This window comes from Petromyzon marinus, chromosome 63 (assembly GCF_048934315.1).
Source record: "Petromyzon marinus isolate PM22_M1 ecotype Great Lakes invasive population chromosome 63, UKy_Petmar_22M1.pri1.0, whole genome shotgun sequence".
Classification (NCBI taxonomy): Eukaryota; Metazoa; Chordata; class Hyperoartia; order Petromyzontiformes; family Petromyzontidae; genus Petromyzon; species Petromyzon marinus.
The window spans coordinates 5,063,122-5,164,977 of NC_133729.1; the positions used below are offsets into that span (position 1 = coordinate 5,063,122).

Genomic DNA, 101,856 nt, shown 5'->3' on the forward strand with positions numbered 1-101,856 from the left:
GCATCGTCCCTGTAGTGTTCGCCTTACGGCGTTGTTCTCTGAATTAACACTGGCGGTGAGGCTGGCTGGCTCTGGTGTATGCCAATCAGTTGCAAGGACATTGCGTATGTTATCGATGTCTGTGTGGGTGAATCCATGTGTGTGAGCGTGTAAGTCGATGTGTTTCTATGTGTGTGGGTCGATGTCTGTGTGTGTGAGTCCATGTGTGTGCGTGTAAGTCGATGTGTATCTATGTGTGTAAGTCGATGTCTGTGTGTGTAAGTCAATGTGTGTGTGTAAGTCGATGTGTTTCTATGTGTGTGGGTCGATGTCTGTGTGTGTGAGTCCATATGTGTGTGTAAGTCGATGTGCTTCTATGTGTGTGGGTCGATGTCTGTGTGTGTAAGTAGATGTGTGTGTGTGTGTAAGTCGATGTTTTCTATGTGTGTGGGTCGATGTCTGTGTGCGTGAGTCCATATGTGTGTGTGTAAGTCGATGTGTTTCTATGTGTGTGGGTCGATGCCTGTGTGCGTGAGCCCATGATGTGTGTGTGTGTGTGCGTGTAAGTCGATGTGTTTCTATGTGTGTGGGTCGATGTCTGTGTGTGTGAGTCCATATGTGTGTGTGTGAGCGTGTAAGTCGATGTGTTTCTATGTGTGTGGGTCGATGCCTGTGTGCGTGAGCCCATGATGTGTGTGTGAGCGTGTAAGTCGATGTGTTTCTATGTGTGTGGGTCGATGTCTGTGTGTAAGTCGATGTGTGTGTGTAAGTCGATGTGTATCTACGTGTGTAAGTCGATGTGTGTGTGTGCGTGTAAGTCGATGTGTATCTATGCGTGTAAGTCGATGTGTATCTATGTGTGTAAGTCGATGTGTGTGTGCGTGTAAGTCGATGTGTATCTATGTGTGTAAGTCGATGTGTATCTATGTGTGTAAGTCGATGTGTATCTATGTGTGTAAGTCGATGTGTATCTATGTGTGTAAGTCGATGTGTGTGTGTGTAAGTCGATGTGTATCTATGTGTGTGAGTCGATGTGTATCTATGTGTGTAAGTCGATGTGTATCTATGTGTGTAAGTCGATGTGTGTGTAAGTCGATGTGTTTCTATGTGTGTGGGTCGATGTCTGTGTGTGTAAGTCGATGTGTATCTATGTGTGTAAGTCGATGTCTGTGTGTGTGAGTCGATGTATGTGTAAGTCGATGTGTATCTATGTGTGTAAGTCGATGTGTATCTATGTGTGTAAGTCGATGTGTATCTCGATGTGTATCTATGTGTGTAAGTCGATGTGTGTGTGTCTGTCTTGTTTCGCCCCGGCAACGCCGGGTACTTACCGCTCGTGTTATTATAATACTCAAAGCTTGTTTGTATGTTTTACCGCAAGCATGTGTGTAGTATACATGGGGGGCGGGGGTTCAGGGGCAGGGGATGGGGGGCAGAGGATGGGGGGGCGGGGGATGGGGGGCGGAGGCGGGGGATGGGGGGCGGGGGAGGGGGGGCGGGGGAGGGGGACGGGGGATGGGGGCCGGGTAACCCGAACAAGTTGGGCAATGACTCATTGACTACACCAATCATTAAAAAAAAAACTCTTTGTCCGTGCTCGAGGGGGGGAGGGGGGGTATTTGGTATGTAGTGAGTACTGATGGAGACGGAGACGTTGTCGTAGAGGCAACGCGAGTTGTTTATTTATAAACGAACAACAACTCCTTTAACACCCCCTAGTGAGGTAAAACCTCCTGCCTCTCGTGATCTAAACACCGCCCGTTCACTCCCAGCCCTCCGGCTATCAGTGCCCTCGGGGAGGCGATCTGACCCGACCCAGCCAAGGTACGGGTCCTGACCACTGGTCCAAGCTCGAGGTCCCAGGGTCCTAGTCTCACTGCTCTTCAGTCTTCGTAGCTCTGCCCCGAGCTGCGCTTGGGGTGCCCCTTTTATACACCTCCAGGGGACCCTCCGCCCCTGGTACCGCCCCCTTTCTGGAACCTTCCAGAAGATCCTGGAAGGGCCCCCTCTCCCAGCCCCCCCCCCCCCCACCTGGGGTAGGGGAGGGGAATCCAGCCTCCCTTGGGTCCGGCTACCCTCTCTATCCCCTCGTACTGGCTGGCCCACCCTACCGACCTCTGGCTGCAACAGCAGGGAGGTGGATCCGGGCGGTGTGTGCACACGCGATCCGACGCGACACTTCAAAGCAGCCGTGCGTTCCGCAAAACGCAGAGCGTCATGTTTAGTCATCTCCGTGATAGTAATCATTAAGAGCCTTAGGAAATACATCTCCATAAGCAATGTTTTGTGCTCGAACGATGCTTGCTTGAATGCGTTTAGATGTATTTGTCTCCTGCTATAAATGTCGACGTGATGACAAGTGACACTTCGTTGAGCTATTACGTCTTTGGCCAAGTGGCTTCAGGAAGATAACTCTAATATCATTGATTATAATCAATTTTGTTTAATATAATCAATTATTATTTTTTGTTTTACCATTCGACTGGTAAGTGTTAACAGTCGAATAGTATATACATGGGTATCTATGGGTCTCTATGAGTTTCAGTATTTACAGTTTTAATGATTTGCTTACCGTAGTCTGGTACTGTTTGTTGTTGAAACTTTCTGACCCCGTGCCGCTTAGCGGACATCCGTGATAAAAGAAGAGCTTGATAGCTCATCGGATTTCTCCAGGACACATTTAATATTCTGATTCTTCCCCGGCAACAAAAAAAAAACAAGAGCATCTTGCAATTCGCATCTCGGCTCAAACATTCGAAAGGGGGCACCCCCCCCCCACCCCGTGGCAGCTGTCCCTGCGTGGCACAGAGTGACTCAGCACCTGCACTGAAATTGGGAAATGTTTGGCCGGTAGTGGGGGTGGGCAGGGGGGGTTTGGGAATCAATGTTTTTCTATTTGTGTGAAACAAGGCCGTAGCCATTGAGTCAACATTTGGGAGGGACCAAATCTTCCAGGAGGTCTGGGGGTCGCCCCCCACCCAGAAAAAAATATATATATCTAAATTTGAAAACTAGTTTTCAGCCTAAAATATAAAAAAATTCACCAACACATATTATGGACTTTTTTTTAACAATGATGTCTAATAGTGTATATTGTATTACATTGCTCTAATGTGTTTTTTTATTTTTTTACCTTTCTTGTTTCATTGTATGTAATGGCAGAGATTAGGGATTAATAAATTACAACAATAACCACAATCAGATAAACATAAATCTATTTTATAGCAATATATTGGGGGGGGGGGACATTTTGAGCATATTTGAATATTAATGTGTCCCCGCCAATATATAATATAATTACGGCTTTGGTGTGAAAGTCCAAAATTGTGTAACTTGCGGTGTCATTTTTCGCGGTTTGCCAAATTGGGCCCAGTGACGCCTGCACGCAGCTCCAGGCTAATGAAGTTAGGGGGTACCTTTAACGCTGCGCTGTGAACGGAGAGACGGCACCTAAGCGTATTTTAGTGACGCGATCTGGCCATAATAATCATCATCATCAATAATTCATCAGCACCGCAGTAATAAATTTTGACCTAAAACTTTCGTGACTGCAGGAATTTATATTCTTTGGTTCTTTCGGTGAAGTCACATAGATATAAAAATAATAGTAAAAATAAAGTAAATAAAAATAAAATAATAATAAACAATACAAAACGCTAATGTAGACTGTAGCCTGGTTCTATATCGGAGTGAGTGTACTGACAGTCTATAATGTAGACTGTAGCCTGGTTATTAATCTGAGTGAGTGTACTGACAGTCTACAATGTAGACTGTCAGTACACTCACTCAGATTCAATGTAGACTGTCTACAATGTAGACTGTAGCCTGGTTATTAAGCTGAGTGAGTGTACTGATAGTCTATAATGTAGACTGTAGCCTGGTTATTAAGCTGAGTGAGTGTACTGAGAGTCTACAATGTAGACTATAGCCTGGTTATTAAGCTGAGTGAGTGTACTGACAGTCGATAATGTAGACTGTAGCCTGGTTTTTAAGCTGAGTGAGTGTACTGACAGTCTATAATGTAGACTGTAGCCTGGTTATTAAGCTGAGTGAGTGTACTGACAGTCTATAATGTAGACTGTAGCCTGGTTATTAAGCTGAGTGAGTGTACTGGCAGTCTATAATGTAGACTGTAGCCTGGTTTTTAAGCTGAGTGAGTGTACTGACAGTCTACAATGTAGACTGCAGCCTGGTTATTAAGCTGAGTGAGTGTACTGACAGTCTATAATGTAGACTGTAGCCTGGTTATTAAGCTGAGTGAGTGTACTGGCAGTCTATAATGTAGACTGCAGCCTGGTTATTAAGCTGAGTGAGTGTACTGGCAGTCTACAATGTAGACTGCAGCCTGGTTATTAAGCTGAGTGAGTGTACTGGCAGTCTATAATGTAGACTGTAGCAATGGTTATTAAGCTGAGTGAGTGTACTGGCAGTCTATAATGTAGACTGCAGCCTGGTTATTAAGCTGAGTGAGTGTACTGGCAGTCTACAATGTAGACTGCAGCCTGGTTATTAAGCTGAGTGAGTGTACTGGCAGTCTATAATGTAGACTGTAGCAATGGTTATTAAGCTGAGTGAGTGTACTGGCAGTCTACAATGTAGACTGTAGTAATGGTTATTAAGCTGAGTGAGTGTACTGAGAGTCTATAATGTAGACTGTAGCCTGGTTATTAAGCTGTAGAGCGTATTGGCAGTCTGTGATGTAGACTGTAACAATGGTTATTAAACTGTCACCATACTCGCAGTCTATAATGTAGACTGTAGCCTGGTTTTTAAGCTGGTGAGCGTATTGGCAATCTGTGATGTAGATATAGTAATAACCATTGCTACAGTCTACATCATAGACTGCCAATACGCTCACCAGCTTAAAAAAAAAAACATCCAGGCTAGTCAGTCAGCGCTTACGTTACTCTGTGACCCTGTCGTTATTTTTTTTACGAAATAAATAAGAAACCCTCTACAAGTCGTCTTTCGGAAGTCGCCTCGTTACAAATGTGTATCCGCGCCTGACCGATTACATCACGCGCGAACGTACAAACCGCACGGCGTGGGTAATCCGCGTGGTCCATTCGCTTTCGTTTCTCTCGGCCAAAAAAGTTGAAACCAAAAAAAACAACCAGGCATGTTCTGTCTATTGGCGAACATTTTTGTTGTTGTAAAAATGTTTTGTTACACATCCTCCCTCGCATCGTACGTTGCAACACCCTGACATATAATTTAGTTAAAAACATAAATTAGTCAGTTTAAAACGTCGTGCTCCAATTGTACATTTTGTGGATTTGCTCTCCAACACACCGGTGTTGCTGTGCTAGTATACTACACTATACACTACACTACTATACACTACACTATACACTACACTATACACTACTATACACTACACTACTATACACGACACTATTATACACTACACTATATACTACACTACTATACACTACACTACTATACACTACACTATACAATCTATACACTACACTACTATACACTTCACTATATACTATACACTACACTACTATACACAACACTACTATACACAACACTACTATACAGTACACTATACACTACACTACTATACACTTCACTATAAACTACACTATACACTACACTACTATACACTACACTATACACTACACTATACACTACACTATACTATACACTACACTACTATACACTTCACTATAAACTACACTATACACTACACTACTATACACTACACTATATACTACACTACTATACACTACGCTACTATACACTACACTATACAATCTATACACTACACTACTATACACTTCACTATATACTATACACTACACTACTATACACTACACTATACACTACACTACTATACACTTCACTATACACTACACTACTATACACTACACTATACAATACACTATACACTACACTATACACTACACTACTATACACTTCACTATACACTACACTATACACTACACTACTATACACTACACTATACACTACACTCTACATTTCACTATACACTACACTATACACTACACTATACACTACACTATACACTTCGCTATACACTACACTACTATACACTACACTATACACTACACTATACACTACACTATACACTACACTATACTATACACTACACTACTATACACTTCACTATAAACTACACTATACACTACACTACTATACACTACACTATATACTACACTACTATACACTACACTACTATACACTACACTATACAATCTATACACTACACTACTATACACTTCACTATATACTATACACTACACTACTATACACTACACTATACACTACACTACTATACACTTCACTATACACTACACTACTATACACTACACTATACAATACACTATACACTACACTATACACTACACTACTATACACTTCACTATACACTACACTATACACTACACTACTATACACTACACTATACACTACACTCTACATTTCACTATACACTACACTATACACTACACTATACACTACACTATACACTTCGCTATACACTACACTACTCTACACTATACACTACACTATACACTACACTACTATACACTACACTACTATACACTACACTATACACTACACTATACACAACACAATACACTACACAATACACTACACTATACACTATACTACTATACACTACACTATACACTACACTATACACTACACAACTCTACACTATACACTACACTATACACTACACTACTATACACTACACTATATACTACACTACACTATACACTACACCACTCTACACTATACACTACACTATACACTACACTACTATAAACTACACTACACTATACACTACACTACTCTACACTATATACTACACACCACTATACACTACACTATACACTACACTACTATACACTACACTATACACTACACTATACACTACACTACTATACACTACACTATACACTACACTATACACTACACAACTCTACACTATACACTACACTATACACTACACTACTATAAACTACACTACACTATACACTACACTACTCTACACTATATACTACACTACACTATACACTGCACTACTATACACTACACTATACACTACACTATACACTACACTATACACTTCACTATACACTACATTATACACTACACTACTATACACTACACTATACACTACACTATACACTTCACACTACACTATACACTATACACTTCACTATACACTACATTATACACTACACTACTATACACTACACTATACACTACACTATACACTTCACACTACACTATACACTACTATACACTTCACTATACACTACACTATTATACACTAGTGCTGTACTAGTAACGAAGTGGCCACGTTCTGTTTACGTGACACAACCCTCACTAGTTGGCTGTGTCGGGTGGTGGCGGGTTGTAACGACACATTTATATACTTACGCGATCTAACCTCACCCCCCCCCCCCAAAAAAAAAACCCTATACTATAATGTATAACGTGTGTGCGCGGCAAAACCGGTATATACCATGTGGTTACCGGTAACGCAACGCCCCCCCACCCCCGCCTTCCCAGTTCCACCACCCCCGACCAAGTTAACCACCCGACCTGTGCGCCCACTCCTGAGTCGTGGGATGAAAAATTTAATCAACAATTGGAATAAAGTTTAAAAAAAAAACTAAGTTGTCTTCTCCGTTTCCCCCAGCCCCCTGGGACACAAATCACTCCGCCCTGCCGCAGCCAGCGGGCTGTTAATCGCAAATAGCTCATTACGTTCTTTGACTCAAAGAATAATAATAATGTAACGAACAAAATTAAAACCTCCCAAACCCTTTCGGCGAGGTATACAAATTAATATCCCATTTAACGTGTGTTTTTATTTTAGTCTCCCCGCAGCCACATTCTTGGTTCTTTCGGTTTTAAGTCACGTAGAGAAGGGAAATGATAAAAGAATTAAAATACAACGCAATGAAATTAAATTCTCACGACGTTTCGGCCTGCGTTAATTAAAACGATTAGCTCTCGAATTAGCATAATTTACGCGCACAATTACATCAATAAACATAATTTGCGGATAACGACACAAACTCCAAAATTCATTTAATTTTTATTATTATCTTCATCAAATTTTCACAACCGACATGTACAAGAGGCCACAACTCAAGCAGCCGTCCTCGGGTGAGGAACAGAGCTGTAGGAGCGTTCGTAAAGACAGCGCCTTTTAGGACGAAACGCCGTGAGAATTTCATTTTATTTTTTATCATTTTATTATTTCCCTGCTACGTGGTGGTGACTTTACCGAAAGAACCAAAAATATAAATCCCTCCAGTTACGAAAGCTTCAAATCGAGAATTTTATTGTTTTATTTTTTATTATTTCCCTTCTACGTGGTGGTGACTTTACCGAAAGAACCACGGATATATAAATCCCTGCAGTCACGAACGCTTTAAATCGAAACTCCCCTAAACCATTGTTATTGCAACACCAGTTTTGCTGCATGGCCCATTTAAACGCCGTGGCAAATGGCGATGTAACAATTTGCAAGGTCAATCCACTGCTGGAGGAAGACCTCTCTCTCTCCACGCCGTGCTTGTCGCGCGAGGCAACTTGATGCTGATTGCGAGTTCCTTACCTTGTTCGCTTCAAAGGCACTTTAGCGCAGCAACCCGCAATTGCGCGTTCGTGCCGCTGCTGTCGAAAGGACTCCTCTGCCGGAGGCAGGAGAGATCTCTGAGCGCCTCCCGATCGCGCTCATCGTCCAACGCAAAGCGCTTGTCACAAATGAACCGCAATTACCTTGCTGCTGATCTCTTCCGCAAGGATCATAAACCACCATCATCTTCATCATCTTCATCATCACGCCAACCCCGGCAGCAAGAAGGACGGTCATTAACTGCGTCGCGCGCTTTCAGTTGCGCTGCTGCGGACGTCTGGAACGTGTGCGTGCACATATGTTGAACTTCTTTTGCACCGTACGTGGCCCACCGCGCTAATCGGGGTAGGACAACAAACTGAACACAACAAAAGCAGTTCCTAAAGGACTGAGTTTTTTTTTTAATCTTGATTTTAAAAGTGCATGGCTTCAGTGGCTTCCTCATAGCCCACAAGGGTTCGCGTGCTGTGTTCAACCATTTCACTGGAGGTCAACAACAACAACAACACACCCACTCACCCACTCACCCACTCACTCACCCACTCACTCACTCACCCACTCACCCACCCACTCATTCACCCACTCACTCACCCACTCACTCACCCACCCACTCATTCACCCACTCACTCACTCACCCACTCACTCACCCACTCACCCACCCACTCACTCACCCACTCACTTACCCACTCACTCACACACTCACTCACCCACTCACTCACCCACTCACTCACCCACTCACCCACTCACTTACCCACTGACTCACTTACCCACTCACTCACCCACTCACTCACCCACCCACTCACTCACTCACCCACTCACTCACTCACCCACTCACTTACCCACTCACGCACCCACTCACTCACCCACTCACTCACCCACTCACTCACTCACTCACCCACTCACTCACTCACTCACCCACCCACCCACTCACAACACTGCAGGTCACTACACTGCTATTTTGGCGTCTTCCCTCGCACTGGTCCACTTTGGAATTCCCTCCCAGCATCGCCAGGCCGTCGTAATAACCCTTGCTCAGTTCGAGAAACGTGTGCATCCTTATCTATCGCAACTCTTGACGGTGCTGTTTGTGGCTGGCCGCATCACGTTTCGACCCTTTGGGCCCTGTGCTCAACAACTAAATAAGACAAAACTCACCGTGACCCTCGCTAATGTTCAAGAACAATCCTGCCCCCATCGCCAGTGGCTCATACACACAGCCTGTGTACGTGTCTGATAGAGATGGAGGAGGGGCAGCGAGGGGGGGGGGGCCGTTCCGAGCTCTGGGTGCTCGCGAGAGAATGAAGGAAGGGGTGGGGTGAGGTCGTTGGTGCGTGGGTAGAGGTGGGACAATGCATCGCTGCCTCGAAGTTTTTAAAACAAAACAACCACCCCCTCCCCCTCTCCACCGCACCTCTGCATTGTCTCACGGCGGTCGAACTCTCTTCTCTCTCTCGTTCGATCGCCCGCCCGCCTGCCCCTGGCGTCTTCCACGTTAAGCGACGTCTCAAGAGGCAACAGATTTTGTCGATCGAGGCTTCTTGGTCTCCCTGCTGCGGCGGGAGTGGGTGAGGTTGCATCTGGAAGACATGACTCCTGAAGGGAGAGCGATCGTTGCGCTGTGCGTGGCGAGCGCCGCTATCGGCATTGCCGCCTCCTCAACTCCGCTGGCCCAGGTGAGCGCGCGCATTTTCACCTCCGCCAGGTTACGTGTCGTGTCGCGCGCGCGCGCGTGCGCGCGCGTGCGCGTGGGGAGCGGTGGTGCAGCGGTTTAGCGCTGCGCTGCGTTACGAACGCGGCGACCAGCGTTCGATTCCCGCTCCGCTCACGGCCAACATCCAGTGACGACTATTTGAACCCGTCCTGGGCCTCCCCTGGGTCGACTCAGCCTCAAGTGAGTACGTGGTGCGGTGCGCAGCAGACATCGCCACTAGGGGAGACAAAGGCGGTCGGGCGTGGTTGCTGGCCACCCCACCTCCCTCGTGTGTTCCGTGCCGGCATTCATAGCTGCTCGCTAACAGCACTTGCCTCAACCGTCCGTAAAGGCTATAAGGGGGATCTTTGTCTTTGTGCGTTTACTCGCGCAGTGTTTAGCGCGCTGCGCTATGAGCCCCGGCCACCTGAGTTCGTTTCCCGCCGCCAACGACCAATAACAGTGGCGAATATTCGAAGCGGTCCTGGGTCTCCCCTAGGTCGACTCAGCCTACAAATGGGTACCTGGTGCGGTGTGTAAACGTCGCCACGAGGAGGAGACAAGGGCGATCCGGGGCGTGGTGCTGACCACCTTACCCTCCACGTGTGTCGTGTCCGCCCTTCATAGGTGCTGCTCGCTAGCAGGATTCGTCCCAACAGTCCTAAGTTGGAGAGCGAGCGAGTGGGCACGTGGGTGAATGAGATGGGCGAGCGAGCGAGCGAGCGTGTGACTGTGTTGTTGTGACCATTATTGTGGTGGTTGGACATCGTATGGATGAGATGAACCAGCCAGTCTGGAGGAACGAGGCCATACGGGGGATCTTTGTATTTTCTTATTCTCGAAGTGCTCGATATCTCGCGCGGCAATTGAAACGATGGGGACAATTCGATTTGAAGCTTTCGTGACTGCAGGGATTCATATTGTTGGTTCTTTCGGTAAAGTCACCACGTAGAAGGAAAATAATAAAAATAAAACAATACAATTCTCACGACGTTTATATTGCAACACAAGCGATCATCATCATCATCAGGTGTGAGAACCACAGCAAGATGATGATTGCTTGTGTAGCAGTCGAAACGTCGTGAGAATTGTATTGTTTGTTTTTTTATTATTTTATTATTTCCTTTCTACGTGACTTTACCGAAAGAACCAAGGAGATTGGGACATTTCTTAAATGCCCCTCAACCTTCCACCCGCCCCCATCTCCTCCTCTTCCTCGCGAGATGACAGGAGCGATCTGGGAACGAGACGGACTTTTTGACTTTTAAAACAACTTTTATTGCCGCCAGCAGCAAAAGCACTGGAGTGCGATTTCGATATGAAATAACACAAAGTCACCAGCAACACAAATGCAAATAAACGCTACAAATCCACGCGCTGTGGCGCTAAAAATCACCGCGCACAACACGAAAGAAAAGCCACGTGGTGGTGGTTGTGGTGGTGGTTGTGGTGGGGGTGGTTGTGGTGGTTGTGGTGGTTGTGGTGGTGGTGGTTGTGGTGGTGGTGATGGTTGCGGTGGTGGTGGTTGTGGTGGTGGTGGTGATGGTGGTCCTCGCGCACGCCACGTTGACGAGCGAGCGCTACAGAGGAAGATGAGTAACATGTTAACACATATATGGCGATGACAATGCGAGACGAGATAGACGTGGAAAGGAGACGGAGATAGAGCGAGGCGAGAGAGAGAAAGAGAGAGAGACGTGCACCGGAGACGTAAAAGCAGGCAAGTTCAGTGAGATTCATGAACCGTTAATGTAGCCTAGCTGGTGTTCGACAGGATGAGGATTTAAGCTGGTATTTTAAGCACCCGCTCTCCTCTTTCCCCGGCGAATCATCGGCTGCTTGCGCCGCTTGGGGCCCAGGATCCTTTGCTTTGCCCCAGCTCCTGCCAAGCGCCTCCGGGGCGTCCGTGTACAAAAGAGTCCCTCTCCAGTCCCCTGCTGGGTGACGGGCCTCTCCACGCCGTGCGGTTTGTCGGGGGTAATTTCCCAGTACCTCGCTACGCTGGTCATGCAGGGTTTGGTGATGTGGAAGTGCAGTGGATGATTTATTGTTTTTTCTTTTTGCTGCACTGCGCTCTCCTGCACGCAAGAAGAGTCTTCGAGTGTCTTGCGAGGATTTCCTGCAGCAATAAAAGGCATATCATTTGCCTTGCGTAACGCGTAGAGGGGGTTTAAAAAAAAAAAACTTTTACCACCTGTTTGACTCACAGGTTACGACAGCACATTTATCCACAACTCTGGCTGTCCCCTGATGATGCCGGTTGTAATTGCCGGCGAAACGTCGCACTCGAATTGTCGATGTTGTGGGTTTACTCTCCCAACACACCGGTGTGCTGACCTAGGAATGAATAGCCGCGTTTTATTGTACGTGACAACCCTTACTAATTGGCTGTGTCGGGTGGTGGCGGGTTTCACGACACATATTTACGCGTTCGAACCAAAAAAAACCCCCCTCTATTATGGATCGCTTCGTCATGTTGAGTTTTATGCCATACACGTCGGGGTATTACTGGTAGGAACCTCCTGGTTACACCAGCCCACAGGGGATTATTGTGTCTGTCCGTCCGTCGTGCATCCAAAAATGGGGGGGGGGAGGGGCTGGGTGGAGAGGGGAGGGTGGAGAGGGGAGGGTGGGGAGGGGCTGGGTGGGGAGGGGCTGGTCACCCCGTGGTGCCCTTACAAAACTCAACGTTTAACCTACTCACGCCGGCTTGTGCCCGCCCTCACAGTCGGGCATATTTGTGGAATACACCACACCGCCGTTGACCCTGGCCATTGACCGAGCAACCCAACGTTCCTACCAGCTCCTCCCTCCGCAGGAGAATGTGTTTAAAGTTTTTTTGTTGTCGGTCATTCTGAATGCCTGGTCTCTCGCTCAATGCTTGTCTCAGTCGCAAGCGAAACGCAGAGCGTCGCGTGCCTAATTTCAAACACAATTGGTCGCGATGTTCGGTCCCCTCACCCTACATCAATTGGCACGCGGTCGAATTCCGCGTGCACACCACCCTGGTGACAACTGCCATATGTTTGTCTGTGTCGGGTGGTGGAGGGGATACACGACGCGCACTTTAGCCAGATTATTCTACGGCCTAACCACCCCCCCCTCCCCCCAAAAAAAAAATGCATTGCGAATCCCTTGGTGGTGTTGCCCGACCGCATCTTACCGCGCTTGTGATCATTTCTCGGCGTCGCCTTCTCGCCCTCCACGTTCTCAATCTTTGCTGCCTCTCGCCGTTCCTCCGTCTCCTTGTGCTCAATCCACGCTGTCACGCTCTGCCTCTCTCGCTCTCTCTCTCTCTTCTCGACAACCTCCCGTCGCCGGAACAAACTTCCCCCTGTGTTGTTGGCCTGACTGGTTGTGCATCACGTAAATTTTTCCTTAGGTTTGTCGAATTCTCGTCTCTCATCTTCTCGTTGTATTTACCTCCGTGCAGTTTGGCGCTCTCTCTACGTGTTGCGTTGGTGTCGCCCTGTGTGCTCCCTCGCTATTTGTTTTTTTTTTACACCTGATGAAGATCGCTTGTGTTGCGGTCGAAACGTCGTGATTTTTTAAAAATATAATATTATTGTATTTCTACAGACGTGGCTTTTTCCGAAAAAAAACCCAATGAGAAACTTCCCCCTCCACATCAAGCGGTTACCTTCGCTCGCGAGTTTCCTGCTCCGCACTCAAAACTCGCTTCTTGTTACTCCACGCTCACCCACGACCACCACCCCCCCCCCCCGTTAATCTCCCCCTCTTCATGTTCTCATTAGATGGCTTTCACTCATTAACCCCGTTAATTAAATCCATTCATCATCATCATCATCATAATTTACCGTCATCAATTTCGATGTCAACGAATTCATGCATCATTACAGATTCGCGGCCCCATCGCTTCCTCTCATCTATTTCATTCACCTCATCACCATCATTACATTCAAACGTTGTCATACCGTTGTTAATTATGTCTAAAGCGCCTTAGTTAAGGCGCTATGTACATTGTTTTAAGGTAAGATAACGCGGGCTGCCAACACGCACGTGTTAAGTTGTGGCAGTTTTGACCGCGTGTTTTTTTTTTTGACAATCGCAAATTAAGAATTGTTTTCAGGTGAGCGGTGATTCATCGTAAAGTATCGATCTCCGCTGAACAAGCGGGCACAAAGCGTAGAGAAGGGAACGCACGGAAAATTGTCTAATGGCCATGTCCATGCGTCTTCGCCAACTTGAGGACGACATTAAATTGGAACTGCTTTTTTGAATTCATATTCTCTGGGTCTTTCGGTAAAGCCACGTAGATATAAAAAAAATAATACGAAAATATCACGACGTTTCGATCGCAACGCAAGCAATCGTCACCAGGTGAAAAAAAAATATCGAGAGAGCTGCGGAGGAAGGATGTTACGTGCTTCTCTGCGTTTTGGTTGTTGTCCTTCCCCCTCACCTGCGATTGACACGGTTGGCTAAGTAAGATGCGAAAGAAGTTCAACACACATACATAGACTCACACAGAGACCCATAGATTCACCACACAGAGACCCATAGATTCACCACACAGAGACCCATAGACTCACACAGAGACCCATAGACTCACCACACAGAGACCCATAGACTCACCACACAGAGACCCATAGACTCACACAGAGATCCATAGACTCACCACACAGAGACCCATAGACTCACCACACAGAGACCCATAGATTCACCACACAGAGACCCATAGACTCACCACACAGAGACCCATAGACTCACACAGAGACCCATAGACTCACCACACAGAGACCCATAGACTCACACAGAGACCCATAGACTCACGACAGAGACACATAGACTCACCACACAGAGACCCATAGACTCACACAGAGACCCATAGACTCACCACACAGAGACCCATAGACTCACACAGAGACCCATAGACTCACACAGAGACCCATAGACTCACGACAGAGACACATAGACTCACCACACAGAGACCCATAGACTCACACAGAGACCCATAGATTCACCACACAGAGACCCATAGACTCACACAGAGACCCATAGACTCACGACAGAGACACATAGACTCACCACACAGAGACCCATAGACCCACAGAGACCCATAGACTCACGACACAGAGACCCATAGACTCACCACACAGAGACCCATAGACTCACCACACAGAGACCCATAGACTCACACAGAGACCCATAGACTCACGACACAGAGACCCATAGACCCACACAGGGACCCATAGACTCACCACACAGAGACCCATAGACCCACACAGAGACCCATAGACTCACGACACAGAGACCCATAGACCCACACAGAGACCCATAGACTCACACAGAGACCCATAGACTCACCACACAGAGACCCATAGACCCACACAGAGACCCATAGACTCACCACACAGAGACCCATAGACCCACACAGAGACCCATAAACTCACGACACAGAGACCCATAGACTCACACAGAGACCCATAGACTCATACAGAGACCCATTGGACTCACCACACAGAGACCCATAGACTCACACAGAGACCCATAGACTCACCACACAGAGACCCATAGACTCACCACACAGAGACCCATAGACTCACACAGAGACCCATAGACTCACCACACAGAGACCCATATACTCACCACACAGAGATCCATAGACTCACCACGCAGAGACCCATAGACTCACACAGAGACCCATAGACTCACACAGAGACCCATAGACTCACACAGAGACCCATAGACTCACACAGAGGCCCATAGACTCACCACACAGAGACCCATATACTCACCACACAGAGACCCATAGACTCACCACGCAGAGACCCATAGACTCACACAGAGACCCATAGACTCACACAGAGACCCATAGACTCACACAAAGACCCATATACTCACCACACAGAGACCCATAGACTCACACAGAAACGTCGTGAGAATATTGTGTTATTTTGTTTTATCAATGTATTATTTTATTCTCATTCTACGTGACTTTACCGAAAGAACCAAAGAAGATGAATCCTTGCAGTCACGAAAACTTTAAATCGAAATTTAACCCATATACTCACCACACAGAGACCCATAAACTCACACAGAGACCCATAGACTCACCACACAGATACCCATAGACTCACCACACAGAGACCCATAGACTCACCACACAGAGACCCATAGACTCACACAGAGACCCCTAGAATCCATAGACTCACCACACAGAGACCCATTTCTTTAGAACTGCTTCGTTGTGTTTAGTTTGTGGTCCTTCCCCCGCACCTCCGATTGGCACAGTTGGCTGCGTATGGTGCGAAAGAAGTTCAACATCCACGTCTCTATAACTTTCAGCTTGTTATTGAAATGAGTGCTGTGTGAAGTGTGCTTGTCATCCGTAAAGGTGCAGATTGTTACGAGCAGATCCTTGTGGAAGGCCACGGTTAATGGCGAAGCGTATCAGATTGGCTACCATAAACTACCGTGTGTGTATGTGCATAAATACAGTAAAACCTCGTTATTTCGGTATTTGATCATTCGTAATTGGGGATAATTTGGCATGACTGCACTTTCGGCATATATACGTGAGAATTTTATTGTTTTATTTTATTATTTTATTCTCATTCTACGTGACTTTACCGAAAGAACCAAAGAAGATATATACGGTGTATTGGTAATTCGCCATGAGCCGAATTGGCATACCAAATGGTCCAATTTCGGCATAGCACGTGGAGTCACGCCGCTCACCACGACCAAAACAATGACTCCATCCCATGGCGACGCACGTGGCGAGCGTGTGTAGACCCGTCGCTGTGGACTTCACCTTGCGTGTGCACTCTGCGCAAGTCAATCCCTTAGGGGCCGTCCATAAATGACGTCACGCACCTGGGGGGGGGTGGGGTCAGACATTTGTGACGATGTGTGGTGAGGGAGGGAGGGGGGGGTTTGATAAATGTGACGTCACGTAAAAATGTGCAAATTTAAATAAATATAGAATTGTTATAACAACACTAATTGTTATAACAACACTCCTACAACATCAATGCAGCGCCACATTCAATACGCACTACAATGACAATAGTTTAAAGCAATTTGAAGCATCTTTTATTTCCAAAATGGAAATATGGTTTTGGGGGGGGGGGGCAGAGCTTTGTGACGTCATATTTGAGGGGGGGGGGTCTGACTTTTTGTGACGCCGTGTGACGTGGGGGGTTGGGGGGGGTCAAAAATTGTCCAAAATCGCGTGACATCATTTATGGACGGCCCCAAAATTTTGGATAGAATTGATGCATGGTGTGTGTCATTGCTTATAGTGTGTGATGCGTTTGGAAAACAAATTTGGAAAACAAATGTATTGGGGCAGGAGGCCATGGTACATAATTCGGCAAGGCCAGAGCCCCATATGTGCCGAATTAACAAGGGTTTGCTCTATATACCGACATATCCATTGGAAAGCTGGAAATCCAGGCTTGCAGATTCGACTGAATGCCGATTGACGGCAACCCCCAGCACAGGAGCGCGTGATGCCAGAGACGACCAAAGGCCTTGAGCAATGTCAAGGGCTAAGACCGGAGATTACGTAGTCTCTCCAAATTAAAAGAATAGAAAACAAGGCTCAAATTTATGTGAGTCTAATTAAACCCTCCAGCACACTACCATGTTAATAAAACGTCAGATTAATTACAAATTGCGTCTGTAAATGTATGAAATAAATTATACTCCACCCTATTTGGCTACATTTTCAAATTGCGTGCTGAGTGGCTCAGAGTTCACAGTGCTTAACTGGCACCACTAAGAGCCTGGGTTCGAATCAGGGTTTCGTTATTAACCCGGTATCTTGAGTGTATGGAGTCGATGTTTTCGGCCAAGTCACCATTACTTTACATTGAAACTCTATGCTCACATAGAGACCAACAGACCCGCTTAGAGACCCATAGACTCACATGGTGACCAACAAACTCACATCGAGAACCACATACTCACATAGAGACCCCTAGACTCACACGGAGACCAACAAACTCACGTAGAGACCCATAGACTCACATAAAGACCCATATACTCACAGAGACACCCACAGACACACAGAGACCCATAGACTCGTTTTGAGTGCCCACAGACTCACATCGAGACCCATAGACTCACATAGAGACCCACACTCACGTAGAGACCCATAGTCTTACATAGAGACCAACAGACTACGGAGATTGAATTATGATTAAATTGGTTTCTCAAGTGTAATAGGTTGATAGTCTCAGCCCGCTTAACAATGACTTAGAAACCCCACAGACCAATAGAGTCTGCGTCGACTAAGATGTGATTTTTTTTATATACGTGTTCTCCAGTGTAACCAGTTGATATTTTGTTTGATAGCATGTGTGATGAACATTGTCCGCAGGGCACACATTAAAAAAAGGTGTAACCAGAAAGTGGGTGAAAGCTGAAGGTGACTGCAGATTTCGTTCCGTGACAACATACTCATCCTGGGCTGTTCTCTGAAACAGGGTGATTGACTGCTGGCTTTTGCTTCATAGCCCCAACGGATTCCCTTGTGCCACTCACGCACAGTCGCTATTTGTTAACCCGTATCGCCGGCTTAAAGTTAAAACGTCGCGCATCTAACCACCGAATTGGGTGGCGAGAATTGTTCTCCAAGTAACCCACCGGCGAGTAAGCCAAAGCAACAACAGCTGGCGCGTTAAACGCTTGTGCGTTATCTTCTTTGGTTCTTTCGGTAAAGTCACGTAGAATGAGAATAAAATAATAAATTGATAAAATAAAATAACACAGTAATATTCTCACGACGTTTCGGCCACAACACAAGCGGCCTTCATCAGGTGAAGGGACGAGACTGTCTGGTAGGACAGCGCTGGAGTGAAAGAGCCACGTTCAGATCACGACCTTTAAGCTGTGTGAGAGGAAACAAAGCGCCTTGACAAAGGAATTAGCATATAATTTAGCATTGAAATGGCTGAGTGATTAGCTTGTGACTGGTCACAGAAATAGCTATGTTAAAAGTTAAAGCATACACATCCGCAGAGGCAACCCTTGACAACGCTTGTGCGTTAGTTCGTTGGCTACGTCGAGGATACAAGGTATATTCTTAGTTTTTTCGGTAAAGTCACGTTGAAGGGAAACAACAAAATAATAAAATATATATAAAACAATAAAAAAATTCTCACGACGTTTCGACCTGAAGACGACCGTTTGAGTTATGGTCGAAACGTCGTGAGAATTTTTTTATTGTTTTATATATATATTATTATTTTGTTGTTTCCCTTCAACGTGACTTTACCGAAAAAACTAAGAATATGAATTACTGCAGCCACGAAAGCTTTAAATCAAGATACAAGGTATGTCAAGAGTAAATTCTGTTTTGACGTACACTGTCCATTTCTCTGATCCACAACCTCTGCTGACGTCACTCAGCAGGCCTCGTCAGGTGATGGCGGCTGCCGGCCAGGATTCGCCATGGGCCACGTTTGTGCGGACATCCCGGAGCGTGTTCCGCCAGGCCACGCGATCCTCACCCGTGAGTCTTTAACCCGTGGCTAAGGAAGAACACGTGGATAATAACACATAGATAATGGATAATAACACATAGCTATTTGGATAATGACCGATAGATAATGGATAATGATCCATGGATAATGGATCCTTACCCGTGAGTCTTTAACCTGTGGCTAAGGAAGAACACGTGGATAGTAACACATAGATATTGGATAATAACACATAGCTATTGGATAATGACCCGTAGATAATGGATAATGATCCATGGATAATGGATCCTCACCCGTGAGTCTTTAACCTGTGGCTAAGGAAGAACACGTGGATAATAACACATAGATAATGGATAATAACACATAGCTATTTGGATAATGACCCATAGATAATGGATAATAATCCATGGATCATAGATCCTTACCCGTGAGTCTTTAACCTGTGGCTAAGGAAGAACACGTGGATAATAACACATAGATATTGGATAATAACACATAGCTATTGGATAATGACCCATAGATAATGGATAATAATCCATGGATCATAGATCCTCACCCGTGAGTCTTTAACCTGTGGCTAAGGAAGAACACGTGGATAGTAACACATAGATAATGGATAATAACACATAGCTATTGGATAATGACCCATAGATAATGGATAATTACCCATAGATAATGGATAACCCATAGATAATGGATAATGATCCATGGATAATAGATTCTCACCCGTGAGTCTTTAACCTATGCCTAAGGAAGAACACATGGATAATAACCCATAGCTATTGGATAATGACCCATAGATAATGGATAATGATCCATGGATAATGGATCCTCACCCGTGAGTCTTTAACCTATAGCTAAGGAAGAACACATGGATAATAACACGTAGATAATGGATAATAACCCATAGATAATGGATAATAATCCATGGATAATAGATCCTCACCCGTGAGTCTTTAACCTATGGCACACATGGATAATAACATATAGCTATTAGATAATAACCCATAGATAATGGATAATAATCCATGGATAATAGATCCTCACCCGTGAGTCTTTAACCTATGGCTAAGGAAGAACACATGGATAATAACCCTTAGCTATTGGATAATGACCCATAGATAATGGATAATAATCCATAGATAATGGATAACCCATAGATAATGGATAATAACCAATAGATATTGGATAACCCATAGATAATGGATAACCCATGGATAATGGATAATAATCTATGGATAATGGATCCTCACACGTGAGTCTAAACCCATATATAATGGATAATAATCCATGCAAAATGGATAATCCATGGATAACGGATATTTACCCTGAATATAAAGCAATGGATAATGGTTATTAACCCACGGATAACGGATAATAACCCTTGGATAATGGATAACCCATGGATAATGAATCCTTACCCTGAGTCTAAACCCATGGATAATAGATAATGACCCATGGATAATGGATAATAATCCATAGATAATGGATCCCCACCCGTAAGTCTAACCCCATGGATGATAATGGAGGCAGTGTTTCTCAAGCCTTTTAGGCCTCGTGGACCGCTCAGGGAATGCAAACATTCTGCGGACCACACAACTCCCCCCACCCCTCACCCAAACCCACACCCCTGGTGACAAAACGCATTCGCTTATCTCTCTAAATAGCAGTACTCATACAAAACTTTCATATTACCGTAGCATTAGTTTTTTTTGTTTTAATGCAGCTTTACGTGTTTAGGGTTAGGGTGGTTAATCAGGGTAGCTAACTTCATTTTTTTATATATATCGTGAGTAAAATATGAATTCACGGCTCAAACAACAGGTATAAAAAATGTTGTCATCATTGTTCCGAATCAACCCTGCATCACGGCCACTTGTGGGACCACCAAGACCAGGGGTCCCCAACCCCGGTGCCGCGGACCGATAGCGGTCCGTGGCCTGTTAGGAACCGGGCCGCACAGCAGGAGGTGACAGCGGTGAGTCCGCACGTGGCCCGCCCCCATTATTTTATTATTTACCATTTCCGTCCGCGCCCCTTTCTCGCACTGCGCACTCGTCTCAGTCACGTGGTGTTGGTAAGCCCACAAGCTCTAACCCCTAGTAGCCACAATGAGTAACAAACACAAACATAGCTAGAGAGCTTCTTTGAAAAGGGGGAAAGACCCAATGATGAACCCCCTCCCCCCCCCCTACCCGGTCCGTGAAAAAATTGTCTTCCATGAAGCCGGTCCCTGGTGCCAAAAAGGTTGGGGACCGCTGACCTCGAGGACCATCGGAGACCACCGGTGGTACCGTGGCCAAAACTTCGAGAACCACTGTTGTAGGGCAAAAGCAGACATAAGCGGAACTCCATTCTGTCTCCAGACTAGGACTGCCACTTTTTCGACAGAGCCAAACATTCCCAGGCCTTTACATTATGAGACCTCTTTTGCCAGAAACAAGATATAGGAATAGGTTTTACCCTTTTAACTGGCACAAAAACTGACACCTTTATTCAAGGCATCATGTTTGCAATAACCACAACACAAGCAGTCAAAATGCAAACAAAAAAGACAACTCTGATAATAATATGCACTGTCCTTGAATTTGATTGGTCCACACCCGAGACAGCTTTTCTTAGAGCCTAGTCTCCATTGCTGTTGGACCAGAAGAGTTGTACGCCTTTTGGCGTCTTCTGGTCCAACACCAGTGGAGACTAGGCTCTAAGAAAAGCTGTCTCGGGTGTGGACCAATCAAATTCAAGGACAGTGCATATTATTATCAGAGTTGTCTTTTTTGTTTGCATTTTGACTGCTTGTGTTGTGGTTATTGCAAACATGATGCCTTGAATAAAGGTGTCAGTTTTTGTGCCAGTTTAAAGGGTAAAACCTATTCCTATTCCCAGGCCTATATCATTGGGCCGTTTTTGCCAGTATCAAAGTATTAAAAATGAGAATAGGTTTCACACTTTCTGGCAAACACATTTCTGCGGAGGGAGCTGGTAGGAACGTTGGGTTGCTCGGTCAATGGCCAGGGTCAACGGCGGCACCACCACGTGGTGTATTCCGCAAATATGCCCGACTGTGAGGGCGGGCACAAGCCGGCGTGAGTTGGTTAAACGTTGAGTTTTATAAGGGCACCACGGGGTGACCAGCCCCTCCCCACCCAGCCCCACCCCTCCCACCCCCCACCCCTCCCACACCCCACCCAGCCCCACCCTCCCCACCCCCCACCCAGCCCCACCCTCCCCACCCAGCCCCTCCCCACCCTCCCCTCCCCACCCAGCCCCTCCCCACCCTCCCTTCTCCACCCAGCCCCACCCCTCCCATTTTATCCGGGTGTCCGGATACACGTAGACAGACATCCACAGACATACACAATTAATCCCCTGCCTCCTGTGAATTAATCCCAGTTGTGCTTCCAGTCCATATAAGGGCACCACGGGGTGACCAGCCCCTCTTCACCCAGCCCCACCACACCCAGCCCCACCCCTCCCACCCCCCACCCAGCCCCACCCTCCCCACCCAGCCCCTCCCCACCCTTCCCTCCCCACCCAGCCCCTCCCCACCCAACCCCTCCCTACCCTCCCCTCTCCACCCAGCCCCACCCCTCCCACGTGGACAGACATCCACAGACATACACAATTAATCCCCTGCCTCCTGTGAATTAATCCCGGTTGGGCTTCCAGTCCACTACGTTTCCTACCAGTATAAAACAGGAGGTGTTCAGATGTTTAAACACTAAATAGATAGCTGTTGCAAGGATCCAAGTCTGCATTAACCACATGTACTTGTGGTTAACATGCAAAGACGTGGCTCTGATAATAAATTATGCATTGCCTTTGAAACCGATTGGCCTACACCAGAGACAGCAACATTCTTTATGGCATAGTCTCACGAGTGCCAGACCAGATGACGCCAAAGGGTGACCACTGTTCGCCTTTTGATACATTCATCCTACGCAAAGTCGGTACCGGATCTTAGTGAAATGTATTGCCTGACACCCGAATACCGAATTCCAATTCGGAAATTGTCCAGGTGAATGAAACTCTGGACGGGTGGACCCCATTGGGTGCGTGGGAGGTTGAGTGGGTGACTGAGTGAGTGAGTCAGTGAGTTACTAAGTGGCATTTGATTGTGATGAGTCCGTGGTGAGTGAGGAGTAGGGGTTTTTCACCTTTTCCACAAACCAAAACACAGCAATATTTCTCAATCAGTCCTGGCCTAAATTTTGATTTAAAGCTTTCGTGACTGCAGCAATTCATATTCTTAGCTCTTTCGGTAAAGTCACGTTGAAGGGAAACAATAAAATAATAATATATATATAAAACAATAAAAAATTCTCACGACGTGTCGACCATAACACAAACGGATGTCATCAGGTGTGTTGAAGAGTGAATCCACATTTACAGTTTGAGTACGACGTTTCGCTGGTAAATACATCCAGCATCATCGGGCAATTCGCCAGAATGGTAAAGCCCTCGCTTGTTCCCGGTTTTATATAGAGCAGCAGGGTGATGTCATCATTTAACTCATATCAGGTGCAGTGATTAGAGACGGAGGGGGGGGGGGTATTGTAATTATATAATCGATTAGTAATCAGTCATTGGTTATGATTAGTAATGAGTTGTAGATTAGTAATTATTTAAATCAAAATGTAATGTGTATTATTTAATAATACGCTTCCAAGCCTACGTGTTAAACCCAGTATTATCAGTGTTAGTTTTTAAGCAAGCAAACTCTGGAACCGGTTTCGGCCTTCCGGATTTCATCGGCAAAGTCAAGCTGGTTAAACGAACGCCGCTGGATTAATCACACGTTACGAGCAATGCGCGCCCGATCGAAACGATGGGATCATAGTGAATTCCAGACTCAGGGCATGATGTCATTTATGGGGGCGAAAAACAGAGGAGCGCCTTCTTGGCTGGGAGGGATATGCAAACAAAAGCGTTATCGTACCTCAGGGAAGGTGGGAATGTAATGCCCAAATAATTTACAATATAAGTAACACACACACACAACAACGTTTTTAATTAAACACGCTGCATCGTTGGTCGGCGCGCCAAGCTGTGAACCCTGGGAATTGAATCCGATTGTGGCTAACAATCCGGTGTTGGGTGATGCGTGCACTTTGAACCGGCCCTGGATCTGCCTGACCTCTTCACGAACCCACGACGGCACCAGTGTGGTGCATTCCCCCTACAGCCGCTGGGCTCAGCCGAGTGACCGATAGGATTCTCTAACACCTTGGTAAGCCACGCATTTTTCCATCTTCAGTGCGGCCTCCGAAGAGGACGTGTTGTAGATGTTCGTGCTGATTTTAGCGATGGCTTGCTACACAAAAACACTGCTCGGAGATGCAGACAGCGACTCTTGCCTCGCACGGCGTTCCGGCTTAAAAAAAAAACACTTCGGTGCGCTCGTCCCCCGAAGCAGTGCCTGTGTCACAGCTTCTTCCGAGAACACCGCATTCCTGTGAACTTAATGTATCATTACATCATTGATTATTATTACTACAATAACAAACAAACAAAAAATATTCAAGCCAAATAAAAAAAAGCAACCCGCCGTCGTGCAGAACCCCCCTCCGGCATCCCGTGCGATCACAATCAAGTGTGCAAATTATAGCCGCTCGCAGCCCGTGATTGCTCACCTCAAAACTCAAAGAAGTTATTTTCTTGCGGTGGGACGCGTGCGTGAGGCTGCCAACAAAGAACGTGCAACGTGGGCGGCGCACGCGGTGGTTCGCACAGATTTGTGAAACTAACCAAAAAGAACACAACCAAAAAGAACAAAAGGACTATGGCTTGGCAAGGGGATTGCAGTACATGGCTTACTGCATCCATCTGTGCAGTGTTGTCTGGATATCACGAGTTGTATTGCTGCTGCTACTACTACTGCGGTGACTGTTCCAGTGAGCTCCACTCATTGATTCCTTATTGAGGCCTCGGTCTGCCAGACTGACTGTTCAACCGCCACCACCACCACCACATTAAAGGTTACATCAACTAACTCACTCGTTCACCCAAGCATTCCCTCACATACACACTCTCTCACTCAGTAACCCATTGAAGTGCCTGGTGTTCATCTCCTCTTTACAGCCCTGCAGAGCCAGTGGTGGAAATTCCACATTCCTATGGCGGGGGCACGTTTTTTTCTCGCATAGGACAACCACTTTTGGGATTCCCCACAAAGAAGGTGGTACTCGTTTTAACGACCATGGAGTAATGATGGGCTAAGTCAACCCCCACCCCCCTCACGACCAGGATTTTAACTTACATACTTCGACTTGCGAGCCATTCTGAGTCGCCTGGCCGGATAAATAAAATGGTAATTACGACGGTTCATTTGATGTCCACGTGCAGTTGCTGTCCATACGGCTAAATGCCGCGTCAGTACGCACTGCGCGGGCACCGCTGACGGTCTCGGTTGACATCCATTGTTTTACATCGCGACCCACGGTAAAACCAGACTCTCAAGTCGAGCGAGTTGATATAGCGTCAGTTCAATAACGAATGACTTCCAAAAAAAAAGATATTTATACGAAAAAAAAACACGATTTGTTTAAAAAAAACTACCTTTCATCACTTCATCAGTCAAAAGAATCCAGTGCTCAGAGCAGGCAGCCTTCTATGACATCACCTTTCACGGACTGCATCAGTCATGAAGGTGAGACAACTCGAGCAGCAACATTCATTAATCCCGCGACAAACTCTGATGCTGTGATCATAATCGATTGGTCTTTCTTCGACGGCCGGGGTGGTTTAAACACTCGTGTATCACGGCATAGGGCCCTATGTTCGATTAACCGACTCGGGCACCGTTCTGCGTGTGGAGTTTGTGCGTTGTCTCTCTCTCTCTCGTCTGTTCTGCGTGGGGTTTCCTCCCATAAGCTATAAACAACAACTGTTATTGACCAAAACATTCCAATGATGAACAATGTGCCTGCAAATGACTCCACATACGTAACCTCGCCTTCCCCCTCCCGTAAACACTTAGCAGGACCCTCCTGAAAAAAGTTGAGACATTTGTGAGACGTTCCAAGTTTAACCAGCATATGCCACCTGCTATGCCATACGGATCAGAACTTTTGAACATTGCAAAATGAACTGGAACAAAGTAGACGCAAGCTATTGTGGGCGTGGCCGGGACATGTCACGGGATTTGATGATGGCCGGTGGTCATCGTCTATCACAGAGCTACAGCCAAAGCTTCGTCGGTGAAGTCATGGGCTAGGAGCTGATTCTGGAGTGGACTTCAGTACCTGAAAGAAGCTCCCAGTATGTGGAACGAAGGGCGACAGACAAAAGCTTCGTCAGCGAAGTCAAGGGCCAGCAGCTGGTCCTGGAGTGGACTTCAGTATCTGAAAAAAGGCTCCCAGTATATATTTTCTTGGTTCTTTCGGTAAAGTCACGTAGAAGGGAAACAATAAAATAATAAAAATGTAAAACAATAAAACTCTCACGACGTTTCGATGGACTCGTCCATCTGAACAAACTGTCAAATCGCTATCCGTGGTGCTAACGTTAAAAAAATAAAAGCCGCCACTTTTTTCAAAATTTCTTGCCGTGGTTTTCACACCTGACGATGATTGCTTGTGTTGCAGTCGAAACGCCGTGAGAATTTAATTGCTCTATATTTCTATTATTTTATTGTTTCCCTTCTACGTGACTTTACCGAAAGAACCAAGAATATCAATCCCTGCAGTCACGAAAGCTTTAAATAAAAAAAAAGAAAAGCTCCCAGTATGTGGAGCAAAACCACGTGACATCATGCCCAACAACACACGTGGTATGGACAGAAAATCTACCGGGACGATCGATACCCGACTTCGTGTTCGATAGAGTCCGCATCCCCCCCCACCCCTATTACCCCGGGGCGTTTCCGAGCGCCGTCGCACGCGATAAGCGACCTACATGTCACGTGAACGCATTCGAACAGGAGGAAATCCCCCCATTGGCAGCTGATCCCTGTGCTGCACAAATGATTTAGCGCCGGTCTGCAAGTGGTCATTAGTCCGTAAGTGGGGGGGGGGGGGGAATGACATTGGGGAGGATGTTTCACATCTACTAGCAAGACAGTCGCATTTTTAGTTACGTGATCTGACCCAGTAAAAAAATATTATTAATCAGCATTTGTATCGTTAACACAGCACACACTGCAGTAATAACCAGGGTGGCCTGTTGGATTCGAACCACGATCCTCTGGCCGTGCCACCACCGAATGGAAACGGGTCATTGTGTTTGTAGCTAATTCAAATGAAAGAAACTACCCTTGAGCCTTCTGTTGAATTGATCCTAACTCGTTGGGGCAGTCGAATGACGGTGATTTATCTGCACATTGTGGTCACAGTACAAAAAATAAACACAAATGTGATCCTGTGTTGCCAGTGATGCACAATCACAGATAGCCAGAACTCTAAACGTTCACCGGGCATCACGCACTTTTTCCGAGATGAAAGAAAGGCGTGTTGCTTAAATCGTCACCAATTATATAGTTTAGTCCCCATGTATGGCCGTGGGGCTATTAACAAATTTGTTGAGTTTTGGCTGTCACTGCAGTCTGAGTCATCCTCGCCCTGAAGATCAGAATATGTATTTATACTGGAGGAATCCGATGAGTTACAAAGCTCTTGTTCCAGTAGTTTTACAGATGTCCAGTCGTTTCATAGATGTCCAGTAGAAATTTGAGACACAGTGAGGCTTTTCCTGGGCAAATAACACAGGTATACAGTTTTTTTTACACGTCGTCTGCTTCAGAGATGAAATGTGGAGTTTAATGTGCTGAATTCAAATATGACAATTTAAACAACTGATTGGCTACTGTTCCTAACATATTAAAGTTTTTTTACATTTTACGTCTATGTATATTGTGTAGATAGAGTTTTACTCATAAATTGTAGACCCAGGTCTTTTCATGATAGCATGTCACCTGTCCTGTTCGTGTAACACTTAAACAATCAACAAAATGGTTGTATACATACAATTTATTACGAAGCAAAAGGCAAAAAAACTATTATGTATAGATAAGTACGTAGTTTAGTCCTTGTTCAGTGTCTCCTCGGCGCTTCTTGGCTTGTCTCTTGTATTCATTAAATGGGGCATCTCTTGTCACTGCCCAACAATAGTCTGCAAGCATTGATGGGCTCCATTTGCCCTGAGAGCGTTTCTCCATTGTTGCAGTGTCCTGGTGAAATCGCTCGCCACGCTCGTCACTCACTGCCCCACAGTTCGGTGGGAAAAACAAAAATCTAGATGAGAGTGCAAAAAAATTTATCCTTGGTGACATGTTGCAACTAAGGCTTTTGTATGCCTTGAGGAGGTTTGCCACCAACTCCCTGCAGTTATCTGCTTTGTTGTTTCCGAGAAAAATTTGTTGCCACTAACTGGAAGGCTTTCCCTGCCGTCTTTTTTTTCCTTTCCACGAAGCGCACCGTCAAATGCATCATCTCGAAGAAGTTTACGAGTCTGAGGACCAACAAAGGCACCTTCCTTTACCTTAGCTTCACTTAACCTTGGACATTTTCCACGGAGGTACTTGAAAGCTGCTTGTGTTTGGTCCATGGCTTTGACAGAGTTCTTCATCAGACCCAGCTTAATGTGTAAGGGTGGTAACAACATCTTCCTTGATTCAACAAGCGGTGGATGCTGAACACTTTTCCTCCCAGGCTCCAATGGCTGTCGGAGTTGGCCAATCTATCTTGATGTAGTGGGAATCTCTCGCACGACTATCCCATTCACAGAGAAAACAGCAGCAGTACTTTGTGTACCCAGTCTGCAGACCAAGCATGAGAGAAACAACCTTCAAATCGCCACAAAGCTGCCACTGATGTTGGTCATAGTTTACGCACCTCAAAAGTTGTTTTATGATGTCATAGCTTTTCTTCCTATGGACTGCATGACCTACTGGAATTTATGGCAAAACATTGCCATTATGAAGCAAAACAGCTTCATGACTCATCTTCGATGAATCAATGAACAGTCTCCACTCATCTGGATCATGAACGATGTTGAGGGCTGCTATCCCACCATCGATGTTGTTGCAGGCTACAAGATCACCTTCCATGAAGGAGAGTGGGACAAGATCTTTTTGATGGTCATGGAACATGGAAACCCTAACATCACCTGCCAGGAGATTTCACTGCTGAAGTCTGGAGCCCAACAGCTCTGCCTTACTTTTGGGGAGTTCCAAATTCCTGACCAAGGTTTTTCAGTTCACCTTGTGTTATGAGGTGTGGTTCAGAGGAGGAGGATGGGAGAAAATCTGGGTCATGCGACCATGATGGTTCAGGACCAAAAGTTTCATCCTCTTCCTCTTCCTCATCTGACTCAAGTGAGAATGATTCTGGTGCATCAGGAACTGACAGTCCTTCTCCGTGGGTTACTGGGCGAATAGCTGATGGGGTGTTTTGATAATGCACAGTCCATGATGAATTCTTTGACACACTTTTCCCAACTGGAGGCACCATGCAGCGGTAACAATTGCTGATATGATTTGTTGTCTCTCTCCAAATCATTGGCACTGCAAAAGGCATGAATTTCCTTTTCCTGTTCAACCACTGGCAAGATTTGTTAACAAGTGTTGCAGCATATGTGTGGCGCCCACATCTTGTCCTGATCTCCAATTTTGCAGCCAAAATAAAGGCGATAGGCTTTCTTAACCATAGTGGTTATACTGCGCTTTCGTGATGCAAAATTCACTTCACCACAAACATGGCAGAAGTGATCTGCTTTGTTCACACGAGTACAAGGCATCTCTGCTCACTTTGGCTAAACAGAAATGTGTCCCTTTACAAAATCAAACACTGACAAATAAGAGAGCACGACACTATAATTTCTAGAGCTTATATAGGGAAGGTTTTTTTTTAAGCAGAGTGATGCAAGCCCAGTTATGATTGCATTATCCATGACTTCCAGGAATAATATCATGTATGATGCAATACCAGGTTCAGATTGCATCATTCATTGTTTTGCTCAAAAAGCAAGTACTGTCCAAACCCGGTCATAGATTTATTCATAGATCCAGTCAAAGATGTATTTGAGTAATTTCTGGTTTAAATTGAGATCCCTTCCCTTTGTAGTGACGTTAAGGGTGTCACCATGGTGGCAGCACCAGGCACTGTCACAAGAATGCTGCTGTGCGTCTGGAACCTCTCTCTGGGGCCAGAGTGAGCACTGCATGCAAACGGGCCCTGGGGGACATAGTCCTGGTGACGGCCTGAGAGAGGGCAAGTCAGGACATGGTAGTCTGCGTGAACCCGAGAGGGCACGTGACCGGGACAGGGTAGTGAGGGGGGCGGCCCGAGAGGGGGCTTGAGGGGACACGTGACGCTCCGTCGAGATCCTTCGGGAAAGGTCTCGAAGGGGGCGTGGCCGAAGGCGGAGCGAGGCCACGCCCATGAGCATAAAGTACGGAAAGCGTTCGAGGCTCGTCTGTGAAGTCATCCTGGGGTCCCGCGTCTCTTCGTCGTCTCCGGGTCTTCGGTCTTCGCTCGGCATCGTGGGTCAGTCAGCGTGTACACGTGTACACGTGTACACGCTGACTGACCCCTTCATGTAGTTAATGCGCTACTCACATAGTTGACCTGTGTAGTTATCATTTAGATGTTGAACCCGTGCACGTTTATGTAGTTAGCCCTGTTGGGGTGTTTAAATAAACGTGTTGCCTCCAACTCCAGTGTGTGCCTCCGTAGAACGCACTACACCTTTATGACTCACTAATCCTCCGCCATTCCCAAGTCAAGGGTCGTATGTACCGACCCAGGAGCGTATCTTGAAAACTGGAGGCAATCAACAATTTTAAGCATCATTTTAATTCTCAGTGAGCTAGAATTAGCCATGCTGGACGACATTTATTTCGGAAGCATTTTGTCTGCAGACTTGGCTGTTAATGGAATTATTGATGGATGGCATCATACGGCGCTTCGACATTATATCGTCATTCACCCGGGGTAACGTCTTTACAGCGTGAGGCAAGAGGTAATCCATCACAGACAATGAGCATCATCGCGGAAAATGTGACAAATTAAACCATCGGGTCAATACGCCATCCTTGAACGCTACTGTTGTCTCTCCAAAGATTAAAAAAAAAATGTTTAACACGTTCCATCAGCCCTGCGCACAGCCTCCTGGGCGTAAACAACTCGAGCCGACAACACGCAAACATTGGTCGTCTTCGTCGGTAAAGGTCGGGCTCGCTCGATCGCTCGCAAGAACTGCCGAGAATCTCTTTGAAAAAAAAAATACCTCATCTCGTTAGCATTTGGAACGCGGTGTGCACCGCGCCGCGTCCGCGACGTGCTCGCTCGTGCCCACATTGCCGGCAGCGTTTTCGCATAGGATTGCCTACGTGTTGCAGGGCCTTTGGGCGAATATGCAATGCGAATGTGAGTATGGGTGTGGGGAGTGGTGGTGTCACCTTGGCCTCAAGGCGCACCTGGCGATGGTACAGGCGCCGTGGTGACGTCGCCGTCACTCGCTCGCGAATGAAGTGGCATTGGGATTGGTGTCGCGGTCAGGGCCCTGCGCTACGAATCCGGCGACCCGAGTTCGATTCCCCGGCCGACACCAGTGACGAATATCCCCTAGGTCGACTCGGCCTCAAATGAGTACCTGGTGCGGTGCGCGAACATCGCCACCGGGGGAGACAAAGGCGGTCGGGCGTCGCGATGACCACCCACCCCCTCGTGTGCCGTGCCGGCCTTCATAGGTGCTGCTTGCTAACAGCACTTGCCCCTACGGTCTGTTAAGCTTATACGGGGGAACTTTGTCTTTGTCGGGAGGTAGTGTCGTGGTCTAGCGTGTTGCGCTATGAACCCGGCATGGGCAACGTGAATAATGAACATCTGCTCCGGTCCAGGGCCTCCCTTAGGTTGACTCAGCCTTGAACGAACAACCCATTGGATTTGTCTAACACATCTCAACTGGGGCAACAGGGATGTCCAGGCGTGGTTTTTGCCAACTTCGTTCGCTGTGCCGCCCTCCACAGTTGCTCGCTGACAGCGCTTTTCCCACCAACAAACAATCCTCTCAAAAAAAAGCTATACGGGGCATCTTGGTCTCTTCTGTGCGTTTCTGTGCATGTGCATACACATCTGGGGGAGTTAGTGGTGCGTTATTAGCGCACAGCACTTCGATACCCGGTTCACCTGAGTTGGGTCACTTGCCTGTTCTATGGGCCAGTGTTATTGACGGATGTGGTGATTTTTGTGTCTTTCGCGCCTATCAGCCACTGCCATTAATGCAATATCACGCAAAACATGCTTTCCAAAACGATTTACCTGTTCTTCTGTTGTAATTGGCTGTGCATGGATGGTGTCCGTCACGTATTCCTCATTTGAACGTTAAATGCCATCGCTGCACCTAAATGCATTTATATAATACATATATCCAGTATGTATGTTGAACTTCTTATTATCCTGGTTGTGAGAAGGTGAGAATGTTCTAGATTTAAAGCTTTCGTGACTGCTAAGATCCATACTCTTTGGTTCTATTTGGTAAAGTCACGTAGGTGAAAATAAAATAACAAAAAATCACGACGTTTCGGCCACAACACAAGCGGCCTTCATCAGGTGAAGGGACGAGACTATCTGGAGGACAGCGCTGGAGTGGAAGAAGCCACGCTTAGATCACGACCTTTAAGCTGTGTGAGAAGAAAAAGACCAAGCGCCTTGACAAAGGTCTTTTTGGTCTTTTCTTCTCACACAGCTTAAAGGTCGTGATCTAAGCGTGGCTTCTTCCACTCCAGCGCTGTCCTCCAGACAGTCTCGTCCCTTCACCTGATGAAGGCCGCTTGTGTTGTGGCCGAAACGTCGTGATTTTTTGTTATTTTATTTTCACCTACGTGACTTTACCCAATAGAACCAAAGAGTAAGGTGAGAATGATTGTTTGTAATGGGTATGAAACACGTGCACGTATGCGCTCGATTTTCCTAATAACTTTTATTCGAATTAACGACACTTTATCCTCGGCATGATGTTCAACTGCGTCCAATTATGGTGCCACAAGAAAACAAGAACACTCGCGCAAGGCAAGGATGAAGCCACGTCAACATCCTAACCATTAACATAGTTTAATATTGAACGAGCATTCATGTCTTACCACTTGGATATATTCATCTGGCAATTCACCAGCAGTTGTTTCAAGCAAGCCTGGTTCTGCCAATGACGCATGTGAAAACCAGTCCAGTTTGCTTTGGTGTCGAACAAATCTTGCTGAAATTATGCACTTGAAAGAAAAACCCGTGTGACTGATTGGATGTGTCAAAAATTAATTGAGATGGTTTACGCGACGGGACAGATATAGGCGAAGGAGGCGAATGGTCTTCTTCGTGATTAATCTCGAAAGCTACACATGACTCAATAACCCTGCCACGTGGGATTCGATGGAAGAGGATCACAGAACTAATTCTGAAGTGACTCTCAGCAGAGGCCTATGTTTGTCCCCACACTGTGGGTTTTCCTTCTATGCGCTGAGTGTTTGGCATAGGTCAAACGTCACCGCTGGAATTTAGTCTGATTTTAAAAATACATATTACGTGGTCGTTTTTTTTTCATGTCATTGGTGATCTTGCCGAGACATTAATTCATTACAATTGCAAAACCCCCGTCTCACCACAACTCAGGTTATGCAGTTAATGCGTCTCTATGCAAATATATTGGTCCCTATGCAATTCACAGCGAGCGCGAGCCAAGGCCGGTTACTGGCTACCCAAAGACATGTACAATATGTATGTTGAACTTCTTACACACCGTACGTAGGCAGCCGTGCTCATCGGAGGTACAGGGGAAAGGACAACAAACTAAACACACGAAAAAGTGTAGTCGCAGTTTAATTACAGGTTGTAGCTGAAATTATTTGGATTCGAACACAGGACCTCAGTGGTACCAGCTCAGCGCCCTTGACTCCTACATCTAGGTAGCTGGGGTACCAAGATTTAAACGGGTTCTCAAGTGTAGTGAGTTGATGGCCCTAAGCCAGAGTCATCGGTGGACTGCACACAAACAAAAATCAGCGTTTTGCAACCTTAATTTGCCTACAATTTCAGACCTGATCATTAAGAATACCGATGGGTTGAACTATATCACGTGATGAACATTACTCTAATTTTTCAGAATGTGTGGGAAGGTGCTGCCCGCTGATGCGCCGAACACAGGTCACTTGAAGGCTTCTCCAGGAGTCGTTCTCGGGCATCTGCTTTTGTGGGCCGGTCTCCATCGCGCAGAGGGTTGCATTGCCTAGCTGTGGATATCCGAGTGCGTTCTTCATTTTAATGGCATCACACTGGTAGCGCAATCCGGTTAAAATTTGGGGGGGGGGGGGGTATTATATATTTTTATGGAGAAGTGGCACCCTCTCTCGAACACGTAGGGCTCTCGCAGCCAATATTAAGATGAATAAAAATGCTGCACGCCGGGATGGTCACAGACAATTCGTTTGTTCATTTCTCGATCCGCTTGTCCTGGTGAGGGTCACGGCGGCAGCGTGTTGAGTATGGCGGTCAGACCTCTCTTTGGCGACTGACTCCAGCACCACTACACTAGACACTACTATACACTACACTATACACTACACTATGCACTATACACTACACTATACACTACACTATACACTACACTATACACTATACACTACACTATACAGTACACTATACACTACACTATACACTACACTATACACTACACTACTATACACTACACTACTATACACTACACTATACACTACACTATACACTACACTATACACTACACTACACACTACTATACAGTACACTATACACTACACTATACACTACACTATACACTACACTATACACTGCACTATACACTGCACTATACACTACACTATACACTACTATACACTATACTATACACTACACTATACAATATACACTGCTATACACTACACTATACACTACAATATTTACTACACTATACACTACTATACACTACACTATACACTACTATACACTACACTATACACTACACTATACATTACACTATACACTACGATACACTACACTATACACTACACTATACACTACACTATACACTACTATACACTACACTATACACTACTATACACTACTATACACTACACTATACACTACACTATACACTACACTATACACTACATTATACACTACACTATACACTACTATACACTACACTATACTATACACTACACTATACACTACACTATACACTACTATACACTACACTATACACTACACTATACACTACACTATACACTACACTATACAATACACTATACACTACACTACACACTACTACACACTACACTATACACTACACTATACACTACACTATACACTACACAGACTCTAGCTCTTCCTGGGGAATTCCCAGGGGTTCCCAGGCTAGCCGATTGACATCGTCCCGCCCAGCATGTCCTGGGCCGGCCCCATGGTCTCTGTCCAGGTAGAATGAAATATAGAAAAGTTGAACGCTAGTTTTAAATGTGATTGGTTGTTCGCGTGATTTTATCTCCCCTATCTAAGAATATGGGTCAGGTGACGCCGTCATTCCGACTTCCTCGATGCTCCTGAAGATGCTTTGCACAGTTTGAAGCGAGCCCCGTTCTTGGCTAATCGCCAAATGATACTGTTCTTAAACTCACGAGCGAACCGAAGCCATAAATCGGCGTGTCGAACGCTCCTGCCCGTGAGCAATTCAATTCGCTCGCTCGGCTAACGTCGGGTGGTGGTGGACGGCCTCATGAACGAACTTTGGCCACATCTTTTGCGCGCCCTGACCCACGAGCCCAAACCGTGGACCCTCTCTCTCTCTCCGTCCCTCTTTGGGCCCTCAGTCCCGTTCCGATCGTGCGGCGGCATGCCGGCGCCGACGTTCGCGGTGAGGCCGCGCTCCCTGCGCGTGACCTCTCGCGGGGTGCTCGTGACGTCGCGACCTCTGACCCTGGCCGCGGGGTCGGAGCTTCACGTGGCCGTGAGGGCGCGCGGCATTCGCGGTGGCAGAACGCGGAGGAGCGAAGCGCAGATTCTTGTGCGGCGCCACGCTCAGGTACGCCTCTCGCACCCAGCCCCCCCCCCCCCCCCACCCCCACCCCCACCCCCACCCCCCCCCGGTGATGTTTGCTGCCAATCGGCTTCGCGGTAATTCCTCATCCCTTGAGCTCATGGGACAGCGCCACGGTGGCTCGGAGGTGCTAAATACCTCGCCTGGTATACAGGGAGTCGTGGGCTCGATTCCAACCGTGACGCCCGCTGTATATTTGGAGTTTGCGTGTCTCTCTCGCTCTCTCTCTCCCTGTGGACGCATGCATGTTTTACGGGTCCTCCGGTTTTGCCCTTACATTTAGAATCAACATCACCACGCGTTTTAGAGTGTTTGGCTGCTATACATTTCCACGTGATGATGAGCCACTTCGTTGATTCATCATTTGTAGACAGGTCGCTTCTGAAAAGAGCTATATAGCTCAGTGGCATTACCTGGTATAATAATAAAAAAACACGTTTAGTTATATATATTTATACTGAAGAACGCCTTATTTGAAGGCGCTTTACAATTGTAATGACTATCGGACAACTGGAACTGTAGAAGGTTGCTTCATTTCTTAATTAGGGTGCTTCACGCAGATAACTTGGGCCAGGGATGACACGCAGATAACTTGGGCCAGGGATGACACGCAGATAACTTGGGCCAGGGATGACACGCAGATAACTTGGGCCAGGGATGACACGCAGATAACTTGGGCCAGGGATGACACGCAAGTAGCGACGACGCAAGACAGCAACGACAGCGATGATGCGAAGACAGTGACGGCGTCAAGACATTCGACCCCGATCCCATTGCAGCCCCGAGTCTCGCCGGTCACCCCCTTTTATCCCCGGCGTGGTCTCACTCCACCCCCGGCCACGCCCCCTTTTTCGAACCCTCTAGCCCATTCCCGAACTTCCCTGATGGTTCCCCTGTGTGCCTAGTCCACGCACTGTCCTTGCACCCGCACTGTCTCTACACACGCACTGTCTCTACACACGCACTGTCTCTACACCCGCACTGTCTCTACACAACGATAAAAAAATCGTGCACAAGACGATAGTCATTGAGATAATGAAGACTCGGGTTGTTGTTATTAAAAGTGTTGGTGCAATTATGGTGACAGGAGAACAGGTGAGAGTGGTGAATTAGGGTTTGGGGTACTGATAGGTGTAATGATAGGGGTAGTGATAGGGAGTTGGGGTAGTGATAGGGGTAGTGATAGGGTTTGGGGTAGTGATAGGGGTTGGGGTAGTGATGGTGGTTGGGGTAGTGATAGTGAAAGGGATAGGGGTAGTGAAAAGGGTTGGAGTAGTGATAGGGGTAGTAATAGGGGGTTGGGATAGTAATAGGGGTAGTGATAGTGGTTGGGGTAGTGATAGGGGTAGTGAAAAGGAATTGGTGTAGTGATGAAGGTAGTGGCAGGGGTTGGGGTAGTGATAGGGTTTGCGGTAGTGATAGGGGGTTGGGGTAATGATAGGGGTAGTTATAGGGGTTGGGGTAGTAGGGGTAGTGGCAGGGGTAGTGGCAGGGGTAGTGATATGGTTTGGGGTAGTGATAGGGGGTTGGGGTAGTGATAGGGTTTGGGGTGGGGTCTGGTCATAGCTGGGGGGCGGGGAGTAACAGAGGCAGGATGGGCAAGGGGAGAAGAGGTTGTTTTAAGGGAGGAAGGGAAGCAGGTTAGTTTGCTATCTTGATTCTAAAGACAAAAAAGTCGAAGTAATTTCCTTGCTCAAATGAACAGGAATTTGGAGGGGGGGGGGAATAATCTCCCATGCACAGCCCTACAGGGCCAGTGATGGGAATTCCACATTCCTGCGGGGCCACCTTTCCTGATAGTTTTTTTTTTTAATTACAGGACATTAAAGCGTATTTGAGGTCACCTCGTTCACTCACTGAGTACCTGACTGAGATGCTGTCTAAATGATCGAGCAGCTCTGTCTTATGTCTGTTGCTGCCACTCTCCCTTCCTATCTACGCATCTGTGCACGTGTTAGCCTGTCACGCTATCTGCCTGACACTATACCTCCTTGGCCATCTTTGCGTCCGTTCATGTCTTCCTCACTGGCTATAACTGCGTCTGCCTGTCACTATTTCTGTCACTCTACCCTGTCTATCCATCACTCTACCTTCCTATATGTCACATCTAGCACTACGTCTGACTGTCTTTATGCCTCTCTGTCTGCCCGTCTCTCTCAACCAACAATTTGTAACGCTTTCTATCACTGCATTTTTTTTTTACATTTTCTTTGCCTGCTTTTCCATCCGTGCGTCCGTCTCTCTCTCTCTCTCTGTGTTTGTCCTTCCTCGCTCCCCACATTTGTCCGCAGGACGGTGCGTCGTCGTCTCGGTGCCCGAGCCGCGTTCGTCGCGAGTGGACAGCTCCCAATCCTCACATCGACGAGAACGATCCCGGCCCCTACCCGGTCTTGGTCACCGTGGTAACGCACGCACACAGCGGCCTAGCGCGGTGGGCACAGGCCCTGGCGCGAGGGAGGAACGAAACGGGGTCCCCCTGTCCAATTCCCCTGCCACTACTAGTTGGAGATCTGCGCCTAGGCCCCTCCGGGCCGGTGCCGATTGCACCGCCCGTGTACTCGATAGCTAAGCCGCTGCCTTGTCGTGGTCCCAAATTGGGAGCCACGAAGGTGGAGAGACGTTATCTCCCTCGCCTGGTGTGCAGGAGGTCGGGGGGGGGTTCAACCCCAACCCTGACGCCTCTTGTATATTTGGAGTTTGTGCGTCTCTCTCCCCGTGGCGTTGTAGGCTTTTTTTCTCCGGGTCCTCCGGTTTTTCATTCCTTTCCGCGTGCAGAGACATGCGGTGAGACTATTTCTATTTATTTGGCGGCTATAAATTTCCACGCAATATGCCACTCTCGTTGAGCTAAGCTTTGTGGCCCAGGGCGCTTCCGAAAAAAGAAGCTGATAGCTCAGTGGGCTTTACGTGGTACAATAAAAATGATAGTTGAGCGTTTTGTATTTTTTGCGATTTGCTTGCCTTTCGAATGCTTTGCGGTCCTATTGTGTATTTTGTATTGTTTGTCGTAGTAACATTCCAGCCCACCGCTACTGGACATCTGCCACTTTACAGGTCATCGGATTCCACCAGCATGAACACACCTCTCAGTGCCGACCTTATTACAGATGAAGTCAGACCTTGCTGGTCACCCCGTGCCCTTATAAATCTCAACGTTTATCCTACAAAGTCTCATTACAAGGGAGAAATACAGACAAAAATTGCGGGGGGTTTTTTGCCCGTATTGAAACGGCTGTACGCTGTGTGGACCTTAAAACTCAATTTCCCTGTACAAGAATACTGGTAAACCGTATGGGTATACAGCTATGCATAAAGATTCTGAGTCCGACATCTTGCTTCACGGATTAAGGGGATGGACACACAAACTGTGGGTAAAAAGTTGAGTTTTTTTCTGACTGGAGGCCCATGTTATATGTGGATTGGAGAGTTGTGGTGGAGAGGTGAAGTGTCTCACAGTGAGACAGGCCCCCAGCGAGCGAGTGGGTGGAGAGGCGATGTTTGAGTAGGTAACCGCTGTCCTGGGATGTGTCTGGGATATTTTCCAGTCTTCCCAGGAATGTTAAAGGTCCCACATAGTAATAATAATTCTCCACTCACTCGAGACAACGCACATGCATGGTGTTCTCCCCTCTCATCGTCATGCGAGATATTCTTTTTTGCATGATATCTAAAAAATTGTAATATATATACACCTCAGAGGTGGCAACGGTAGTGGACTGCCACTGGCTCTTTGTTTTCGTACACGCGCTTGTGTCCGCAGTACACGTCGGACAAGCAGAAGGCACACAAGTACATGCTCACGGGCCCTGGCGCGGATGAGGATCCCGTGGGGCTGTTCTACCTGGACGGCCATGGACGGATATACTTGAAGGAAGCTGTGGACCGTGAGACGCTCAACGTTTACCAAGTACGATGCGTGAAAATCGCGGGCCTTCAAAAAGTATTGTCGCTCCCTCGGCAGCATGGCCCCAACGGCAGCACGTTCGCCTGCTTGTTGTGGAGGATTGCGGTTTGACTCCGTAAGGAAGTCCCAGTTAATACCTCGGTTTGCATTCACCGTGAAATGCTACACGCAGTTTCACTTCACTCGAGATTGAACACTAAGCGTTCCGGCGATGCCATTTGAAATGAGTAGGGCATTAAATGCCAGCATCGAATTCGAAGAAGAAAAAAATACGCTGCAAATTACAGTAAAGCCTCACAAGTGTGCGAGCTCTCGATTGGCGAGTTTCGCATATTCACGAGTTACTAAGCGTATACGAATTCCTTATTCGCGACCTGCCGCACTCCAGTATTCGCGAGTGTACAACCTGCCAGACCACCGACACCGGGGAGGTGCACGCAGAATATTGTTCCATTTTTTATTGTTTGCAATGATTATGCACCCCCCCTTCGGCTGCCCATGTTGTCCTCAGTCTCGCAGTAATCCCGCCCGTGAGATTGCGTCTGCGGTAGGCTGACATTTTGGTATAAACGAGTCCACTGTGAGGTCCATTAAGAAATACGGCGAATGCAATCGGGCAAAGTGTGGCAGCTAGCGCTCCTCAGAGTGCTAAAATGATAACTGTGCATTGTTATCAAACACCTGCATCTCCCCTCGCGGTGAGAGACGGTTGACTTGCACTCAAATATAATTACACATAGTAATCATTGCCCCCTACTGGCAGACTGATGCATGCTTCTAGATGTGAAGCTTTCGTGACTGCAAGGACCCCATACTCTTTGGTTCTATTCGGTAAAGTCACGTAGGTAAAAAACGAAACAACAAACAATCACGACGTTTCGGCCACAACACAAGTGGCCTTCATCAGGTGAAGGGACCAAACTGTCCAAGGGACAGCGTTGGAGTGAAGAAAGCCAAGCGCAGGTCACCTCTTTTAAGCTGTGAGGAGGTAAACAGAAAACGCCTTGACAAAGGAAATTAGCATAAAACGTACTACTGAGAAAGCTTGGACATTACACCACCGTGAGAGCTTGGAATGCCACGACTTGAATAAATATACTGTACCATTGAAAATTAGTTTAATGTTTGGTTCGATTTAGAACATCTTTCCAATGGTTGCTTAATTTGAAACCATCTTCTCGGTTGAAACTGTGTCTGTGTTTGTAAATCTGAATTGCCTCGTGAACAAATCTCTGATTAAAAACCCGTGGGTTTGCAGAGGACCTTGGTATCGGATAGGACTATATCGTGATCATCCACAGCGTTGTAACAGTGATCAGCTACGGCAGAAGAATTCGTTCTGCCGTGTTTCAAATCTGATTTGTGCTCGCGAATTCGGTCAGAGACATGTCGTTTCGTCTCCCCGATATAGCAGTCACCACAGGTGCAGATCAATTTGTAAACTCCGGGGTACTGTAAGTCAGGAATGACATCCTTCACGGAAGGGATCAGGTCACGGATTTTGTGTCCTTGCAGTCACGAAAGCTTTAAATCTAGAATTGATAACCTCTACGGGGAGGGCTTTCACCTATCTGTTAGAGCTTTCAATAGACAACAAGACAAGAAGTCACAGCTCATCGAGACGCTGACCTTCCTCAAAAGATGCTGCGACCACAAGGTAATACCCATCGCTTTCACACTCACTTCTGCTGTATCTTCGCCGAATTCTAAACAGATTCTGTTTAAGGCCAGCCTATCTTTAATCTCAGAGAGGATAAGGCTACTCTGATTTGAACTCGATACTTTAGACAGGACTCTCCTACAAGCTCATTTAATGTTAACACAAAAAATTTCACCTTCTGATTGGAACCACGTAGACAACATGACTGCTTCTTCTGCTGATTCACTATCAGTCAAATGCAAAGCTAACCTGATTTCTAAATTCAACCACCTATCAAAGAAGAACCCAGTTCCACATATAACGAAACTAGACGTCAACAAAATCGTTATTACTCAGAGTAGCACCCCGATTTCGGACAATCTGAAAACAGTACTGGCTAGGGGGCTACATTTTGCTATCACCCCAAAACACATACCAGTAGATGATATCATCTCTCAGTTCGATGTAGCCCTCAAAGGCGTAGGACACATCCAAGCAGACGTTGCGAGAGCTGAAATAGCCACTATTCTTAAGAATGCTAAGAAACCCATTAGCAACATCAGCAAAAATGAACGCTCTGAACTCGCGAATTTAAAAAACAGAAGTGATGTAGTCATCCTCTCAGCCGATGAAGGCAACGCTACTGTAATTATGGATAAAGATTCATACAACAACAAAATCCAGAACCTGCTCAACGATGGAAGTTACTCAAAAATAAAAAAATGACCCTACTAATAGCCTAACAATAAAAACCAACAAGATCATCACAAGTTCAACCTCCCTAATCGAACCAACTAAACGTCCCTCCCTAAAACCTGCTGCTGCAAGACCCCCTAGATTCTATGGTCTTCCCAAGATTCATAAAGAAGGCACCCCACTACGACCCATCGTATCCACGATCAACTCCCCTACCTATAGACTAGCCCGTTTTCTGTCAGACACCTTGCTACCTTTCACTGGCAAAACCGCCTCAGCAGTACTTAACTCAGCCCAATTGGTCTCTATGGTCTAAGACTTTGTACTGTCCTCTGACGATATCCTTGTCAGCTTTTATGCTGTCTTTCTGTTCACCAAGGTCCCAGTACCTGATACCATTGAAATAATTGAAAATTTGGTCCAACATGGACTTGACCCCGATACACCTGCGCTGGTTAGGCACTGCCTCAACAATACCTACTTTACTTGGAATGGCTCCTTCTACAAACAAAATGAGGGTACCCCCATGGGTTCCCCCTTGTCACAAGTGATAGCCAATGTTTTCATGGAGAAATTTGAATCAGACGCCATCCAGACTTCCACCCTCAGACCTTCCCTGTGGAAGAGATATGTAGACGACAATTTCGTCATTTGGCCACATGGCCTCCCAGCTTTGAACCTTTTCCTAGACCACATTAATTCCAGACACCCCGCCATCAAATTCATCATGGAAGTTGAGAAAGATGGCAAGCTGCCAATCTTGGATGTTCTGTTTGAGAGGAGATCTGATGGCTCATTGGGACATTCTGTCTACAGGAAACCCACCCACACAGATTCCTACTTGAAACCTGATTCCCACCACCACCCAACGCAAAATAATTCTCTCATCAAAACGTTATATCACAGGGCTCATTGCATTTCGGACCAACACCACTTGACCAGTGAATTAAAACATGTACACCTGGCCCTCAAAAGGAATGGTTACTCTGACCGTACCATCCGCCAAGCTGTTTCTCCCTCCATCCAGAAACAACCACTTGATACTCCGATCAAAACCATCACACTACCATATATAGCAGGCATTACTAAAAAGATCTCCAAAATTCTAAACAAACACAAGATCCTGGTCCGGTTCAATACAGTACACAAAATCCGTGACCTGATCCCTTCCGTGAAGGATGTCATTCCTGACTTACAGTACCCTGGGGTTTATAAATTGAGTTGTACCTGCGGTGATTGCTATATCGGGGAGACGAAACGACATGTCTCTGACCGAATTCGCGAGCACAAATCAGATTTGAAGCACGGCAGAACGAATTCTTCTGCCGTAGCTGATCACTGTGACAACGCTGTGGATGATCACGATATAGTCTTCTCCGATACCAAGGTCCTCTGCAAACCCACGGGTTTTTATCAGAGATTTGTTCACGAGGCAATTCAGATTTACAAACACAGACACAATTTCAGCCGAGAAGATGGTTTCAAATTAAGCAACCATTGGAAAGATGTTCTAAATCGACCCAAACATTAAACTAACTTTTCAATGGTACAGTATATTTATTCAAGTAGTGGCATTCCAAACTCTCATGGTAGTGTAATGTCCAAGCTTTCACAGTAGTACATTTTATGCTAATTCCTTTGTCAAGGCGTTTTCTGTTTACCCCCTCACAGCTTAAAGGAGGCGACCTGCGCTGGGCTTTCTTCACTCCAATGCTGTCCTCTGGACAGTTTGGTCCCTTCACCTGATGAAGGCCACTTGTGTTGTGGCCGAAACGTCGTGACATTTTGTTGTTTTGTTTTTTACCGACGTGACTTTACCGAATACAACCAAAGAGTATGATGCATGCTTGCAGACCTGGTGCTGAGCTATCTTCTGCGGAGGATGGATGGGGGGAGGGCAGAGATGGAGAGGTGACGAGGATGGTGGTGTATGGAGGAGGTGGCATCGGAGGTGGAGGAGGGTGGAGAAGAAAGATGATTGTAGCCACGGGGATAGCGCCCATCAAGCCCAGTGCGCCTACCCATGACACCGCGGCAGCATCCATCTGCTCGAACGCGAGTCTGTAGCCGTGGGAGCCAATACGGTGCTAACGCCGGAACTAATTTCTCCGGCAGATGTTTGTGCACGCGTACGACGAGCAGGGCCAGGAAGTTGAGAATCCTGCCAAGATAACGGTAATGGTGACCGACGTCAATGACGAGACTCCGCAGTTTGTGGAGAAAAACTTCACGGGAACGGTGCTGGAGAACCAGCCAGCCGGTGAGCGTATTAAACGATAACGAGAATGATACATTTTTTTCAATAAGAGCCGCCCTCCCTCGTGTCTCTCAAACTACTTTACGGTGTATATGACTGGTGTCTTGCATTACATCTCACTTCAAGCATTTTCGGGGGTGATAATTGCTGCTTTGTGTGTCATCCCTCCTGAGTAACATGCGGTATATATTTTATAAATTGGCAAATTTGAACCACCATAATGCTGTTATAAAATGGCCAACTGGTTTCAAATTATGGCACGGGATGTTTGAAGATCCACTGTGATTTAAAAAATTATATACTGTATATAGTTGATACACCTGCAGTAATAACTAGCATGTCTGGCTGGATCCTAATCGTGAACCTCTGCAACAAGTAGAAAACAGCCTGCTGCTGGGCCATGTCACTGCCCAAACTGTGCAGTGCAGCAATAATAATAATAACGTGTTATTTGTATACATGCACATTTTTGATAAAAAAAAGCCGGAGAATTTGGCAGAGAGCAGGAAGGCAGGCAGAACCAGCACCAGCAATTGCCCAAGCTCCATGGTACACTATTGCGATGTGATTGGGAGATACTTATTTTAACACAGTTAATGTCCACAGACCCACAAGACGAAAACATCAAAGTGTGCATACTTTATCCGTAGGCTGTCACGACCAATATGATGATTCATTATTGGTTAATTTTGGGTTGTACAGTGCAGGTATAATGCCGACTATTATCCTATAACCCTCCACGACCCGACAAAGCCAATCAAATCAAGTTGTCATGTGGGCAAATATACAAATTTATTTGGTTTTTCAGCAAACCAGAATGTTGAAAAGCAGGCAATTTTTTTGTCACAATACAGTGTTTATATGACGTATTACTGGAGATTACATCCAGCATCATCAACTTGTTAACAGGAGCTCAGCTCTCCCATCACAGAGCTTCCTGATCCTGGCCCTTAATTAGATGCCCTGGCAGCTTTGCACGGTCACGCACGTGATCCATTTTAATCTTCTTCTTCGTTCGTATGGCATTTTTGGAGATTGCAGCAGATTACAAATTGATGTCGAGATTTTTGATATCCATTCGATTGCTTCCGAAGTAGCCGCGTGGATTTGTTTCAGATCGCCGTTCACGATATGTTGCATGGTCCGAGATGTTGCACCACCAGTCACAAACTGGACTCTCGTTAATTTTCCATTCATAGAGAAAGTGTCCCACATCTTCCATGTAGTGGAAGATCTTTTCATCCATTTTAATAACTACGGTTAATTGCTGGTAGCTGATTGGTTGTGATTGGCAGGTTAGCTTAGTGTACTACTATTTAGTGATTGGTGATAATTGGCCACCCTTAAATATATTACGGTGCATTGTGTGAATAATGAGTCTGGAGTTGTAATGCTTATTGTGATTCTAGTTAAGCGTTAATTGGTGAATAGGCTCGGTTTGTATTTTATTAATTGGCACTATAAGGAATTTGTGATACAGATTTATTGAAGAGATTGTTGGTGTTACATTGTGATAATAAATGATCAATTGATGGCTAAAGTTGATTACCGACATTATGAATTTAGTTTGCTATGACGCAAACACGGAAATGTGTTTTTTTTCTGTTCAGGCACGACTGTGATGAAGATAGAGGCGACAGATGGAGATGATCCAGCTACAGACCACGTCATCATCATATACACCATCATCTCCCAGAAACCACCCGTGCCCAAAGCGTTCACTATCGACAGGAGCAGTGGCAGCATCACTACCCTGATAAAACTGGACAGAGAGGTGAGGCCACGGTCACCATCATCACTACCTCCACCATCATCGGCAGCATAATGTCATTACAATCTCCGTCGTCACCAATACCAGCACCATCACAACACTGATCGTGCTGGACAGAGGTGAATCCACCACTAACAAGACATTGATTTACCCATTCATAAGCATGGAGACACGCTTCCTCCGGTGATCAAGGGTTTTGATGATGTCTGTGCCAAGATATGACCCATCTGCTAAACCTCAGGAAAGCTGCTACATTCACCGATGGACCATATATTCCGTCCATTGCACTCTTAGAAGCGCTTCTGTTCCTTAAAATCTACCTGCTGACAATTTCGTCGCACCAACATTTTTTTCATTTCTCGGGCTGCAAGAGTGTGAGCACGTGCAGCCATTTTATACCTCGTGCAATCTGTCAATGGTGGCATTATTCTGGTAAAAAAAAACAGTGTGGGCACTTGCACCCGGTAATCTCAGGTACCCAAAGCCATCCATAGGGCACAGCGAATCGGGGCAACCACCCTGGGCCCTTGCGTTTCAACCTCACGGTGTCAGATGTCATACTTTAGTTTGAAGGTGTGTCAGGGGGCCCATATGGTGGGATTTGCCTCGAGCCCCGCACCTCCGCTATGAACGGCTCTGTAAGTACCCTCACAGACACCTCCTGAACTTAGTCCCTGAGGAACAGCGAATAGCCCCCTCCATATCTAAGGATGAATGCTCAGTAATATGCTCCACTGGTGTGCTGTCAGGGCTTCCTGGAACTGGGTAATTGTCTCTTCAAGTTTGGTCCAGTTTGGTAATGTTGAGTTTGTTTGGGAGGTTTGACATTGACTTCTTGATTTTAAGGATGGATCGAAAGAGACAGCCCTTGTGTGTACCAGAACACTGTGTCCACCTCAACTGCATGCAACACCCTGGTGACAAGGACCTCCGTAACATTTTTCTGCCTGGGGAATCACATAATCAATCAGATGTCAGTGTTTAGATCTTGGATGCATCCAGGTTGTTTTTAGTCTGTCTGGGAGGAGGGAAAAAGTGTTAGCGCACCATGCCGGCCGCCTGAATAGGTGCTCACGGACAGCACTTGCCCCAACCCATCTGATACGGTTGTAGTGAGTCCAACTGAGTCGCAGACGTTGTCTTGGGAGCAACACTATTTATTACATCAACTCAACACAACATAACGTAACCTACACTCGGGTGTTGAACGCCCATCTAACCACGCTACGGCACAACTAGACATGGTCCCGCTATCCCGGTCCGGACCACGAGCTCGGTCCCGGACCGTGTGGCTAGAGGTTTCTTCAACCCGACGTGGATCTTCACTCCAACAACAGTCAAGAACCCCGGGCTCCTCATGGGGGCCGTTATATCGGCCCGGGCTGGGGCTGGCTCCGCCTCTCACCCCGCCCACCTTCTAGATCTCTTGAGCTCTTTCCCGAAGGCTCCCGAGAGCTCCTCTATACCACGTGACCACCCAGCGGCCCCCGTCCACCGGTGGCCCCCCTCCAATATCATCCGGTCACGTGTCGGCAGGTCAACCGGCGTATCATGCCCCAACGTAACCGTGGCTGGCTGACACTCTCTCTCGCTCCCTCACCGGGAGCCCGCACCGCACACCGTACGTGGTGCCTCTGCGCTGGCCAGCGCTCACCCAAGCCCCGCTAGGGCCGGTACTACGCCCAGTAACCGGGCTGCACATAATGACAACACATTATCCGCCGTGGCCTCGCAAGGCCGGCACCACACAGTGACATTCACAGTTACTACACGGTCATAAAGGCGGTCTTTGTATGCGAGATAGGATGACGATATTGGTTTGTGCGCAGACAGATGGTGGTGGCCTGTGGAAGCATTCATTCAGCAATGGAGTGACCGTCGCCAATGTTGACGATTATACATGCGTGCGTGCGTGTGTGCAGGCTGTGAGTCAGTTCCTGCTGGAAGTGAACGCCAGGGACTGCAACGGCTCCCCCAAAGGGCTCAGCACCACGACCACTGTGACCATCATCGTGGGGGACACGAACGACAGCCCCCCAGAGTTCACCTCCCCCAAGGTCTTGTCTCACGCGCACACAATTCCCAGTGTCGCACAGTGATCATCGGCAGCCACAGCAATAGTATCAGTATCATCATCAACATGCCGAACATGGTGGCGAGATGTTAACTACATCGCCTTGGTAGACAAGTGGTCGTGGGATCCTGACCCTGACGCCTGTTGTATATTTAGAGTCTGCATGTTCTCCTGGTAGTTGCGTGTATTTTTCTCCGGGTCCTCCGGTTTTCCCTTCCACATTTAGTATTTGGCTGCTATAGATTTCCACGTGCTAAGCCACTTCGTTGAACTATCATTTGTTGCATTGGCGCTTCTAAAAAAGAGCTACGTAGCTCAGTAGGCCTTACCTGGTAAAATAAAATATAGTTTATTTTTTTGTTCATAATTTTAACAATTAGATTATTTATTGACTGTCATGCGATGAACGTCACTCTCATAATCTCACTCTCTTGTAAATTGGACTATCCTGGCCTCTTTTGATTTCTCGCCTGGTTAAAACAAAATTAACTTGAACCTTGTATCCCGAGCAATTGGGAACGTGCTGCTCTCTACTGTGTGTGAACTAGAAGTTACTCGAAGGGGTATGCACGCCTGTGGGCCGCTCTGCAAAATGGAAGGATCGCTTTGCTCTTCGAGATATCCGAATGCGTCCTTTGTCTCGCGACGGTGATGATGCTGACAGCACAATCGGGATTAAATTGGCGATTGTAAGTGGAGCCCATCACAGAGGAGGCTCGAACTTTCCCCGTCCACCCTCCCCGCCTCTCCTCGCTGTGCAGTACGAGGGGACGGTGCGAGAGAACGAGCTGGTGGCCCGGGCGGTCGTGTTGGACGTTCGAGATGCGGACGCTCCGGGCTTGCCAGCGTGGCGCGCCGTCTACACCGTCACTCGCGGCAACGAGGCGGGGCACTTCGCCATTGCCACCGATGCCAAAACCAACCAGGGCGTGTTGTCCGTCGTCAAGGTTTGTGTGTGCGTGTGTGTGCAGTGGGAGCGGTGGTGCAGCGGTTAGTGCGCTACGAAAACCAACCTGGCGACCCGAGTTCAATCATCGCTCATGGCTACCAACACCCAGTGATGATTATCTGAACCGGTCTTGGGCCTCTCTGAGGTCGACTCAGCTTCAAATGAGGACTTGGTGTGGTGGTGTAGACATCACCACTCGGGAGTCAAACAATACGTAACCTAAAAAAGCTGTTAGATTACAATGAACATTATACATCGAATACATATCGGGGTACACCAGTAATGCAAAGAAGAAGACTTCCTGAAAATGCTGGTCATATTTTCAAGCTAAACTCATGTCTAATTGCTGCTAAATTTGGTTGTGAAAATTGTCATTCAACTGACAGGTGTGAGCTGAAACAGACAATTTTATGTAATTTGTTTGGCTGTGTTGAATTACAGGTTGATGTCGAGTCTGGCCAATTGGGGGTAAGTGGTGGTGAGGGTTGTCTTGAAATGTAAAGATTTTAAATAAGGTCCTACTTGACAATAAAAATATATATCATAGGGATAGGGGGGCAGGGAGCGGGGGGGTTAGAGGTCAACGCCCCCGTTTAGACCCGCTACTGTGTCGGTGGCGGAAGGTTTTACAACACCACTTTAACCAGATCACGATACAGTCCAACCAGCAAAAACCATAGGGAATCAAAAACAGAAACCTCCTTGAGCGGAGACTTGAACAGTTGGGCAGAAGGGCGGAAAGATGATAGAGGGCAAGGGAGCACAACAGCATGGACAGTTGGGGTACAGGAGTTCCAGGCCGCGGAGATGTATGAGCTAACCCTAGCTGGTCGATTCAACGCCGCCCACATTTCTCGCCACCGCAGCCACTGAACTTTGAAGCAATAACACCGGCTGACAAGACAGTCCCTCTCGTGGTGACGGTGGCCAGCGAGGAGCCGCTCCAGCCCGGCGTAGTCGCATCATCGTCGTCCACAGCCACGGTGCTCGTGCACGTCACGGACGTCAACGAGGACGCGGCTTTCGTTCCGCCGGTGCGCGTGGTGCAGTGCGACGAGGGGGCGCCGCTGGGATCGCCGCTCGGAGTCTTCTCCGTACAGGACCCCGACACTGGGACACCGCACAACTTTATGTAAGCATAAAGTTGCGCTGGGGGTGGTGGGGGGGGGGGGCTTGTAATAGCCGTGTCAGGGATGGTGAGAAGTCGATAATCAGGATTGAAAGAAAGCCTGGTGGAAGCTGCGATGAGCTGTGAAGCTCTGTTTCACTGATGTCCAGTAACAGGTGACTGGCAAGGGTGATGGCGTGTGTGTAGCAAGCGTAAGATACCAGACACCCGTTTGCTTTATAGCCAATGTTACAGGCCGAACCCATGTAATTCAAATTGAGTTGACACACTGGTGTGCAGGCGTCAGGGCCCAAATATGGCACACGGCAAATTACTCAATGGGAATACACGTGACGATCAATGGGGATACACGTGACAATCAATGGGAATACACGTGACAATCAGTGCCCGCTACTGAAAACACCAATGCCCGCTTGCAGGCGAGGTTCTGAGTCACCTTGTGCCCTGCATGAACAGCTGCCACTGGGGGTGCCCTTACAATGTATTGAAATGAGATGTAAGTCACGTATTATGTCTAAAGCACTCCGAGATGGCCCTGACCAAAGGGGGTTCAGCTATATATATTTAAAAAAAATTATCATTCAACCCTTGGGGCTTGGTATTTTCCATGTCTCATGGGGGTTCATAATGGCTGTATCAGGGATGGTAAGCAGGTGGTAAGGGTATGTGGGTTCAAGACTTAGAGCTGTGTCTATGTCTCTATCAGGGGGATGCATGCTGATGTTAACTCTGAGTGGACTGGTTGCCCCCAGCTATAAGATTGTGTCAGACAAGGCCGGCTGGCTGGAGATTGACCCACGCACAGGAGCGCTCAGCTTGGCTGGAAATGTGGACTATGAAGACCCCGAGTACAACCGCAATGGGCAGTACAACGTGACCGTCATTGCCATCGATCCAGGTGCTCACTCATCCCAGGGCTATCCAGGCAGCACGATTCTGCTTTAGCTTCCGAGATCTGGTGCGATCTGGCTCAATCAGGGTGATTTGGTCATAGACATCCAAAAGCCAACATTGGCCTCCCTCGAAAGCGACACATCATATCACCCAGGGCTTAATTCCAGCCAGGGAAAGATTTGCACACCCAGCACACCACATCCAGTATAGCTCTAGCTGTGGCTGTGGCTACTAGTCGACTTCAATCTACCAGTGACCAGAAGGGAATTCAGTTATAATTAGAGCCCTGAGGCCACAGTATCCTTACGATCTGGTGCCACAAAACCGCCACCTCGAATTCATCCTCGTCTCCTCCCACCAGGTGACATCATCTCCCACAAATGTTAAGTGATGCATCTTCGCATCATTAACACATCCAATGGGGATGATCTTAGAAGAAATCCGTTAAAGAAGGCCGCCAAATTGGACTCAGGATAAATATTAGCAAACCAAAAGGTCAAGTACAACATGTGTGTGTGTGTGTATATCATATATCGGTGGGGAGCGAGAGTGTAGCGGTTAGCGCGCTGCGCTATGAACCTGGCGACCCGGGTTCGATTCCCGCTCACGGCCAACACCAGTGACGATTATCTGAACCGGTCCCGGGCCTCCCCTAGGTCGACTCAGCCTCAAATGAGTACCTGGTGCGGTGTGTAAACATCGCCACTAGGGAGACAAAGGTGGTCGGGCATGGTGCTGGCCACCCACCCCCTCGTGTACCGTTCCGGCCTTCATAGGTGCTCGCTAACAGCACTTGCCCCTACAGTCTGTTAAGGCTATGCGGGGGATCTTTTTTTATATCATCATCACGATCTATGGGCAGGTAGCCCATAGATGTCCACTGCACATTTCGCAATTTGTTTCCACCTTCCTCTGTCTTGTGCCAATATGCTCAAGTAGTGCGCACCTTTCTGGCAAAAATCTCTTATGTTGTCACGCCAAATCTCTGTTAGGTCTCCTCTTTCCGGTTCCTTCCATTTTTTCCGAACAACGCACTTTTAATCTTTCTGTTGTTGTCCATACGACAAAGTGTCCAAATAGTGCCAATTCCCTTCCCATCAATGCCTGTGTCCGGTCTTTCTCGACGCGCAACCTTTTCGCGCTTCTACCGTTGGTCACTCTTTTGGTCCAGCTCAGACGCGGTATCCTTCTGTAGCAATACATTTCGAGTGCCAATTATCTGATCTGTCAGTCGTTTTTAATGTCCAAGTGTCGCAGGCACACAAAGCTGTACTGAACACGCATGTTCTTTAGATGTTCGGTTTGGTCTTGTGGCTGATTTGCTTGCTTCTCCAGATGCTATTGGATCCTGCCATTAGTTATGTTGCCCATGTTAGTAGACTTCCCAAGTATATGCTTTCTTTTACATTCACAATTTTGCTGCTTTCTAACACATTCCTGTGGAGGGGGACTGGTAGGAAATTTTGAAGTAATTATGTACGGATATTTGAAAAAAGTGGCGGGTTTTTTTAACGTTAGCACCACGGAGAGCGATTTGGCAGTTATTCAGATGGACGAGTCCATCTATGTTCGGAAAAGAGGAGGGGCGAGACGAAAATAATGGATGCGGTCTGAAAGTCACCGTAAGCGTGAACAATCAAATCGCTCTCCGTGGTGCTAACGTAAAAAAAACGCCATTTTTTTAAAAAAATGTCTTGCTGTGGTTTTCACACCTGATGATGATTGCTTGTGTTGCAGTCGAAACGTCGTGAGAATTTTATTGTTTTATATTTTTATTATTTTGTTTCCCTTCTACGTGACTTTACCGAAAGAACCGAGAATATGAATCCCTGCAGTCACGAGAACTTTAAATCAAAATTTGCGACGAAGTTGTTTGGTGGCAGTGGATCTCCCTGTCTCATACTGTACATGTTTTTGTTGGGAACCATTCTCCTATTTCCTGTCACAATTTTACTACTGTCTTTGACCTTTCACCTGTATCCTGCAGAATCTGTGTCAGTCTTTTCCCTACTCCATACGATCGTAATGTTGCCCACGTTATATCTTGCTTAGGCGAATCGAATGCTTTCTGGAAATCAATGAGACAGTTGTAAACCGGCCTATTCTTTCTCTTTGCTTTCTCTGCTATAAACCTTAACATTTGTTGTACTTTTGATTCAAAGCTTTCGTGACTGCAGGGATTCATATTTTTGGTTCTTTCGGTAAAAGTCACGTGACTTTACCGAAAGAACCAAGAATATTTGTTGTACTGTTTTCCTATTTTTCCTCAACCCTACCTCTTCTTCCACATTGAATCGATATAATAGTACGATCATTACCTTCGCCATGCAACTGATCGGTGCGAGGGTTCTGTAATTTTTTTACAATTGGTGAGATCTCCTTTCTTGGATATCGTCACAAGTGTTGAGGAGTTCCCAGGACGACTCGGAGACGACGTGAAGGTTAAGGGCTTGCGCCAAAGGTTTATTATAGTTATTAACAATAACACAAGGGTGTAACAACTCCCAGGGGTTAGGGGGTCCTACAGTGAGTCCTGGTCCCAGCCCGGCTAGCTCTGGTCTCTCTCTCTCTCTCTCGGTGCGGATCGAGGACTCTGCCAACTCCACCGACCGGAGAGAGAAGCACCTCAATCGGCTACCACGGCTCCTCTCCAGACTCTCCACTCGATCCCTCTCTACCCCTGGTTCCCTCTCCACCTTTCTCACTCTACGCGTTCCCACAGTGACCCCGCTTTCGTCACGGGGCCCCCCTTAAATACTCGAGGAGACGTGAAGTCATCGAGTCGCCCAGCGTGCATGACGTCACGTTCCGTGACGCCATCGCACTGGACGGCACACATGACGTCACGTCCCCATTTTACTCCTCTACACAAGTATGGATGTTGTCCACTACCTCCGGTATGTTCGCTTCTCTCCATACTTTTGCTTGCATAGCGCGTAGACTTATTTCCGGTTCCTTCCCACCAACTTTTATTATTGCTCCGCTTGCCGTCCACTCCTGGACTTTTGTTGATGTCCCTTGGAGGAGATGTCACGCGAAAGGATAATGGACGATGGGTCAAGAATAATAAAGGAGTGACAGCCAAGGAATGGAATGCATCAGAAAGGAGATGGAGAGATGTGATCGGTGCAGGCGCTGGATGTATTGTTGCATCGCATGATCATGAGAGCGCTGGTGACAGATTGGGAAGGCCTTCTTTCAAAAGTGGACACATCAAAGCTGACGATGGTAACTTTTTTTGCTCAAGGTCACCCGGACTTCACCTGCACGGGAACGGTGGTTCTGAACATCGTGGACGTCAACGACCATGCTCCCAAGCTCGCAGGGCCTCTATTTGCCACAGGGGCCTCAACGCCACACCTCTGCCTGGCCAGCCCTTCTGAGGGTCTTCCCCTCATGGCCATCGATGCTGACTCGCCTGCTCATGGGCCCCCTTTCATCTTCCAATTGGTCAACAAGCCTCCCGGCATCGACGAGCTGTGGGAGGTCGTGACTCTGAATGGTAAGAGCGGTGGCAGAATCGATGTCTTTTTGCGACTTTCGCCATCACAAGTTTTGGGAGAAAACAAATATTTTTCGAAAGTCGGTTCATGTGTTGGTTATCTCATTTGATCACGGAAAAAGCTAAATGGATAATAAAATTACCGGGTTGCTCAGAGGTTAGAGCTTTGAGCTGGCACCGCTGAGATGTTGGGTTCAAATCTCGGCTTCACTTGCCTGTGATTAAACCGAGTTTTCAAGTCCAGTCAACTAATCACATTCATTATAATGACAACTTCTTCATCACCGTAACATGGCCAGCCACTACAACGGCACTTAATGTGGTTCTGCACTCAAACTTGGCAAAGTTTCAGCTCTGAGGATTAAAAATAATGGTCTGTCATGCGTTGTACGTTACTCTGATATGCAGAGCGGGTGGGTATAATTCTCCCCTCTACTGTGTCTGTGTGAGGGTAACATTAAGAAGGGATCTTAGAGGTGGCTCTGTGATATCCACTTCAGCGGGCCATTCTGTTTGGACCAGAGTGCCACTTGAAGAAGGGATCTCAGAGGTAGCTCAGTGATATCCCCTCCCGCAGACCATTCTCCAACACAAAAGTTTAGCAGCGCTCTGAAAGATTTGCGAATAGATTATTTGTCTCTTGACGCTGATACTACAATCAGGATAAAATTGGGGAAAACAGACAAAAGCTTACCTTTCTAATTTTCCTTATAATTCGATAAACAAGAGTAGCACAAATGAGCCATGTACAAAATATCTCGAAACAATTTCCCCTTTCAAATATGCAAGTTTGTATTTTCAGAGTACATGGCCTGATCTGGAGAGTGGAGTGAAAATGTTTAATGGATTGTTTGATTGATTGCTCGCCAGAGACACATTTTGACAGTGAGCTGAATTGTCATAAAATTGCTTGTTTTCGTTCATGACACACTGCCATTTTTATTGAAAGATTCGTGTTCGTCATTTCACATAAACCTCAAGAACCAATTTAATGAAAGGATGAGCCATGTGCCAAAATCGGCAAAAGAATACCCCATTTTTAAAAAAATTTCGAGAGTTTGTGACCTGAGTTAGAGAGCACGAAAACATATTTCACGCAGCAGACGGATGTCATTGCTCCCTAAAGATATCTAATTACACATTTTCAAACAATCGTCATTATGGCAGTCACACAGCCCAATGTTAGCACATTTATCATTCATTGCAGAGGTTTTCGGTTTAAAAAGGGCCAGCAATTCTGGTTAATACTGTGGCATATTACCCGAGGAACACATGCCACCCACTTCATCGCGGATGCTCACAATCTCGTGACAATTTGAAATTAGTAGATCATCGTGTGCCAGTGTCACAGTCCAAATTTGCCAACTTCTAAAAATGATACTGAAAATATTCAACTGGGATTTCACGAAGCTCTAATTGACCCCTACTGGCAGACCAATGCTCGCATGTAGGTCGGTGCTGAGTCCCCTTGTGCCAGACAAGTATAGCTGCCACTGTTGGTGTCTATTCAAATGTTTGATATGAGGTGTTATGTATCTACTGTACATATGTTGAACTTATTTCGCACCGTACGTATCCAACCATGCTAATCAGATGTGGGGGGGGGGGGGGGGGGGAGAAGGACAAGCAAAACATAAAAAGCAGTTCTAAAGAAATTAGTTTTCGACTTTATCAGGGGGTTCATAATGGCCATGCTGGGGTCAATGAGAAGGCAACATGGGTGCGAGGCATATAAGCCCCATAGACATACAAAGTTAATTATTACAGTGTTAGTCATTTATTCAAAGACATTAATTTTTTTATCACCATCATGTTGCTGCTAACCCCCGCCATTGCTTCTACTTTATACCTCTACCGCCACCATTGCACGCCCCCCCCATCCCACCCGTCCCCCCTTTTCCTCTATCAAGCCACGAACGCGCGATTGCAGGCACGTGGGACCCCCTCAGGCAGGGCCCCCCTGCCCGGGGTGCACCAGCTCTCGGTGCTGGTGACGGACCGGGACGGACTCGGGGAGGCAACACAAATCACCGTGCGTGCGTGCCACTGCTTGGGCCTACTCAAGGGCTCGGGTTGCGTGACCCCCGCTGGGTCAGTGGGCCTCGGATTCGACGGCGCGGCCGCCATTGTGTTCCCGATCCTCACCCTGCTACTGCTCGGTGAGCAGCAGCTGGAAACTTGTATTGTCGTTACTATTTCTAAACACGATATTTATACATGAAATGAACGAATTTACCGCAGTTTGCTGAGCACAGACCCGGCACGTCAAAATGGCCAGCAACAAACGGCACGATGGCGTCTTCTTTGGTCCTCTCGGTGAGGTCACGTAGAATGAGAATAAAATAATAAAATAACACAGTCAAATTCTCACGACGTTTCGGCCACAACGCAAGCGGCCGTCTTCAGGCGAAAGGAACAGACCTGTCGGGACGGCAGAGCTTCAATGAACGACGTTAAGATTCGTAGCGACTTTTAAGGCACGATGGCAGTTGCAATCGACACGTTCGCACGTTTGTTGAATTTGAGCAACGTCGTAAGAGCTTGAGGAAAGAGACAACGGGAGGGGATTCCAAATTGGAGCAGTGTTCATGGCAGAAGCAGAAGAATGTTGTTTTGACCCGCAGTTTGGCGAGTGCACGGAAGAGTAGGTGAGAGTGGATGGGCGAGTGAGCGAGTGGTTGACCGACACTCCTGTTAAGGCTATATGGGGGGCGGGGGGGGGGGGTGGGATCTTTCTCGATTTGAAGTTTTCGTGACTGCAAGGATCCATATTCTTTGGTTCTTTCGGTTAAGTCACGTAGGTGAAAAAAATAAAATAAATCAAATCACGACGTTTCGACTGCAACACAAGCAATCATCATCATCATCAGGTGTGACAACCACAGCAAGAACTTTTTGTTTTTACTGAAGTGGGAGAGATGCCAGAGTTAGGGCAGTTAAATAAGTCAGAAAGGGGGAGTGTGTAGGGTGGGGGGGGGAAAGGGAGGGGGCGAATGAGGAGAGGAAGGACGAGTTTTGCAGGGACGCTGAGAGCAAAGAAGCGACACGATTGCTGCCAAGAGAGATGATGGCACCCACAGCAAAATACTGCTAAACGCCGAGGATGCAATTAACTCGGTAAAACAGACGAGTACCCGGTAAATAAGATGGGGCAACTGTGAACAGTTACATTTTACTTGGTTAATAACATCTTCTTCTTTGGTTCTTTCGGTAAAGTCACGTAGAATGAGAATAAAATAATAAAATAAAACAATAAAATTCTCACGACGTTTCGGCCACAACACAAGTGGCCTTCTTCAGGTGAAAGGAACAAACCTGTCGGGACGACAAGTGGCCTTCTTCAGGTGTTCCTTTCACCTGAAGAAGGCCACTTGTGTTGTGGCCGAAACGTCGTGAGAATTTTGTTTTATTTTATTCTCATTCTACGTGACTTTACCGAAAGAACCAAAGAAGATTAATCCTTGCAGTCACGAAAGCTTTAAATCGAAATTTAATAACATCTTTCCAATGAATGCTCAATTTGTATCCATCATCTCGGTTGAAGTTACGTCTAATGTTTATATATCTGGATGGCTTCATGAACAAATCTCTGATGGTCGCCAGACGGCTTGCAGAGCACCCTGGTCTCGGAGAAAACAATATCAGAAGAACCACAGAATATGGGGGGGGGGGGGATCTTCCTTCTTCGGTTGAGCAAGTAACTGGGTGAGTCAGTGCGTTGTTTTAGACCTGCAGTGTGGTGGTTGGACAGAGTGGTGGATGAGGCGAAATATTCAGTCTGGCAGACGGAGTCCTCAACACGGGTGGAGAAATCAATATTTTACGGTTCACGTGACACAGGTGTCACAGCAATTGAGGATGAGGAGGCGAGTGACCGCCGGTGAGCGACTGCTGAATTAATGTTCCGCGTCTCTCACAGGAGTTCTCTACTGCTGCTTCTGCCGGCAGCCGCGACCAGCACTGAAGATCCCCGATGTCTGGGCTGAGTCGCTCGGCCAGTACAACCAGGAGGGCGGTGGTCAGGAGGCAACGGTTTGACTCCCACTCCCGGTGCTGCTACACTTATTGCATAACGAGGGCGGTTTGAGCTGGCTCGTCGGCTCGTTGTAAATTAACGGTGCGCTTGTTCTGGTGCATGCGTGTGTCTGCCTTGTGGTCGTACAGACTCTTTCATCGCTGGTTAATAATCCCGACCGTGATGCACCCTTCACCAAACACGGTGGACTGTCCAGCCCCTAACATCGCCCTGCTGCACAAGCCTGCAACGGCCCTGAGTCGTGAAGATTCCATGGGTAACAGCTGTCATCGGCAACCGTAAACGGAACCAAGTGACTTCTATACTTCCGCCGTTCGACTGTCTCCCAATCCAATCCCAGAACAATTTAACGATCGCTCTCACCGACTTTTAAGATCCTCCACGAACTCACCCCCGTCTACATCTTCCCCTCTTGTATTGCTCGACTCCCCTCTACGCACTCTTCTACCTCCCATCATCCCATCTAGTGACGTGTCCTAGCCACTTTTATCAATGGTTTAAGTTTATCCGTTGAACCAGGTGAGAACGCGTAAGACCAAGATGGTCCCTTGTGCAAGAGCGACTTATTTGAATCTTGCCATTAACTTCCGTACCTAATGTAATACACCGTGCAATTTCTGTGCACTTGATGAATTGCAAGCCTATCGAGCACTATCGTTTGCATTACTTTCGACAGCATTGCAGTCACGCTCCATACGTGTACGCGTGTTGCTGTGTGCATGTGCAATATGCGTGTATGCGCGAGTCAACGTACGTACGTGTTTGCATGTTGCGTGTGCATGTGGGGAGCGGTAGTGTAGTGGTTAACGCACTGCACTATGAACCCCCGGCGAGTGAGGTTGATTCCTGCTCACAGACCAAATATCACTGATGAATATCTGAACTGGTTATGGGCCTCCACTAGATCAAATCACCATTTAATCTGTACCTGGTGTAGTGTGCAAACGTCACATGGCCATGTTTGGTACAATCCACACCACCCCCACGTGTCGTATGCTGGTCATCGTAGGTGCCCCCTAACAGCTTTAGCTTTTCCCCCCCAACAGACTGTTGAAGACTACAATGGGAATATTTGTTTTGTGTGTATGTACGTATGCATGTGTTTCTATCCTTATGCGACAGTATTGCACTCACATGCATCGTCCTCAGTGGTATAGCATTTCACCTGGATTTCTTGCAATCGATGGATTCGAATCTGGTGCAAACCGTGCAATGTGATTGCATCCCCATTCACTGCAATGGAAATGTATAGTGTACATTGGCCTTTATGCATAAAACAAACACTACGTTTAACATTAGAAGCTTAAATAGTCTCTGGCTTGTATACTGGTATGGTGGTAGAGTTAAGCAGTGGTAACGCCTGTGCCTCATAGCAAGAATAGCGTGGTTTTAATTCCCAACTCAGGCATCATACTAAAAGGAGTTTGTTTATTCTCCCCCTGTTCAGCATGATTTTCCTCCGGTTTACTCCCATAGCTAAAAAAAAAGAAGTGTAAGCGATATTGGCCAAACATCCAAATGCTGAAATATTACCTGCATATTACTCAATTGGGATTACAAACAGCAACTTCACCGCCTGCTGTACATTTGAACTTTTATGCCGATTCACAGATTTATCTTGAGACTCTGATTGATACCAAAGTCGCAGTTTCCGTACTATCACATTGTCTTGCCGAGGTCGAGTTGTGGATGCAACCTAAACTTTCTTAAACTAATTTGTGAGAAGACAGATTAAGTCGTTGGGGCTCTCCACATCGATTGAAGCAATTGGCGGGACCCCGGGGTCCCATCACTGCCCCGGGGTGGGAAAAACCGCGTAGCGACACGAGTTTTGCCTTACCGACAACAACAAAACTAGTGGTCAATCGATTGGCCTCGTCGAGAGCTACTCGGGGACACTAAGTTTCGTAAAAAGTTGAAAAATTACACAAACACGTTAAATTCACTGCCTGGGGGGGCGGGGCTCGCCTTGGCAAAGAAGCCAAGGATCGACGGCTGACCGGAGGGCGTCGTCGCCGCGCGCGACTGCGGCGGACGCCCCCCGGGGGCTTGCGTTTGGCCGGTGGGGTGGCACCCATCGTGTTGATCGCCGCCTGCTGGTGGCGCTTGTTGTCGCGAGTCTGGGCGGGCGGCGCGTTGCTGTCGGGATCACGAGTGGGGCGGACTGAAAAATAATAATACTGGTAGGAAACGTAGTGGACTGGAAGCCCAACCGGGATTCATTCACAGGAGGCAGGGGATTAATCGTGTATGTCTGTGGATGTCTGTCCACGTGCATCCGGACACCCGGATAAAATGGGAGGGGTGGGGCGGGGTGGAGAGGGGAGGGTGGGGCGGGTGGGGGAGGGTGGGGAGGGTGGGGCTGGGTGGGGGTGGGGCTGGGTGGGGAGGGGCTGGGTGGGGGGTGGGGCTGGGTGGGGAGGGGCTGGGTGGGGGGTGGGGCTGGGTGGGGAGGGGCTGGTCACCCCGTGGTGCCCTTATAAAACTCAACGTTTAACCTACTCACGCCGGCTTGTGCCCACCCTCAGTCGGGCATATTTGCGGAATACACCACGTGGTGGTGCCGCCGTTGACCCTTGCCATTGACCGAGCAACCCAACGTTCCTACCAGCTCCCTCCGCAGGAATGTGTTCATTTATACGCAACATAGCTCGAGCAAGATCAATTGCTGTCCCTTTCTAATGCCGAGAGGCTGGTGCATGCCTTTATTGTTTATCAAGTTTGGATTACTGTAATGCCTTGACTTGCTGGCGTTTTGAAATGTTTAAATGAATTACAATATATTCGAAACATGCTAGGTGTTATTAAATTGAGTAATTTGCGGGTAATAAAAAAAGGCAATCGTATTTTTATAGTTAATGCACCCACATGAATAACCAAGACAACTTGCTGAATTTGCACCACGAACCTCTGCAAACAATGGCGATAGGGTCATGCGTTGTTCGCTCCACCTGCTGGGCTCTTCAGAAACCGAGTTTGAGATCCTTAATAAACTCCGAGCACAATGGAGTGAAACATTGAACATCACGCCGAACAAAGAGCGGTGTTATATTAACTAGTAAAGCTTGCTGGGATACTTGCTATCTTTTTCTGTCTACCTCATAATACACCATTTCGCGTGTATATTATGCTGGTATTTGTGTGTTCTGTTGCCTATGGTTGTGGTACAATCATGCTAAAATAATGCAAATTGCAGTCCATGACAGGATATCCCTCCCTTAGTAAGATGGCCGAACAAGGCCGAGCCTGCGAACATGTTCCTCTCCACGATTGTTGCCGATTGGATTGTAAATGTTGAATGTCATCTCACCCGTTCTGTAATAAACACACAATGTAGACAACGTGGTATCTTTTTTCAGACCTTTCTTTGCCGAAATACATTGCAAACCTTGTTAAGATCATTTGGCCTCACCTGTTGCTCGTATCCAAACCCTTATTCCCCGGGGGGGCTCTTCCAGTTCTCATTTAGTCTTGAAAGACCATTAATTGGATAGAGGCAAAACGTTGTTCAGCAAGTGCCAGGAGCGAGACTGCCTCCGCAACCGCTTGGAATAAAATCAGCCAAACCATGGACTAAACGTATTCGTGGAACCCGAGTAGCTCGACCCCCTCAAATCACTGCACCAGATCGAGTTAAAAGATGACGTCACCCTGCTGCTCTATTTAAGACCGGGAGCAAGTGGAGGGCCTCACCATTCTGCCAAGTGGTCCGACGATGCTGGATGCAATTACCGGCAAAACGTCGTACTAACCATTTTAAATGATGTTGATTCACGCTTCAACACACCGGTGGGCTGAAGAAAGTGAACCATTCGTCTTTTGTAAACGCGACATTTACTGTTAGGCCGTGTCGGGTGGCGGAGGGTTACGACACATTTATAAATCACGCGATGCAACCCAAAAACCTTTATTACGAATACCATTGGTTGCGAAAGACTTAAACTAGATCAACCCCATTGCTAATGTAGTGCAGCGAGACCACCGTGGTAGTTGCCATACCCAAAGTACCAAGTCACGAGCACGCCACGTTGATGCAATCACAATGTTTATTTCACAGCATCCGTATCATGCACGAGACGCGTTAGACTTTGAATGCGCACAGCGCGTGGGTCCTGCCATTCCGCTCGTGGTGCGCTCGGAAGTTGGGGTGGCAGCAGAATTTCAAGGCCGCGATCGTGATCACGAACTCGAGGAAGTCGACTTCCCCATCTTTGTCATCACCAAGGTCCCTCAGGATGCGGCTCACCACGAACCCATCCACGGGATTCTGAATGGAATCACATCAGCAAGAATTGCGAGAAACCACTGAACTGGAGTGACAGACTAGCAAAGACTGCAGACCATGGGCAAAATCTACAGCACAAAGCAATTCGCACATACGGTTTAATTTCAAATGCCGATGCAGGTAATTTCATTGCAAGTTAACGGTGAGCAGCCAATAATATATTGCATATTCTCAGAAACATGTACATATATTCCATTGGAAACCTCATTTGCCAGTAACAAAATGATAATTGTTTTTTTTATCCTTTTAGCTGGCAACAAAACTGTCACCTTTTTTTTAAAGACACCTTTTTTAAAAAAGTGTCAGTTTTGTTGCCAGATAAAAGGGTAAAAAACCAATTATCATATTTTGTTACTGGCAAATGAGGTTTCCAATGGTGTAAATGCTTACCCCGAGCTCTCATACTCTGATGGTGCATTGTCTTTGAGTTGTGCGTCTTTTGGCGTCTTCTAGTCCAACACCATGTGAGACGAGGCTCTAAAGAAAGCTGTCTCGGGTGTGGACCAATCAATTTCAAGGACAGTGCCACATACATTATCAGAGTTGTTTTTTTGTTTGCGTTCCGACCGCAGGTATTGTGGTCAATGTAAACATGACTCCTTGTAAAAAAAAGGTCAGTTTTGTTGCCAGATAAAAGGGTAAAAATCCAGTTATGTACATATATTCTTCTGCGCGTTTCTTAAAACGGACCAAGCCAAGCCATAAGGTACTGCATTATCGTTAAACATGATGCATTCACTTAGACTACATTAAGCCACCTCTAGTTTTCACATCAGATAGGCTCAGTGATGCCACCACTTTTACCCCCTTACAATTATGGCTATAGCCTGATGAAGCCGATTTGTAATCGCCAGCAAAAAAAAACTAATTTGTAAATGTTTTGAGTTTGCTCTCCATCACATTAGGTGTGCTGTAGCAATTGGCACGTTTTGGTTACGACAAAAACATTTAATTGGCCGTGTAAGATTGAAACGACAGATACATATTTACGCGATCAAACCCCAAAAAAAACTTTATGCTGAACGGAGATTCGAAGACACAAAGCTCAAAAAGATGAAACCGAAGACTCAAGATGTGACGATTAACAGAGGGACTCGTCCATGCGAATATCAAAAGCCACGGCCTCACCTGGATCAGACTCTTGCCCTTATCCCCGTTCAGGAAGCTCCTGAACTTCTCCTTCTTCAGACAATCTTTAACCGCGTTGTCGCTGGTGAGCTCATTGAAGGTGGACAGGAGCTTCAGGGTGGCTGCATGGAGGTCGCTCATCCTGGCAGAGGAAGACGCGCGGTCGAGTCGGTACGCGAGAGGATATCTGAGAACACACGACACAGGCTTTTACTCCCGTGAGGACAATAAAAACACGCGGCACCTCACGCACCAATGTGCTGAACCACAAAAGCACCAATTTGTCCCGATCCTCAGCCAGAGATGCGCACCGATCTCACCGAACCCGAGTAAAACCCCACGCCTGGCAAAGCTCCCCAACTACACAAGGCGTATTCCCCCAACACAGACGCGGTTAGCAGCTGCACAACCACCTGAAAGCGACGTGGGCAGATGCACTAACACCCTCTGCTGCCCACGTCGCGGCTTTAACGAAAGCTGGGCCACTGACGTCACCACTCACACCTGCTCGCTCTCATTGGGCGATCGAGTGATGAGTTCATTTGATTTGGTCCCGTCCAGCCAGTTACCCGGCTCGTTTACAAGGGGAAGTCCGTGATGCGTGAGCACAGCGGCAACAACAACAATATCAACAGAGAATAAACTGTATATAAAGACAATGAACTATATATAAAGACAATGAGCTATATATAAAGACAATGAACTATAAAGACAATGAACTATAAAGACAATGAACTATAAAGACAATGAACTATAAAGGCAATGAACTATAAAGACAATGAACTATAAAGACAATGAACTATAAAGACAATGAACTATAAAGACAATGAACTATAAAGACAATGAATTATAAAGACAATGAACTATCAAGACAATGAACTATAAAGACAATGAACTATAAAGACAATGAACTATAAAGACAATGAACTATAAAGGCAATGAACTATAAAGACAATGAACTATAAAGACAATGAACTATAAAGACAATGAACTATAAAGACAATGAACTATAAAGACAATTAACTATAAAGACAATGACCTATATATAAAGACAATTAACTATAAAGACAATGAACTATATATAAAGACCATGAACTATAAAGACAATGAACTATATAAAGACAATGAATTATAAAGACAATGAACTATAAAGACAATGAACTATAAAGACAATGAACTATAAAGACAATGAACTATATAAAGACAATGAATTATAAAGACAATGAACTATAAAGACAATGAACTATAAAGGCAATGAACTATAAAGACAATGAACTATATATAAAGACAATGAACTATATATAAAGACAATGAACTATATATAAAGACAATGAACTATAAAGACAATGAAATATAAAGACAATGAACTATATATAAAGACAATGAACTATAAAGACAATGAACTATATATAAAGACAATGAACTATAAAGACAATTAATTATATATAAAGACAATTAACTATAAAGACAATGAACTATAAAGACAATGAACTATAAAGACAATGAACTATATAAAGACAATGAATTATAAAGACAATGAACTATAAAGACAATTAACTATAAAGGCTATGCACTATAAAGACAATGAACTATATATATAAAGACAATGAACTATAAAGACAATGAACTATAAAGACAATGAACTATAAAGACAATGAACTATAAAAACAATGAACTATAAAGACAATGAACTATATAAAGACAATGAACTATAAAGACAATGAACTATAAAGACAATGAACTATATATAAAGACAATGAACTATATATAAAGACAATGAACTATATATAAAGACAATGAACTATAAAGACAATGAACTATAAAGACAATGAACTATAAATACAATTAACTATGAAGACAATGAACTATAAAGACAATGAACTATAAAGACAATGAACTATAAAAACAATGAACTATAAAGACAATGAACTGGGAGGCGCGTACCTCGCGGGCCCCGCCATTGTCATCGAGCGGGGCGATTGATGGAGGGAGGAGTGGAGGAGTTTGCCCGGAGACATCGTCACTGGCAGCCAAGACCACAGCCTCTGCGGTGACTAAAATTACCAATAAATGAGATGCCCGCATTTTCACTTCAGAATTTTGATTGATACTGAAGTACGCACGTGGGCCGGCAGTGGTGTCGTGGTTTGCTCACTGGATGTGGAATGCAGAGGTCTTCGGTTTGATCTCCCAGATGAATCAATGCCCACTCAGCATTGTAACGCGGCACACCACAAGTATTTGATCAGTGTGTGTGTTACCAGCAGTGGCTTGACCAGGTAGGTACAAGGCTGCATCTTTACCTTACACTTCCTGCATGTCAGACCAGGGGAATATGAACTGAGGTTATTAAAACTAATAATTTAAGACAATGTGTATTGCGTAAAAACACAATCGCCATAACATAACCCGATTATATTCAGGAAAAATTTAAAACACCAATGATGTTATAAAAACCCTCTGCCAAGCAACGAGCAATCCGGAGGGGGGGGGGGGTGTTGAGAAATGTGACGTCACATCAACATGCTCAACGTCAGAGTGTAGCGCCACACTAAATACGCACTACAATGACAATAGTTTAAAGCGATTTGAAGCATGTTTTATTTTTCGGGGGGGGGGGGGAGAGCGTTGTGACGTCATATTTGAGGGGGGGGGGGGTCTGACTTTTTGTGACGCCGTGTGACGATGGGAGGGGGGGGTCAAAAATCGTCCAGAATCGCGTGACGTCATTTATGGACGGCCCCAAACTGCAGCAATCACGATCAGACTGCGCTCAATGAAGAGTGAGTCGTGTTACTAGGGGCGCGTGTTCTTGTCGTTAAACACAGTTTGACCCAATCGAACACCGTCAAAAATGATCAGTATTAATAATCTCAGGTCATATTCCCCGCTCTGAGATACAGGAGGTGTAAAGCACACACACATACATGCTTGTAATTACTTGGTCAAGCTTACTGCTGGCAAATGGTGGTTAAGCCACTGCTGGCAAAACATGATGATAAAATACCTATTCTTGGTTCTTTCGGGAAATTCACATAGAAGGCAAACAATAAAAATATTTTTTCATTATTTTAATAATATTTTAATAATATTTTAATATTATTAAAATAATGGAAATATTTTTATTCATAATAAATGTTTATTAATAATAAAAAATATATTTTTTAATAATAATACATATTTTTATTAATCAAATATTTATTAATAATACAAAATGTTTTTATTATTTTATTGTTTCCCTTCTACGTGACTACCGAAAGAACCAAGAATATGAATAATAAAAAAATATTTTTTATTATTTTATTGTTTCCCTTCTGCGTGCCTTTACCGAAAGAACCAAGCCTATGAATCCCTGCAGTCACGAAAGCTTTAAATCAAAAGATAAAATACCTGTGCTGTACATCTTTGCAGAGGTTCAACTGCCACTCGAGGAGGTCAAACAGAAGCCCTCTGCACTACACATCCAGTGAGCAAACCACGACACCACAGCAGGCCCACGCATGTCCATATCAGTCAAATCCTGAAGCGACAACTCGGGCATCTAATTTACGTAAAATTATCACAGCAGGGGTTTGCGGTGTCGGCTGCGAGCGACGATGTAGATTTCAATGAATTCGTCTCCGTGCAAACTCCTCTTACGAAGCGTCTGCTTGATGGCAATGTTGGGGCCACGTGGCACGCGCCTCCAAGTTCATCGCCTACCGATGTAGTTGCCGCTCGGCTCACGCATCACGGACTTGCCTTGCCAATGAGCCGGAAAACTGGCTAGAGGGGAGCAAATCAAACAAACTCGTCACTCGATCGCGCAACGAGAGCGAGCAGGTGTGAGTGGTGGCGTCGCTCTCAGGTCTCTGTACGGCAGAGACCGCTGCGGCTGTTGCGGGAGGTGCCTTGCGTAACGCGAATCACTGCAACGCGTGGGGGTTGCCTGTGCTTGGGGGAAGAGTAGTGCTCAGTTCTGGCTAAGGCCGAGGCCCGACGGGGCAAATTGGCTCGGGAAGAAAGGTTTGCGCTACGTGATGGTTGTCAGACCTTTTTAAGGTCATTTTGTAGCTAATCGCTTTGTGGTGCGTAAAATGAGGCGCCGTGCGCTTTTTCACGTGGCTGAAATCTGTCTTTTTTTTCCATCCCCTCTCAGATTCCTCTCGCGTACCGACTCGACCGTGCGTCTTCCTCTGCCAGGATGAGCGACCTCCATGCAGCCACCCTGAAGCTCCTGTCCACCTTCAATGAGCTCGCCCGCGACAACGCGGTTAAAGATTGTCTGAAGAAGGAGAAGTTCAGGAGCTTCCTCAAGGGGGATAAGGGCAAGAGTCTGATCCAGGTGAGACGTGGCTTTTGATATTCGTCTGGACCAGTCCCTATGTTCATGATCCCATTTGAGTCTCCGGTTTTGTCTTTTGGGCTTGTACCCCTCTAATCTCCGTTTTCTGCATAATGAAGGTTTCTGGATTGGCCCACGCAAATACAAATGCCTGTTAAACTGGACACGGCCAAATTGTTGAGGGGTGTTACGTAAAGCGTGCCGATCAGTTGCTACTTTAGCACACCGGTGTGTTGGAGAGCTCGCAACCATGTACTATCGAGTACGACGTCTCGATGGTGATTGCTTTTTAATCGCCTTTTGAGGCGATGGCCATAATTGTGCCAAGTGGTGTTTCGGCCTGCAGGATGATTTATGATTGGGCCTAATCCGGGGCGAATACCAGTAGGGGATTAATGTAGTCTTATAGACTCGAATGGTTCATGTTTAATTCCGAGACTGCAGTACATATTATTGTGGTTGGCTTTGTTAATCAACGTGCTAGACTTACCTGCGTTGGCATAAAATTAAACCGTGTCTCACTTGATTGCTGTAGATTTTACCCGTGTTCCGCAGTTTTAGCAGTCGGTCCTGTTCCAGTCTTGTCTAACGCTCACTGTCGTGATTCCGTTTCAGAATCCCGTGGATGGGTTCGTGGTGAGCCGCATCCTGAGGGACCTTGGCGATGACAAAGATGGGGAAGTCGACTTACTCGAGTTCGTGATCACGATCGCGGCCTTGAAATTCTGCTGCCACCCCAACTTCCGAGCGCACCACGAGCAGAATGGCAGGACCCACGCGCTGTGCGCATTCAAAGAGTAACGCGTCTCGTGCATGATACGGATGCTGTGAAATAAACATTGTGGTTGCATCCGATGTGGCTTCCTTGCGACTTTCTACTCTGGGTATAAAAACGACCTCTGTCTTGCTGCACTGCCATTTGCGATGGCCACAATGGGACAACCACCAGGGAATAATCTTGCGATATGGAGCGTGCCAGGAATCTGTTTCCTGCTTGCAGTTCTGTGGTTTCACAACCGGAAGGATGAATAAAGTTGCGACAAACTACGCGACGTATGATGGGGCTGCACTCTTCATTTTCATGCCTCTGTTTCATCCCACGCAAATTCGCAGGGAGTGTATACTTTTGATTGGCAAGTGAACTGGATTTGGTGCACATTCTTCTACAACGGCAACCCAGCCTTTGCATACGTAATATTTATCGACAGCGATGCTTTCAGTGATCTGTACGTGGTGTTATTGTTAATCTAAGTATTACCTCCCCCCCCCAAAAAATTACTTTAAATGCTGGGGAAGGGGGTTGCATTCGATTGGTTGCACTTTTCCACGGTTTTGGCATATTTAAAGGAAAGTTTTGCATCTTGGACGTTTCACAGACTACCCTAAAAGTCCTGTTTGGTGTTATGCATGTTTCCCTCAAGCAGATCAAATATGAACTTCGGAAAGGGACGGTTGGACACGTGCGAATTGTTTATAGATGACTTCCGAAACATGTTGGGGGGAATGGCCTTCACTTAATTTATTGTGGGAATGTGGCCAGAGAAGTGGATGTCCGCTTCATTCAAACCAAATGACTTTCATCCCGCAGGACTGAATATTTCACATTAACTTAAATCTTTAATTATTGAGCGATAGCTGCATGTGGTGTAACGCCTATTGAAAGTTGTACCTAACACGACTTCTCAATTATAATGCAATGCCTAAAAAGAGGAATTACAATTAAGGAAACTCGGTAATTAAATTGAAGCGAAAAAGATAAATTAATAAAACACTTGACAATTACCTCGACAGCTTCCCTATTCCTCTTACAATAACGGTTGGGCGAAGGAACGCATCAATGTGAATTTTACTCGTGACGCCTTCAATTGAAATTATTATAACAGTCGTAATGTGATGTGCAAGCACTCTTCCATTAATGCATCTCTAATACAATTGAGTTTGGTAAGACTTTATTCCGAATAAAACCAATGTATACTGATAATATTTAAGAGAATACAAAACACATCTATATAAAGACCTTGATCTCTGTCAAAAAACTTCTAGGGTGCATAGGTAGCTTTTAAGACGATAGGAAACATCTGAAAATCCGAGATTTTTCATTTTAAGGCCCCCAAATCTCGATTTGAAGTGCCCTAAAACATGTTTGTGCGTGTCATACAGAATCTATTCAAAATATAAGATTCTGGGGTGTTTTGTTAGTTTCATAGAGCGTTAAACATCAAATAAAATGAAAGGGAGAACCATTGTCCTACCTTTTATTGCTTTTGAGATATTTCAGATTCGAGTGGTTTTGAACGAAAAAAAATACGCATTTTAAGACGTTCAAATCTGATTAATAAAAAAAACGTAAAAGATATCAGCGTTCCCTCAGTGTCTGATCGTAGATAAAAAAAATTGTCAATCAACATGAGGTTAAATTATTACTCTGGTTCTTTCGGTAAAGTCACGTATATAGAAAAACATAATAAAAAAAACACGACGTTTCGGGCGCAACACACGCGTCCGTCATCAGGTTAATTATTATTGAAAACGTTTTCCTAGCGAAGGCAGGCTTTATGAACGAGTGATATACAACCTTTTGCCAAGCTAAATATTAATCAGGGCTCTGTTCTTTTCTCAGCCCCGCGGGGGCAACACGAGTCTTGCCGCCTGTGACGGCATCCCAGCGGCTAAGGGGCCGTCCATAAATGACGTCACGCACCTGGGGGGGCCGGGGGGGGTGGGGCAGACATTTGTGACGATGTGTGACGAGGGGGGAGGTGGGGGTTTGAGAAATGTGACGTCACATCAAAATGCGCAACTTGAAATAAATATAGACAACACGTTCTACTTAATTAGACTTTAATACGTGTTTTCTCCTACAACATCAGAGTGCAGCGCCACATGAAATACGCACTACAATGACAATAGTTTAAAGCGATTTGAAGCATTTGAGGGGGGGTCTAACTTTTTGTGACGCCGTGTGACGAAGGCGGGCGGGGGGGGGTCAAAAATCGTCCAAAATCGCGTGACGTCATTTATGGACGGCCCCTAACTCCACCAATCACGATCAAGCTGCCCTCTATTATGGTCGTTCGTAGTTCTAATAGGGGCACGTGGCACGTGTTCTCATTGTTGAACACAGTTTGACGCAGTCCACACATTGTCATCAATTATCCGTTAACAATAATCTCAGTTCACATCACCTGCTCTGATATACAGGAGGTGGCAAAATGTTGGTCAGGCGACTGCTGTCAAAACATACTGATCATATACCCGTGGTCTATCGAAACTCTTTGGTTCTTTAGGTAAAGCCACGTAGGTAAAATATATATTATATAATATTGTTTTTTCTACCTACGTGACTTTACCGAAAGAACCAAACAGTATGGATTCCTGCAGTCACGAAAGCTTCAAATCAAGATGTGGTGTACCTCTTTAAAATGCTGGGTGGGCAAGGGTTTAACTTCCGCCCGGGGAGTTCAAGCCGAAGACCTCTGCATAACACATCCAGTGAGCAAACCTTGGCACCACGGCAGATCCACGTACATATAATGTACATATCAGTGAAATCATTAAGTGATCACGCGGGCATCTCAATTACGTACAATTATCACAGCAGGGGTTGTGGTGTCGGCTGCGAGTGACGAATGGCCTAAATCTTAGTTTTCTTGTGGTTGTTGTTGTTGTTGTTATTGTTTGACTTGCATCCCACTGGGATTTTTGCACACAGCGTTGGTGTACGGTGATATTTCAGGAATATTTTGATTGTTTTTTTTCCTGGATTTTCTGTTTTGCACAGTCACACATAATCACTTTAAGATGTTTTCTTGTTCATGTTTTTTGTTTGTTGAGGTTGCACCCGATTTCAAGAGCCGAATGGCTCACAGGGCTATACCAAATAAATAAACTGTGAACTATGAATGTAGATTTAATTTAAATCGTCCCCGTGCAAACTCCTCCACTCACCCTCCATCAAGCGCCCGCTTGATGACAATGTTGGGGCCCGCTTGGCACGCGCCTCCCAGTTAATCGTCTGTTGATGTTGTTGCTGCTTCTGTGCTCAGACCTCAACTTGCGCATTAGCCGGGAAACCGGATGAACGGGACCAATCAACAACATAATCATCACTCAATCGCGCAACGAGAGCGAGCAGGTGTGAGTGGTGACGCTACTGGACGCGCTTCATAAAAGCCGCGACGGAGGCTGCAGCAGGCGTTGTTGTTGTTTAAGTTGCAGAAGTCGCTCTCAGGTCTTTGCGCAGCTGCTGTGTTGTGGAAGATGCCGTGTGCTGTGGGGATCTCTGTGACGCGTGGGTGTTTTGCCTCGGTTCGATGGGAGCAGTGCGCAGCGCTGGCTGAGGTTTAGACCCAACACGAATTGTGTTTGGAACAAAGCTGGGGCTCTACGCGATGTTTCGGTCGTTTTTTTTTTCGGTTCGTCACATTTGAGGTGCAGTGTGCGTTGTCTTAACGTGATTTTTTTTTTTTTGAAGACTCGTTGTGGCTGTCTCGTGTCCTCGCAGATTCCTCTCGCGTACCGACTCGACCGTGCGTCTTCCTCTGCCAAGATGAGCGACCTCCATGCAGCCACCCTGAAGCTCCTGTCCACCTTCAATGAGCTCGCCCACGACAACGCTGTCAAAGATTGTCTGAAGAAAGAGAAATTCAGGAGCTTCCTGAACGGGGATAAGGGCAAGAGTCTGATCCAGGTGAGACGTATTTTTCACTTTCACATCGACGAGTCCCTCCATTTTATCATCCCATTTTTGGTCGTATTTATTTGGGATCGTACCTTTTGCTAACCATGTACGCGTACAGTCCACTGCTCAATGAGGGTCTTTCTCACGCGTTTTTTGGCTTGACGCCAATGTTTCCATTATTGGCAGTGTGAGTTTAACCTGGGAGCATTTAAGTGAGTTAAAAGCGTGTCTAGAACCGTGGCATTCCTGCTCGAGTCGTCTCCCGATTGCCTACAGCGCCAGCTGTTCATGCAGTCGCCCGTCCCAGCTGATCCCATGCCTTGCTTCAAAGGTCGAGCGCATTCATATTATCATCTCGACCCGTTTAGTTAACACCGCTCTGGGGGAAAGGCGTCCAGTATACTCGTGGCACATGCTCATTAACTCTGCACACCACATCGATGTGGTATCAAATGTTAATCGCCTCCTTTTTCGGCAGGCATGTGGCGCAACTTCTGACCGCTTTTGAATTTCGTGCAAAAGTTTCATCCCCTCCTGGCCAACATTGCCTCTGCCACATGTGGAAGTAATCCGGTCTACATCATTTAGACCTCCTTTGCCAGTACCAAAATTGTAATAGGGATTTTCATATTATCATAGTATGTTTTTTGTTTGCATTTGACTGCAGGTATTGTGGTTAATGCAGACATGAATCCTTGTGAAAAAAGGTTTCAGTTTTGTTGCCAGAAAAAAGGGGAAAAACCCCATTATAATCCGGTCTACTCTGTAGTTTGGGTAATTCACCTGTGCCAAATCTCGCGTGCAGTTTTTTTTAATCCGCCATTTGCCTGACGTATGCGTGTTTGTGAATGGTGCATTGCGATACGCTTCTATATGCTGGGCTGCTCTGCATGTGCGACCGTTGTGAGCCGCTCCAGTTTCACGTGCTAAAGATTTTGCCGGTGTTCTGCAGTCTGTCGTCTCTAAATCCAGGCGGATTCCTTGTCCCCCTCTCCCCGTCGTGATTCCGTTCAGAATCCCGTGGATGGGTTCGTTGTGAGCCGCATCCTGAGGGACCTTGGCGATGACAAAGATGGGGAAGTCGACTTCCTCGAGTTCGTGATCACGATCGCGGCCTTGAAATTCTGCTGCCACCCCAACTTCCGAGCGCACCACGAGCGGAATGGCAGGACCCACGCGCTGTGCGCATTCAAAGTGTAACGCGTCTCGTGCATGATACGGATACTGTGAAATAAAACTGGTTGCATCAGCGTGGCGTGCTTGTGACTTTGTACTCTGGGTATAGATGCATTGCCGATTGCAATGGGCAACGACCATCAATGGTCTTGCAATACTGAACGTGCCACGAATAGATTTCTTGCTTGCCGTTCTGTGGCTTGATAACAGGAAAGGATGCATAAATTCACACCTCCAATTGGCGCTTTGCGTTTTTTTCGTGGGTCAAATCTTTGAGTTGCGAGTGGTGTGGATTTCATTTGACACGTTGGCCTATCCTAAACGGACTGATGGTAATAATGGCGTGGTATCACGTGATTATATTAACGAGCTCGGGTCTCAGCACATCGAGCTCGGAGGGCTTTTGAAAGCAGATGAACCTTGCCACGGCAGCAATAGCCCTGCAGGTTCTGCTTTTCATGTCATTGCAATAGAAACGAATGGCTCGGCGGAAGTGAGGTGAGGGTGGTTCTGAACAAGCAGACTTTTCCAATGGGCTCCAGAGTTGGGTACCTTGATTGCAGTGCTATTTGTAAGCTACTTTGCTTATTGGAGGGCGTGAGGTTCACGAGCTGTAGGTGCAGCACTTGCGAAAAAGGCATCAATTGGTGTAAGTGCAGGTTTTTCTGTAAGGTACATGACGGGTGTAGGTAAAAGTAAGGAAGGGTACAGCGAGAATCTTGTAGGGAATGTTAATTAATACATCGGTGAGTTTGTAAGCGTTGGCATGTGAAAATGAAGCGACAAATGAGTTAAGTATTGCGCTGCAAGTTTTTGGAAGGTGTGATTGTAGTGATCTAAGTCTGTGCCGGATTTTCGTAGTAGCATAAGTGGCTACATCTGCTACGGGCCCCGCACTTTCAAGGGCCCCACGCTAAATGCTTTCAAGCTATCAATTCCGGTTTGGCGATTCTGCACTTGCTCTTACCATAATACTATACCGCCTTCAACTTTTATGAACGACTGGGTATTTAAGGTTGGCGATTGGTCTTTGTCGGGCTGTATAGCAAATGAAAAAATACAATTACTTTACTATGCAAGTAAAAACTGTTTTAATATTTGTGTTCTTAATTTAGGGCCCCTTCATAACATATGCTACAGGTTCCGCACTAGCTTCATCCGGCACTGATTGAAGTATCAATTGTACGTGGTGGTGTGTGTACATATATAATTTTTCTGCTTACCTGGCGATGTAAACTTGCTGTATGTCATCGTAGCTGGTGTTTAGCGTCTGTGCTGTGTAGAAGGTGGGCAGTGCTGGTACGTGGACGTCCATGTTTTAGTAGAGTTGGATGTATCGTATGAATCTTGTAGTACGTGTGGTAGGTGGGCCGCGCACGTGCAGTAAACACAGTACAAGGCGGAAGTGGATGAATTTGGGGGGAGAAACGCATGCCTGAACACATTCCTGTGGAGGGAGCTGGTAGGAATGTTGGGTTGCTCGGTCAATGGCAAGGGTCAACGGCGGCACCACGTGGTGTATTCCGCAAATATGCCCGACTGAGGGTGGGCACAAGCCGGCGTGAGTAGGTTAAATGTTGAGTTTATAAGGGCACCACGGGGTGACCAGCCCCTCCCAACCCAGCCCCTCCCCACCCTCCCCACCCAGCCCCTCCCCACCCACCCCACCCAGCCCCTCCCCACCCACCCCACCCAGCCCCTCCCCACCCCTACCCACCCACCCCACCCCTCCCCACCCACCCCACCCAGCCCCTCCCCACCCACCCCACCCAGCCCCTCCCCACCCAGCCCACCCAGCCCCTCCCCACCCTCCCCACCCAGCCCCTCCCTACCCAGCCCCTCCCCACCCACGCCACCCAGCCCCTCCCCACCCTCCCCACCCAGCCCCTCCCCACCCTGCCCACCCAGCCCCTCCCTACCCAGCCCCTCCCTACCCTCCCCACCCCACCCTCCCCACCCAGCCCCTCCCCACCCTCCCATTTTTGGATGCACGACGGACGGACACAATAATCCCCTGTGGGCTGGTCTAACCAGGAGGTTCCTACCAGTATAACAGTAAAGGATAACGTGGAGTGCAGCGCCGAGACTCATGTCAGTGAGTGCGTGGGACAGTAGTAAATAAAAATGTAATGCGTTTGCGTGTGGAGCAAACTTAAAGTAGCGAGAATGGCCTGGGAATGGAACATCTACTCCGAGCACAGCTCGATTGTACATTCTGTAGAGGTGTTAACTAAGCGCTGTTGCGTAACCTGCATTGCCACCAGGGCAGTGCAGCATTACCCCTGGGTACAACGGTTGGGGTCAGTCGAGGTGAAACGGATCGTAGCCAGGGTTTGGTACGAACCAATCAGACGGTTCCACGTGGGAATGTGTGATTGGTTCTACCTGGCCACGAAGGAGTATAAGACGGGTGACCCAACGGACCTCGGGGAGTTCTCTCCCTGCACGAAGACAGAAGACTGGGCTGAAGCCTAGCTAGGACCCTGGACCAGCCTCCCAGCCCTTCTGAGGGCTAAGGCTCGGCATACCCAGTGGTCAGGACCCACCGGGCCAGCGGTGGGTCAGATAGCCTCCCCTAGGTCCTAGCCGGAGGACTAGGATAGCGGTAGACGTGTGAGTCCCGCCAGGTCCGGAGGCTGTACCTCCCTAGGGTATCGGGTGAGGGGACCGAATATCCCTCTGTGTGTGTTAAGCGTTGTATAAGGAAATAATACAATAAACAGAGTGTGCCTCCTAAAGAAGTCTGCTCGTCCTTACAACACTACAATTATATAGGCATAGCCACCACTGCAACCAACGTGCTTGTCATGGAAGGTGGTCTGGTGGTGTTTCCCAGCAAATCATTGGTGAACATGAACATTGGAGAATTCATATTTTTGGCAATTTATGCACGTTTATTTGAAGTTACAATAAAAAAAATATATTAATGTTAGGGGCCGTCCATATATGACGTCACGCGATTTTTGACCCCCCCCTCGTCACACGTTGTCACAAAAGTAAGACCCCCCTCAAATATGACGTCACAAAGCTCTGTCCCCCCCCCCCCGCCAAAAAAATATATAAAACATGCTTCAAATCGCTTTAAACTATTGCCATTGTGGTGCGTATTGAATGTGGCGCTGCACTCTGATGTTGTAGGAGAAAACATTTATTAAAAAGTCTTTAAGTAGAACGTGTTGTTTATTTATTTCAAGTTGCGCATTTTGATGTGACGTCACATTTCTCACCCCCCCCCCCCCCTTCGTCACACATCACAAATGCCTGACCCCCCCCCCCCCGCTAGGTGTGTGACGTCATTTATGGACGGCCCCTTAGCAGACGTTTCGCACAGTTTCACCAGTCCTATTTTTGGTGTTACACATGCTTCCCTCAAAACGTGCCAAGTATGAGACCCAGAGCACATGGCTTCCGGGACACGTGACCTTTCATCCTGCAGGGCTGAATGAATACCTCACTTAAACCAGTGGTCATTCAAATCCACGTATTGATGCATTCCTTGGCCCAACCGTAATGTCAACAGGATTAGGGAAGCCCCTTTTGAGGTCATTTGAAGTGTTTGTAACGTCTTAAATATCTTTAGTCGATAAAGTTATTTTGCGTGCATTTTCAGGCAGTACAATTGCAGTACAATTCTAAGTGTGGCGTTACATACAAGGGTTCCAATAGGAGTCGCACCATTTTAAACTATCGCTCCATAAAAAAAAAAACAGGTTTAAATTAACGAGGCATTGTTCTACAAGAAAATAAATTAAGCTCGAATGAAGCAGACGTTCATCGTTTTTTTAGGTCATCCCCACAAATGAAGACAACGCCATGCATGTCCCCAAAGCCATTGTAAAAAACAAAAACAAAAAATCTCACGTGTCCAACCATCTTGATTTATTTACAGGATATAATCTCCCCCCCCAACCCCCCAAAAAAAAACCTGTATTGTGGATATTGGTCACACAACCCTACACGTTTACACCGTTATGATCTAGATCGCCAACGTACTCGAGGGAAGAATGTGTACCACACCCATAACTTGCTGGGGACTTTTTGGTAGTGCGAAACGTAAGCCAATATCCATAATTAATTTGCATGATGTTTTTAACTTTCAAAGAATGTGCTGAAACTAGCATTGCATTTTTTTTATGCCAATCTCGTTCACAAACCTCATTTCAGATACTTGAAGCGTCCAGATTTGGCGAGAAGGAAGCCATCAGGTCACCTTCATTAGCACACCTCGATTGTGCCTAGGCTGTAAAGTGTTGCGATTCCGGCAATTGTGATGGACGTGGGTATACATGCTCACAATGGTTAGCGTTAGATTGTGGTTGCAAAGAGCCATCGTGGTAACGTTTGTGCACGTGGGTGTATCGTACCTAGGATTAATCTGTCGCAACGGCAAGAAACACTTTCCAGCATGAAACCACAACTGTAAACCAGGCACGTGCCATATCGCTCGACTACGCCTGGTAGACTTCAAATTTGCAATGGTCATGGTGGGCATACATGGAGAAAAATTCACGTCGCTTCTATACCCAAAGTACCAAGTCACGAGCACGCCACGTTGATCCAACCATAAGTTTTATTTCACAGTATCCGTATCATGCACGAGACGCGTTACTCTTTGAATGCGCACAGCGCGTGGGTCCTGCCATTCTGCTCGTGGTGCGCTCGGAAGTTGGGGTGGCAGCAGAATTTCAAGGCCGCGATCGTGATCACGAACTCGAGGAAGTCGACTTCCCCATCTTTGTCATCGCCAAGGTCCCTCAGGATGCGGCTCACCACGAACCCATCCACGGGGCTCCGAACGGAATCACGACAGCGAGAGTTAGGAGAAAAGACTGGAACTAGGCGACAGACTGCAAAACACGGGGGAAACGTACAGCAATGAAGTGGTACACTGGTTAATTGCGTGGGTACACAGGTCATTCCAATGAGTGTCGATTAACAGCGCAGCCAACAATAGGTACTGCATATTCTCAAAGCAACACAATGTACATATATAATGCAAGTCGATTAACTGCGAATATTCTAGATTTGAAGCTTTCGTGACTGCAAGGATCCATCATACTCTTTGGTTGTATTCGGTAAAGTCACGTAGGTAAAAAAATAAAATAACAAAAATCACGACGTTTCGGCCACAACACAAATGGCCTTCATCAGGTGAAGGGACCGTGCTGTCATGAGGACAGCGTTGGAGTGAAAACAGCCAAGCCCAGGTCGCGTCCTTTAAGTTGTGTGGGAGGAAGCAAAACGCTTGACAAAGGAATTAGCATCGTGCTCATTTTTATGCTAATTCCTTTGTCAAGCGTTTTGCTTCCTCCCACACAGCTTAAAGGAAGCGACCTGGGCTTGGCTGTTTTCACTCCAACGCTGTCCTCATGACAGCACGGTCCCTTCACCTGATGAAGGCCACTTGTGTTGTGGCCGAAACGTCGTGATTTTTGTTATTTTATTTTTTTACCTACGTGACTTTACCGAATACAACCAAAGAGTATAGCTGCGAATATGCCAACCAATAATCAAGCACCAGTGTCGCAGTATTAACATGATCCATTGTAACCTATACGACTAGATTAACCCCCTCCTCTGCCCTTTGCACAGGATTTAGGCAGTTACATCCCCTTCACCCATCGCAGGAAGGCGTTCTTCACAATTCTGGCTGGACGCCGATTAAACCGATTGTATCGCCGGAGAAACGTCGTACTCATAAATTGTAAATGTTAATAGTTGACCCTCAACCGTTGTCTGAAAGTAGAACAAATCGCAACGTTTTCATTACGTGACAAACCTTACCAATTGGCTGCGTCGCGTTTAAACGACACATTTATTATTATGAGATCCCCCCCCCCAAAAAAAAAAAAACGCCCCTTTTATTATGCAGAACGGAGATACAGGTACAAGCTCAGAAAAATAACCCGAGACCCCAAAAATTGAATTATTAACGGAGCAACTCGTCCACATGCGAATATCAAAAGCCACGTCTCACCTGGATCAGACTCTTGCCCTTATCCCCCATCAGGAAGCTCCTGAACTTCTCCTTTTTCAGACAATCTGCATTCTTATTGTCGTGGGCGAGTTCATTGAACGTGAACAGGAGCTCGAGCGTGGCTGCATGGAGGTCGCTCATCTTTGTAGGGGGAAAGATTTCACGGTCGAGTCCTCACCCGCGTGGAATCTGCGAGTACACGACAGACAGAAGCGAGACGGCCGTCAGTCCCGTGAAGACGATTACACACGGCATCCCATCTTAGCGCATCACAATGGGATGGCCCATAACACGACCTTAACCCCTGGCAACATCACGTAGCGCCTGCTTTGCTCGAGAGCGTCCCCCCCCGTCTGGCCTCATCAGCTGGGTACTGCTCTCAGCGAACCCACGTGTTGCACAGAGCCCCCACTACTACACAAGGCGTCTTTCACCAGCAGACGAGTGATGAGTTTATTTGATTTGGTCCCGTCTAGCCAGTTTCCCGGCTCATTTACATGGGAAGTCCGTGATGCGTGAGCACATCGGTAACAACAACTTCAACAGACAATAAACTATATTATGAATAAACTATATATAAACTATATATAAATATAAACTATATATAAAGACAATGAACTATATATAAAGACAATTGACTATATATAAAGACAATGAACTATATATAAAGACAATGAACTATATCTTCTTTGGTTCTTTCGGTAAAGTCACGTAGAATGAGAATAAAATAATAAATTGATAAAATAAAATAACACAATAATATTCTCACGACGTTTCGGCCACAACACAAGCGGCCTTCATCAGGTGAAGGGGCGAGACTGTCTGGTAGGACAGCGCTGGAGTGAAAGAGCCACGTTCAGATCACGGCCTTTAAGCTGTGTGAGAGGAGCAAAGCGCCTTGACAAAGGAATTAGCATATAATTTAGCATTGAAATGGCTGAATGATTAGCTTGTGACTGGTCACAGAAATAGCTATGTTAAAAGTTAAAGCATACACATCCGCAGAGGCACCCATTGTTAAAGGAATTAGCATAGAATTTAGCATTGAAATAGCTAAGTTAAGGCATACACATCCGCAGAGGCACCCCTTGACAATGGAATTAGCATAGAATTTAGCATTGAAATAGCTGAGTGATTAGCGTGTAACTGCTACAGAAATAGCTACGTTAAAGTCAGAGCATACACATTCACCGAGGCACTTAGTACAAATCAAACAGGAGAATTTAGCATTGAAATAACTAGGCGAATTTAGCATTGAAATAACTGAGTGATTAGCTAGTGACTAGTCACAAAAATTACTACACATCTGAGCTATTCACAGTACTATATAGTGAACCAATAAAAACTAAAATATAAATTACCTTCATGCTATCAATAAACTCTATATTCTCCAATCAGCTAAGCTACCAACAATAAGTCGTTATATATCACAATGCTATATGGCGAAAAAATGGGTGGATTCTTACCCTCAAATTTCAGCACCACGGATAGCTACGGGCCCCGTTCAGACGGACGAGTTCGTCCATGGTCGGAACAGAGGAGGGGGAGAGAGACAGCTGCGAGGCCCTAGTATACTCCATGTTGTAAAACTATACCATTAACCGTGGTGTGAGAGGTATTAAGAGGCAATGCTGGCGAAAGAGCTGCGGTCTGAAGGTCATTGTAAAATAATGAACTATATATATAAAAAATGAACTATATATACTATATATGAAGACAATGAACTATATTAACTATTTATAAAGACAATGAACTATATGTAAAGACAATGAACTATATATGAAGACAATGAACTATATTAACTATTTATAAAGACAATGAACTATATGTAAAGACAATGAACTATATATGAAGACAATGAAATATAAATACAGACAATAAACTATATATAAAGACAATTAACTATAAAGACAATGAACTATATATAAAGACAATGAACTATATATAAAGACAATGAGCTATATATAAAGACAATGAGCTATATATAAAGACAATTAACTATATATAAAGACAATTAACTATGTATAAAGACAATGAACTATATATAAAGACAATGAACTATAAAGACAATGAACTATATATAAAGACAATGAACTATATATAAAGACAATGAACTATAAAGACAATGGACTATATATAAAGACAATGAACTATTTTTAAAGACAATGAACTATATATAAAGACAATGAACTATATATAAAGACAATGAACTATAAAGACAATGGACTATATATAAAGACAATGAACTATTTTTAAAGACAATGAACTATATATAAAGACAATGAACTATATATAAAACAATGAACTATAAAGACAATGCACTATATCTAAAGACAATGAACTATAAAGACAATGAACTAAATATAAAGACAATGAACTATATAGAAAGACAATGAACTATATATAAAGACAATTAACTATATATAAAGACAAGGAACTATGTATAAAGACAGTTAACTATAAAGACAATGAACTATAACGACAATGAACTATAAAGGCAATGAACTATATAAAGACAATGAATTATAAAGACAATGAACTATAGAGACAATGAACTATAAAGACAATGAACTATAAAGACAATGAACTATATAAAGACAATGAATTATAAAGACAATGAACTATAAAGACAATGAACTATAAAGGCTATGAACTATATATAAAGACAATGAACTATATATAAAGACAATGAACTATAAAGACAATGAACTATATAAAGACAATGAACTATAAAGGCAATGAACTATAAAGACAATGAACTATATATAAAGACAATGAACTATAAAGACAATGAACTATATATAAAGACAATGAACTATATGTAAAGACAATGAACTATATATGAAGACAATGAAATATAAATAAAGACAATAAACTATATATAAAGACAATTAACTATAAAGACAATAAACTATATATAAAGACGATGAACTATATATAAAGACAATGAGCTATATATAAAGACAATGAACTATATATAAAGACAATGAACTATATTAACTATTTATAAAGACAATGAACTATATGTAAAGACAATGAACTATATATAAAGACAATGAACTATAAAGACAATGAACTATATATAAAGACAATGAACTATATATAAAGACAATGAACTATAAAGACAATGGACTATATATAAAGACAATGAACCATTTTTAAAGACAATGAACTATAAAGACAATGCACTATATCTAAAGACAATGAACTATAAAGACAATGAACTAAATATAAAGACAATGAACTATATATAAAGACAAGGAACTATATATAAAGACAATTAACTATATATAAAGACAAGGAACTATATATAAAGACAATGAACTATAAAGACAATGAACTATAACGACAATGAACTATAAAGACAATGAACTATATAAAGACAATGAATAATAAAGACAATGAACTATAAAGACAATGAACTATAAAGACAATGAACTATAAAGACAATGAACTATATAAAGACAATGAATTATAAAGACAATGAACTATAAAGACAATTAACTATAAAGGCTATGCACTATAAAGACAATGAACTATATATAAAGACAATGAACTATAAAGACAATTAATTATATATAAAGACAATGAACTATAAAGACAATGAACTATAAAGACAATGAACTATATAAAGACAATGAACTATAAAGACAATGAACTATATATAAAGACAATGAACTATAAAGACAATGAACTATATATAAAGACAATGAACTATATATAAAGACAATGAACTATAAAGACAATGAACTATAAATACAATGAACTATGAAGACAATGAACTATAAAGACAATGAACTATAAAGACAATGAACTATAAAAACAATGAACTATAAAGACAATGAACTGGGAGGCGCGTGCCTCGCGGGCCCGCCATTGTCATCGAGCGGGGCGATTGATGGACGGAGGAGTGGAGGAGTTTGCACGGAGACATCGTCACTGGCAGCCAAGACCACAGCCTCTGCGGTGACTAAAATTACCAATAAATGAGATGCCCGCGTTTTCACTTCAGAATTTGATTCATACTGGAGTACGCACGTGGGCCGGCAGTGGTGTCGTGGTTTGCTCACTGGATGTGGAATGCAGAGGTCTTCGGTTTGATCTCCCAGATGAATCAATGCCCACTCAGCATTGTAACGAGGCACACCACAAGTATTTGATCAGTGTGTTTTGCCGGCAGTGGCTTGACCAACATTTTAACAGCAGTAGCTTCACAAGGTTGCATCGTTACCTTACACCTACTGCATGTCAGTCCAGGGAATATGAACTCAGATTATTATTGTCAAATAGCCGGTTAACTGGCTGAACGGGACCAATCAACTGAACTCATCATTCAATCGCACATTGAGAGCGAGCACGTGTTACTGATGACGTCACTGGCCGCGCTTCATTAAATCCGCGACGTGGGCAGAAGAGGTTGCTGTTGAAGCCCCAGGCGTCACGTTCAGGTCTCTGCGCCGCTACCGCTGCTGTGTTGGAGGGGGAGAGGGGGAGAGCGAGAGAGCGAGGATCTCTGCAACGCGTGGGTGTTTTGCTGGGATCGTTGAGAGCAAGTGCGCAAGTCGAGCTGAGAACGAGGTCATGGCAGGACTCGCTGGCTCTGGAACAAAAAGGACGCCACGTGACGTTGCCGGTATTTCGGTCGTGTTGTTGCCCATCGCGTTGTGATGCGTACAATGAGGCGTCGTGTGTAATTGTCTTCCTGGGACTGACGTCTGTCTCGCTCTGTCTGTCGTGCCCTCGCAGATTCCTCTCGCGTACCGACTCGACCGCGCGTCTTCCTCTGCCAAGATGAGCGACCTCCATGCAGCCACCCTGAAGCTCCTGTCCACCTTCAATGAGCTCGCCCACGACAACGCTGTCAAAGATTGTCTGAAGAAGGAGAAGTTCAGGAGCTTCCTGAAGGGGGATAAGGTCAAGAGTCTGATCCAGGTGAGACCGTGGCTTTTGATATTCGTCTGGACCAGTACCTCCCGTTAGTGAATCCCATTTTGGAGTCTCCGGTTTTTAGCTTTCAGCTTGTAGCCTTCATCCGTTTTTCTGCGTAAATGGTTATATTGGGATACATCGTGAAAATATAAATGCATCGTTATACCCGACCGCCAAATTGCTAAGGTTTGTCGCGTAAACAAAACGTGCCAATTGGTTACTCCAGCATACCAATGTGGCGCGCAAACCCACCGTTACAATTTCGGTGACGTTTTGTTGGTAATTACAATTGGCTTCATCAGGCGCCAGCCAATTGTGAAGATAGTCCCGTCAACGTCTTAAGCGGGGATAAAGATGATGTCATCGCTCTGTGCTTATCGGATGCGAAGACCAGAGGTGGGTTAATGTAGTCTTATAAGTTACAATGGATCGTGTTCATCTGCGAATGCAGTACCTAATGTGTAATGCATGTCCATTATGTTATCTGGGCATATGCAGTATATATTCTTGACTGCTCACATTTTTAATCGACATGAAGTGGAATCGCCTGCATTAACGTGCAAGTAAACCGCATATCACTTGGATTGCTGTGTATTTTACCCGTGTTCTGCAGTTTTAGCAGTCGATCCAGCTCCAGTCCTAACGCTTGCTGTTGCGATTCCATTCAGAATCCCGTGGATGGGTTCGTGGTGAGCCGCATCCTGAGGGACCTTGATGATGACAAAGATGGGGAAGTCGACTTCCTCGAGTTCGTGATCACGATCGCGTCCTTGAAATTCTGCTGCCACCCCAACTTCCGGGCGCACCACGAGCAGAATGGCAGGCTGCACGCGCTGTGCGCATTCAAAGAGTAACGTGGCTGTTGCATCATCCGGATATAGTGCTATAAAATAAACATTGTGGTTGCATCCAATGTGGCTTCCTTGTGACATTCTACTCGGTATAAAAACGACCTCTGTCTTGCTGCACTGCCATTTGCGATGGCCACAATGGGACGTGCCAGGAATTGATTTTCTTTAACACGTAGGCTTTCGTGACCAATATTATTCATAAAGGTTTTTGGGTTGGATCTCGTTATTTATAAATGTGTCTAGTCATCTCTGCCTCACGAGGTTGCCAAAATAATTGAATAGCAAAGTTCCAAAAGTAAATATTAGCTCTAACGATGCAAAAGCCTTAATAGAGCTCCGTGTAAATAAATATATTCAAATCCTAGCAGCTGATAAAGGCCGCACTACTGTAGTGATGTCACGAGCCAATTATGATAATATCATTAGAAATTTACTAGAGGAAAGTACCTACATTCAAATTAAACGAGATCCAACTAATCCTTTAGAACGTAAGACTACTGCAATAATTGCAAATTCATTAATACTTAAGAATGAGCAATACCAAATTAAGCGAAGGGCCTCGAAACCACCTAGACTGTATGGGCTACCAAAGATTCATAAAATCGGCATCCCATTACGACCCATAGTCGGTACAATTGGCTCTACCACATAGAAATTATCAAAATAAATAATTAAACAAATACAGCCCTACATCGGTAGGACATCTTCATAAGAAATTCAGAACATCTTGTGAATGTGAATGAAGATATTAAACTTAACCCTAATGATATTCTGGTAAGTTTTGAAGTGATTTCTTTATTCACTAAGGTTCCAGTGAACCAATCGCTGAAATTACTTAATACACTAGTAAAGAATACAGGTATACCAAAATATATTCTGAAACTTGCTGACCATTGTTTAAATAACACTTCTTATGGAGAGGGGATTTCTTTAAACAAAAGGAAGGAGCAGCAATGGGCTCTCCTTTATTGCCTGCTATAGCAAATATGTACATGGAAAACCTTGATATAAGAGCACTTGCCTCGAGCACATTAAAACCATATTTTTGGTTTAGATATGTGGATGACATTTTGGTTGTCTGACCACATGGTAAAGATACACTTAATGATTTTCTAAATCATCTCAATGCACAAAACCTGGCCATCCAGTTAACCATGGAAATGGAGGTGAATAACACTCCCGTTCCTAGATATTTTGCTTGGACATGGCCTAAACGGTAAAATAACACAGCGTTTACAGAAAGCAAACGCACACTGATGCCTATCTGAATGCAGATTCGCATCATCCAGCTCAGAAATCCTCTTATCAAGACGCTCGTACATCGGGCTAAAACAGTGTCAGATGGTGAAAGTCTAGTGAGAGATCAAACATGTTAAAGAAGCATTACGACAGAATAGCTACAATAATACTCAAATTAACAGAGCACTGAATGCCAAATCACGATCGCAAAGCAACACTGCTGAAAGCGATCAGATTGTTAAAACAATAAAAATTCTATATATATCAGGAGTAACTGACAAATTAGCCCGTGTTTTGCAAAAGCAAAACATTACAGTAAGATTTGATACAGTACACAATTAAAAAACTAGTATCTTGCACTAAAGACGAATTACCTAAATTATCAACAAGGTGTATATCGGATTAACTGTTTATGTAGCAAATGCTATATTGGACAGACAGGACGTAACATCAGCATAAGACTAAAAGAACACCAAAGAAATAATACATTCTCAAACACAACTGTCGGCAGTGGCAGAACATGCTTGTCAACAAGGGCAATTGATTTTGATAACGTTTAAGAAGTTGTGTAAAACTAATTATTACTGGCAAAGACTAATGAGAAAATCCATTGAAATTGAGAGAAATAGAAATAACTTTAATCGCTTTGACAGCTACAGGCTTAGTGCGGCTTGGAAGCGTATTATTAAATAATACATACAATTCCTTATAGGGGAAACATACTAATTAACGGATTACTAACGTAGCATATAATCACAATAACACATTGCAACTAATTACTAATCTACAACTCATTACTAATAACCATTGACTGATTACCAATCGATTATATAATTACAATACCCCCCCTCCGCCTCAAATCACTGCATCTGAATGAGTTAAATGATGACGTCACCCTTCTGCTCTATTTAAGACCGGGAGCACGTGAGGGCTTTACCATTCTGGCAAATTTCCCGATGCTGGATGTAATTACCAGCGAAACGTCGTACTCAAATTTTAAATGTTGATTAACTCAACACACCGGTGGGCTAAAGTAGTGAACTATTTTGTCTTTTGTCAACGTGACACATTTTTTACTGTTTGGCCGTGTCGGGTGGTGGAGGGTTACGACACATTTATAAATAACGCGATCTAACCCAAAAACCTTTATTATGAATTGAATTTCTTGCTTGCAGTTCTGTGGTTTGACTGAAAGGATTAATGCAGTTGTGACGTAGGATGGGTTTCTCGGTTATATTGTACACCACTCCGAATTTTCGTTTGGCAAAAAAACTTTGAGTTGCAAGTATCTTGTTTTCTTGCAGATTTCTCAATGTCGCAAGCTAGCCTTTTTAATCAAAGACCGCGATGGCACTAATGCTTTAACATAGCGATTATACAGTAGATCATCCTGGAATGCAGGGTACGTTTTTTTTCATCCTGGAGGCAGAAGTTGAATTTTTCTTACTGGGTATTCCACCAGACGTTCCCAGAAACTCAACACTATTAGCTTGGGTCTCCACATCTGGTCAGTACCCCAAGCGTCGGATCCAACTTACCAGTATGTGGTGACCAGTTGACGGCTCTGCCCCTCTCTTCTCCCGAGTGCCCATAACATACAGCCTTAGATCCGATGGTACAACTACAAAATCAATCCTTGACCTTTGGCCCAAGGTGATTTGGTTCCAAGTACACTTATGAGCATCCTAGTGTTCATACATGGCGTTTGTTATTGACATTCCGTGACTAGGGCATAATTCCAATAACATCTCACTGTTCGGGTTCAGATCGGGAGGCCATTCCTCCCAATCACACCTCTCCGGGTATCGCCATCATTTCCCACGTGAGCAACAAGACTACAAAGTTGATGGGTGCAGTGCTCAATACTGCCACCTATCTCTACAAAGGCCGAATACTCAACTGCTGTTTGGTGCATAAGCACAGACAAATCATACTTTCATCGAGACCCGAAATCTCATTGTGGCGACCTTCTCATCCACTGGGACAAACTCCAACTGAACAGCACCCAGCCAGGGGCTTGCGAGTATCCTCCAATCCACCCGGGGCCTCTCGCTAGGAGTGACTTCGGAATGGGCAATAGACCACCACCAATTAAGCAGTTCGGTTTTATTGCCAATGCTGTGTGGTCGGTACCTGTCCACCTCCTGCGACTCCATTAGACCACCTTCCATTCCACGCACACCAGTTGTAGGTGGCTTTGCCTACAAAATGTTGCGGTTATGGTAACATTTGAGGGGACATACCCGTTGCAGGTTTATTGTAATGTTTGGCGTTGTATTGTGGTTGTAAAGAGCCATTTTGCCTATATTTAGACACGTGTTACCAACGTAAATATATCCGTTACATTGCCATCGGTTTATCATTGATTGATAGGGTAGCGTGTCAAAGAAATATGCAACGAATCTATTTTACGTGCAACCACAGATTTTAGCCCGCGAAAATGCAAAGGGCATACCAATTTCAGAATACAACCGGACAGCCCATCCTACCAATTACTTGTGCGACAAATTTGAATTATTTTCGTTATGAAGTCACAGACCGGCAAGCAATGAATCAATTCCTGGCACGTTCCGGATCGCAATACTGTCTGGTAGTTGTCCATTGCAAACGGCAGTACAGAAATACCACTGCAGTAGTTTTTATAACCAGCGTACAAAGTCATAGGCACGCCACGTTGATGCAACCACAATGTTTATTTCACAGTATCCGTATCATGCACGAGACGCGTTACACTTTGAATGCGCACAGCGCGTGGGTCCTGCCATTCCGCTCGTGGTGCGCTCGGAAGTTGGGGTGGCAGCAGAATTTCAAGGTCGCGATCGTGATCACGAACTCGAGGAAGTCGACTTGCCCATCTTTGTCATCGCCAAGGTCCCTCAGGATGCGGCTCACCACGAACCCATCCACGGGATTCTGAAATGGAATCACGACGGGGAGAGGGGGACAAGGAATCCGCCTGGATTTAGAGACGACAGACTGCAGAACACCGGCAAAATCTTTAGCAAGTGAAACTGGAGCGGCTCACAACGGTCGCACACGCAGAGCAGCCCAGCATATAGAAGCGTATCGCAATGCACCATTCACAAACACGCATAAGTCAGGCAAATGGCGGATTAAAAAAAACTGCACTCAAAATTTGGCACAGGTGAATTACCCAAACTACAGAGTAGACCGGATTACTTCCACATGTGGCAGGGGCAATGTTGGCCAGGAGGGGATGAAAATTTTTGCATGAAATTCAAAAGCGGTCAGAAGTTGCGCCACATGCCTGCCGAAAAAGGAGGCGATTAACATTTGATACCACATCGATGTGGCGTGCAGAGTTAATGAGCATGTGCCACGAGGGTACTGGACGCCTTTCCCCCAGAGCGATGTTAACTAAACGGGTCGAGATGATAATATGAATGCGCTCGACCTTTGAAGCAAGGCATGGGATCAGCTGGGACGGGCGACTGCATGAACAGCTGGCGCTGTAGGCAATCGGGAGACGACTCGAGCATGAAAGCCACGGTTCTAGACACGCTTTTAACTCACTTAAAATGTTCCCAGGTTAAACTCACACTGCCAATAATGGAATAATTGGCGTTACGCCAAAAAACGCGTGAGAAAGACCCTCATTGAGCAGTGGACTGTACGCGTACATGGTCAGCAAAAAGGTACGATCCCAAATAAATAAGACCAAAAATGGGATGATAAATGGAGGGACTCGTCGATGCGAAAGTGAAAAATGCGTCTCACCTGGATCAGACTCTTGCCCTTATCCCCGTCCAGGAAGCTCCTGAATTTCTCTTTCTTCAGACAATCTTTGACAGCGTTGTCGTGGGCGAGCTCATTGAAGGTGGACAGGAGCTTCAGGGTGGCTGCATGAAGGTCGCTCATCTTGGCAGAGGAAGACGCACGGTCGAGTCGGTACGCGAGAGGAATCTGCGAGGACACGAGACAGCCACAACGAGAGTCTTCAAAATCACGTTAAGACAACGCACACTGCACCTCAAATGTGACGAAGCGAAAAAAAAAACCGACCGAAACATCGCGTAGAGCCCCAGCTTTGTTCCAAACACAATTCGTGTTGGGTCTAAACCTCAGCCAGCGCTGCGCACTGCTCCCATCGAACCGAGGCAAAACACCCACGCGTCACAGAGATCCCCACAGCACACGGCATCTTCCACAACACAGCAGCTGCGCAAAGACCTGAGAGCGACTTCTGCGACTTGAACAACAACGCCTGCTGCTGCTGCAGCCTCCGTCGCGGCTTTTATGAAGCGCGTCCAGTAGCGTCACCACTCACACCTGCTCGCTCTCGTTGCGCGATGGAGTGATGATTATGTTGTTGATTGGTCCCGTTCATCCGGTTTCCCGGCTAATGCGCAAGTTGAGGTCTGAGCACAGAAGCAGCAACAACATCAACAGACGATTAACTGGGAGGCGCGTTCCAAGCGGGCCCCAACATTGTCATCATGCGGGCGCTTGATGGAGGGTGAGTGGAGGAGTTCGCACGGGGACGATTTAAATTAAATCTACATCGTCACTCGCAGCCGACACCACAACCCCTGCTGTGATAATTGTACGCAATTGAGATGCCCGCGTGATCACTTAATGATTTCACTGATATGTACATTATATGTACGTGGATCTGCCGTGGTGCCAAGGTTTGCTCACTGGATGTGTTATGCAGAGGTCTTCGGCTTGAACTCCCCTGGCGGCAGTTAAACCCTTGCCCACCCAGCATTTTAAAGAGGTACACCACATCTTGATTTGAAGCTTTCGTGACCGCAGGAATCCATACTGTTTGGTTCTTTCGGTAAAGTCACGTAGGTAGAAAAAAATATATTTGTATAATATATATTTTACCTACGTGACTTTACCGAAAGAACCAAAGAGTATCGATAGACCACGGGTATATGATCAGATATGTTTTGACAGCAGTCGCCTGACCAACATTCTGACACCTCCTGTATGTCAGAGCAGGTGATGTGAACTGAGATTATTGTTAACGGAAAATTGATGACAATGTGTGGACTGCGTCAAACTGTGTTCAACGATGAGAACACGTGCCACGTGCCCCTATTAGAACTACGAACGACCATAATAGAGGGCAGCTTGATCGTGATTGGTGTGGAGTTAGGGGCCGTCCATAAATGACGTCACGCGATTTTGGACGATTTTTGACCCCCCCCCGCCTTCGTCACACGGCGTCACAATAGTTAGACCCCCCCTCAAATATGACGTCATAAAGTTCTGCCCCCCCCCCCCAAAAAAAAATAAAACATGCTTCAAATCGCTTTAAACTATTGCCATGGTAGTGCGTATTTCATGTGGCGCTGCACTCTGATGTTGTAGGAGAAAACACTTATTAATAAGTGTATTTAATTAAGTAGAACGTGTTGTCTATATTTATTTCAAGTTGCGCATTTTGATGTGACGTCACATTTCTCAAACCCCCCCTCCCCCCTCGTCACACATCGTCACAAATGTCTGACCCCCCCCCCCCGGCCCCCCCAGGTGCGTGACGTCATTTATGGACGGCCCCTTAGCCGCTGGGATGCCGTCACAGGCGGCAAGACTCGTGTTGCCCCCGCGGGGCTGGGAAAAGAACAGAGCCCTGATTAATATTTAGCCTGGCAAAAGGTTTTATATCACTCGTTCATAAAGCCTGCCTTCGCTAGGAAAACGTTTTCAATAATAATTAACCTGATGACGGACGCGTGTGTTGTGCCCGAAACGTCGTGTTATTATTATTATCTATCTACGTGACTTACCGAAAGAACCAGTGTAATAATTAACCTCAAATTATTTTGGCAATTTTTATCTACGATCAGACACTAACTACTCAAAAATGAATGAACTTAATACTCTGAGGGAAAGCTCATATATTTTACGGTTTTTTAATTGATCAGATTTGAACATCATAAAATGCGTATTTTTTTCGTTCAAAACCGCTTGAATCTGAAATATCTGAAAAGCAATAAAAGATAGGACAATGGTTCTCCCTCTCATTTTATTTGCCGTTTAACGCTTTACAAAACAAAAAAGCCCCCACAATATTATTTTTTGAAGTTTCTGTATGACACGCACAAACATGTTTTAGGGCACTTCAAATCGAGATTTGGGGGCCTTAAAATGAAATATCTCGGATTTTCAGATGTTACCTATCGTCTTAGAAGCTACCTATGTACTAAAATGCAGCTTTCTGCCATGTCGGGAAGTACCCAAACACCCTAGATTGGTGTTGTGTATTTTTCTTAAATATTATCAGTATACATTGGTTTTATTCGGAATAAAGTCTTACCAAACTCAATTGTATTAACAAGTACAATAATGGGATATTGCACGCACATCACATTATAACTGTTGTAATTATTTCAATTGAACCGTCATGAGTAAATTCTACTTATTGATGCATTCCTTGGCCCAACCGCTATTTCAACAGGTTGAGACCAGTTCTCGAGAACACTTTCAAGTGTTAGAATTACTTTTAGTTACTAGTTTCCTTCATTGTAATTTTTATCAATATATCTTCATTAAAATTTTGATTTAAAGCTTTCGTGACTGCAGGGATTCATATTCTCGGTTCTTTCGGTAACGTCGCGTAGAAGGGAAACAGAAAAATAATAAAAATATAAAGCAATAAAATTATCACGACGTTTCGGCTGCAATACAAGCAATCATCATCAGGTGTGAATACCACAGCAAGAAAAATTTGAAAAAAGTGGCGGTTTTTTTTTACGCTAGCACCACGGAGAGCGATTTGATTGTTCACGATTACGGTGGCTTTCAGACCGCATCCATTATTTTCGTCTCCCCCCTCCTTTTCCGAACATAGATGGACTCGTCCATCTGAATAACTGCCAAATCGCTCTCCGTGGTGCTAACGTAAAAAAAATCGCCACTATTTTCAAAAATTTCTTGCTGTGGTTTTCACACCTGATGATTGCTTGTGTTGCAGTCGAAACGTCATGAGAATTTTATTATTTTATATATTTTTTATTTTATTGTTTCCCTTCTACGTGACTTTACCGAAAAAAAACAAGAATAGATTTTAGTTAGTTTATTTTTAGGCCTTGCATTACAATTGAGAAGTCATGCTATGTACACTGTTTTAGTAGGCGTTACACCACATGAAACTATCGCTCAATAATTAAAACAGATTTACGTTAAGGTGAAGTTCAGTCCTGCGGGATGAAAGGAATTCGGTATGAACGAAGCAGACTTGAACCCTTTAGTCACATTCCCACAATAACGCAAGACAAGGACATGCACCAACATCCGAGGTCATCTATAAACAAATTCACACGTGTCCAACCATTATCTGGATTTCATACTTGGTATGTTCGAGTGAAACATGCAAAACACTGCGCTTTCTGGGGACTTGGGCGATATTGTGAAAAGTCTGCTAATATGCAAAACTAGTTTTTATTATTCAAACTAGCTGCACTACCCGGCTTCGCCCGGGACTTGGATTCACCACACCCGGCCGCCTTTGTCTCCCCAGTGGCGATGTTCACACAAGTTACTCGTTTGAGGCCGAGTCGACCTAGGGGAGGCCCAGGACCGGTTCAAATAATCGTCACCGGTGGTGGCCGTGAGCAGGAATCGAACTCGGGTCGCCGGGTTCGTAGCACGGCGCGCTAACCGCTACACTACAATGCGTTACGCTTCCACATTCGAGGGACGTGACAGATTTGACGTCACAGCTCACTTGCCGTGCAAAGAATATATGCATTATTTTTGCATGGTGTACAGTCTGGAAAGTACCCACATGGCAAATCAAGTTTGTTGCATGTCAGGAAGTACGCTAAACATTTTGAACACACACACACATTCACAACTTTGCTTTTTATGAGATGAACGTGCCGAAATCCTTAAAGAAAATGTAAAGAAACTGCAACTCTCTTTTCTACCCCCCCCTCCTCCCATTTCAGATACTTGGAACGGTAAAAAAAGGCTGGAAATCAGCCCTAAAGCCACCTTCCAAAGCACACGGTGGTTGCGGTTATGATGCCAATTGTGGGAACGGGGCTTTTGCGATAATAATGTTTGGAGGTTGTAAAAAAAAAAACAGATAACCATCTTGGTAATATTTAGAATCGCGCTGTTGATATTGCGCATAAACCTCGTTAAAGCAATCGAGCATAAAATTAATAGATTTGGTTAACTTCAGTCATCCTTCCAGTTATGAAACCACAACTTAAAGCATTAAATGGATTCCTGGCATTCCATATCGCTAGACGTATCGTGGTAGCCGCCCATCGTGGACATTGCAAAGGACAGCGCATGGATGACCACCGCGGCTGTTTCTATACCCAGAGTAAAGTGAAACGCGCCACGTTGATGCAACCACAATGTTTATTTCACAGCATCCGTATCATGCACGAGACGCGTTTACTCTTTGAATGCGCACAGCGCGTGGGTCCTGCCATTCCGCTCGTGGTGCGCTCGGAAGTTGGGGTGGCAGCAGAATTTCAAGGCCGCGATCGTGATCACGAACTCGAGGAAGTCGACTTCCCCATCTTTGTCATCGCCAAGGTCCCTCAGAATGCGGCTCACCACGAACCCATCCACGGGATTCTGAAATGGAATCACAACAGCAAGAGTTAGACAAGACTGGACCGACTGCTAAAACTGCGGAACACGGGGTAAAAAGCTACAGCAATCAAGTGAGACACGGTTTAATTTTATGCCAACACAGGCAATTCTAGCACGTTGATTAACAAAGCCTACCACAATAAATGTACTACAGTCGCAAAATTAAACAGGATCCATTCGAGCTTATAAGACTACATTAATCCCCTACTTGTATCCGCCCCGGGTTATAGGCAGTCAGAAATCATCTTGCAGGCCGAAACACCACTTGGCACAATCATAGCTATCGCCTCAAAAGGCGATTAAAAAAAAAAGCAAATCACCAATCGTCGTACTCGATAGTACATCTTGCGAGCTCTCCAACACACCGGTGTGCTAAAGTAGCAACTGATCGGCACGCTTTACGTAACACCCCTCACCAATTTGGCCGTGTCCAGTTTAACAGGCATTTGTATTTGCGTGGGCCAATCCAGAAACCTTCATTATGCAGAAAACGGAGATTAGAGGGGTACAAGTCCAAAACCGGAGCCTTAAATGGGATCATGAACATAGGGACTGTTCCATGCGAATATCAAAAGCCACGGTCTCACCTGGATCAGACTCTTGCCCTTATCCCCATTCAGGAAGCTCCTGAACTTCTCCTTCTTCAGACAATCTTTAACCGCGTTGTCGCGGGCGAGCTCATTGAAGGTGGACAGGAGCTTCAGGGTGGCTGCATGGAGGTCGCTCATCTTGGCAGAGGAAGACGCGCGGTCGAGTCGGTACGCGAGAAGAATCTGAGAGTTCACGACAGACAGAGCTAGACAGACGTCAGTCCCAGGAAGACAATTACACACGACGCCTCATTGTACGCATCACAACGCGATGGGCAACAACACGACCGAAATCCTGGCAACGTCACGTGGCGTCCTTTTTGTTCCAGAGCCAGCGAGTCCTGCCATGACCTCGTTCTCAGCTGGACTTGCGCGCTTGCTCTCAACGATCCCAGCAAAACACCCACGCGTTGCAGAGATCCTCGCTCTCCCCCCCCCAACACAGCAGCGGTAGCGGCGCAGAGACCTGAACGTGACGCTTGTAGCTTCAACGACAACCTCTTCTGCCCACGTCGCGGATTTTATGAAGCGCGTCCAGCGACGTCACCACTCACACCTGCTCGCTCTCATTGCGCGATCGCGTGTCGAGTTCATTTGATTTGGTCCCGTTTAGCCAGTTTCCTGGATATTTTCCCAACAATATATTTGGTGCGTGAGCAGAGCAGCAACAGGAACAAAATGCGATTAACTGGGAGGCGCGTGATACGCGATCCCCCCCCCGCCCCAACCTCATTGTGATGAAGCGTGCCCTTGGTCGACGGAGGAGGCGAGGAGTTGAAGATATTGCACGGAGATAATTCAATGATAATTGTTAATTTAACACGTAGGCTTTCGCGACCAATATTATTCGTAATAAAGGTTTTTGGGTTAGATCGCGTTATTTATAAATGTGTCGTAACCCTCCACCACCCGACACGGCCAAACAGTTAAATGATGACGTCACCCTGCTGCTCTATTTAAGACCGAGAGCAAGTGAGGGCTTCACCATTCTGGCGAATTGCCCGATGATGCTGGATGTAATTACCAGCGAAACGTCACAGTATTCACATTTTAAATGATGTGGATTCACTCTTCAACACACCGGTGGGCTAAAGTAATGAACTATTTGTCCTTTGTAAGCGTGACACATTTTTTTACTGTTTGTCCGTGTCGGGTGGTGGAGGGTTACGACACATTTATAAATGACGCGATCTAACCCAAAAACCTTTATTATGGATAATTGTTAAATTTGCATCGCCACTCGCGGTAATCTGGCATAGGCGGCGTGACGCGTGTCGCCTGACATGCAAACACTCAGATAACATGGTCAGACTGAATTTTCATACAAATTATATCTTGATTTCATATCCCAGCACGAGTGTGTGAACTCTTGACCTCCCTCTTCTCAACTGCTCACGTTAGAGATGAGGGCTGTAATCCCCATTGCCTCTACCTAAACTGTCAAGTATCACCACGGTCGTCCTTTTTTTTATTAGACGCGTTTATGACACACTTTTATTTGAATTGCCCTGTTGTCTGTTTATCAATTTTCAAATCTTTGACGCTTAATTTCTTCGGATCTTCGAAGTCTAACGGGCGTGAAAATCAAGATTTTATTTACAGAACCGTCCAGGTCCACCGATCCTTGGACTCTTCGTGTTTGTTTACTTATTTTTTTTATTGCACTATTTCAAATATATAAAATTATCCAGACAACAATGAAGCGGTGTTATTGTATGGATTGAGATCTTAGAATTAATATGTACATATTCAAACATATACAAAACATTCAAGTAAATTAGGTAACAAACACGTTTTTCAATGCACACACGTTTATTTGCGCTCAAAAAGTAAAAAAAAACATTATTTTGACCCCAGAATTAATAACATTTGATGTGCTGAATAAAAGTAGGTAGTTTCCTTTCGATATGTTTCATTTTATTTATGCAAGCCACCCACTCAAGCATCAACCAAGCCCCGAGCAGCACAGTACCGCCATCAGGTTCTAAGAAGTCGAAGGCATATTATTGCTACGCGCATTACATATATACATTTTATTTTCGCCTACGTGACTTTACCCAATAGAACCAAAGAGTATGGAGCCTAGAGGGTGTCCCAGTGTGTATACGGGTGAAGGGGCCGGTTCCCCTTCTCAGTGTAACCCTGCCAACCTTTGAATAAATAGTGCTGCCTCTACTTCACCGTGTCCCGTGAACCCACTACAGATGTTAAGGTCAATAGCAACATCCAGGATGCAAGACAGATCAGTCGGCATCTGCCACTGAACACCTGAATGTGAAATTGTAGTTGTTGCTCTGCATATACATCAACCATATGAAAGAAGAAGATTGACCAAACAATTTTGTTCCGAAATATATATGGAGACATACCGAATGCAAAAAAAGTGATTGGATCATCTTGAGTGAAATAACGCAGTTTCAAGTCAGGTAACAACTAAGCAGAAGAGATGTCAATTGACATACCTTCGTTTGTAACTAATTATTTTGCTGAAACAGCGTTGGCAGTGGTACAAAATAATTAATAACACACTTCACATTCGTCAATAGCACAGCCTTAAAATAAAATCGCTGGTATTTTAGGCAATGGCCTTTCTTCATTGCACAGAGGCACTGAATAACAGGGTGGATACGAGTTGGTGACTGCGCTTGACACGATGAGGTCTGAAAAAAATACACTTGAAAAATGTTTCATGAATAACAGATTTTCAATTTCGATTTAAAGCTTTCGTGACTGCAAGGATTCATCTTTTTGGTTCTTTCGGTAAAGTCACGTAGAATGAGAATAAAATGATAAATTGATAAAATAAAATAACACAATAATATTCTCACTCCAGCGCTGTCCTACCAGACAGTCTCGCCCCTTCACCTGATGAAGGCCGCTTGTGTTGTGGCTGAAACGTCGTGAGAATATTATTGTGTTATTTTATTTTATCAACAGTTTTTCAATTGCCATATGAAACCGAGTAACAGCCATTGAAAAACAGGAACGCCCTTCAAATAATAAGAAACATTACTTCAAAAACACATTCATATATTAAAAAAACAAGTTAATTAATTAAGTGTTGTGGCGTGGTTTTCATTCAACTACCATTCGACTAATCCACTTTGTGATGCATTCCAAGGATAACGAACCCGGCCCCTTCCTGGCCTTCGCCACGATGGTAACGCATGCACACAGCGGTCTAGCGCGCTGGGCATAGGCCCTGGTGCGAGGAAGGAATACAAACGAGGCCCCCTGTCCAATTCCCCTGCCACTCTACGTTTAGATCTGCGCCTCGGCCCCTCCCGTCGGTGCCGATTGCACCGCCCGTGTACTCGATAGCTAAGCCACTGCCTAATCGTGGTCCCAAATTGTGAGCCACGAAGGTGGCGAGATGTTATCTACCTCGGCTGATTTGCAGCAGGTCGTGGGTTTGATCCCGACCATGATGCCTGTATATGTGTAGTTTGTGTGTCTCTCTCCCCCCCTGGTCGCGTGGATTTTTAAAATCTGGATTCTTTTCCCTCCACATTTAGAAACATGCGTTTAGAGTATTTGGCTTTTCTAAATTTCCACATCATAAGCCACTTTATTGGGCTATCATTTGCGGGCAGGTCGCTTCTGAAAAATAACCAATGGGCTTCAACTTGTAAAATATTTGAAAAAAAGAGCTGTATTAGCTCACCGGATTCGTCCAGTATAAATAAATATTCTGATTCTGAAAAAAAAACCCAGTTACGTTTTAGTTTATTTATCGTGATTTACTTACCTTTCCTATACTTTACAATACCAAACGTTTTTTGTTGTTGTATTATTATTTGCTGTTGCAACTCTCCAACTCAACCTGAGTGAATATTTTAGAAAAAATATACCTTTCAACCCCTTCTCTGAATTGGTCTGAATTGGTCTGGCACCCGTGCCCTTATAAATATCAACGTTCATCGTACAAAGTCCCATCACAAGGGAGAAACACAAACAAATAGACAAAACACATTTATGTTGCCCATATTGAAACGGCTATACGTATGGACCTGAAAACTCAAACTCCCTGTACAAGAATAACCGTGTGAGTTAAGTATGGAAAAATGGCTTCACAGCTCAGGGGCCGTCCATAAATGACGTCACGCGATTTTGGACGATTTTTAATCCCCCCCCCCCCCCATCGTCACACGACGTCACAAAATTTCAAGCACCCCCCCTCAAATATGACGTCATAAAGCTCTGCCCCCCCCCCCAAAATAAAACATGCTTCAAATCGTTTTAAACTATTGTCATTGTAGTAGTGCGTATTTAATGCGGCGCAGCACTCTGATGTTGTAGGAGAAACCATTTATGAAAACGTCTACTTAATTAAGTAGAACGTGTTGTCTGTATTTATTTAAAGTTGCGCATTTTGATGTGACGTCAAATTTCTCAAACCCCCCCCCCCTTCGGCACAAATCGTCACAAATATCTGACCCCCCCCCGCCCCCA

General features: G+C 45.5%; 8 protein-coding genes across 13 annotated transcripts; 4 read left to right on the top strand and 4 right to left on the bottom strand.

The window, feature by feature from the left end:
• Window positions 1-9,663: 9,663 nt before the first annotated feature.
• Window positions 9,664-59,973, top strand: LOC116956037 (cadherin-13-like). Of its 2 annotated transcripts, none has more exons than XM_032977461.2 (15): window positions 9,664-10,281; window positions 19,680-19,782; window positions 36,561-36,772; window positions 39,079-39,189; window positions 40,548-40,694; window positions 45,142-45,286; window positions 46,894-47,057; window positions 48,977-49,111; window positions 49,890-50,075; window positions 50,944-51,209; window positions 51,959-52,104; window positions 55,348-55,602; window positions 57,513-57,761; window positions 59,522-59,634; window positions 59,767-59,973. In XM_032977461.2, the coding sequence occupies exons 1-15, from the start codon at window positions 10,195-10,197 to the stop codon at window positions 59,839-59,841; spliced, it is 2,394 nt and encodes a 797-aa protein (XP_032833352.1). In that variant the 5' UTR covers window positions 9,664-10,194; the 3' UTR covers window positions 59,842-59,973. The 2 variants fall into 2 exon arrangements, with proteins under 2 accessions (XP_032833352.1, XP_032833353.1); XM_032977462.2 differs by having other exon boundaries at window positions 10,061-10,281; window positions 19,683-19,782.
• Window positions 59,974-63,666: 3,693 nt separating this feature from the next.
• LOC116956163 (protein S100-A1-like) lies at window positions 63,667-67,027 on the bottom strand. Its single transcript, XM_076053873.1, has 3 exons — window positions 66,996-67,027; window positions 65,052-65,238; window positions 63,667-63,905 (listed from the first exon to the last, which is right to left on the bottom strand). Exons 1-3 carry the CDS (start codon window positions 67,016-67,018, stop codon window positions 63,720-63,722), a joined length of 396 nt encoding a protein of 131 aa, XP_075909988.1. The 5' UTR covers window positions 67,019-67,027; the 3' UTR covers window positions 63,667-63,719.
• A 2,121-nt stretch (window positions 67,028-69,148) lies between these two features.
• Window positions 69,149-70,227, top strand: LOC116956165 (protein S100-A1-like). The gene is made up of 2 exons (XM_032977652.2): window positions 69,149-69,375; window positions 69,991-70,227. The coding sequence occupies exons 1-2, from the start codon at window positions 69,235-69,237 to the stop codon at window positions 70,174-70,176; spliced, it is 327 nt and encodes a 108-aa protein (XP_032833543.1). The 5' UTR covers window positions 69,149-69,234; the 3' UTR covers window positions 70,177-70,227.
• A 3,289-nt stretch (window positions 70,228-73,516) lies between these two features.
• Window positions 73,517-75,305, top strand: LOC116956160 (protein S100-A1-like). 3 transcript variants are annotated; one of them, XM_032977643.2, is made up of 3 exons: window positions 73,517-73,606; window positions 73,880-74,065; window positions 75,071-75,305. In XM_032977643.2, exons 2-3 carry the CDS (start codon window positions 73,925-73,927, stop codon window positions 75,254-75,256), a joined length of 327 nt encoding a protein of 108 aa, XP_032833534.1. In that variant the 5' UTR covers window positions 73,517-73,606; window positions 73,880-73,924; the 3' UTR covers window positions 75,257-75,305. The 3 variants fall into 3 exon arrangements, with proteins under 3 accessions (XP_032833534.1, XP_032833535.1, XP_075909992.1); XM_032977644.2 differs by having other exon boundaries at window positions 73,575-73,666; XM_076053877.1 differs by having other exon boundaries at window positions 73,601-73,683.
• Window positions 75,306-79,837: 4,532 nt separating this feature from the next.
• LOC142906301 (protein S100-A1-like) lies at window positions 79,838-81,350 on the bottom strand. The gene is made up of 2 exons (XM_076053843.1): window positions 81,203-81,350; window positions 79,838-80,079 (listed from the first exon to the last, which is right to left on the bottom strand). Exons 1-2 carry the CDS (start codon window positions 81,348-81,350, stop codon window positions 79,838-79,840), a joined length of 390 nt encoding a protein of 129 aa, XP_075909958.1.
• Window positions 81,351-85,762: 4,412 nt separating this feature from the next.
• Window positions 85,763-87,051, top strand: LOC142905254 (protein S100-A1-like). Its single transcript, XM_076053878.1, has 3 exons — window positions 85,763-85,842; window positions 85,956-86,141; window positions 86,807-87,051. Exons 2-3 carry the CDS (start codon window positions 86,001-86,003, stop codon window positions 86,990-86,992), a joined length of 327 nt encoding a protein of 108 aa, XP_075909993.1. The 5' UTR covers window positions 85,763-85,842; window positions 85,956-86,000; the 3' UTR covers window positions 86,993-87,051.
• Window positions 87,052-90,902: 3,851 nt separating this feature from the next.
• Window positions 90,903-92,436, bottom strand: LOC116956162 (protein S100-A1-like). 3 transcript variants are annotated; one of them, XM_076053876.1, is made up of 3 exons: window positions 92,360-92,436; window positions 91,967-92,152; window positions 90,903-91,141 (listed from the first exon to the last, which is right to left on the bottom strand). In XM_076053876.1, exons 2-3 carry the CDS (start codon window positions 92,105-92,107, stop codon window positions 90,956-90,958), a joined length of 327 nt encoding a protein of 108 aa, XP_075909991.1. In that variant the 5' UTR covers window positions 92,108-92,152; window positions 92,360-92,436; the 3' UTR covers window positions 90,903-90,955. The 3 variants fall into 3 exon arrangements, with proteins under 3 accessions (XP_075909991.1, XP_075909990.1, XP_075909989.1); XM_076053875.1 differs by having other exon boundaries at window positions 92,343-92,425; XM_076053874.1 differs by having other exon boundaries at window positions 92,310-92,391.
• A 4,124-nt stretch (window positions 92,437-96,560) lies between these two features.
• On the bottom strand, window positions 96,561-97,836 carry LOC116956164 (protein S100-A1-like). Its single transcript, XM_076053879.1, has 3 exons — window positions 97,756-97,836; window positions 97,402-97,587; window positions 96,561-96,796 (listed from the first exon to the last, which is right to left on the bottom strand). Exons 2-3 carry the CDS (start codon window positions 97,540-97,542, stop codon window positions 96,611-96,613), a joined length of 327 nt encoding a protein of 108 aa, XP_075909994.1. The 5' UTR covers window positions 97,543-97,587; window positions 97,756-97,836; the 3' UTR covers window positions 96,561-96,610.
• Between the last annotated feature and the right edge of the window lie 4,020 nt (window positions 97,837-101,856).

Excerpts from the sequence above, each read along its gene's own strand:
- LOC116956037 (XM_032977461.2), top strand. The coding sequence starts at position 10,195 with ATGACTCCTGAAGGGAGAGCGATCGTTGCGCTGTGCGTGGCGAGCGCC. Across the intron at positions 19,783-36,560 it reads AGGCCACGCGATCCTCACCC|TCCCGTTCCGATCGTGCGGC; the intron begins GTGAGTCTTTAA and ends TTGGGCCCTCAG. Across the intron at positions 51,210-51,958 it reads GGGACACCGCACAACTTTAT|CTATAAGATTGTGTCAGACA; the intron begins GTAAGCATAAAG and ends GGTTGCCCCCAG.
- LOC116956165 (XM_032977652.2), top strand. The coding sequence starts at position 69,235 with ATGAGCGACCTCCATGCAGCCACCCTGAAGCTCCTGTCCACCTTCAAT. Across the intron at positions 69,376-69,990 it reads AGGGCAAGAGTCTGATCCAG|AATCCCGTGGATGGGTTCGT; the intron begins GTGAGACGTGGC and ends ATTCCGTTTCAG.
- LOC116956163 (XM_076053873.1), bottom strand. The coding sequence starts at position 67,018 with ATGACAATGGCGGGGCCCGCGAG. Across the intron at positions 65,239-66,995 it reads ACAATGGCGGGGCCCGCGAG|ATATCCTCTCGCGTACCGAC; the intron begins GTACGCGCCTCC and ends GTGTGTTCTCAG. Across the intron at positions 63,906-65,051 it reads AGGGCAAGAGTCTGATCCAG|AATCCCGTGGATGGGTTCGT; the intron begins GTGAGGCCGTGG and ends GATTCCATTCAG.
- LOC116956162 (XM_076053874.1), bottom strand. The coding sequence starts at position 92,390 with ATGCCGTGTGCTGTGGGGATCTCTGTGACGCGTGGGTGTTTTGCCTCG. Across the intron at positions 92,153-92,309 it reads AGTGCGCAGCGCTGGCTGAG|ATTCCTCTCGCGTACCGACT; the intron begins GTTTAGACCCAA and ends GTGTCCTCGCAG. Across the intron at positions 91,142-91,966 it reads AGGGCAAGAGTCTGATCCAG|AATCCCGTGGATGGGTTCGT; the intron begins GTGAGACGCATT and ends ATTCCATTTCAG.
- LOC116956160 (XM_076053877.1), top strand. The coding sequence starts at position 73,636 with ATGCCGTGTGCTGTGGGGATCTCTGTGACGCGTGGGTGTTTTGCCTCG. Across the intron at positions 73,684-73,879 it reads CGCGTGGGTGTTTTGCCTCG|ATTCCTCTCGCGTACCGACT; the intron begins GTTCGATGGGAG and ends GTGTCCTCGCAG. Across the intron at positions 74,066-75,070 it reads AGGGCAAGAGTCTGATCCAG|AATCCCGTGGATGGGTTCGT; the intron begins GTGAGACGTATT and ends GATTCCGTTCAG.
- LOC142905254 (XM_076053878.1), top strand. The coding sequence starts at position 86,001 with ATGAGCGACCTCCATGCAGCCACCCTGAAGCTCCTGTCCACCTTCAAT. Across the intron at positions 86,142-86,806 it reads AGGTCAAGAGTCTGATCCAG|AATCCCGTGGATGGGTTCGT; the intron begins GTGAGACCGTGG and ends GATTCCATTCAG.
- LOC116956164 (XM_076053879.1), bottom strand. The coding sequence starts at position 97,542 with ATGAGCGACCTCCATGCAGCCACCCTGAAGCTCCTGTCCACCTTCAAT. Across the intron at positions 96,797-97,401 it reads AGGGCAAGAGTCTGATCCAG|AATCCCGTGGATGGGTTCGT; the intron begins GTGAGACCGTGG and ends ATTCCATTTCAG.
- LOC142906301 (XM_076053843.1), bottom strand. The coding sequence starts at position 81,350 with ATGAGCGACCTCCATGCAGCCACGCTCGAGCTCCTGTTCACGTTCAAT. Across the intron at positions 80,080-81,202 it reads GAGTCTGATCCAGGTGAGAC|TCTGTCGCCTAGTTCCAGTC; the intron begins GTGGCTTTTGAT and ends CGTGTTTTGCAG.